Here is a 144,179-nt window from a genome sequence, read left to right as displayed (position 1 = left end):
GCAATCGGGGAAAACCTCGATTTCTCGGCCAGCAACTGCAAACTCTCCGAAGCAATTAACAGAGAGTGGCGCTGCCCACCCACGAGAGCGAAATAGCGAAATTGCTATGCCGAGAACGTGCGAATTCAGCATACTGCTTTGCCTGAACAGAGGGGTTTTTTTCTCCGCAGGAAAGAATCCACAGCTCTCCCCTTTCTGTATCGTCCTCTCTGAAAGCACAACGGGTGTCTCTCCTGGAATTTCTAGCTGTTTTATTAGAGGGTCTTTTCCCTTCTGATCTGTTCGTCACGGAATGCTGAAGTGTAGCATCGGAAAAACAGAGAAAAACGAAATGTCCCGAGGAATCAAGGGTTAGGAATGAGGGAGAAGCGTAGTGCAGAATGCATGGACAGAAGGTGCATTCAGAATCGCTCCTTTGGGATGTCCGCCTAATAAGCCCGTCGGCCGCGAAAAGCATCCGGCTGAAGTCGCTCTTTCTCGGCATGCGAGAGAGGAGACCGCTGCTGAAGGCTGAAATCGGCATTCGGGGAGAACAGCGATTTTACGGGCAGCAACTGCAAACTCTCCGAAGCGGTTAACGGAGAGTGGCGCTGTCCACCCACGAGAGCGAAATAGCGAAATTGCTATGCCGAGAACGTGCGATTTCAGAATACTGCATGTCCTGAACACAGGGGGTTTTTTCTCCGCAGGAAAGAATCCACATCTCTCCACTTTCTGTAACGTCCTCCCTGAAAGCACAACGCGTGTCTCTCCTGGAACTTCTAGCTGTTTTATTAGAGGGTCTTTTTCCTTCTGCTCTGTTCGTCACAGAATGCTGAAGTGTAGCATCGAATAAACACACAAAAACGAAATGTCGCTAGGAATAAAAGCAAAGGCATAAGAATGAGAGAGAAGCGTAGTGCGGAATGCATGGATACAAGAAGACTGAACCGCTCCCTTGCGATGTGCGCAGAAGAAGCCGCTCGTCCGAGAAAAGCATCCGGCTGAAGTCGCCCTTTCCCGGCATCCGAGAGAGACGAGACCGCTGCTGAAGGCACAAAGCGGCAATCGGGGAAAACCGCGATTTCTCGGCCAGCAACTGCAAACTCTCCGAAGCGGTTAACAGAGAGTGGCGCTGTCCACCCACGAGAGCGAAATAGCGAAATTGCTATGCCGAGAACGTGCGATTTCAGAATACTGCATGTCCTGAACACAGGGGGTTTTTTCTCCGCAGGAAAGAATCCACATCTCTCCACTTTCTGTAACGTCCTCCCTGAAAGCACAACGGGTGTCTCTCCTGGAACTTCTAGCTGCCTTGTTAGAGGGTCTTTTTCCATCTGCTCTGTTCGTCACAGAATGCTGATGTGTAGCATCGGAAAAACAGAGAAAAACGAAATGTCCCGAGGAATCAAGGGTTAGGAATGAGGGAGAAGCGTAGTGCAGAATGCATGGACAGAAGGTGCATTCAGAATCGCTCCTTTGGGATGTCCGCCTAATAAGCCCGTCGGCCGCGAAAAGCATCCGGCTGAAGTCGCTCTTTCTCGGCATGCGAGAGAGACGAGACTGCTGCTGAAGGCTGAAATCGGCATTCGGGGAGAACCGCGATTTCCCGGCTAGCAACTGCAAACTCTCCGTAGCGGTTCACCGCGATTGCCGCTTTAGACGTGCGTGAGCGAAATAACGGAACTGTGATGCAGAGAACTTGTAAATTTTGCATACTGTATTGCCTGAAAAGAGGGAGTTTTTATCTCCGCAGGAAAGAATCCACATCTCTCGACTTTCTGTAACGTCATCCCTGAAAGGACAACGTGTGTCGCTCCTGGAACTTCTAGCTGCCTTGTTAGAGGGTCTTTTCCCTTCTACACTTTTCGTCACAGAATGCTGAAGTGTAGCATCGGATAAACACACAAAAACGAAATGTCGCTAGGAATAAAAGGAAAGGCATAAGAATGAGAGAGAAGCGTAGTGCAGAATGCATGGACATAAGGAGAACACCGAACCGCTCCTTTGCGATGTGCGCAGAAGAAGCCGCTCGTCCGAGAAAAGCATCCGGCTGAAGTCGCTCTTTCTCGGCATGCGAGAGAGACGAGACCGCTGCAGAAAGCAGAAAGCGGCATTCGGGGAGAACCGCGATTTCTCGGCCAGCAACTGCAAACTCTCCGAAGCAATTAACAGAGAGTGGCGCTGCCCACCCACGAGAGCGAATTAGCGAAATTGTGATGCCGAGAACGTGCGAATTCAGCATACTGCTTTGCCTGAACAGAGGGGTTTTTTTCTCCGCAGGAAAGAATCCACAGCTCTCCCCTTTCTGTATCGTCCTCTCTGAAAGCACAACGGGTGTCTCTCCTGGAATTTCTAGCTGCTTTATTACAGGGTCTTTTCCCTTCTGATCTGTTCGTCACGGAATGCTGAAGTGTAGCATCGGAAAAACAGAGAAAAACGAAATGTCCCGAGGAATCAAGGGTTAGGAATGAGGGAGAAGCGTAGTGCAGAATGCATGGACAGAAGGTGCATTCAGAATCGCTCCTTTGGGATGTCCGCCTAATAAGCCCGTCGGCCGCGAAAAGCATCCGGCTGAAGTCGCTCTTTCTCGGCATGCGAGAGAGGAGACCGCTGCTGAAGGCTGAAATCGGCATTCGGGGAGAACAGCGATTTTACGGGCAGCAACTGCAAACTCTCCGAAGCGGTTAACGGAGAGTGGCGCTGTCCACCCACGAGAGCGAAATAGCGAAATTGCTATGCCGAGAACGTGCGATTTCAGAATACTGCATGTCCTGAACACAGGGGGTTTTTTCTCCGCAGGAAAGAATCCACATCTCTCCACTTTCTGTAACGTCCTCCCTGAAAGCACAACGCGTGTCTCTCCTGGAACTTCTAGCTGTTTTATTAGAGGGTCTTTTTCCTTCTGCTCTGTTCGTCACAGAATGCTGAAGTGTAGCATCGAATAAACACACAAAAACGAAATGTCGCTAGGAATAAAAGCAAAGGCATAAGAATGAGAGAGAAGCGTAGTGCGGAATGCATGGATACAAGAAGACTGAACCGCTCCCTTGCGATGTGCGCAGAAGAAGCCGCTCGTCCGAGAAAAGCATCCGGCTGAAGTCGCCCTTTCCCGGCATCCGAGAGAGACGAGACCGCTGCTGAAGGCAGAAAGCGGCAATCGGGGAAAACCGCGATTTCTCGGCCAGCAACTGCAAACTCTCCGAAGCGGTTAACAGAGAGTGGCGCTGTCCACCCACGAGAGCGAAATAGCGAAATTGCTATGCCGAGAACGTGCGATTTCAGAATACTGCATGTCCTGAACACAGGGGGTTTTTTCTCCGCAGGAAAGAATCCACATCTCTCGACTTTCTGTAACGTCCTCCCTGAAAGCACAACGTGTGTCTCTCCTGGAACTTCTAGCTGCCTTGTTAGAGGGTCTTTTTCCATCTGCTCTGTTCGTCACAGAATGCTGATGTGTAGCATCGGAAAAACAGAGAAAAACGAAATGTCCCGAGGAATCAAGGGTTAGGAATGAGGGAGAAGCGTAGTGCAGAATGCATGGACAGAAGGTGCATTCAGAATCGCTCCTTTGGGATGTCCGCCTAATAAGCCCGTCGGCCGCGAAAAGCATCCGGCTGAAGTCGCTCTTTCTCGGCATGCGAGAGAGACGAGACTGCTGCTGAAGGCTGAAAGCGGCATTCGGGGAGAACCGCGATTTCCCGGCTAGCAACTGCAAACTCTCCGTAGCGGTTCACCGCGATTGCCGCTTTAGACGTGCGTGAGCGAAATAACGGAACTGTGATGCAGAGAACTTGTAAATTTTGCATACTGTATTGCCTGAAAAGAGGGAGTTTTTATCTCCGCAGGAAAGAATCCACATCTCTCGACTTTCTGTAACGTCATCCCTGAAAGGACAACGTGTGTCGCTCCTGGAACTTCTAGCTGCCTTGTTAGAGGGTCTTTTCCCTTCTACACTTTTCGTCACAGAATGCTGAAGTGTAGCATCGGATAAACACACAAAAACGAAATGTCGCTAGGAATAAAAGGAAAGGCATAAGAATGAGAGAGAAGCGTAGTGCAGAATGCATGGACATAAGGAGAACACCGAACCGCTCCTTTGCGATGTGCGCAGAAGAAGCCGCTCGTCCGAGAAAAGCATCCGCCTGAAGTCGCCCTTTCCCGGCATCCGAGAGAAACGAGACCGCTGCTGAAGGCACAAAGCGGCAATCGGGGAAAACCGCGATTTCTCGGCCAGCAACTGCAAACTCTCCGAAGCGGTTAACAGAGAGTGGCGCTGCCCACCCACGAGAGCGAAATTGCGAAATTGCTATGCCGAGAACGTGCGATTTCAGCATACTGCTTTGCCTGAACAGAGGGGTTTTTTTCTCCGCAGGAAAGAATCCACAGCTCTCCCCTTTCTGTATCGTCCTCTCTGAAAGCACAACGGGTGTCTCTCCTGGAATTTCTAGCTGTTTTATTAGAGGGTCTTTTCCCTTCTGATCTGTTCGTCACGGAATGCTGAAGTGTAGCATCGGAAAAACAGAGAAAAACGAAATGTCCCGAGGAATCAAGGGTTAGGAATGAGGGAGAAGTGTAGTGCAGAATGCATGGACAGAAGGTGCATTCAGAATCGCTCCTTTGGGATGTCCGCCTAATAAGCCCGTCGGCCGCGAAAAGCATCCGGCTGAAGTCGCTCTTTCTCGGCATGCGAGAGAGGAGACCGCTGCTGAAGGCTGAAATCGGCATTCGGGGAGAACAGCGATTTTACGGGCAGCAACTGCAAACTCTCCGAAGCGGTTAACGGAGAGTGGCGCTGTCCACCCACGAGAGCGAAATAGCGAAATTGCTATGCCGAGAACGTGCGATTTCAGAATACTGCATGTCCTGAACACAGGGGGTTTTTTCTCCGCAGGAAAGAATCCACATCTCTCCACTTTCTGTAACGTCCTCCCTGAAAGCACAACGCGTGTCTCTCCTGGAACTTCTAGCTGTTTTATTAGAGGGTCTTTTTCCTTCTGCTCTGTTCGTCACAGAATGCTGAAGTGTAGCATCGAATAAACACACAAAAACGAAATGTCGCTAGGAATAAAAGCAAAGGCATAAGAATGAGAGAGAAGCGTAGTGCGGAATGCATGGATACAAGAAGACTGAACCGCTCCCTTGCGATGTGCGCAGAAGAAGCCGCTCGTCCGAGAAAAGCATCCGGCTGAAGTCGCCCTTTCCCGGCATCCGAGAGAGACGAGACCGCTGCTGAAGGCAGAAAGCGGCAATCGGGGAAAACCGCGATTTCTCGGCCAGCAACTGCAAACTCTCCGAAGCGGTTAACAGAGAGTGGCGCTGTCCACCCACGAGAGCGAAATAGCGAAATTGCTATGCCGAGAACGTGCGATTTCAGAATACTGCATGTCCTGAACACAGGGGGTTTTTTCTCCGCAGGAAAGAATCCACATCTCTCCACTTTCTGTAACGTCCTCCCTGAAAGCACAACGGGTGTCTCTCCTGGAACTTCTAGCTGCCTTGTTAGAGGGTCTTTTTCCATCTGCTCTGTTCGTCACAGAATGCTGATGTGTAGCATCGGAAAAACAGAGAAAAACGAAATGTCGCTAGGAATCAAGGGTTAAGATTGAGAGAGAAGCGTAGTGCAGAATGCATGGAGACAAGGAGAAGACAGAACCGCTCCTTTGGGATGTGCGCAGAAGAAGCCGCTCGTCCGAGAAAAGCATCCGGCTGAAGTCGCTCTTTCTCGGCATGCGAGAGAGACGAGACTGCTGCTGAAGGCTGAAAGCGGCATTCGGGGAGAACCGCGATTTCCCGGCTAGCAACTGCAAACTCTCCGTAGCGGTTCACCGCGATTGCCGCTTTAGACGTGCGTGAGCGAAATAACGGAACTGTGATGCAGAGAACTTGTAAATTTTGCATACTGTATTGCCTGAAAAGAGGGAGTTTTTATCTCCGCAGGAAAGAATCCACATCTCTCGACTTTCTGTAACGTCATCCCTGAAAGGACAACGTGTGTCGCTCCTGGAACTTCTAGCTGCCTTGTTAGAGGGTCTTTTCCCTTCTACACTTTTCGTCACAGAATGCTGAAGTGTAGCATCGGATAAACACACAAAAACGAAATGTCGCTAGGAATAAAAGGAAAGGCATAAGAATGAGAGAGAAGCGTAGTGCAGAATGCATGGACATAAGGAGAACACCGAACCGCTCCTTTGCGATGTGCGCAGAAGAAGCCGCTCGTCCGAGAAAAGCATCCGGCTGAAGTCGCTCTTTCTCGGCATGCGAGAGAGACGAGACCGCTGCAGAAAGCAGAAAGCGGCATTCGGGGAGAACCGCGATTTCTAGGCCAGCAACTGCAAACTCTCCGAAGCAATTAACAGAGAGTGGCGCTGCCCACCCACGAGAGCGAATTAGCGAAATTGTGATGCCGAGAACGTGCGAATTCAGCATACTGCTTTGCCTGAACAGAGGGGTTTTTTTCTCCGCAGGAAAGAATCCACAGCTCTCCCCTTTCTGTATCGTCCTCTCTGAAAGCACAACGGGTGTCTCTCCTGGAATTTCTAGCTGCTTTATTAGAGGGTCTTTTCCCTTCTGATCTGTTCGTCACGGAATGCTGAAGTGTAGCATCGGAAAAACAGAGAAAAACGAAATGTCCCGAGGAATCAAGGGTTAGGAATGAGGGAGAAGCGTAGTGCAGAATGCATGGACAGAAGGTGCATTCAGAATCGCTCCTTTGGGATGTCCGCCTAATAAGCCCGTCGGCCGCGAAAAGCATCCGGCTGAAGTCGCTCTTTCTCGGCATGCGAGAGAGGAGACCGCTGCTGAAGGCTGAAATCGGCATTCGGGGAGAACAGCGATTTTACGGGCAGCAACTGCAAACTCTCCGAAGCGGTTAACGGAGAGTGGCGCTGTCCACCCACGAGAGCGAAATAGCGAAATTGCTATGCCGAGAACGTGCGATTTCAGAATACTGCATGTCCTGAACACAGGGGGTTTTTTCTCCGCAGGAAAGAATCCACATCTCTCCACTTTCTGTAACGTCCTCCCTGAAAGCACAACGCGTGTCTCTCCTGGAACTTCTAGCTGTTTTATTAGAGGGTCTTTTTCCTTCTGCTCTGTTCGTCACAGAATGCTGAAGTGTAGCATCGAATAAACACACAAAAACGAAATGTCGCTAGGAATAAAAGCAAAGGCATAAGAATGAGAGAGAAGCGTAGTGCGGAATGCATGGATACAAGAAGACTGAACCGCTCCCTTGCGATGTGCGCAGAAGAAGCCGCTCGTCCGAGAAAAGCATCCGGCTGAAGTCGCCCTTTCCCGGCATCCGAGAGAGACGAGACCGCTGCTGAAGGCAGAAAGCGGCAATCGGGGAAAACCGCGATTTCTCGGCCAGCAACTGCAAACTCTCCGAAGCGGTTAACAGAGAGTGGCGCTGTCCACCCACGAGAGCGAAATAGCGAAATTGCTATGCCGAGAACGTGCGATTTCAGAATACTGCATGTCCTGAACACAGGGGGTTTTTTCTCCGCAGGAAAGAATCCACATCTCTCGACTTTCTGTAACGTCCTCCCTGAAAGCACAACGTGTGTCTCTCCTGGAACTTCTAGCTGCCTTGTTAGAGGGTCTTTTTCCATCTGCTCTGTTCGTCACAGAATGCTGATGTGTAGCATCGGAAAAACAGAGAAAAACGAAATGTCCCGAGGAATCAAGGGTTAGGAATGAGGGAGAAGCGTAGTGCAGAATGCATGGACAGAAGGTGCATTCAGAATCGCTCCTTTGGGATGTCCGCCTAATAAGCCCGTCGGCCGCGAAAAGCATCCGGCTGAAGTCGCTCTTTCTCGGCATGCGAGAGAGACGAGACTGCTGCTGAAGGCTGAAAGCGGCATTCGGGGAGAACCGCGATTTCCCGGCTAGCAACTGCAAACTCTCCGTAGCGGTTCACCGCGATTGCCGCTTTAGACGTGCGTGAGCGAAATAACGGAACTGTGATGCAGAGAACTTGTAAATTTTGCATACTGTATTGCCTGAAAAGAGGGAGTTTTTATCTCCGCAGGAAAGAATCCACATCTCTCGACTTTCTGTAACGTCATCCCTGAAAGGACAACGTGTGTCGCTCCTGGAACTTCTAGCTGCCTTGTTAGAGGGTCTTTTCCCTTCTACACTTTTCGTCACAGAATGCTGAAGTGTAGCATCGGATAAACACACAAAAACGAAATGTCGCTAGGAATAAAAGGAAAGGCATAAGAATGAGAGAGAAGCGTAGTGCAGAATGCATGGACATAAGGAGAACACCGAACCGCTCCTTTGCGATGTGCGCAGAAGAAGCCGCTCGTCCGAGAAAAGCATCCGCCTGAAGTCGCCCTTTCCCGGCATCCGAGAGAGACGAGACCGCTGCTGAAGGCACAAAGCGGCAATCGGGGAAAACCGCGATTTCTCGGCCAGCAACTGCAAACTCTCCGAAGCGGTTAACAGAGAGTGGCGCTGCCCACCCACGAGAGCGAAATTGCGAAATTGCTATGCCGAGAACGTGCGATTTCAGCATACTGCTTTGCCTGAACAGAGGGGTTTTTTTCTCCGCAGGAAAGAATCCACAGCTCTCCCCTTTCTGTATCGTCCTCTCTGAAAGCACAACGGGTGTCTCTCCTGGAATTTCTAGCTGTTTTATTAGAGGGTCTTTTCCCTTCTGATCTGTTCGTCACGGAATGCTGAAGTGTAGCATCGGAAAAACAGAGAAAAACGAAATGTCCCGAGGAATCAAGGGTTAGGAATGAGGGAGAAGTGTAGTGCAGAATGCATGGACAGAAGGTGCATTCAGAATCGCTCCTTTGGGATGTCCGCCTAATAAGCCCGTCGGCCGCGAAAAGCATCCGGCTGAAGTCGCTCTTTCTCGGCATGCGAGAGAGGAGACCGCTGCTGAAGGCTGAAATCGGCATTCGGGGAGAACAGCGATTTTACGGGCAGCAACTGCAAACTCTCCGAAGCGGTTAACGGAGAGTGGCGCTGTCCACCCACGAGAGCGAAATAGCGAAATTGCTATGCCGAGAACGTGCGATTTCAGAATACTGCATGTCCTGAACACAGGGGGTTTTTTCTCCGCAGGAAAGAATCCACATCTCTCCACTTTCTGTAACGTCCAACCTGAAAGCACAACGCGTGTCTCTCCTGGAACTTCTAGCTGTTTTATTAGAGGGTCTTTTTCCTTCTGCTCTGTTCGTCACAGAATGCTGAAGTGTAGCATCGAATAAACACACAAAAACGAAATGTCGCTAGGAATAAAAGCAAAGGCATAAGAATGAGAGAGAAGCGTAGTGCGGAATGCATGGATACAAGAAGACTGAACCGCTCCCTTGCGATGTGCGCAGAAGAAGCCGCTCGTCCGAGAAAAGCATCCGGCTGAAGTCGCCCTTTCCCGGCATCCGAGAGAGACGAGACCGCTGCTGAAGGCAGAAAGCGGCAATCGGGGAAAACCGCGATTTCTCGGCCAGCAACTGCAAACTCTCTGAAGCGGTTAACAGAGAGTGGCGCTGTCCACCCACGAGAGCGAAATAGCGAAATTGCTATGCCGAGAACGTGCGATTTCAGAATACTGCATGTCCTGAACACAGGGGGTTTTTTCTCCGCAGGAAAGAATCCACATCTCTCCACTTTCTGTAACGTCCTCCCTGAAAGCACAACGGGTGTCTCTCCTGGAACTTCTAGCTGCCTTGTTAGAGGGTCTTTTTCCATCTGCTCTGTTCGTCACAGAATGCTGATGTGTAGCATCGGAAAAACAGAGAAAAACGAAATGTCGCTAGGAATCAAGGGTTAAGATTGAGAGAGAAGCGTAGTGCAGAATGCATGGAGACAAGGAGAAGACAGAACCGCTCCTTTGGGATGTGCGCTGAAGAAGCCGCTCGTCCGAGAAAAGCATCCGGCTGAAGTCGCTCTTTCTCGGCATGCGAGAGAGACGAGACTGCTGCTGAAGGCTGAAAGCGGCATTCGGGGAGAACCGCGATTTCCCGGCTAGCAACTGCAAACTCTCCGTAGCGGTTCACCGCGATTGCCGCTTTAGACGTGCGTGAGCGAAATAACGGAACTGTGATGCAGAGAACTTGTAAATTTTGCATACTGTATTGCCTGAAAAGAGGGAGTTTTTATCTCCGCAGGAAAGAATCCACATCTCTCGACTTTCTGTAACGTCATCCCTGAAAGGACAACGTGTGTCGCTCCTGGAACTTCTAGCTGCCTTGTTAGAGGGTCTTTTCCCTTCTACACTTTTCGTCACAGAATGCTGAAGTGTAGCATCGGATAAACACACAAAAACGAAATGTCGCTAGGAATAAAAGGAAAGGCATAAGAATGAGAGAGAAGCGTAGTGCAGAATGCATGGACATAAGGAGAACACCGAACCGCTCCTTTGCGATGTGCGTAGAAGAAGCCGCTCGTCCGAGAAAAGCATCCGGCTGAAGTCGCTCTTTTTCGGCATGCGAGAGAGACGAGACCGCTGCAGAAAGCAGAAAGCGGCATTCGGGGAGAACCGCGATTTCTCGGCCAGCAACTGCAAACTCTCCGAAGCAATTAACAGAGAGTGGCGCTGCCCACCCACGAGAGCGAAATAGCGAAATTGCTATGCCGAGAACGTGCGATTTCAGAATACTGCATGTCCTGAACACAGGGGGTTTTTTCTCCGCAGGAAAGAATCCACATCTCTCGACTTTCTGTAACGTCCTCTCTGAAAGCACAACGGGTGTCTCTCCTGGAACTTCTAGCTGCCTTGTTAGAGGGTCTTTTTCCATCTGCTCTGTTCGTCACAGAATGCTGATGTGTAGCATCGGAAAAACAGAGAAAAACGAAATGTCCCGAGGAATCAAGGGTTAGGAATGAGGGAGAAGCGTAGTGCAGAATGCATGGACAGAAGGTGCATTCAGAATCGCTCCTTTGGGATGTCCGCCTAATAAGCCCGTCGGCCGCGAAAAGCATCCGGCTGAAGTCGCTCTTTCTCGGCATGCGAGAGAGACGAGACTGCTGCTGAAGGCTGAAAGCGGCATTCGGGGAGAACCGCGATTTCCCGGCTAGCAACTGCAAACTCTCCGTAGCGGTTCACCGCGATTGCCGCTTTAGACGTGCGTGAGCGAAATAACGGAACTGTGATGCAGAGAACTTGTAAATTTTGCATACTGTATTGCCTGAAAAGAGGGAGTTTTTATCTCCGCAGGAAAGAATCCACATCTCTCGACTTTCTGTAACGTCATCCCCGAAAGGACAACGTGTGTCGCTCCTGGAACTTCTAGCTGCCTTGTTAGAGGGTCTTTTCCCTTCTACACTTTTCGTCACAGAATGCTGAAGTGTAGCATCGGATAAACACACAAAAACGAAATGTCGCTAGGAATAAAAGGAAAGGCATAAGAATGAGAGAGAAGCGTAGTGCAGAATGCATGGACATAAGGAGAACACCGAACCGCTCCTTTGTGATGTGCGCAGAAGAAGCCGCTCGTCCGAGAAAAGCATCCGCCTGAAGTCGCTCTTTCTCGGCATGCGAGAGAGACGAGACCGCTGCAGAAAGCAGAAAGCGGCATTCGGGGAGAACCGCGATTTCTCGGCCAGCAACTGCAAACTCTCCGAAGCAATTAACAGAGAGTGGCGCTGCCCACCCACGATAGCGAATTAGCGAAATTGTGATGCCGAGAACGTGCGAATTCAGCATACTGCTTTGCCTGAACAGAGGGGTTTTTTTCTCCGCAGGAAAGAATCCACAGCTCTCCCCTTTCTGTATCGTCCTCTCTGAAAGCACAACGGGTGTCTCTCCTGGAATTTCTAGCTGTTTTATTAGAGGGTCTTTTCCCTTCTGATCTGTTCGTCACGGAATGCTGAAGTGTAGCATCGGAAAAACAGAGAAAAACGAAATGTCCCGAGGAATCAAGGGTTAGGAATGAGGGAGAAGCGTAGTGCAGAATGCATGGACAGAAGGTGCATTCAGAATCGCTCCTTTGGGATGTCCGCCTAATAAGCCCGTCGGCCGCGAAAAGCATCCGGCTGAAGTCGCTCTTTCTCGGCATGCGAGAGAGGAGACCGCTGCTGAAGGCTGAAATCGGCATTCGGGGAGAACAGCGATTTTACGGGCAGCAACTGCAAACTCTCCGAAGCGGTTAACGGAGAGTGGCGCTGTCCACCCACGAGAGCGAAATAGCGAAATTGCTATGCCGAGAACGTGCGATTTCAGAATACTGCATGTCCTGAACACAGGGGGTTTTTTCTCCGCAGGAAAGAATCCACATCTCTCCACTTTCTGTAACGTCCTCCCTGAAAGCACAACGCGTGTCTCTCCTGGAACTTCTAGCTGTTTTATTAGAGGGTCTTTTTCCTTCTGCTCTGTTCGTCACAGAATGCTGAAGTGTAGCATCGAATAAACACACAAAAACGAAATGTCGCTAGGAATAAAAGCAAAGGCATAAGAATGAGAGAGAAGCGTAGTGCGGAATGCATGGATACAAGAAGACTGAACCGCTCCCTTGCGATGTGCGCAGAAGAAGCCGCTCGTCCGAGAAAAGCATCCGGCTGAAGTCGCCCTTTCCCGGCATGCGAGAGAGACGAGACCGCTGCTGAAGGCAGAAAGCGGCAATCGGGGAAAACCGCGATTTCTCGGCCAGCAACTGCAAACTCTCCGAAGCGGTTAACGGAGAGTGGCGCTGTCCACCCACGAGAGCGAAATAGCGAAATTGCTATGCCGAGAACGTGCGATTTCAGAATACTGCATGTCCTGAACACAGGGGGTTTTTTCTCCGCAGGAAAGAATCCACATCTCTCGACTTTCTGTAACGTCCTCCCTGAAAGCACAACGTGTGTCTCTCCTGGAACTTCTAGCTGCCTTGTTAGAGGGTCTTTTTCCATCTGCTCTGTTCGTCACAGAATGCTGATGTGTAGCATCGGAAAAACAGAGAAAAACGAAATGTCCCGAGGAATCAAGGGTTAGGAATGAGGGAGAAGCGTAGTGCAGAATGCATGGACAGAAGGTGCATTCAGAATCGCTCCTTTGGGATGTCCGCCTAATAAGCCCGTCGGCCGCGAAAAGCATCCGGCTGAAGTCGCTCTTTCTCGGCATGCGAGAGAGACGAGACTGCTGCTGAAGGCTGAAAGCGGCATTCGGGGAGAACCGCGATTTCCCGGCTAGCAACTGCAAACTCTCCGTAGCGGTTCACCGCGATTGCCGCTTTAGACGTGCGTGAGCGAAATAACGGAACTGTGATGCAGAGAACTTGTAAATTTTGCATACTGTATTGCCTGAAAAGAGGGGGTTTTTATCTCCGCAGGAAAGAATCCACATCTCTCGACTTTCTGTAACGTCATCCCTGAAAGGACAACGTGTGTCGCTCCTGGAACTTCTAGCTGCCTTGTTAGAGGGTCTTTTCCCTTCTACACTTTTCGTCACAGAATGCTGAAGTGTAGCATCGGATAAACACACAAAAACGAAATGTCGCTAGGAATAAAAGGAAAGGCATAAGAATGAGAGAGAAGCGTAGTGCAGAATGCATGGACATAAGGAGAACACCGAACCGCTCCTTTGTGATGTGCGCAGAAGAAGCCGCTCGTCCGAGAAAAGCATCCGCCTGAAGTCGCTCTTTCTCGGCATGCGAGAGAGACGAGACCGCTGCAGAAAGCAGAAAGCGGCATTCGGGGAGAACCGCGATTTCTCGGCCAGCAACTGCAAACTCTCCGAAGCAATTAACAGAGAGTGGCGCTGCCCACCCACGAGAGCGAATTAGCGAAATTGTGATGCCGAGAACGTGCGAATTCAGCATACTTCTTTGCCTGAACAGAGGGGTTTTTTTCTCCGCAGGAAAGAATCCACAGCTCTCCCCTTTCTGTATCGTCCTCTCTGAAAGCACAACGGGTGTCTCTCCTGGAATTTCTAGCTGTTTTATTAGAGGGTCTTTTCCCTTCTGATCTGTTCGTCACGGAATGCTGATGTGTAGCATCGGAAAAACAGAGAAAAACGAAATGTCCCGAGGAATCAAGGGTTAGGAATGAGGGAGAAGCGTAGTGCAGAATGCATGGACAGAAGGTGCATTCAGAATCGCTCCTTTGGGATGTCCGCCTAATAAGCCCGTCGGCCGCGAAAAGCATCCGGCTGAAGTCGCTCTTTCTCGGCATGCGAGAGAGGAGACCGCTGCTGAAGGCTGAAATCGGCATTCGGGGAGAACAGCGATTTTACGGGCAGCAACTGCAAACTCTCCGAAGCGGTTAACGGAGAGTGGCGCTGTCCACCCACGAGAGCGAAATAGCGAAATTGCTATGCCGAGAACGTGCGATTTCAGAATACTGCATGTCCTGAACACAGGGGGTTTTTTCTCCGCAGGAAAGAATCCACATCTCTCCACTTTCTGTAACGTCCTCCCTGAAAGCACAACGCGTGTCTCTCCTGGAACTTCTAGCTGTTTTATTAGAGGGTCTTTTTCCTTCTGCTCTGTTCGTCACAGAATGCTGAAGTGTAGCATCGAATAAACACACAAAAACGAAATGTCGCTAGGAATAAAAGCAAAGGCATAAGAATGAGAGAGAAGCGTAGTGCGGAATGCATGGATACAAGAAGACTGAACCGCTCCCTTGCGATGTGCGCAGAAGAAGCCGCTCGTCCGAGAAAAGCATCCGGCTGAAGTCGCCCCTTCCCGGCATCCGAGAGAGACGAGACCGCTGCTGAAGGCAGAAAGCGGCAATCGGGGAAAACCGCGATTTCTCGGCCAGCAACTGCAAACTCTCCGAAGCGGTTAACAGAGAGTGGCGCTGTCCACCCACGAGAGCGAAATAGCGAAATTGCTATGCCGAGAACGTGCGATTTCAGAATACTGCATGTCCTGAACACAGGGGGTTTTTTCTCCGCAGGAAAGAATCCACATCTCTCGACTTTCTGTAACGTCCTCCCTGAAAGCACAACGTGTGTCTCTCCTGGAACTTCTAGCTGCCTTGTTAGAGGGTCTTTTTCCATCTGCTCTGTTCGTCACAGAATGCTGATGTGTAGCATCGGAAAAACAGAGAAAAACGAAATGTCCCGAGGAATCAAGGGTTAGGAATGAGGGAGAAGCGTAGTGCAGAATGCATGGACAGAAGGTGCATTCAGAATCGCTCCTTTGGGATGTCCGCCTAATAAGCCCGTCGGCCGCGAAAAGCATCCGGCTGAAGTCGCTCTTTCTCGGCATGCGAGAGAGACGAGACTGCTGCTGAAGGCTGAAAGCGGCATTCGGGGAGAACCGCGATTTCCCGGCTAGCAACTGCAAACTCTCCGTAGCGGTTCACCGCGATTGCCGCTTTAGACGTGCGTGAGCGAAATAACGGAACTGTGATGCAGAGAACTTGTAAATTTTGCATACTGTATTGCCTGAAAAGAGGGAGTTTTTATCTCCGCAGGAAAGAATCCACATCTCTCGACTTTCTGTAACGTCATCCCTGAAAGGACAACGTGTGTCGCTCCTGGAACTTCTAGCTGCCTTGTTAGAGGGTCTTTTCCCTTCTACACTTTTCGTCACAGAATGCTGAAGTGTAGCATCGGATAAACACACAAAAACGAAATGTCGCTAGGAATAAAAGGAAAGGCATAAGAATGAGAGAGAAGCGTAGTGCAGAATGCATGGACATAAGGAGAACACCGAACCGCTCCTTTGTGATGTGCGCAGAAGAAGCCGCTCGTCCGAGAAAAGCATCCGCCTGAAGTCGCTCTTTCTCGGCATGCGAGAGAGACGAGACCGCTGCAGAAAGCAGAAAGCGGCATTCGGGGAGAACCGCGATTTCTCGGCCAGCAACTGCAAACTCTCCGAAGCAATTAACAGAGAGTGGCGCTGTCCACCCACGAGAGCGAATTAGCGAAATTGTGATGCCGAGAACGTGCGAATTCAGCATACTGCTTTGCCTGAACAGAGGGGTTTTTTTCTCCGCAGGAAAGAATCCACAGCTCTCCCCTTTCTGTATCGTCCTCTCTGAAAGCACAACGGGTGTCTCTCCTGGAATTTCTAGCTGTTTTATTAGAGGGTCTTTTCCCTTCTGATCTGTTCGTCACGGAATGCTGAAGTGTAGCATCGGAAAAACAGAGAAAAACGAAATGTCCCGAGGAATCAAGGGTTAGGAATGAGGGAGAAGCGTAGTGCAGAATGCATGGACAGAAGGTGCATTCAGAATCGCTCCTTTGGGATGTCCGCCTAATAAGCCCGTCGGCCGCGAAAAGCATCCGGCTGAAGTCGCTCTTTCTCGGCATGCGAGAGACGAGACCGCTGCTGAAGGCTGAAATCGGCATTCGGGGAGAACAGCGATTTCTCGGCCAGCAACTGCAAACTCTCCGAAGCGGTTAACGGAGAGTGGCGCTGTCCACCCACGAGAGCGAAATAGCGAAATTGCTATGCCGAGAACGTGCGATTTCAGAATACTGCATGTCCTGAACACAGGGGGTTTTTTCTCCGCAGGAAAGAATCCACATCTCTCCACTTTCTGTAACGTCCTCCCTGAAAGCACAACGCGTGTCTCTCCTGGAACTTCTAGCTGTTTTATTAGAGGGTCTTTTTCCTTCTGCTCTGTTCGTCACAGAATGCTGAAGTGTAGCATCGAATAAACACACAAAAACGAAATGTCGCTAGGAATAAAAGCAAAGGCATAAGAATGAGAGAGAAGCGTAGTGCGGAATGCATGGATACAAGAAGACTGAACCGCTCCCTTGCGATGTGCGCAGAAGAAGCCGCTCGTCCGAGAAAAGCATCCGGCTGAAGTCGCCCTTTCCCGGCATGCGAGAGAGACGAGACCGCTGCTGAAGGCAGAAAGCGGCAATCGGGGAAAACCGCGATTTCTCGGCCAGCAACTGCAAACTCTCCGAAGCGGTTAACGGAGAGTGGCGCTGTCCACCCACGAGAGCGAAATAGCGAAATTGCTATGCCGAGAACGTGCGATTTCAGAATACTGCATGTCCTGAACACAGGGGGTTTTTTCTCCGCAGGAAAGAATCCACATCTCTCGACTTTCTGTAACGTCCTCCCTGAAAGCACAACGTGTGTCTCTCCTGGAACTTCTAGCTGCCTTGTTAGAGGGTCTTTTTCCATCTGCTCTGTTCGTCACAGAATGCTGATGTGTAGCATCGGAAAAACAGAGAAAAACGAAATGTCCCGAGGAATCAAGGGTTAGGAATGAGGGAGAAGCGTAGTGCAGAATGCATGGACAGAAGGTGCATTCAGAATCGCTCCTTTGGGATGTCCGCCTAATAAGCCCGTCGGCCGCGAAAAGCATCCGGCTGAAGTCGCTCTTTCTCGGCATGCGAGAGAGACGAGACTGCTGCTGAAGGCTGAAAGCGGCATTCGGGGAGAACCGCGATTTCCCGGCTAGCAACTGCAAACTCTCCGTAGCGGTTCACCGCGATTGCCGCTTTAGACGTGCGTGAGCGAAATAACGGAACTGTGATGCAGAGAACTTGTAAATTTTGCATACTGTATTGCCTGAAAAGAGGGAGTTTTTATCTCCGCAGGAAAGAATCCACATCTCTCGACTTTCTGTAACGTCATCCCTGAAAGGACAACGTGTGTCGCTCCTGGAACTTCTAGCTGCCTTGTTAGAGGGTCTTTTCCCTTCTACACTTTTCGTCACAGAATGCTGAAGTGTAGCATCGGATAAACACACAAAAACGAAATGTCGCTAGGAATAAAAGGAAAGGCATAAGAATGAGAGAGAAGCGTAGTGCAGAATGCATGGACATAAGGAGAACACCGAACCGCTCCTTTGTGATGTGCGCAGAAGAAGCCGCTCGTCCGAGAAAAGCATCCGCCTGAAGTCGCTCTTTCTCGGCATGCGAGAGAGACGAGACCGCTGCAGAAAGCAGAAAGCGGCATTCGGGGAGAACCGCGATTTCTCGGCCAGCAACTGCAAACTCTCCGAAGCAATTAACAGAGAGTGGCGCTGCCCACCCACGAGAGCGAATTAGCGAAATTGTGATGCCGAGAACGTGCGAATTCAGCATACTTCTTTGCCTGAACAGAGGGGTTTTTTTCTCCGCAGGAAAGAATCCACAGCTCTCCCCTTTCTGTATCGTCCTCTCTGAAAGCACAACGGGTGTCTCTCCTGGAATTTCTAGCTGTTTTATTAGAGGGTCTTTTCCCTTCTGATCTGTTCGTCACGGAATGCTGATGTGTAGCATCGGAAAAACAGAGAAAAACGAAATGTCCCGAGGAATCAAGGGTTAGGAATGAGGGAGAAGCGTAGTGCAGAATGCATGGACAGAAGGTGCATTCAGAATCGCTCCTTTGGGATGTCCGCCTAATAAGCCCGTCGGCCGCGAAAAGCATCCGGCTGAAGTCGCTCTTTCTCGGCATGCGAGAGAGGAGACCGCTGCTGAAGGCTGAAATCGGCATTCGGGGAGAACAGCGATTTTACGGGCAGCAACTGCAAACTCTCCGAAGCGGTTAACGGAGAGTGGCGCTGTCCACCCACGAGAGCGAAATAGCGAAATTGCTATGCCGAGAACGTGCGATTTCAGAATACTGCATGTCCTGAACACAGGGGGTTTTTTCTCCGCAGGAAAGAATCCACATCTCTCCACTTTCTGTAACGTCCTCCCTGAAAGCACAACGCGTGTCTCTCCTGGAACTTCTAGCTGTTTTATTAGAGGGTCTTTTTCCTTCTGCTCTGTTCGTCACAGAATGCTGAAGTGTAGCATCGAATAAACACACAAAAACGAAATGTCGCTAGGAATAAAAGCAAAGGCATAAGAATGAGAGAGAAGCGTAGTGCGGAATGCATGGATACAAGAAGACTGAACCGCTCCCTTGCGATGTGCGCAGAAGAAGCCGCTCGTCCGAGAAAAGCATCCGGCTGAAGTCGCCCTTTCCCGGCATCCGAGAGAGACGAGACCGCTGCTGAAGGCACAAAGCGGCAATCGGGGAAAACCGCGATTTCTCGGCCAGCAACTGCAAACTCTCCGAAGCGGTTAACAGAGAGTGGCGCTGTCCACCCACGAGAGCGAAATAGCGAAATTGCTATGCCGAGAACGTGCGATTTCAGAATACTGCATGTCCTGAACACAGGGGGTTTTTTCTCCGCAGGAAAGAATCCACATCTCTCGACTTTCTGTAACGTCCTCCCTGAAAGCACAACGGGTGTCTCTCCTGGAACTTCTAGCTGCCTTGTTAGAGGGTCTTTTTCCATCTGCTCTGTTCGTCACAGAATGCTGATGTGTAGCATCGGAAAAACAGAGAAAAACGAAATGTCCCGAGGAATCAAGGGTTAGGAATGAGGGAGAAGCGTAGTGCAGAATGCATGGACAGAAGGTGCATTCAGAATCGCTCCTTTGGGATGTCCGCCTAATAAGCCCGTCGGCCGCGAAAAGCATCCGGCTGAAGTCGCTCTTTCTCGGCATGCGAGAGACGAGACCGCTGCTGAAGGCTGAAATTGGCATTCGGGGAGAACCGCGATTTTACGGGCAGCAACTGCAAACTCTCCGTAGCGGTTCACCGCGATTGCCGCTTTAGACGTGCGTGAGCGAAATAACGGAACTGTGATGCAGAGAACTTGTAAATTTTGCATACTGTATTGCCTGAAAAGAGGGAGTTTTTATCTCCGCAGGAAAGAATCCACATCTCTCGACTTTCTGTAACGTCATCCCTGAAAGGACAACGTGTGTCGCTCCTGGAACTTCTAGCTGCCTTGTTAGAGGGTCTTTTCCCTTCTACACTTTTCGTCACAGAATGCTGAAGTGTAGCATCGGATAAACACACAAAAACGAAATGTCGCTAGGAATAAAAGGAAAGGCATAAGAATGAGAGAGAAGCGTAGTGCAGAATGCATGGACATAAGGAGAACACCGAACCGCTCCTTTGCGATGTGCGCAGAAGAAGCCGCTCGTCCGAGAAAAGCATCCGCCTGAAGTCGCTCTTTCTCGGCATGCGAGAGAGACGAGACCGCTGCAGAAAGCAGAAAGCGGCATTCGGGGAGAACCGCGATTTCTCGGCCAGCAACTGCAAACTCTCCGAAGCAATTAACAGAGAGTGGCTCTGCCCACCCACGAGAGCAAATTAGCGAAATTGTGATGCCGAGAACGTGCGAATTCAGCATACTGCTTTGCCTGAACAGAGGGGTTTTTTTCTCCGCAGGAAAGAATCCACAGCTCTCCCCTTTCTGTATCGTCCTCTCTGAAAGCACAACGGGTGTCTCTCCTGGAATTTCTAGCTGCTTTATTAGAGGGTCTTTTCCCTTCTGATCTGTTCGTCACGGAATGCTGAAGTGTAGCATCGGAAAAACAGAGAAAAACGAAATGTCCCGAGGAATCAAGGGTTAGGAATGAGGGAGAAGCGTAGTGCAGAATGCATGGACAGAAGGTGCATTCAGAATCGCTCCTTTGGGATGTCCGCCTAATAAGCCCGTCGGCCGCGAAAAGCATCCGGCTGAAGTCGCTCTTTCTCGGCATGCGAGAGACGAGACCGCTGCTGAAGGCTGAAATTGGCATTCGGGGAGAACCGCGATTTTACGGGCAGCAACTGCAAACTCTCCGTAGCGGTTCACCGCGATTGCCGCTTTAGACGTGCGTGAGCGAAATAACGGAACTGTGATGCAGAGAACTTGTAAATTTTGCATACTGTATTGCCTGAACACAGGGGGTTTTTATCTCCGCAGGAAAGAATCCACATCTCTCGACTTTCTGTAACGTCATCCCTGAAAGGACAACGTGTGTCGCTCCTGGAACTTCTAGCTGCCTTGTTAGAGGGTCTTTTCCCTTCTACACTTTTCGTCACAGAATGCTGAAGTGTAGCATCGGATAAACACACAAAAACGAAATGTCGCTAGGAATAAAAGGAAAGGCATAAGAATGAGAGAGAAGCGTAGTGCAGAATGCATGGACATAAGGAGAACACCGAACCGCTCCTTTGCGATGTGCGCAGAAGAAGCCGCTCGTCCGAGAAAAGCATCCGGCTGAAGTCGCCCTTTCTCGGCATGCGAGAGAGAAAGACAAGACCGCTGTTGAACAGTTTTATTCGGGGAGAAAAGCGATTTAACGGGCAGCAACTGCAAACTCTCCGTAGAGATAATGTCATTGGATTGGAGAAATGTGGTATTTCGGGGAGATAATGTCCTAATTTGGGGAGAAGATGCCGTTCTGTGAGGGAGAAGCATGCATTTCTGAGAGAAAATCTCCTATTTAGGGTGAAAGTGTCATCTTGCTAACGAACTTCATGGAGAAATTATGAGGTATTTTTATGAAACCTGGTATTACCTGGAAAGAGTATTTTATGAAACCTGGTATTCCCTGTGATCAAATGCCATATTTCTGGGAGGGAATATCTGATGTGGGGGGGAGAAGGTGATGTATGTGTGAGAAAGCTGGTGTTTCTGGGAGAAAATGCCCCAAATCGGGGAGTAAGTGTCATCCTGAGGCGTGTCATGGAGTAGATTTGGGAGGAAATGGAGGTGTTTCAAAGAGTAGCGGCACTTCTGGGAGAAAATGTCCTCAGTGGGAAAGACAATGTCCTCTTGAGGGAAGAAAACAGGTCTTTCTTACAGCAAATGTCATCCAATTGGGAGAAAATCTCCTCTCTTGGGGAGAAAAGTGGTCTTTCTGAGAGAAGGTGTCCTCTTCTTGGCTGCAAGTGTCCCATTTGGCATTGTCATGGAGGCTTTTTGGGGAGAAAGCGTGTGGCAGTTGTAAGAGAAGGGGTATTTCTGGGAGCAAATCTCCTCTTTTTGGAAGAGAAGGTGAAATTTCCAAGGGAAAAGTGGCATTTCTGGGAGGAAATGACATAGCTGGGGGAGAAAAGTGGGAACCGGTGGGAAAGAAGATCTTGTACTGGAGAGCAACGGTGGTCTTTTTGGTGTGCCAAGTGGTCTCTTGGGGAGAAAACGTGGTAAATAGGGGAGACAATGTCCCCTGGAGGAGTGTCAAGTAGTATTTGGGAGAGCAAACGTCAGGTATTTCTCGGAAACCGGCTGTTTCTGTGAGATAGAAGCAGACTTGGTTGGAAAATGACAGGTGTTTGTGAGAAAGCTGGTATTTTGGGAAAAAAAAGGCCGTTTTTTAAAGAATAAGCTGGCATTTCTGGGAGAATATGTCCCATCTTTGGGAGAAAACGGGTGTATGTGGGAGAAAATGTCGTGTATTTGGGAGAAAGCTGGTGTATGTGGGAGAAAAGGCCATTGTGATGGGAGTCAGTGTGATCTTGAGGAGTGGAAAGCAGTATTCTTGAGATGAAACGTGAGGTATTTCTAAGAGTCCTGGTATTTCTGGGAGAAAATGTCATGTTTTGTTTTATTGTTTTTAATTTTTATATATTTTTTATGTTGCAATTTCAAGGAAACACTTCGACAGAAATGGCTTTTAATTCTTTTGGCATACATAGAAGATGCGAAAATGCACATCATATTTTCACATGAATGTAGTAACACAAAAAAAGTTCAAAGCAGTAACTGATACACTCAATTATAAAAGCTGCCCTTCCTGTGCAAGAAATGTAACTCAGCCCTTGGGCTAGATGCCATTCTGTGTCATTGATGTAAACCTGGCGGACAGTACAAATACTCTGAATTTAAAATGGCATGACTAAAAATGGAGTCTTTCCTCTAGCTTTTAAGTTTTAAGAAATAACATAAAATATGTACGTATGCTTGGCAACTTTTCCTTTCATTATATACAAAAGTGACTCTCTCTAAAATAACTGTCAAACTAAGAGGGACTGTCAGAAACCTATCGCAGGAGGTAATCTATTTGCTCAGGTTGCTGAAGAGCAATGAAAAAGTAGATATTGAGTTTCAGTTTTCAGCACATACATTAAAGTCCCATGCCTGTAATTAGGTCTCCTACCTTCCAAACAGAATTTTAAAAAAGTCTGATACACGATTATTTTAAATTATTTTTCTATAATTGGTTAGTGGTATTGTGGAACACATATTTAAGGATTAATGATGAGAAAGATTAGAAATCCAAAAAGTGTAAAATTCCATGCAAACTCAATTAAGTTTCAAGGACATTTCCATCAGAAAGAATGGAAATGAAGAAAGAACGGAGCCCCCAGGCTGGTTGTTGAGTGAGAATTACTGCTTACCCAGCATCCGTTTGCTTCATCAAATGTCCCCCATCTGCTCACAGAAACCTCTCTAAGATGCTTTTCTGAAGAATATTTGGCAGCATGTTTCCCAGGGCTGATGCCTAGAGGAGAGGGTTACATGGAGACTTGCTGTCTATCTTGATGGCAAACCCCTCCTAAGTAGGAATCCAGAGCTGGTGACTCACTTTGTAGTCTTGTATAGGTCTGGGGCAAGACAACATTATGGCAGTGGGGAGATATTCATGGTCAGGCTGGACAGGCCTCTGAGGTCTCTGACCTCTGTGGGTGTCCCTGTTCATTACTGGGGAACTGGACTCAATGGTCTGTAAGAGTCCCTTCCAACTCAAAAAAAAATTCTATGATTCTATGATTCTATGAATATTCCTGGTTTTATTACAAGTACAAATACTGATAAAGCCTACATTCAAATTGTTTATTCCTTGCTTTTGGAGAAGCTAAAACACTAGCACTAAGAGTTTTAATCAACGTAGATAATAGCTTGTCAGTTGTTATGCACAGTGGTACGTGCACCCAGTTTGAAATTTCAGTGCCATTAATGTTTTTAATTTTTTAAGCGATATGACACAGTACATGCAATCAACAATAATGAACATACCATGGTTCAGGACCCCTGATCTCTCAGCTAGTAATTTAAAATATTTTCATGTGTAGAGACAAAACAAGTATTATGTCCTAAAAGGAGTCTAGGTCCCCAGCACTATTTCTCTCTCTATTTGATCCCTAAAAACAACTGTTTTCTTGCCAAAGATTTCTTCTTTTAAGAACGTTGCAACAAAACGTTGCTGGCATGCCATACAGAGACTTCCTAGCCTAGAAGGAAAAAAAAAATGTCAAGCAGCAGCTATTCAGTTTGAGATGTAAGGATAATTTATCTGTAGGCATGGCATTAATATGTAGCAGAACTAAACCTATTCCTTAATAGAGGACATAAGAGAACGAACACTGACCTAAGAGACCAGGGAATGGGAGAAAGGAGGAAGCAGCAAATTTAACATGTGGAATCACTTGCCTGGAAGCTAAACAGATTAGCTGGAAACTTTTCACTCACTTGGTTAAGGTATTAAGAACACAAACATTATGTATGGATAAGATTATGAGAATGACTTGAATTAATAAAGCTGATACTCCACTCATACTGAGCTTACTTGACAAATGTATAGCTTGTATAGCTGCAGCTGTTGAGATGCACAAGCTCTGCTTATTACCAACAACCTAACTGTACAGTGTACATGTAATTCAACTTTGCTATTGCTAGACTCTGATTTAAGAACTGTTCAGAAAATCCTGGACTCCCAGTGATATAAAGTATACTCCACCAGGACTATCTTAATAAAGTAGTTCACAAACATACATTCTTGACGATGCTTAAGGAGTTACAAAAGTGATAGAATCTCACTGCAGGTTACTTCAGTTTTGTTAGATTTGTAAAATGGAATCAGCACTCTCTTGACCTTTGCCCTGTGAAATAAATTATGCTGCTCCTTTAATGTATTTCCATCCATTACTGCATGGATGGCATCACATCTGCAATAGAACCCAACATTCACCACCAAGTAACCAATCGATGCCTTGTAAAAAAGGGCTGATCTGAAATAATAAACACATTTTCCTTACTCTGTCTTGTATCTGAACAGGTATTAACCAGACCCAGTTGTACCACAGCACTGGTAAAATACTGAAAGCAGAAGGCACTGCCATGTGATCTTATGCTGTAAGGCAGGCCCTGTAAGTAATAACTGAAGTTTTATTCTCAAGTCAGGTTTTCTTTTAAAAAGCATTCATCTGATGCTGAAGGCTAATTCTGTAAAGCTGAAACTTAAATCCCAGCAGAAACAGGTTCCCAGATATTAAAAACAAACAAACAAACAAACAAACAAAAATCATAAAAGTATGTATAATGAAATCTTTAGGCATGTGACAAACTTTGTTTTATATATTATATGATTTCAGAACATCTGTCACACACACTCACAAACTTTCCTTAGAAGGAGAAGCAGAAGTTTAGATGATGATAAAGTTATGTTCTTACCACATTAGAAGGTTCCAATTTCTTCCTTCTAGCAAGGTCAGTGATATTATTGCCATTGTAGTTGATGCTCTCCATACAGCCTTTGAAATTTTTTTCTGCTGTTAGAACTTGGCTTCCCAGAAAAAGGCATGCCTCCAAAGGTTATCTTTGAATGTATCAGAAAATGAAAGACAGTTACTGGAGGACAAGGGCTTAGAATTTTTGCTTACTAGAAAAAGAAAGTATCAAACAAGTACTGGAAAAGTAGGAAAAAGTCTATGATGAAGTCATGACTGCAAATATTTTTGGTGGTAAATTGTATCTGTTATTAGGTTTTCCCAAATACAGAGAAAATATGTATCATATACTGTAACGAAGAGAAGGTCTCTAAAAGGAATGCAGTTTTAAATGCTTGGCAGAGCAAAATGTCAGTATTGTTAAGAAACAAGAATTTGTTGGCCAAAGAATGTGCTGTCTGTCTGATCTTGGAGAAGAAAAGTCTGCCTTTCTTTACAAACCTGAATGCAGAAAGTTTGAGAAGTAAAGGTGCCCAGTAAAACCTATTTCAATATGTAGACTGAAACAAACATTAAAATAAAAAAAATCTACTAAATCAAAAGGGAAGAAGGAAAGTGTTGCTTTATGTAGAACATCCATCAGTTTGGTAGAGTGTCAGAAGTGAGAAGTGGTTGGTGGCAAGTAAGGAAAATAATTCTTCTCTATTATGATGCTAAAACTAACTAAAAATTGATGATAAGAAAAGAGAAGCAACTGGCACCTATAGAGAGCTTCCCTGTTATAATATTAGCCTAGAACATGGCTTTGAGAGCACAGGGTTGTCAGCAAAAATGAGTCTGAGGGCAGGAGGGAAAACGTGAAAGAGCAAAAATGTTACAGCATTTACAAAAATACATTGTTGGGGAAAAATAATTCCCTCCTCCCCCTTCACCCCCCCTTCCATATTATAGTATGTATATAGTTATCTTAATCAAAAAAGTAACCAAGGAACAAAGGCTATAAAATGCAGATGTTGTGCTGTTTCCTGTTCAATCATCCCTTCCCTAGGGAACAATCTAAATACTAAATACTATTACTAAAATTCTGAAAAATGAAAGTAGTATTTCTGACCCTTATTACTACTTGGGAGAAAAAGGAGATATCATATGAAGGACTTGGAATGGGAAACTCGAAGTTACTGTAGACAAATTGTTGGATAGCAAAAAATACAGTGAGTTGTGTCCAGTTTACCAGGCAAAACGTTTACTCTTTACATATTAAATTGCATGGACAAGACAGTGTTATACTACTTTGCATGCCCAGAATGGGAAAAAGCAGATTTCAATTCAAAACTTAAATATCAATAATCAATGGAGACAATTGTGAATTAATTTCTTTTTTATTTAGTTTAAAAACAAAAACAACAGCACAAAAATGTTTCTAAAAATCTGTTTTTACTCATGACTGGAAAATGCAAATGTGATTTCCATGCATCTCGTGGGCCTGAGATAAAGACAATTTAAAAGGAAAGAAAGAAAAAAAAAAGGGGGGGGGGATGCTATGATGGTAATGTTTAATATTCGTGTGGGGGGTGAAAGGTGTACTTGAGTTGCCTAAGCACAAGCTTCTACTGCTATTGGTGATACCTGGGGTAGTGTGCCTTAGTAACCTCTGCTTTCTGCTTGAGGAGGTATGCATCTCTATAAATTCTCTGCCATTTCTGCCAACACCATGGGAGTGCTGCAGATATCTAGGGGATATATGTACATAAGCTGCTCATTCAGTTCACGTGTTTGTCTTTTTCTTGGATGAGAAATAGTTGCTGTTTATTATTTCCTTAAATGCAACACAAGCATTTACTCATAATATCCAATCTGAGAACACCGTTCTTGTAACTGCTTATGAAAATCATAGATACAGAAATCAAAAGAAACTGTTTCAATCTGCTTGCATTTAAGGAAATAGGAAGTCTCTTTCCACCCTTGCGCATATTTAAGACTGTTTTCTGACAAACTGCTAGCTAAAGGCTTCAGTCTTTCTTTTTGTGCTTACTCCCTCAATGGAATAGCTGAGCTTTTGTAACTGTCCCTACTTTGAAGTTTTCTAGTGGATCCAGGTTGGTTTAAGTATCCTCTATTCCTCACTTCTTTCTTTTCTACCATTTTCTTCAAAAAGGAGCATGTTAAGAACATAAATTTCTATTCTGTTAAGAGTCTTCTCCTGCAGTTAGCTGGTTAGTAAATAATACTTTGCTTTCAGAAGATAGGAAATGGATTTGTGGTCATTCTAGATGTTTCTTATCAGGTAAACTCTCATATGTATGTGTTGGAGAAATTCTAATCAGTTCTTCAGTAAAGGTATTATGAAAGCTCAGACAGACTGTTCTGTCATTATTTACCAAGAGATCTGTCTCTTCCTAAAAATAAACAAGACTTTTTGAATTAGGATGTAATTTCCTTTTAAACTGAAAAATTGGAGAAAGACATTTTCTCAAGGGGGAACTGCAGTGGTTGGAAAGAATCTCTGCAAGTCATTGAGTCTAACAAAGCTGGTTCCCTACAGTAAGTTACAGGAAAACGTCCAGATGAGTTTTGAATATCTCCAGAGGAGACTCCACCACCTCTCTGGGCAGTCTGTTCCTGGCACTGTCACCCTCACAGTAAAGAAGTTCTTCCTTGTGTTCAAATGGAACGTCATTTATTCCAGTTTGTGTCCCCTGCTCCTTGTTCTGTCATTGGGCTCCACAGGCAAGAGCCTGGCCCCATCTGCTTGACTCCCACCCTTTTGGTATTTATAAGCATTGATAATATCCTCTCTCAGCCTTCTCTTCTTCAGGCTGAACAGCCCCAGGTCTCAGCCTTTCCTCATACAGGAGATGCTCCAGGCCCCTCATCATCTCTGTGGCCCTCCACTGGGCTCTCTCCAGAAGTTCTGTATTTCTTGAAGTGAGGAGCCCAGAACTGGACACAGCACTCCACATGTGGCCTCACCAAGGTAGAGAAGAGAGGGGAGATCACCTCACTCAACCTGCTGGCCACATTCTTTTTAATGCATCCCAGGATACCATTGGCCTTCTTGACCACAAGGCCACATTGCTGGTTTGTGGTCACCCTGCTGTCTACAGGGACACCCAGGCCTTTCTCTGCAGTGCTTCTTCTCCAGCAAGTCAGACCCTAACCTGTACTGATACATGCAGTTACTCTTCCCCAGATGTAGGACTCTGCACTTGCCCTTGTTGAACCTCATAAGGTTTTTTCTCTCCCTTTCCACCCTGTCCAGGTCTTGTTGAATGGCAGAAAGATAAAAACTGATCAATGCTTCTTGAGGGAAATTCCCAATGTATTTTAGGTGTATACAAGATTATGTAATACTGTGTGAATGTTGTTATGACCGGGTGACAGTTCACCGATCAGTTCACAGATGTTTTTGCTTCTCAATTGTTTTTACAAAATGTAAATAGTATTCATGAGAAGAGAATGTGATTGACTTCACTTCTTCTAGCAAAATTTTGGCCTTGGAGCTTTGTATCTGTGCAGACTGGAACCATAAGTCAATCACAGAACTTGCCACATCACCATTTGCTTTGGTAAACCATCACCACCCCCTTATTCAATATTCTTGAAGGTTCCCTTTTAAGTGAATTCAGATCTGGTCCAGTTGTGGAACTTGCAGCTTTCAGCGTAAGAATATTGTGAAAAGAAGAAGCATCACTAGTCTGTACAGGACTAACACATTTCATTTTACATATGACATTCTTAACAATAGGCTTTTATTATTCATTCTTTGTCATACATTAAAATAAAGGATGTTTTATTTTCTTTCATGTACCAAACAGTTCCATTTGTCTTAAATACTCTATACAACTGCAGATAATTACAGCAACATAAAAACCAGCATTATGACATACCTAGAGGAATTAGTTTGACTTGTGTTTGGTTCCCAGGTCCCAAGATGCCAGTATCTGGGAAAGTGGCAAATGGAAATTCAACTGTGCAGAGGAACAGGAAAAAACCCTATATCTGTATATCAGCAATACAGAAATAATTGATAAAATGCTCAGGAAACAAGCTGTGTTTAACCAGCACTGTCCAATCCAGCCTGTTGCAGGGTCCACGACAGCAGTGAGAGGAAAGAGCAGCAGACAAGACTCCTCTGGCTTGTACCATGGTATTAGTTCTAGCATGCTTAAGTTCTGCATTTGAAGTTACATTAGCAAGCCTGATGTGCTTGGCAACAGCACAACATCTCACTCCATATGTAACGTATTTTCTGTGGCAAAGAACTTCTTTGTTCATAACTCACGGACTTTGCATGTTCATAAAAGCTGTTACATACTTTGGAAAGTTCAGGCATACCTTCAATCCTCCTCTGTATTCGATTCCTACTGACTTCATAGTAACTGCTGTTCCCAGCAGAGCTCAATGACAGCCGGCGCAGGATCGGGGCTGAATTTGAGGTAGCAGTCACTGGCTGAAAGGAATTCCTGTAATATGCTGCACTCCCCGAAGTACGATATTCAGTGGAATTTCGACGGGCTGGGCTTGACAGATTTACTGAATTAAGTGCAGAATCCATAGAGTCCTCAGAAAAGCGATGCTCTTTGGAAGTGCTGTTTTCTTCTATACGTAACGTTTCTGCTACAGAAAACAAAAGCATCAATCTGTTCAAAACGATGGGCTTTGTAGCTTTGTTATTTAATTCCTTGCTATGTTCTCTTGAAGATAATAACAAGCTCCAAGCCTGTTAACAAGTCTCCTGTGAGACAAGACTTACTGAAGAATAGTCATTCTCAAGTAATCACTGGTCCTTTACTACATTAAAAAATTTCCAGTAAAATGTCTAATAGACAAGTTTGAGACAGTCTTCCATAAATCATCTCAGCTGTATATGTTAAATATTATGAGCAGGATGTGGACGTAAGGTTTGATTTTTTTTTCATTGTCTGATATTAGCATTAACACATATGCAATCTCAGTCAAGCATTTTCATTATCTTTCTTAATGGTTATCTTCTGAGAATTTGTTTAGGAGTGCATTATGTTTCTATTTTTTATAAATATAAAAAGAATTTTTTAACATAAAAAACCCTCTCATGTTAACTAGCAAATGTTTAATTTGTTCTACACAGTAGAGGGAGTCTCTAACTTCATATGCAAGAGGACAATTAACATCTGTAGATCTCCATATGTTCGGAGACAATAGCCATCACAAAAAACTGAAGAGACTACATGCAGAGCTGCACAAGGCTGTAAATCCTAGAATCACATGCACACTAACACAATACAGTCTGATCACAATGCTGCAACTACGAGTCGTTAAACATCAGTGGGAACACCACTCCATTCTCTCATCATTGTATGTTCTCAGCTCCACTTGCACTAGGCCAACATCTAGCCTGAGGAAGAAGTTGGAAGCCTGATGCAAAAATCTGCATGAAACAAATGCTGCTTTGGCAAGAGAGTTAAGAGCTGGAAAATATAGCTAACAGGTTCACAGAAGTGTAAACTCCACATTACCATCTTGAAAATTACTCTATGAAAGTTATAAAACATATGCTAGTGGAGCAGCATATTCTTGGGGGTAACTGGTACAATCTGTGAAACAAGTTCCTAGAATATGCTCTTTATTACTCTTCTTATATGACAACTTCCAATAATTTCTTGGGAAAATTCCAGAATTAAATAAAGGAAGAGTATTTTCCACAAACAAACAAACCACAGCAACAAAAAACACACAGAGAGCTTTTTAAGCACGTTTAACTTGTTCTATTAGCAATTACGTTCTCTCTCCTGAAGTCTGTATAAAACTGGAGTTTAGTGAAGAACTTGAGGTGTATTTCACAGTTATGATCTTCAGGCAACATTATCCCAAAGTGGAACAAAGACACCCAGAGAACCGGTTCCCTACTTAGTGAATTCAGTAAAGCAAGACATGCAATCCACCATAACATCTTCTATTAAACACAACACTTGTGGCAAAAAGAAGCTTTTAAGTCCACAAGCCCTTCTCTTTCAAGTACACAATCCTCAAGACAATAATGATAAACTTTCTAGTTTGATCTGTATCAAAAAAGCAAAGCAGTGGCTACTGAGGTTTTTGGAGAAAGCAAACTTTTATTTGTCGGCTTGAAGTAGCTGCAGCAACTTGCTAAAAGGAAAGCAATAGACATCTTTCTATAGAATTTCAGAGATACTAACAGACACAATCAATGATAAGCACTATAATATCAAAGGAAACAAATGAGAAAATTAGATCAGTAGAGAATGAGACCACCAAATGAAGTCTCAGTGCAAGACTGAAAGGCAGAAGTAATACTTCAAATGGCTACAGAAAAGCACTATGAAGGAGTCCAAAACTTGTAGATTGAAACTTCATAAGTTTTTAAAGGTATGATGAAATACTGGAAGCAATATTCCACACCAGAAAGTTTCAACAGGAGTATTTCAGCAAATATCAGCCAACTCCATACAATGTCTTATGAAGGAATCTTTTTATAGTAATCAAGCAGAGATCCCAAATACATCCGTTAAATAATCATTTTATGTCACTCTTTCCATGATCGCTCAAGACATAAAGGGTTTTAAATTGACTATTTTACAGAAGAATTTAATTGCATTTACTCCAATTATATCCCAGGTTTCTTTCTGATACTACAGATCCTAGTTAAGCAACTGTAAATAGGGATGGCAAAGAGAAACTCTGCTTTGATTCCCAAGACACTAGCATTTGAGCTTAGAATCAGAAAATCATAGAATGGCTTGGGTTGGAAGGGACCCTCAAAGATCATGAAGCTCCAACCCCTCCACCATATGCAGGGCCACCAACCTCCCTATTAAATATTAGACCAGGCTGCCCAGGACCTCATCCAACTGGCCTTGAACACCTCCAGGAAGAGGGGTGTCCACAGCCTCTCTGGGCAGCCTGTTCCAGCACCTCACCATTCACTCTGTAAAGAACTTCCCCTGATACTCAACCTAAATCCTCCCTCCCTCAACTTAAAGCCATTTCCCCTTGTCCTGCCATTATCTTAAGCTTATCTTAACATAGCTCCTCAGGTCACATACACAAGGTGGGAAAACTGGCATACTTCATAGGATGATCATCTTTTAAAATAGGTGTTTCTGTCCAGCAGCTATACTATCCCAATCCACTCCCTTTCAATTCATCTAGCCTCCCTACAAACCAACCCCAACTGCAGTCTTGTTATTGAAAGCACGGTAACAGGTATGAGAGCTGATTCAGAATTGGTGTCTGACAAATACAGTTTTGCAATTAACGGAGCAACAGATGACTCTTTTCCTACTTCGACATGTGGAGCAGATGCGAGTAGTAGAGGGATGGAATGAGAACAAGTTTTTTTCTGTTACAAACAGAATTCACATTCTTACTCTCAACTATTCCAAAATTCAACAGATTTCAATGCTCTCTGATTTAGGTTTTGTAACAGAAAACTGAACATCCCTCATCTGCTTAAGCCTTCAAAGAATGCTTCTGCCACTTCAGTTTTGTTAGATTTGTAAAATGGAATCAGCACTCTCTTGACCTTTGCCCTGTGAAATAAATTGTTATGCTGCTCCTTTAATGTATTTCCATCCATTACTGCATGGATGGCATCACATCTGCAATAGAACCCAACATTCACCACCAAGTAACCAATCGATGCCTTGTAAAAAAGGGCTGATCTGAAATAATAAACACATTTTCCTTACTCTGTCTTGTATCTGAACAGGTATTAACCAGACCCAGTTGTACCACAGCACTGGTAAAATACTGAAAGCAGAAGGCACTGCCATGTGATCTTATGCTGTAAGGCAGGCCCTGTAAGTAATAACTGAAGTTTTATTCTCAAGTCAGCACCAGACACCAAGGGTTCATACATGTATGAGTCCCAATTAGGAAGTTCAGCTTTTCAAAAACCAGAGTTAAATATGTTAAAGGCTGCTATTTAATGATTTCACAATGCAGCAAGCTGTTAATGACAGGTAAATTCAGCAGAAGTAGAACTTCCATATGCAGAAGATCATTAACAACATCAAATTTACTACATCTAAGAGCCACTAACAGAGCCCAGCAAGCCATATCAATTTTATCTACAAATATCAGTCTTCCAGAGGTGAGTTTTTGCACACTTGAAATGTACAAAAGATCAATGAATAACTGCCTCACCTGAAGCTGGAAAGCATCAGTTTTTCAAGTTAATTTGGTATAGACTTTCTGCACCGAACCTTTACTGTTTCAAGACCTCAAGAGGAGATGAGCAATTGCTTGTGCATCCGTTGTTATAAATCTAGATTACAAGTATGTGTGTGTATATGTAGATATACATGCCATAATTATTATGCTTTTCTTTTTCTCTATCTCATTTTTTCCCTCATTTCTCCTCTCCATCTCACTGAGATGGGGGCAGTGAATGAACAGCCACGTGACGCTCAGTGATCTGCTGGGTTAAACCACAATGCATCACCATATCTTAAAGAACTTGCACGCTGTCAAAGATTTCTTCTTTTAAGAACGTTGCAACAAAACGTTGCTGGCATGCATCACCACTGAAATTTTGGCTACAGAAACTCATCTTGTCATTTGATATTTTACCATTAGAGAAATCCATCCTGCTGTCAAGGCTACAGTGATGAAACTCCAACTTAATTCTAAAAAATCCAGGTGGCAGAGATACCACAAGAATGGACTTGAATGAGTGATTACAAAGAGACTGAACATGGGCCAACATCTTTAACTTATTAACTTCCTTCCTTGCTCCCTAAATATTTAGAATGATAGTAGTACTATAGTAGTAGTAGTTAATGATAATTTTCCCTTTTTGTGATACTTGGTGAGATTCCGAAAAAACTTACTGTTGCAAATGCCACCACTACATAGGTAAATAATTACAATTACGTTATCTGAATCCTTTGGTTATTTCTAATTAGAAAGACACTACAACAGGAACAAACTTGTAAATTATGCTTAGGGTTGGAAAGAATCAGTGTGAACACCAGGTTTATGCATCAATTTGTCTTCTCAGGCAGCTTTCTGTTTTTGAGTTTCCAAATGGTAAGCAGAGCTTTAAAGGATCACATTTGGTTAGTGGCAGATGCATTTTCAAAAAAAAAAAAAAAAACAAAACACAAACCCACAAAAATTACAAGAAAGCCTTTATTCACAAGTCTGAAATAAGAAGCATACCCATATTGCGTTACAGAAGAAGACAGATATTACATGCAAAAACAAAGAAAACGCCCCAGCTCTAGCATATTTTATGCTTCCTTAGGAAATCAGAAGCGTGACTGACTTATACTGTTAAGTGAGCCTATGATTAGGGTTAATGAAAGTACACGAGCTAGCATCAACAATAACACACTACCTCTCGTTTGCTTTCATTGTGTGGTGATCAGTGCAGGTGCCTAGAGTTTAAGAGTCAGTACCACAGGGATAAATCCTGGACCCACGGGTTTCCATGGCCCATTCACATTTTTTCCAGACTCCAATGTTTGAATGAAAACCTAATGATTCACATGTGGCTCAGACACAAGGCTCTCTACCTCCTGTTTGGGGAAAAGGTCTCGGGAGGCATATTTCTGCTAGGAGCTCAACCAGTTCTGGAGAGCAAATGGGCTGTGAGACCCAGCACAGCCTGATCTCTACTTCAAGGTAGCACTATCAGCTGCAGCAAACATTCAGATAACTTCATAATAGCCTCACAGGTAGTCTTACATGGCCCTAGGGAAATTACTTGTTCTCCACATCTTAATTTCTCATTTTGAAAAGAAGCACTGAAAAGAATAATATTATCTTAGAGTTGTCAGGAGGATAAAGCAAGAAACATCTGAGGCCATCTGAATGCCCCAAGTCACACCATGAGAAAAATCCACAAAAAAAAGAAAACAGGATTCAGTGCAAACACAGCTCCCTTGTACTCCAAACATCTGAGGGCAACCATAGGAACTCCAAGCAAAGGAGTGGGATCCAGATCTACAGGCTCAACTCTCTGCTCTGCCTGGGAACAACATAAGCTTCTTACTTCCAAGATAAATGCTAGGGCTGAAAATAAAAAGGAGCACTTCTGAGGTGCAACAACCTCAACCTCAAATGACAAATAAACAGGGAATGGAGCTTGTTTGTGCAACCCCAGCCCTTGGGATGAAGAGTCATTCTCATTTCTTTACTTTTCATTGTGTAGGTATGTTTCAAACAGCAAGCTCAAGCCAGGAGAAAGGCTGAGCACTAAACTATCAGACAAATGTGTCTGTCTGATAGTGAAGAAAATCACCCAAGAGACTGATTTAATTCTCTGCTTGAGAAGGTTTATCTGAACCTCAGTCTGTTTCATCCCACTAAATGACACAGACTCAGAGCTAGAAGCAGAAAAAAGGGGCTGACACCACCACCATGAGTGCGCTTGCTAATCAAGCCTTTAATTTCCCTTTGGTTACATTTGCTGGAATTGAAACCTTATGCATCAAGCAAAATTAAAATGGTTTGTGCTTTTGTTTTGAGTAAGAAAAAATCCTAAATTCAACTCCATTCAAAACAATTATTTTCTCTGGCAGCTGAACCAAAAGAACCCACTAATTATTCACACATATTGTAGCAAGATTATTTCATCCAAGTCCCAGCATGCAGTTTTCTACTATAGCAAATACAATACTTGCCACGAAAGCTCATCACAAAAGATTTAGATTTCTTTCCTTAATCTCTGATGCAGACAATTGTTTTTCTTGCCAGTCTTAAAGAAAAATCAACTATAAAAAAAAAAAAAACAACAACTTTCAAACAAAAACTCTACAAGAAAATATTCTCACAATTTCATTCTGCAATTTCTCATTTAATTCTACTGTCTACACCCTACCTTCCTATTCAACTGCACAGTTGGTTTTCACAGAATCACAGAATGGCCAGGGTTGGAAGGGACCTCAAGGATCATGAATCTCCAACCCCCTGCCAATGCAGGGCCACCAACCTCCACATTCAGTGCTAGACCAGGCTGCCCAGGGCCCCATCCAATCTGGCCTTGAACACCTCTAGCGACGGGGCATCCACAGCCTCTCTGAGCAGCCTGTTCCAGCACCTCACCACTCTCTCTGTAAAGAACTTCCCCCTGACATCCAACTTAAATCTTCCCTCCTTCAGCTTAAAACCATTTCCCCTTGTCCTGCTGTTATCTACCCTTTCAAAGAGTTTTAATGCGTTACATTAACCTTAGCCACATTTTGTTCTTCTCAAAATATATCCCTCAAAAATTTTTTATAAAATGACTTACGATTTGACTTATCACTCGGTGAGCCTCTCAGCAACCTATCCAACAAGATGATGAGAAGACAAGAGCTAAAAAACACAGGAAACCCACAAGGGCCTTGTGGCTCTGTAACACCTGAGAGAGCTCCAGCACTCTGCTTCAGGAGCAGCCCACAGGCTTCTTGAGCTTAGGACTACTGAGCTGACTTCTTTGAATCTAGCAGTAATTACAATAGTAATTCCTGTTCCTATAGGATTTTTCAATGAAAACATATCAGAAATAGATAGATTTCTTTTTTCTTTTTTTTTTTTTTTTTTTTTACATCTGCTTTGTAAAATAATTACTTTCAACTATTCCATCATAGCCCACATTCACCACTGGCCTACAATTTAGTCCTTCTTCTAGAACAATAACAATCAGAATACTGGCAAAGCACATCTCAGTGTATTTTGTTCCAAAAAAAATGACTTGTTGGAATGAGGCACAACAAGGCACAACTATGTTATTATATTAATAATATAATAAAATTTCATATGTTTTGCAAAAAATAAAGTAATACAAGTTTCAAACCCATACTTACACAGTTCCAGTAAACTTCTCTTACAAAGTAGAAAAGAAGCATCTATCTTTTGAACAAACTTGTGCAGACACATAAGCAAGGACTACTGAAATTCTGCTATATGCAGGTCAAGGTGCTATGTTGCAGACACTGTTAGATAGCAACATCTTTTACAAGGATTTAATTAAACCTGTATTCCACTAATCATCTTTCACACCTGGTGTTAATGTAAGGAGATTAAAGTAACACCAAGTCTTTTTACTGCCAGTGATAGAATTATGAATTGATGTGCTAACTGCCATACAGAGACTTCCTAGCCTAGAAGGAAAAAAAAAATGTCAAGCAGCAGCTATTCAGTTTGAGATGTAAGGATAATTTATCTGTAGGCATGGCATTAATATGTAGCAGAACTAAACCTATTCCTTAATAGAGGACATAAGAGAACGAACACTGACCTAAGAGACCAGGGAATGGGAGAAAGGAGGAAGCAGCAAATTTAACATGTGGAATCACTTGCCTGGAAGCTAAACAGATTAGCTGGAAACTTTTCACTCACTTGGTTAAGGTATTAAGAACACAAACATTATGTATGGGTAAGATTATGAGAATGACTTGAATTAATAAAGCTGATACTCCACTCATACTGAGCTTACTTGACAAATGTATAGCTTGTATAGCTGCAGCTGTTGAGATGCACAAGCTCTGCTTATTACCAACAACCTAACTGTACAGCGTACATGTAATTCAACTTTGCTATTGCTAGACTCTGATTTAAGAACTGTTCAGAAAATCCTGGACTCCCAGTGATATAAAGTATACTCCACCAGGACTATCTTAATAAAGTAGTTCACAAACAGACATTCTTGACTATGCTTAAGGAGTTACAAAAGTGATAGAATCTCACTGCAGGTTACTTCCGTTCTTTCTCCCTACCCTAGGTTCACAAACAAGTGAAGAAACAAAAAAATTAGAAACACCTTCACATACCAGTTATCATTTCCCCTCCATGATGGCCAGATTTCAGAAATCCAAAGACTGTTTTGGATTGATAGGCACAATCCACACAAGCTTGTACAGCTTGTTGAAGTACCACGTTGACAGGACCTGGTCCAAAGTGATCTGGAAGCTCCTGAACCTTTTTCTTATCCAGGTGAGGCCCAGAATTTCCATGCTTGTTGACATAAACACACACTGAAAAAGAACAAGCCATATTTATACAGAATATTTCTGCTTTCTTCACACCTAGTGCACACAGAATAGAGACATGTTTCACGTGCTAGAACTGCATTGTTTCTTAAGTCCCAAATTCACTCCCATCTGACCTCTAAAGCCTTTCCGTACCCTGCTAACGTACAAAGCTATCACAACCTGCATCTCTACTCACGCAATAGTCCCAGCAAAGCAAGAACTACCAGTACATGCTCTAAACTACCAAAAATCTATTCTTAAAAGTTGTCCTTGCTGCCCTATTTTTTCTCAGATTTGAGACGATACAACAAACCAAACCCTATAGCATACGCCTGCTATTGGTGCCCATTCTGAAGCACCCACACAGCGTTAATAATGTCTGTGCACAATGGTCAGTATCTGCTATCTTCAGCAACCATGCATGTATGATTTCCGCACTACAGTTTGACTTTCAGTGCTAAACAAAAGAACAGTACTTACCTGGAAACTGCAAAGTGGTTTAAGGCTTATCATGAAAGTAATCAAATTGGACTATTGAAAACAGAGACAATGTCCTCTTGAGGGAAGAAAACAGGTCTTTCTTACAGCAAATGTCATCCAATTGGGAGAAAATCTCCTCTCTTGGGGAGAAAAGTGGTCTTTCTGAGAGAAGGTGTCCTCTTCTTGGCTGCAAGTGTCCCATTTGGCATTGTCATGGAGGCTTTTTGGGGAGAAAGCGTGTGGCAGTTGTAAGAGAAGGGGTATTTCTGGGAGCAAATCTCCTCTTTTTGGAAGAGAAGGTGAAATTTCCAAGGGAAAAGTGGCATTTCTGGGAGGAAATGACATAGCTGGGGGAGAAAAGTGGGAACCGGTGGGAAAGAAGATCTTGTACTGGAGAGCAACGGTGGTCTTTTTGGTGTGCCAAGTGGTCTCTTGGGGAGACAACGTGGTAAATAGGGGAGACAATGTCCTCTGGAGGAGTGTCAAGTAGTATTTGGGAGAGCAAACGTCAGGTATTTCTCGGAAACCGGCTGTTTCTGGGAGATAGTAGCAGACTTGGTTGGAAAATGACAGGTGTTTGTGAGAAAGCTGGTATTTTGGGAAAAAAAGGCCGTTTTTTAAAGAATAAGCTGGCATTTCTGGGAGAATATGTCCCATCTTTGGGAGAAAACGGGTGTATGTGGGAGAAAATGTCGTGTATTTGGGAGAAAGCTGGTGTATGTGGGAGAAAAGGCCATTGTGATGGGAGTCAGTGTGATCTTGAGGAGTGGAAAGCAGTATTCTTGAGATGAAACGCGAGGTATTTCTAAGAGTCCTGGTATTTCTGGGAGAAAATGTCTTGTTTTGTTTTATTGTTTTTAATATTTATATATTTTTTATGTTGCAATTTCAAGGAAACACTTCGACAGAAATTGCTTTTAATTCTTTTGGCATACATAGAAGATGCGAAAATGCACATCATATTTTCACATGAATGTAGTAACACAAAAAAAGTTCAAAGCAGTAACTGATACACTCAATTATAAAAGCTGCCCTTCCTGTGCAAGAAATGTAACTCAGCCCTTGGGCTAGATGCCATTCTGTGTCATTGATGTAAACCTGGCGGACAGTACAAATACTCTGAATTTAAAATGGCATGACTAAAAATGGAGTCTTTCCTCTAGCTTTTAAGTTTTAAGAAACATAAAATATGTACGTATGCTTGGCAACTTTTCCTTTCATTATATACAAAAGTGACTCTCTCTAAAATAACTGTCAAACTAAGAGGGACTGTCAGAAACCTATCACAGGAGGTAATCTATTTGCTCAGGTTGCTGAAGAGCAATGAAAAAGTAGATATTGAGTTTCAGTTTTCAGCACATACATTAAAGTCCCATGCCTGTAATTAGGTCTCCTACCTTCCAAACAGAATTTTAAAAAAGTTTGATACATGATTATTTTAAATTATTTTTCTATAATTGGTTAGTGGTATTGTGGAACACATATTTAAGGATTAATGATGAGAAAGATTAGAAATCCAAAAAGTGTAAAATTCCATGCAAACTCAATTAAGTTTCAAGGACATTTCCATCAGAAAGAATGGAAATGAAGAAAGAACGGAGCCCCCAGGCTGGTTGTTGAGTGAGAATTACTGCTTACCCAGCATCCGTTTGCTTCATCAAATGTCCCCCATCTGCTCACAGAAACCTCTCTAAGATGCTTTTCTGAAGAATATTTGGCAGCATGTTTCCCAGGGCTGATGCCTAGAGGAGAGGGTTACATGGAGACTTGCTGTCTATCTTGATGGCAAACCCCTCCTAAGTAGGAATCCAGAGCTGGTGACTCACTTTGTAGTCTTGTATAGGTCTGGGGCAAGACAACATTATGGCAGTGGGGAGATATTCATGGTCAGGCTGGACAGGCCTCTGAGGTCTCTGACCTCTGTGGGTGTCCCTGTTCATTACTGGGGAACTGGACTCAATGGTCTGTAAGAGTCCCTTCCAACTCAAAAAAAAATTCTATGATTCTATGATTCTATGAATATTCCTGGTTTTATTACAAGTACAAATACTGATAAAGCCTACATTCAAATTGTTTATTCCTTGCTTTTGGAGAAGCTAAAACACTAGCACTAAGAGTTTTAATCAACGTAGATAATAGCTTGTCAGTTGTTATGCACAGTGGTACGTGCACCCAGTTTGAAATTTCAGTGCCATTAATGTTTTTAATTTTTTAAGCGATATGACACAGTACATGCAATCAACAATAATGAACATACCATGGTTCAGGACCCCTGATCTCTCAGCTAGTAATTTAAAATATTTTCATGTGTAGAGACAAAACAAGTATTATGTCCTAAAAGGAGTCTAGGTCCCCAGCACTATTTCTCTCTCTATTTGATCCCTAAAAACAACTGTTTTCTTGCCAAAGATTTCTTCTTTTAAGAACGTTGCAACAAAACGTTGCTGGCATGCCATACAGAGACTTCCTAGCCTAGAAGGAAAAAAAAAAATGTCAAGCAGCAGCTATTCAGTTTGAGATGTAAGGATAATTTATCTGTAGGCATGGCATTAATATGTTGCAGAACTAAACCTATTCCTTAATAGAGGACATAAGAGAACGAACACTGACCTAAGAGACCAGGGAATGGGAGAAAGGAGGAAGCAGCAAATTTAACATGTGGAATCACTTGCCTGGAAGCTAAACAGATTAGCTGGAAACTTTTCACTCACTTGGTTAAGGTATTAAGAACACAAACATTATGTATGGATAAGATTATGAGAATGACTTGAATTAATAAAGCTGATACTCCACTCATACTGAGCTTACTTGACAAATGTATAGCTTGTATAGCTGCAGCTGTTGAGATGCACAAGCTCTGCTTATTACCAACAACCTAACTGTACAGTGTACATGTAATTCAACTTTGCTATTGCTAGACTCTGATTTAAGAACTGTTCAGAAAATCCTGGACTCCCAGTGATATAAAGTATACTCCACCAGGACTATCTTAATAAAGTAGTTCACAAACAGACATTCTTGACTATGCTTAAGGAGTTACAAAAGTGATAGAATCTCACTGCAGGTTACTTCCGTTCTTTCTCCCTACCCTAGGTTCACAAACAAGTGAAGAAACAAAAAAATTAGAAACACCTTCACATACCAGTTATCATTTCCCCTCCATGATGGCCAGATTTCAGAAATCCAAAGACTGTTTTGGATTGATAGGCACAATCCACACAAGCTTGTACAGCTTGTTGAAGTACCACGTTGACAGGACCTGGTCCAAAGTGATCTGGAAGCTCCTGAACCTTTTTCTTATCCAGGTGAGGCCCAGAATTTCCATGCTTGTTGACATAAACACACACTGAAAAAGAACAAGCCATATTTATACAGAATATTTCTGCTTTCTTCACACCTAGTGCACACAGAATAGAGACATGTTTCACGTGCTAGAACTGCATTGTTTCTTAAGTCCCAAATTCACTCCCATCTGACCTCTAAAGCCTTTCCGTACCCTGCTAACGTACAAAGCTATCACAACCTGCATCTCTACTCACGCAATAGTCCCAGCAAAGCAAGAACTACCAGTACATGCTCTAAACTACCAAAAATCTATTCTTAAAAGTTGTCCTTGCTGCCCTATTTTTTCTCAGATTTGAGACGATACAACAAACCAAACCCTATAGCATACGCCTGCTATTGGTGCCCATTCTGAAGCACCCACACAGCGTTAATAATGTCTGTGCACAATGGTCAGTATCTGCTATCTTCAGCAACCATGCATGTATGATTTCCACACTACAGTTTGACTTTCAGTGCTAAACAAAAGAACAGTACTTACCTGGAAACTGTGCAAAGTGGTTTAAGGCTTATCATGAAAGTACAAAAGCAAAAACATACATCAAGTCATTCACCAGGTAACAAATCCATTTCACATAGAATCGGTCATTCAATACAAACTTCAAAAGCTGAAGTAACAGCTTAGTTTATACTATCATCATCCAAATTTCCAAATTTAGGCTACTTTCCTGAAAAGTATTAAAGCAAATGACTTTTATTTGATGAAATGAAACAAATACAATTTCTCTACTGGAAAAAAACAAAACAAAACAAATAAAAACCGAAATACCAAAACCACCACAATACTTTATTTTCTAAAGCAGCACCTCTAAGACTGAAACTGCATTGATGTCAAAGTTTTCTCAGCTATGGCTCCTGATAACCCTTGGACCGGGACTCGTAATACCAGCACTGCAAGCCATTTGATGGGAGACCCTGAGCATGTTATTTCCCTCTCACTCTATATACCCCCAGAGTACCAAAACTCACATAAAATGTCACAAGCAGCCAGCTGCAAAACCCACCTTCTCTACTAGACTGTATGCTGCAGAATTTAAAATTTTGGAGCCGCCACTGAGCAAGGTGAACAAAGAAGGAAGAAAAGAGTATTTAATGTTGTAGGATAGGCTGAACTGAATCATCTCTCAGAGCAAGCCCCTTCTTATAAGGTAGTAAGCATCTTTCTCCAAGGTTATTTTATGATTCAAACATAAATTGAACAGGCAAAATGTGAAGTTTTGAGTCTGTTCTTTTAGTAACCCAGTGGTACAATTCCTACTTGACCACAAGAAAGAGTGAGCAGAACAAAATGATTTCTGCACATGTGGTATGAGCTATCCCAACCTGCCACAGCACTTGTGCTCTGGAACGAATCCTCTAAGAACTGAAGAGTATTCATTTCAATCAATTAAAGTTATAGCAAAGCAGATTAAAATGTTAAATTTCATAAAGTAACCACACTTATCAAAAATATCAGTACTTGTAAACAACAGCTGTTTGATAGTACCTGGTTTGTTCCTATCGTACTCCGTGGGACTATGTGCACACCCCATGTAGGGGCTGAAAGGCTGGCTACTGAAAAGATTATCGCATTGAAGACTGTGGCAGAGTTTCTCCAAGAAACGTAGGACAAACGATGCACTGTTTACAGAAGGAAGATTGATGGCATGCTTCTCCCCATCAAAGGAAGCTGCGAATAAGAAGAAGATGTCAAACAGCCCCTGAGCATCACGAAGTATAGCAAAACACTAACAAGTAAAGGAGAAGACATTCAGCTTTGATTTAAAACATGCAAGACATGAGAGGAATAAACAATCTTTCTGGTGTTTAACGCGTTTATATCCAAAGAACTGGTTGTACCTTCCATTGGATCCATGCCACTTTAAATTTGCTCTATGAGAACTTGAAGAAATACATCAACTTCATCTATAAAAGGGTTCCAGGATCAAAATGCTCATCAGGGTACAACACGCGTGCCGACTTACTTACAGGGAGATTTCTTATAAGAGAAGCAGGTCTAAGACATCTGTTTATCTCCAATTTAAACAACTTAATTTAGGTAGAATTATGTGTTTTACAGCTATTCACGTTGCTGTGAAAAGAAGCGCGGCTATACGAATAAGAAGTCGCGCGGCTCTGCCCTCGCAACTCCCCCCGCCCCGCGCACGGAGGCGGCCCCCAGCCGCAGCCCCCAGCCGCTCCCCCCCTCGCGCAGCGCCACTCCGGGGTGCCGCCTGCCGCAGCGACGGCGGCGGGGAGCCCTCGCGCCCAGAGGCGGCCTTCCCGGGGTCTGCCCTCTCCGCCCCCCTCCCACCTACCTGAGGGCAGCCGGACGAGGGTCCCCTTAGACGAAAGCACAGCCCCAGCCCGGCCGCTACCGCGAGGGACCGCGCCCGCGGCCGGAGCCCGGGGGCCGCGAGGAGGGAGGGCGGAGCGCCCGGTGACAGGTGAGGACGGCCCCCGCGCCGCTCCCTACCTCGCGCCGCTCTCCTCGCAGCCGGCGGCTCGCTTACCCTCGACCGCCGCCGCCCCCTCGCTCCGTTCCCCCGCCCTACCGCGGCGTTCAACGAGGCCCCGCTAGCCGCGAGGCCCCGCCCCCCGCCCCGCACTGACGGCTCTCTCCGCCAATAGCGAAGAAGACGGCCGTCCTCGAGCTCCGCCCTCACCTCCTTCGACCAATAAGAGCTATCCGTGGTGCTGCCCCTCCACCTTCCCGGCAGGCTCGGTTGGCTCGCAGCTGCCGAGCAACGGGCGCGGGGCTGAGGCCGCTGAGGGCGGTGGCCGCTGAGGGCGGTGGCCGCTGAGGGCGGTGGCCGCTGAGGGCGGTGGCCGCTGAGGGCGGTGGCCGGGTGAGGCCCCGCTGCGGGCCGGGGTTGGTGCCGCGGGATTGTGCCCGGGGCTCCTCGTTCGGGAGCTTTCGCCTCATAGATGGACAAGAAATAGTGCTGGGGACCTAGACTCCTTTTAGGACATAATACTTGTCTTGTCTCTACACATGAAAATATTTTAAATTACTAGCTGAGAGATCAGGGGTCCTGAACCATGGTATGTTCATTATTGTTGATTGCATGTACTGTGTCATATCACTTAAAAAATTAAAAACATTAATGGCAGTGAAATTTCAAACTGGGTGCACGTACCAGTGTGCATAACAACTGACAAGCTATTATCTACGTTGATTAAAACTCTTAGTGCTAGTGTTTTAGCTTCTCCAAAAGCAAGGAATAAACAATTTGAATGTAGGCTTTATCAGTATTTTTACTTGTAATAAAACCAGGAATATTCATAGAATCATAGAATCATAGAATTTTTTTTTGAGTTGGAAGGGACTCTTACAGACCATTGAGTCCAGTTCCCCAGTAATGAACAGGGACACCCACAGAGGTCAGAGACCTCAGAGGCCTGTCCAGCCTGACCATGAATATCTCCCCACTGCCATAATGTTGTCTTGCCCCAGACCTATACAAGACTACAAAGTGAGTCACCAGCTCTGGATTCCTACTTAGGAGGGGTTTGCCATCAAGATAGACAGCAAGTCTCCATGTAACCCTCTCCTCTAGGCATCAGCCCTGGGAAACATGCTGCCAAATATTCTTCAGAAAAGCATCTTAGAGAGGTTTCTGTGAGCAGATGGGGGACATTTGATGAAGCAAACGGATGCTGGGTAAGCAGTAATTCTCACTCAACAACCAGCCTGGGGGCTCCGTTCTTTCTTCATTTCCATTCTTTCTGATGGAAATGTCCTTGAAACTTAATTGAGTTTGCATGGAATTTTACACTTTTTGGATTTCTAATCTTTCTCATCATTAATCCTTAAATATGTGTTCCACAATACCACTAACCAATTATAGAAAAATAATTTAAAATAATCATGTATCAAACTTTTTTAAAATTCTATTTGGAAGGTAGGAGACCTAATTACAGGCATGGGACTTTAATGTATGTGCTGAAAACTGAAACTCAATATCTACTTTTTCATTGCTCTTCAGCAACCTGAGCAAATAGATTACCTCCTGTGATAGGTTTCTGACAGTCCCTCTTAGTTTGACAGTTATTTTAGAGAGAGTCACTTTTGTATATAATGAAAGGAAAAGTTGCCAAGCATACGTACATATTTTATGTTTCTTAAAACTTAAAAGCTAGAGGAAAGACTCCATTTTTAGTCATGCCATTTTAAATTCAGAGTATTTGTACTGTCCGCCAGGTTTACATCAATGACACAGAATGGCATCTAGCCCAAGGGCTGAGTTACATTTCTTGCACAGGAAGGGCAGCTTTTATAATTGAGTGTATCAGTTACTGCTTTGAACTTTTTTTGTGTTACTACATTCATGTGAAAATATGATGTGCATTTTCGCATCTTCTATGTATGCCAAAAGAATTAAAAGCAATTTCTGTCGAAGTGTTTCCTTGAAATTGCAACATAAAAAATATATAAATATTAAAAACAATAAAACAAAACAAGACATTTTCTCCCAGAAATACCAGGACTCTTAGAAATACCTCGCGTTTCATCTCAAGAATACTGCTTTCCACTCCTCAAGATCACACTGACTCCCATCACAATGGCCTTTTCTCCCACATACACCAGCTTTCTCCCAAATACACGACATTTTCTCCCACATACACCCGTTTTCTCCCAAAGATGGGACATATTCTCCCAGAAATGCCAGCTTATTCTTTAAAAAACAGCCTTTTTTTTCCCAAAATACCAGCTTTCTCACAAACACCTGTCATTTTCCAACCAAGTCTGCTTCTATCTCCCAGAAACAGCTGGTTTCCGAGAAATACCTGACGTTTGCTCTCCCAAATACTACTTGACACTCCTCCAGAAGACATTGTCTCCCCCATTTACCACGTTTTCTCCCCAAGAGACCACTTGGCACACCAAAAAGACCACCGTTGCTCTCCAGTACAAGATATTCTTTCCCACCGGTTCCCACTTTTCTCCCCCAGCTATGTCATTTCCTCCCAGAAATGCCACTTTTCCCTTGGAAATTTCACCTTCTCTTCCAAAAAGAGGAGATTTGCTCCCAGAAATACCCCTTCTCTTACAACTGCCACACGCTTTCTCCCCAAAAAGCCTCCATGACAATGCCAAATGGGACACTTGCAGCCAAGAAGAGGACACCTTCTCTCAGAAAGACCACTTTTCTCCCCAAGAGAGGAGATTTTCTCCCAATTGGATGACATTTGCTGTAAGAAAGACCTGTTTTCTTCCCTCAAGAGGACATTGTCTCTGTTTTCAATAGTCCAATTTGATTACTTTCATGATAAGCCTTAAACCACTTTGCAGTTTCCAGGTAAGTACTGTTCTTTTGTTTAGCACTGAAAGTCAAACTGTAGTGCGGAAATCATACATGCATGGTTGCTGAAGATAGCAGATACTGACCATTGTGCACAGACATTATTAACGCTGTGTGGGTGCTTCAGAATGGGCACTAATAGCAGGCGTATGCTATAGGGTTTGGTTTGTTGTATCGTCTCAAATCTGAGAAAAAATAGGGCAGCAAGGACAACTTTTAAGAATAGATTTTTGGTAGTTTAGAGCATGTACTGGTAGTTCTTGCTTTGCTGGGACTATTGCGTGAGTAGAGATGCAGGTTGTGATAGCTTTGTACGTTAGCAGGGTACGGAAAGGCTTTAGAGGTCAGATGGGAGTGAATTTGGGACTTAAGAAACAATGCAGTTCTAGCACGTGAAACATGTCTCTATTCTGTGTGCACTAGGTGTGAAGAAAGCAGAAATATTCTGTATAAATATGGCTTGTTCTTTTTCAGTGTGTGTTTATGTCAACAAGCATGGAAATTCTGGGCCTCACCTGGATAAGAAAAAGGTTCAGGAGCTTCCAGATCACTTTGGACCAGGTCCTGTCAACGTGGTACTTCAACAAGCTGTACAAGCTTGTGTGGATTGTGCCTATCAATCCAAAACAGTCTTTGGATTTCTGAAATCTGGCCATCATGGAGGGGAAATGATAACTGGTATGTGAAGGTGTTTCTAATTTTTTTGTTTCTTCACTTGTTTGTGAACCTAGGGTAGGGAGAAAGAACGGAAGTAACCTGCAGTGAGATTCTATCACTTTTGTAACTCCTTAAGCATAGTCAAGAATGTCTGTTTGTGAACTACTTTATTAAGATAGTCCTGGTGGAGTATACTTTATATCACTGGGAGTCCAGGATTTTCTGAACAGTCCTTAAATCAGAGTCTAGCAATAGCAAAGTTGAATTACATGTACGCTGTACAGTTAGGTTGTTGGTAATAAGCAGAGCTTGTGCATCTCAACAGCTGCAGCTATACAAGCTATACATTTGTCAAGTAAGCTCAGTATGAGTGGAGTATCAGCTTTATTAATTCAAGTCATTCTCATAATCTTACCCATACATAATGTTTGTGTTCTTAATACCTTAACCAAGTGAGTGAAAAGTTTCCAGCTAATCTGTTTAGCTTCCAGGCAAGTGATTCCACATGTTAAATTTGCTGCTTCCTCCTTTCTCCCATTCCCTGGTCTCTTAGGTCAGTGTTCGTTCTCTTATGTCCTCTATTAAGGAATAGGTTTAGTTCTGCTACATATTAATGCCATGCCTACAGATAAATTATCCTTACATCTCAAACTGAATAGCTGCTGCTTGACATTTTTTTTTTCCTTCTAGGCTAGGAAGTCTCTGTATGGCAGTTAGCACATCAATTCATAATTCTATCACTGGCAGTAAAAAGACTTGGTGTTACTTTAATCTCCTTACATTAACACCAGGTGTGAAAGATGATTAGTGGAATACAGGTTTAATTAAATCCTTATAAAAGATGTTGCTATCTAACAGTGTCTGCAACATAGCACCCTGACTTGCATATAGCAGAATTTCAGTAGTCCTTGCTTATGTGTCTGCACAAGTTTGTTCAAAAGATAGATGCTTCTTTTCTACTTTGTAAGAGAAGTTTACTGGAACTGTGTAAGTATGGGTTTGAAACTTGTATTACTTTATTTTTTGCAAAACATATGAAATTTTATTATATTATTAATATAATAACATAGTTGTGCCTTGTTGTGCCTCATTCCAACAAGTCATTTTTTTTGGAACAAAATACACTGAGATGTGCTTTGCCAGTATTCTGATTGTTATTGTTCTAGAAGAAGGACTAAATTGTAGGCCAGTGGTGAATGTGGGCTATGATGGAATAGTTGAAAGTAATTATTTTACAAAGCAGATGTAAAAAAAAAAAAAAAAAAAAAAGAAAAAAGAAATCTATCTATTTCTGATATGTTTTCATTGAAAAATCCTATAGGAACAGGAATTACTATTGTAATTACTGCTAGATTCAAAGAAGTCAGCTCAGTAGTCCTAAGCTCAAGAAGCCTGTGGGCTGCTCCTGAAGCAGAGTGCTGGAGCTCTCTCAGGTGTTACAGAGCCACAAGGCCCTTGTGGGTTTCCTGTGTTTTTTAGCTCTTGTCTTCTCATCATCTTGTTGGATAGGTTGCTGAGAGGCTCACCGAGTGATAAGTCAAATCGTAAGTCATTTTATAAAAAATTTTTGAGGGATATATTTTGAGAAGAACAAAATGTGGCTAAGGTTAATGTAACGCATTAAAACTCTTTGAAAGGGTAGATAACAGCAGGACAAGGGGAAATGGTTTTAAGCTGAAGGAGGGAAGATTTAAGTTGGATGTCAGGGGGAAGTTCTTTACAGAGAGAGTGGTGAGGTGCTGGAACAGGCTGCTCAGAGAGGCTGTGGATGCCCCGTCGCTAGAGGTGTTCAAGGCCAGATTGGATGGGGCCCTGGGCAGCCTGGTCTAGCACTGAATGTGGAGGTTGGTGGCCCTGCATTGGCAGGGGGTTGGAGATTCATGATCCTTGAGGTCCCTTCCAACCCTGGCCATTCTGTGATTCTGTGAAAACCAACTGTGCAGTTGAATAGGAAGGTAGGGTGTAGACAGTAGAATTAAATGAGAAATTGCAGAATGAAATTGTGAGAATATTTTCTTGTAGAGTTTTTGTTTGAAAGTTGTTGTTTTTTTTTTTTGTATAGTTGATTTTTCTTTAAGACTGGCAAGAAAAACAATTGTCTGCATCAGAGATTAAGGAAAGAAATCTAAATCTTTTGTGATGAGCTTTCGTGGCAAGTATTGTATTTGCTATAGTAGAAAACTGCATGCTGGGACTTGGATGAAATAATCTTGCTACAATATGTGTGAATAATTAGTGGGTTCTTTTGGTTCAGCTGCCAGAGAAAATAATTGTTTTGAATGGAGTTGAATTTAGGATTTTTTCTTACTCAAAACAAAAGCACAAACCATTTTAATTTTGCTTGATGCATAAGGTTTCAATTCCAGCAAATGTAACCAAAGGGAAATTAAAGGCTTGATTAGCAAGCGCACTCATGGTGGTGGTGTCAGCCCCTTTTTTCTGCTTCTAGCTCTGAGTCTGTGTCATTTAGTGGGATGAAACAGACTGAGGTTCAGATAAACCTTCTCAAGCAGAGAATTAAATCAGTCTCTTGGGTGATTTTCTTCACTATCAGACAGACACATTTGTCTGATAGTTTAGTGCTCAGCCTTTCTCCTGGCTTGAGCTTGCTGTTTGAAACATACCTACACAATGAAAAGTAAAGAAATGAGAATGACTCTTCATCCCAAGGGCTGGGGTTGCACAAACAAGCTCCATTCCCTGTTTATTTGTCATTTGAGGTTGAGGTTGTTGCACCTCAGAAGTGCTCCTTTTTATTTTCAGCCCTAGCATTTATCTTGGAAGTAAGAAGCTTATGTTGTTCCCAGGCAGAGCAGAGAGTTGAGCCTGTAGATCTGGATCCCACTCCTTTGCTTGGAGTTCCTATGGTTGCCCTCAGATGTTTGGAGTACAAGGGAGCTGTGTTTGCACTGAATCCTGTTTTCTTTTTTTTGTGGATTTTTCTCATGGTGTGACTTGGGGCATTCAGATGGCCTCAGATGTTTCTTGCTTTATCCTCCTGACAACTCTAAGATAATATTATTCTTTTCAGTGCTTCTTTTCAAAATGAGAAATTAAGATGTGGAGAACAAGTAATTTCCCTAGGGCCATGTAAGACTACCTGTGAGGCTATTATGAAGTTATCTGAATGTTTGCTGCAGCTGATAGTGCTACCTTGAAGTAGAGATCAGGCTGTGCTGGGTCTCACAGCCCATTTGCTCTCCAGAACTGGTTGAGCTCCTAGCAGAAATATGCCTCCCGAGACCTTTTCCCCAAACAGGAGGTAGAGAGCCTTGTGTCTGAGCCACATGTGAATCATTAGGTTTTCATTCAAACATTGGAGTCTGGAAAAAATGTGAATGGGCCATGGAAACCCGTGGGTCCAGGATTTATCCCTGTGGTACTGACTCTTAAACTCTAGGCACCTGCACTGATCACCACACAATGAAAGCAAACGAGAGGTAGTGTGTTATTGTTGATGCTAGCTCGTGTACTTTCATTAACCCTAATCATAGGCTCACTTAACAGTATAAGTCAGTCACGCTTCTGATTTCCTAAGGAAGCATAAAATATGCTAGAGCTGGGGCGTTTTCTTTGTTTTTGCATGTAATATCTGTCTTCTTCTGTAACGCAATATGGGTATGCTTCTTATTTCAGACTTGTGAATAAAGGCTTTCTTGTAATTTTTGTGGGTTTGTGTTTTGTTTTTTTTTTTTTTTTTTGAAAATGCATCTGCCACTAACCAAATGTGATCCTTTAAAGCTCTGCTTACCATTTGGAAACTCAAAAACAGAAAGCTGCCTGAGAAGACAAATTGATGCATAAACCTGGTGTTCACACTGATTCTTTCCAACCCTAAGCATAATTTACAAGTTTGTTCCTGTTGTAGTGTCTTTCTAATTAGAAATAACCAAAGGATTCAGATAACGTAATTGTAATTATTTACCTATGTAGTGGTGGCATTTGCAACAGTAAGTTTTTTCGGAATCTCACCAAGTATCACAAAAAGGGAAAATTATCATTAACTACTACTACTATAGTACTACTATCATTCTAAATATTTAGGGAGCAAGGAAGGAAGTTAATAAGTTAAAGATGTTGGCCCATGTTCAGTCTCTTTGTAATCACTCATTCAAGTCCATTCTTGTGGTATCTCTGCCACCTGGATTTTTTAGAATTAAGTTGGAGTTTCATCACTGTAGCCTTGACAGCAGGATGGATTTCTCTAATGGTAAAATATCAAATGACAAGATGAGTTTCTGTAGTCAAAATTTCAGTGGTGATGCATGCCAGCAACGTTTTGTTGCAACGTTCTTAAAAGAAGAAATCTTTGACAGCGTGCAAGTTCTTTAAGATATGGTGATGCATTGTGGTTTAACCCAGCAGATCACTGAGCGTCACGTGGCTGTTCATTCACTGCCCCCATCTCAGTGAGATGGAGAGGAGAAATGAGGGAAAAAATGAGATAGAGAAAAAGAAAAGCATAATAATTATGGCATGTATATCTACATATACACACACATACTTGTAATCTAGATTTATAACAACGGATGCACAAGCAATTGCTCATCTCCTCTTGAGGTCTTGAAACAGTAAAGGTTCGGTGCAGAAAGTCTATACCAAAGTAACTTGAAAAACTGATGCTTTCCAGCTTCAGGTGAGACAATTATTCATTGATCTTTTGTACATTTCAAGTGTGCAAAAACTCACCTCTGGAAGACTGATATTTGTAGATAAAATTGATATGGCTTACTGGGCTCTGTTAGTGGCTCTTAGATGTAGTAAATTTGATGTTGTTAATGATCTTCTGCATATGGAAGTTCTACTTCTGCTGAATTTACCTGTCATTAACAGCTTGCTGCATTGTGAAATCATTAAATAGCAGCCTTTAACATATTTAACTCTGGTTTTTGAAAAGCTGAACTTCCTAATTGGGACTCATACATGTATGAACCCTTGGTGTCTGGTGCTGACTTGAGAATAAAACTTCAGTTATTACTTACAGGGCCTGCCTTACAGCATAAGATCACATGGCAGTGCCTTCTGCTTTCAGTATTTTACCAGTGCTGTGGTACAACTGGGTCTGGTTAATACCTGTTCAGATACAAGACAGAGTAAGGAAAATGTGTTTATTATTTCAGATCAGCCCTTTTTTACAAGGCATCGATTGGTTACTTGGTGGTGAATGTTGGGTTCTATTGCAGATGTGATGCCATCCATGCAGTAATGGATGGAAATACATTAAAGGAGCAGCATAACAATTTATTTCACAGGGCAAAGGTCAAGAGAGTGCTGATTCCATTTTACAAATCTAACAAAACTGAAGTGGCAGAAGCATTCTTTGAAGGCTTAAGCAGATGAGGGATGTTCAGTTTTCTGTTACAAAACCTAAATCAGAGAGCATTGAAATCTGTTGAATTTTGGAATAGTTGAGAGTAAGAATGTGAATTCTGTTTGTAACAGAAAAAAACTTGTTCTCATTCCATCCCTCTACTACTCGCATCTGCTCCACATGTCGAAGTAGGAAAAGAGTCATCTGTTGCTCCGTTAATTGCAAAACTGTATTTGTCAGACACCAATTCTGAATCAGCTCTCATACCTGTTACCGTGCTTTCAATAACAAGACTGCAGTTGGGGTTGGTTTGTAGGGAGGCTAGATGAATTGAAAGGGAGTGGATTGGGATAGTATAGCTGCTGGACAGAAACACCTATTTTAAAAGATGATCATCCTATGAAGTATGCCAGTTTTCCCACCTTGTGTATGTGACCTGAGGAGCTATGTTAAGATAAGCTTAAGATAATGGCAGGACAAGGGGAAATGGCTTTAAGTTGAGGGAGGGAGGATTTAGGTTGAGTATCAGGGGAAGTTCTTTACAGAGTGAATGGTGAGGTGCTGGAACAGGCTGCCCAGAGAGGCTGTGGACACCCCTCTTCCTGGAGGTGTTCAAGGCCAGTTGGATGAGGTCCTGGGCAGCCTGGTCTAATATTTAATAGGGAGGTTGGTGGCCCTGCATATGGTGGAGGGGTTGGAGCTTCATGATCTTTGAGGGTCCCTTCCAACCCAAGCCATTCTATGATTTTCTGATTCTAAGCTCAAATGCTAGTGTCTTGGGAATCAAAGCAGAGTTTCTCTTTGCCATCCCTATTTACAGTTGCTTAACTAGGATCTGTAGTATCAGAAAGAAACCTGGGATATAATTGGAGTAAATGCAATTAAATTCTTCTGTAAAATAGTCAATTTAAAACCCTTTATGTCTTGAGCGATCATGGAAAGAGTGACATATAATGATTATTTAACGGATGTATTTGGGATCTCTGCTTGATAACTATAAAAAGATTCCTTCATAAGACATTGTATGGAGTTGGCTGATATTTGCTGAAATACTCCTGTTGAAACTTTCTGGTGTGGAATATTGCTTCCAGTATTTCATCATACCTTTAAAAACTTATGAAGTTTCAATCTACAAGTTTTGGACTCCTTCATAGTGCTTTTCTGTAGCCATTTGAAGTATTACTTCTGCCTTTCAGTCTTGCACTGAGACTTCATTTGGTGGTCTCATTCTCTACTGATCTAATTTTCTCATTTGTTTCCTTTGATATTATAGTGCTTATCATTGATTGTGTCTGTTAGTATCTCTGAAATTCTATAGAAAGATGTCTATTGCTTTCCTTTTAGCAAGTTGCTGCAGCTACTTCAAGCCGACAAATAAAAGTTTGCTTTCTCCAAAAACCTCAGTAGCCACTGCTTTGCTTTTTTGATACAGATCAAACTAGAAAGTTTATCATTATTGTCTTGAGGATTGTGTACTTGAAAGAGAAGGGCTTGTGGACTTAAAAGCTTCTTTTTGCCACAAGTGTTGTGTTTAATAGAAGATGTTATGGTGGATTGCATGTCTTGCTTTACTGAATTCACTAAGTAGGGAACCGGTTCTCTGGGTGTCTTTGTTCCACTTTGGGATAATGTTGCCTGAAGATCATAACTGTGAAATACACCTCAAGTTCTTCACTAAACTCCAGTTTTATACAGACTTCAGGAGAGAGAACGTAATTGCTAATAGAACAAGTTAAACGTGCTTAAAAAGCTCTCTGTGTGTTTTTTGTTGCTGTGGTTTGTTTGTTTGTGGAAAATACTCTTCCTTTATTTAATTCTGGAATTTTCCCAAGAAATTATTGGAAGTTGTCATATAAGAAGAGTAATAAAGAGCATATTCTAGGAACTTGTTTCACAGATTGTACCAGTTACCCCCAAGAATATGCTGCTCCACTAGCATATGTTTTATAACTTTCATAGAGTAATTTTCAAGATGGTAATGTGGAGTTTACACTTCTGTGAACCTGTTAGCTATATTTTCCAGCTCTTAACTCTCTTGCCAAAGCAGCATTTGTTTCATGCAGATTTTTGCATCAGGCTTCCAACTTCTTCCTCAGGCTAGATGTTGGCCTAGTGCAAGTGGAGCTGAGAACATACAATGATGAGAGAATGGAGTGGTGTTCCCACTGATGTTTAACGACTCGTAGTTGCAGCATTGTGATCAGACTGTATTGTGTTAGTGTGCATGTGATTCTAGGATTTACAGCCTTCTGCAGCTCTGCATGTAGTCTCTTCAGTTTTTTGTGATGGCTATTGTCTCCGAACATATGGAGATCTACAGATGTTAATTGTCCTCTTGCATATGAAGTTAGAGACTCCCTCTACTGTGTAGAACAAATTAAACATTTGCTAGTTAACATGAGAGGGTTTTTTATGTTAAAAAATTCTTTTTATATTTATAAAAAATAGAAACATAATGCACTCCTAAACAAATTCTCAGAAGATAACCATTAAGAAAGATAATGAAAATGCTTGACTGAGATTGCATATGTGTTAATGCTAATATCAGACAATGAAAAAAAAATCAAACCTTACGTCCACATCCTGCTCATAATATTCAACATATACAGCTGAGATGATTTATGGAAGACTGTCTCAAACTTGTCTATTAGACATTTTACTGGAAATTTTTTAATGTAGTAAAGGACCAGTGATTACTTGAGAATGACTATTCTTCAGTAAGTCTTGTCTCACAGGAGACTTGTTAACAGGCTTGGAGCTTGTTATTATCTTCAAGAGAACATAGCAAGGAATTAAATAACAAAGCTACAAAGCCCATCGTTTTGAACAGATTGATGCTTTTGTTTTCTGTAGCAGAAACGTTACGTATAGAAGAAAACAGCACTTCCAAAGAGCATCGCTTTTCTGAGGACTCTATGGATTCTGCACTTAATTCAGTAAATCTGTCAAGCCCAGCCCGTCGAAATTCCACTGAATATCGTACTTCGGGGAGTGCAGCATATTACAGGAATTCCTTTCAGCCAGTGACTGCTACCTCAAATTCAGCCCCGATCCTGCGCCGGCTGTCATTGAGCTCTGCTGGGAACAGCAGTTACTATGAAGTCAGTAGGAATCGAATACAGAGGAGGATTGAAGGTATGCCTGAACTTTCCAAAGTATGTAACAGCTTTTATGAACATGCAAAGTCCGTGAGTTATGAACAAAGAAGTTCTTTGCCACAGAAAATACGTTACATATGGAGTGAGATGTTGTGCTGTTGCCAAGCACATCAGGCTTGCTAATGTAACTTCAAATGCAGAACTTAAGCGTGCTAGAACTAATACCATGGTACAAGCCAGAGGAGTCTTGTCTGCTGCTCTTTCCTCTCACTGCTGTCGTGGACCCTGCAACAGGCTGGATTGGACAGTGCTGGTTAAACACAGCTTGTTTCCTGAGCATTTTATCAATTATTTCTGTATTGCTGATATACAGATATAGGGTTTTTTCCTGTTCCTCTGCACAGTTGAATTTCCATTTGCCACTTTCCCAGATACTGGCATCTTGGGACCTGGGAACCAAACACAAGTCAAACTAATCCCTCTAGGTATGTCATAATGCTGGTTTTTATGTTGCTGTAATTATCTGCAGTTGTATAGAGTATTTAAGACAAATGGAACTGTTTGGTACGTGAAAGAAAATAAAACATCCTTTATTTTAATGTATGACAAAGAATGAATAATAAAAGCCTATTGTTAAGAATGTCATATGTAAAATGAAATGTGTTAGTCCTGTACAGACTAGTGATGCTTCTTCTTTTCACAATATTCTTACGCTGAAAGCTGCAAGTTCCACAACTGGACCAGATCTGAATTCACTCAAAAGGGAACCTTCAAGAATATTGAATAAGGGGGTGGTGATGGTTTACCAAAGCAAATGGTGATGTGGCAAGTTGTGTGATTGACTTATGGTTCCAGTCTGCACAGATACAAAGCTCCAAGGCCAAAATTTTGCTAGAAGAAGTGAAGTCAATCACATTCTCTTCTCATGAATACTATTTACATTTTGTAAAAACAATTGAGAAGCAAAAACATCTGTGAACTGATCGGTGAACTGTCACCCGGTCATAACAACATTCACACAGTATTACATAATCTTGTATACACCTAAAATACATTGGGAATTTCCCTCAAGAAGCATTGATCAGTTTTTATCTTTCTGCCATTCAACAAGACCTGGACAGGGTGGAAAGGGAGAGAAAAAACCTTATGAGGTTCAACAAGGGCAAGTGCAGAGTCCTACATCTGGGGAAGAGTAACTGCATGTATCAGTACAGGTTAGGGTCTGACTTGCTGGAGAAGAAGCACTGCAGAGAAAGGCCTGGGTGTCCCTGTAGACAGCAGGGTGACCACAAACCAGCAATGTGGCCTTGTGGTCAAGAAGGCCAATGGTATCCTGGGATGCATTAAAAAGAATGTGGCCAGCAGGTTGAGTGAGGTGATCTCCCCTCTCTTCTCTACCTTGGTGAGGCCACATGTGGAGTGCTGTGTCCAGTTCTGGGCTCCTCACTTCAAGAAATACAGAACTTCTGGAGAGAGCCCAGTGGAGGGCCACAGAGATGATGAGGGGCCTGGAGCATCTCCTGTATGAGGAAAGGCTGAGACCTGGGGCTGTTCAGCCTGAAGAAGAGAAGGCTGAGAGAGGATATTATCAATGCTTATAAATACCAAAAGGGTGGGAGTCAAGCAGATGGGGCCAGGCTCTTGCCTGTGGAGCCCAATGACAGAACAAGGAGCAGGGGACACAAACTGGAATAAATGACGTTCCATTTGAACACAAGGAAGAACTTCTTTACTGTGAGGGTGACAGTGCCAGGAACAGACTGCCCAGAGAGGTGGTGGAGTCTCCTCTGGAGATATTCAAAACTCATCTGGACGTTTTCCTGTAACTTACTGTAGGGAACCAGCTTTGTTAGACTCAATGACTTGCAGAGATTCTTTCCAACCACTGCAGTTCCCCCTTGAGAAAATGTCTTTCTCCAATTTTTCAGTTTAAAAGGAAATTACATCCTAATTCAAAAAGTCTTGTTTATTTTTAGGAAGAGACAGATCTCTTGGTAAATAATGACAGAACAGTCTGTCTGAGCTTTCATAATACCTTTACTGAAGAACTGATTAGAATTTCTCCAACACATACATATGAGAGTTTACCTGATAAGAAACATCTAGAATGACCACAAATCCATTTCCTATCTTCTGAAAGCAAAGTATTATTTACTAACCAGCTAACTGCAGGAGAAGACTCTTAACAGAATAGAAATTTATGTTCTTAACATGCTCCTTTTTGAAGAAAATGGTAGAAAAGAAAGAAGTGAGGAATAGAGGATACTTAAACCAACCTGGATCCACTAGAAAACTTCAAAGTAGGGACAGTTACAAAAGCAAGATTATTTCATCCAAGTCCCAGCATGCAGTTTTCTACTATAGCAAATACAATACTTGCCATGAAAGTTCATCACAAAAGATTTAGATTTCTTTCCTTAATCTCTGATGCAGACAATTGTTTTTCTTGCCAGTCTTAAAGAAAAACCAACTATAAAAAAAAAAAAAAAAAAAACAACTTTCAAACAAAAACTCTACAAGAAAATATTCTCACAATTTCAACTGGCCACAACTCACTGTATTTTTTGCTATCCAACAATTTGTCTACAGTAACTTCGAGTTTCCCATTCCAAGTCCTTCATATGATATCTCCTTTTTCTCCCAAGTAGTAATAAGGGTCAGAAATACTACTTTCATTTTTCAGAATTGTAGTAATAGTATTTTGTATTTAGATTGTTCCCTAGGGAAGGGATGATTGAACAGGAAACAGCACAACATCTGCATTTTATAGCCTTTGTTCCTTGGTTACTTTTTTGATTAAGATAACTATATACATACTATAATATGGAAGGGGGGTGAAGGGGGAGGAGGGAATTATTTTTCCCCAACAATGTATTTTTGTAAATGCTGTAACATTTTTGCTCTTTCACGTTTTCCCTCCTGCCCTCAGACTCATTTTTGCTGACAACCCTGTGCTCTCAAAGCCATGTTCTAGGCTAATATTATAACAGGGAAGCTCTCTATAGGTGCCAGTTGCTTCTCTTTTCTTATCATCAATTTTTAGTTAGTTTTAGCATCATAATAGAGAAGAATTATTTTCCTTACTTGCCACCAACCACTTCTCACTTCTGACACTCTACCCAACTGATGGATGTTCTACATAAAGCAACACTTTCCTTCTTCCCTTTTGATTTAGTAGATTTTTTTTATTTTAATGTTTGTTTCAGTCTACATATTGAAATAGGTTTTACTGGGCACCTTTACTTCTCAAACTTTCTGCATTCAGGTTTGTAAAGAAAGGCAGACTTTTCTTCTCCAAGATCAGACAGACAGCACATTCTTTGGCCAACAAATTCTTGTTTCTTAACAATACTGACATTTTGCTCTGCCAAGCATTTAAAACTGCATTCCTTTTAGAGACCTTCTCTTCGTTACAGTCTATATGTAACTGTGATACATATTTTCTCTGTATTTGGGAAAACCTAATAACAGATACAATTTACCACCAAAAATATTTGCAGTCATGACTTCATCATAGACTTTTTCCTACTTTTCCAGTACTTGTTTTATACTTTCTTTTTCTAGTAAGCAAAAATTCTAAGCCCTTGTCCTCCAGTAACTGTCTTTCATTTTCTGATACATTCAAAGATAACCTTTGGAGGCATGCCTTTTTCTGGGAAGCCAAGTTCTAACAGCAGAAAAAAATTTCAAAGGCTGTATGGAGAGCATCAACTACAATGGCAATAATATCACTGACCTTGCTAGAAGGAAGAAATTGGAACCTTCTAATGTGGTAAGAACATAACTTTATCATCATCTAAACTTCTGCTTCTCCTTCTAAGGAAAGTTTGTGAGTGTGTGTGACAGATGTTCTGAAATCATATAATATATAAAACAAAGTTTGTCACATGCCTAAAGATTTCATTATACATACTTTTATGATTTTTTGTTTGTTTGTTTGTTTTTAATATCTGGGAACCTGTTTCTGCTGGGATTTAAGTTTCAGCTTTACAGAATTAGCCTTCAGCATCAGATGAATGTTTTTTAAAAGAAAACCAGTAGATCAGTATATACATTTTTGCTTTCATCTTATAGTAACCCAAAACTAGGATAGACAATATTTATTGTTAAATCAATTGCAGTGTGTCAAGGATTTAAATCCTGTTATCTTCCATCCCCACAGAGCAAGTTGCGTGGGTGTGCAAAATCATTAGAAAGGGAAGGCTCAGAGCCATTTTATGGGAGCTCCGTAAAGCATCAAGATACTAAACTTTGAAACTGTCATTTAGCTTATTAACATTACAGGGATTATTAACATTACATTCTATTTTTTTCTCTCCAAAGCATTCATAGTTGCTTTCATGTTTAAACTTGTGTCTTTCTGTAAGGGTTGATCAGGAAATCACTTTAATTTCTGTATTTTTAAGAATCTAGGCGTTCCTAAAATAGTTGGTGGATTACATGAGCAATGTGGGTAGGAAATAAATGTATTATTACCCTGAATTTGAGATAGATCTGTTCAAGGCTTTCTTCTGTACAGTACTGCAGCCTTCACAAAGCCCTGCTCACAGTATGTATAGTTTGATTACTGCTTTTTTTCTTTATGTATTTTGCATAGTACATAACAGTAATGAAGAATAAGATAGAAGATAAACATGTACAGTAGAAATAAAGTGCAATGATTCTTCTTGGACAGATGTGCAACTTCTGAGATGTCTGTCGGACAAATTCCAGCTTTTGAAAAGCATAGCACAGCTAACAGTTCTGTAGAGTGTCTCCTCTTTCTGGTTTATTTGGATGTGAATTTTCTGTTTGCTTGTTTTGTTTGTTAGTTGATTACATTCTGTTGCCTGTGACATTAAAGCAAAATCTACATATGTAGATTTGGTAGTGTTAGAGGTTTACCACTAAACTGTGGCATGCTAGTTTAATCTGATGATTCACTTCTGAGAATATAAAAACAGAAGTGAACTTTGCTTTCAGATGAATTATTTACATTTCTTCCGCTCTTCAAAAACAGAATCAGTTTCACTTATGAAATCAACATGGATGTTTATGTTTCTTACAAAAAAACTTTTATTCTTCTAGTTTTGAACCTGATTTAGCATGAAAAATACTAAGCTGAAACTACTATTTTTGTTAACCACGTTTATGTTAATGGCACTTAAGCAATCCAACCAGGATCAAAGCTCCATTGTAGGAACTGTGCAGATGCATAGCAGTAGACATATCCTGCCCTAAAGAAAAAGCAAAAATAAATAACGTAATGAAATGGAACACAAAGTAATTGGTAAAGTTATAAGAAGCATCATAGGGGAAAAAAAAAATAGATGGACAAAGAATAAAAAAGAGGTTTGAGACAAAAATAAAAATGTTCTTACTGTCAGATTTCAGAAGTTGTACAAAGAAAAGGAGTATTAATTATTAATAGAGCATTAATTTCTTCTTTACAGCTTTATTCAGGTCTAAGACAGAAAAAAAGAACATGCACACGAGTCTTCCAATCCATATTTTCTATGTTATTTAAAGTAATAAGGTTATGTATGGTACTTTATGTTGGTTTCATTTACTTTTACAGGTACTAAAATCTAACAAGTTTCTCAAAACCTGTAACAGAAAAATGCTGAGAAGAATCAAATTTATTGCTCTCTCTCTTCACATACATTGGGCTTATGATCCTCCCACTTCAGTGGCTGCTCTTCCATGTATTACTGAGTGCAATCATGTACAAATATAAGATAAACATTTTCTTTAAAGTATTTATAGTATGTTGCGCTCAAATAAATATTTGAGAAAAATAAAGAAATAACCTGACAGCTATTAATCAGAGTTTTATTGCCTTTAATATATGATCCATCCTGATATAGCAATTATTGTTGTTTTAGTAAATGCATTACCTCACTTTTACAGGTTTATTTTCAGCCAGTATATATATCCTTTTGCTCAACACAACAGAGAACTTTCCAATAGCCAAAAAACATTCTGCCTTTAAATTAAATTAATCTTCTTGGAAATATTACTCTTCCAACTCTCCTGTTCTGTATGTCAGCTACTGCTCAAAGCTGTCTACTGTTCCTCCTGTTAACCATACAGTTATTAAAACTTGGTATATGAATACCTTTTCATCATATTTATCCACAATAAATGAATGAGACTTCTCCCCATAGAATCTTTCTATGAAACTTTCCATCCCTCTGTCTTTCTGCTAAATCTCAAATAATCTGAACTGCAGTTCATTTAGATATTAGACCTCAGGTTCAGATAACATCCTTGAGGTAATAAAATGTTATTGTCTGACAGATCTAAAGTGATATTTTTCCTGTAGAAAATTCCATGGGGCACTTACACTGAAACTGAGAAGTGTTTTTCCTTCTCTTGCTGAGTGAGGGTTTAAATAGGAAATGCATATACACAGAGCAAAATTTGGAAGGTAACATTTCCCATCAGGTCTTTTCAGTATTACAGATACTAAACTGTACAATCAACGTAAGTGAAAGCAGATACCCGTGAGATGCTTGTCAGCATGATCAAGATGAGACATGAATGCTGTCTTCAAAGGGCAGCATGGTGACTTAGAATATTTTGAATATGAAAATATATTTTCTTCTTATAAAGTCAATTTTGTCTCTGTTTCTCCTTACGTATTTACTTTTGGCTAATGACTTAAAGCAATGAATGCAGCTACATGAATAGGTATTTAGATTTTTGAGTACCAGAGAACTTAGAAATAGACATGCTTGTATTCTGTTTTATGTGTTTTACTTGTAATCTGTTTTTGCTTCTCAGTACAATAGGCTCTCAATCCAGTCAGAGCAAGAAAAAGATTTTTAAGACTTGCATGTGCTGATTAAGGTGATTGAGTTTTTTCTACTATTATTTTCCTTTTAGTTTAGCAATAAAGAAATACATTAAAAAAATGCAGTAGGGGAAAGATCTGCCCATGGATTTGTTGTATTTGTGCATATCTAAATAGCAGTACAGGCATCTTGTCATCCCAAGGACACCATGGAGTATTCATATAATATAAAGAGAGATGATGGGGATTTTCTAATAACTAAATTGGAAATCAGAAATGTTACTTTTTTTTTTTTTTTTTCCCAATTTACCAGTTTGCAAGCAATGCCTCCTTTTCCATAAAGACAGCTCTTCAAGAAAGCCCATTTCTAACACTCACAGACCTGTGCAGAACACCGTTTTTCATAGATGACAGACAGTAACTTTACAACAACATCAGCCATTTCTTTCAACACTGTCACAAATACCATTCAACAACAAATAGCATTCAACTAGGCCTCAACTTCCTAATTTCATTGAAGCCTGTATACCTTTCATTCAGTGTTAACATTACTTGAAAAAAAGTGTTTGGACGTTACATTATATTATCCTCAGTTCATCGTGTTGTAGCAGATCTAATCTTTAATGAAAACGAGACATGTAGGAATCCTATTTGAACTTTTCTTTTATCTTCACTCTTATTTCAAAAAGAAAGTAGTTGATTAAACACACCTAGTGACAAACCAACATGTGATTATCATCTATAATAAATGATACTCCTGCTTGCTAGTATAATTGTATTTGCTTTTCTTGTTGCCTTTGCTTGCTTCATCCACACCAGTAGATGTGTTGAGAAAACTGACGGGGAGAAAAGAGGTCATTCCCTGGTCCTGGTTACAAAGACAGCACAGACACAGCCCATGGTGACTGAAAAACAAGGAATAAAGAGGTTCAAGACTGTACTGCAAAAGTGTATTGCAACTGCAGGTTGCTTAAAGAAGTAGAAGCAAAGGGAATGTCCACAGGTTTGAAAAAGTGGCCTGCAACTACACAATATTCATTGTTTCAGAAAGGAGATTTAACGATGCAAAATCTTTGGCAAGAAAACAGTTGTTTTTAGGGATCAAATAGAGAGAGAAATAGTGCTGGGGACCTAGACTCCTTTTAGGACATAATACTTGTCTTGTCTCTACACGTGAAAATATTTTAAATTACAAGCTGAGAGATCAGGGGTCCTGAACCATGGTATGTTCATTATTGTTGATTGCATGTACTGTGTCATATCGCTTAAAAAATTAAAAACATTAATGGCAGTGAAATTTCAAACTGGGTGCACGTACCACTGTGCATAACAACTGACAAGCTATTATCTACGTTGATTAAAACTCTTAGTGCTAGTGTTTTAGCTTCTCCAAAAGCAAGGAATAAACAATTTGAATGTAGGCTTTATCAGTATTTGTACTTGTAATAAAACCAGGAATATTCATAGAATCATAGAATTTTTTTTTGAGTTGGAAGGGACTCTTACAGACCATTGAGTCCAGTTCCCCAGTAATGAACAGGGACACCCACAGAGGTCAGAGACCTCAGAGGCCTGTCCAGCCTGACCATGAATATCTCCCCACTGCCATAATGTTGTCTTGCCCCAGACCTATACAAGACTACAAAGTGAGTCACCAGCTCTGGATTCCTACTTAGGAGGGGTTTGCCATCAAGATAGACAGCAAGTCTCCATGTAACCATCTCCTCTAGGCATCAGCCCTGGGAAACATGCTGCCAAATATTCTTCAGAAAAGCATCTTAGAGAGGTTTCTGTGAGCAGATGGGGGACATTTGATGAAGCAAACGGATGCTGGGTAAGCAGTAATTCTCACTCAACAACCAGCCTGGGGGCTCCGTTCTTTCTTCATTTCCATTCTTTCTGATGGAAATGTCCTTGAAACTTAATTGAGTTTGCATGGAATTTTACACTTTTTGGATTTCTAATCTTTCTCATCATTAATCCTTAAATATGTGTTCCACAATACCACTAACCAATTATAGAAAAATAATTTAAAATAATCATGTATCAAACTTTTTTAAAATTCTATTTGGAAGGTAGGAGACCTAATTACAGGCATGGGACTTTAATGTATGTGCTGAAAACTGAAACTCAATATCTACTTTTTCATTGCTCTTCAGCAACCTGAGCAAATAGATTACCTCCTGCGATAGGTTTCTGACAGTCCCTCTTAGTTTGACAGTTATTTTAGAGAGAGTCACTTTTGTATATAATGAAAGGAAAAGTTGCCAAGCATACGTACATATTTTATGTTTCTTAAAACTTAAAAGCTAGAGGAAAGACTCCATTTTTAGTCATGCCATTTTAAATTCAGAGTATTTGTACTGTCCGCCAGGTTTACATCAATGACACAGAATGGCATCTAGCCCAAGGGCTGAGTTACATTTCTTGCACAGGAAGGGCAGGTTTTATAATTGAGTGTATCAGTTACTGCTTTGAACTTTTTTTGTGTTACTACATTCATGTGAAAATATGATGTGCATTTTCGCATCTTCTATGTATGCCAAAAGAATTAAAAGCCATTTCTGTCGAAGTGTTTCCTTGAAATTGCAACATAAAAAATATATAAATATTAAAAACAATAAAACAAAACAAGACATTTTCTCCCAGAAATACCAGGACTCTTAGAAATACCTCACGTTTCATCTCAAGAATACTGCTTTCCACTCCTCAAGATCACACTGACTCCCATCACAATGGCCTTTTCTCCCACATACACCAGCTTTCTCCCAAATACACGACATTTTCTCCCACGTACACCCGTTTTCTCCCAAAGATGGGACATATTCTCCCAGAAATGCCAGCTTATTCTTTAAAAAACGGCCTTTTTTTCCCCAAAATACCAGCTTTCTCACAAACACCTGTCAGTTTCCAACCAAGTCTGCTTCTATCTCCCAGAAACAGCCGGTTTCCGAGAAATACCTGACGTTTGCTCTCCCAAATACTACTTGACACTCCTCCAGGGGACATTGTCTCCCCTATTTCCCACGTTTTCTCCCCAAGAGACCACTTGGCACACCAAAAAGACCACCGTTGCTCTCCAGTACAAGATATTCTTTCCCACCGGTTCCCACTTTTCTCCTCCAGCTATGTCATTTCCTCCCAGAAATGCCACTTTTCCCTTGGAAATTTCACCTTCTCTTCCAAAAAGAGGAGATTTGCTCCCAGAAATACCCCTTCTCTTACAACTGCCACACGCTTTCTCCCCAAAAAGCCTCCATGACAATGCCAAATGGGACACTTGCAGCCAAGAAGAGGACACCTTCTCTCAGAAAGACCACTTTTCTCCCCAAGAGAGGAGATTTTCTCCCAATTGGATGACATTTGCTGTAAGAAAGACCTGTTTTCTTCCCTCAAGAGGACATTGTCTTTCCCACTGAGGACATTTTCTCCCAGAAGTGCCGCTACTCTTTGAAACACCTCCATTTCCTCCCAAATCTACTCCATGACACGCCTCAGGATGACACTTACTCCCCGATTTGGGGCATTTTCTCCCAGAAATACCACTTCTCTCCCAAAGGGATGGCCTTTTCCCTCTCTAGCATCTGTTTCCTCACCAATACCTGGCATTTTCTCCCAGAAACACCAGCTTTCTCACACATACATCACCTTCTCCCCCCCACATCAGATGTTCTCTCCCAGAAATATGGCATTTGATCACAGATATACTCTTTCCAGGGAATACCAGGTTTCATAAAAATACCTCATAATTTCTCCATGAAGTTCGTTAGCAAGATGACACTTTCGCCCTAAATAGGAGATTTTCTCTCAGAAATGCATGCTTCTCCCTCACAGAACGGCATCTTCTCCCCAAATTAGGACATTATCTCCCCGAAATACCACATTTCTCCAATCCAATGACATTATCTCTACGGAGAGTTTGCAGTTGCTGCCCGTTAAATCGCTTTTCTCCCCGAATACCACTTTCAGACTTCAACAGCGGTCTTGTCTTTCTCTCTCGGATGCCGAGAAAGGGCGACTTCAGCCGGATGCTTTTCTCGGACGAGCGGCTTCTTCTGCGCACATCCCAAAGGAGCGGTTCTGACTTCTCCTTGTGTCCATGCATTCTGCACTACGCTTCTCTCTCATTCTTATGCCTTTCCTTTTATTCCTAGCGACATTTCGTTTTTCTCTGTTTTTCCGATGCTACACTTCAGCATTCTGTGACGAACAGAGTAGAAGGGAAAAGCCCCTCTAATAAGGCAGCTAGAAGTTCCAGGAGCGACACACGTTGTGCTTTCAGAGAGGACGTTACAGAAAGTCGAGAGATGTGGATTCTTTCCTGCGGAGAAAAAAACCCCTGTTTTCAGGCAATGCAGTATGCAGAATTCACACGTTCTCGGCATCACAGTTCCGTTATTTCGCTCACGCACGTCGACAGCGCCACTCTCTGTTAACCGCTTCGGAGAGTTTGCAGTTGCTGAACGTTAAATCGCGGTTCTCCCCGAATGCCGCTTTCTGCCTTCAGCAGCGGTCTCGTCTCTCTCGCATGCCGAGAAAGAACGACTTCAGGAGGATGCTTTTCTCGGACGAGCGGCTTCTTCTGCGCACATCGCAAAGGAGCGGTTCTGTCTTCTCCTTGTGTCCATGCATTCTGCACTACGCTTCTCTCTCATTCTTATGCCTTTCCTTTTATTCCTAGCGACATTTCGTTTTTCTCTGTTTTTCCGATGCTACACTTCAGCATTCTGTGACGAACAGAGTAGAAGGGAAAAGCCCCTCTAACAAGGCAGCTAGAAGTTCCAGGAGCGACACAAGTTGTGCTTTCAGAGAGGACTTTACAGAAAGTCGAGAGATGTGGATTCTTTCCTGCGGAGAAAAAACCCCCTGTTTTCAGGAAATGCAGTATTCTGAATTCGCACATTCTCGGCATAGCAATTTCGCTATTTCGCTCTCGTGGGTGGACAGCGCCACTCTCTGTTAATCGAAATTCTGTTCGTCACAGAATGCTGAAGTGTAGCATCGGAAAAACAGCGAAAAACGAAATGTCCCTAAAAATCAAGGGTTAAGAATGAGAGAGAAGCGTAGTGCAGAATGCATGGACACAAGGAGAAGACAGAACCTCTCCTTTGCGATGTGCGCAGAAGAAGCCGCTCGTCCGAGAAAAGCATCCGCCTGAAGTCGCTCTTTCTCGGCATGCGAGAGAGACGAGACCGCTGCTGAAGGCAGAAAGCGGCATTCGGGGAGAACCACGATTTCTCGGCCAGCAACTGCAAACTCTCCGAAGCGGTTAACAGAGAGTGCCGCTGTCCACCCACGAGAGCGAAATAGCGAAATTGCTATGCCGGGAACGTGCGAATTCAGCATACTGCTTTGCCTGAACACAGGGGTTTTTTTCTCCGCAGGAAAGAATCCACAGCTCTCCACTTTCTGTAACGTCCTCCCTGAAAGCACAACGTGTGTCTCTCCTGGAACTTCTAGCTGCCTTGTTAGAGGGGCTTTTCCCTTCTACTCTGTTCGTCACAGAATGCTGAAGTGTAGCATCGGAAAAACAGAGAAAAACGAAATGTCGCTAGGAATCAAGGGTTAAGAATGAGACAGAAGCGTAGTGCAGAATGCATGGACACAAGGAGAAGTCAGAACCACTCCTTTGGGATGTGCGCAGAAGAAGCCGCTCGTCCGAGAAAAGCATCCGGCTGAAGTCGCCCTTTCTCGGCATCCGGAGAGAAAGGCAAGACCGCTGTTGAAGTCTGAAAGTGGTATTCGGGGAGAAAAGCGATTTAACGGGCAGCAACTGCAAACTCTCCGTAGAGATAATGTCATTGGATTGGAGAAATGTGGTATTTCGGGGAGATAATGTCCTAATTTGGGGAGAAGATGCCGTTCTGTGAGGGGGAAGCATGCATTTCTGAGAGAAAATCTCCTATTTAGGGTGAAAGTGTCATCTTGCTAACGAACTTCATGGAGAAATTATGAGGTATTTTTATGAAACCTGGTATTCCCTGGAAAGAGTATATCTGTGATCAAATGCCATATTTCTGGGAGAGAACATCTGATGTGGGGGGGAGAAGGTGATGTATGTGTGAGAAAGCTGGTGTTTCTGGGAGAAAATGCCAGGTATTGGTGAGGAAACAGATGCTAGAGAGGGAAAAGGCCATCCCTTTGGGAGAGAAGTGGTATTTCTGGGAGAAAATGCCCCAAATCGGGGAGTAAGTGTCATCCTGAGGCGTGTCATGGAGTAGATTTGGGAGGAAATGGAGGTGTTTCAAAGAGTAGCGGCACTTCTGGGAGAAAATGTCCTCAGTGGGAAAGACAATGTCCTCTTGAGGGAAGAAAACAGGTCTTTCTTACAGCAAATGTCATCCAATTGGGAGAAAATCTCCTCTCTTGGGGAGAAAAGTGGTCTTTCTGAGAGAAGGTGTCCTCTTCTTGGCTGCAAGTGTCCCATTTGGCATTGTCATGGAGGCTTTTTGGGGAGAAAGCGTGTGGCAGTTGTAAGAGAAGGGGTATTTCTGGGAGCAAATCTCCTCTTTTTGGAAGAGAAGTTGAAATTTCCAAGGGAAAAGTGGCATTTCTGGGAGGAAATGACATAGCTGGGGGAGAAAAGTGGGAACCGGTGGGAAAGAATATCTTGTACTGGAGAGCAACGGTGGTCTTTTTGGTGTGCCAAGTGGTCTCTTGGGGAGAAAACGTGGTAAATAGGGGAGACAATGTCCTCTGGAGGAGTGTCAAGTAGTATTTGGGAGAGCAAACGTCAGGTATTTCTCGGAAACCGGCTGTTTCTGTGAGATAGAAGCAGACTTGGTTGGAAAATGACAGGTGTTTGTGAGAAAGCTGGTATTTTGGGAAAAAAAGGCCGTTTTTTAAAGAATAAGCTGGCATTTCTGGGAGAATATGTCCCATCTTTGGGAGAAAACGGGTGTACGTGGGAGAAAATGTCGTGTATTTGGGAGAAAGCTGGTGTATGTGGGAGAAAAGGCCATTGTGATGGGAGTCAGTGTGATCTTGAGGAGTGGAAAGCAGTATTCTTGAGATGAAACGTGAGGTATTTCTAAGAGTCCTGGTATTTCTGGGAGAAAATGTCTTGTTTTGTTTTATTGTTTTTAATATTTATATATTTTTTATGTTGCAATTTCAAGGAAACACTTCGACAGAAATTGCTTTTAATTCTTTTGGCATACATAGAAGATGCGAAAATGCACATCATATTTTCACATGAATGTAGTAACACAAAAAAAAGTTCAAAGCAGTAACTGATACACTCAATTATAAAAGCTGCCCTTCCTGTGCAAGAAATGTAACTCAGCCCTTGGGCTAGATGCCATTCTGTGTCATTGATGTAAACCTGGCGGACAGTACAAATACTCTGAATTTAAAATGGCATGACTAAAAATGGAGTCTTTCCTCTAGCTTTTAAGTTTTAAGAAACATAAAATATGTACGTATGCTTGGCAACTTTTCCTTTCATTATATACAAAAGTGACTCTCTCTAAAATAACTGTCAAACTAAGAGGGACTGTCAGAAACCTATCACAGGAGGTAATCTATTTGCTCAGGTTGCTGAAGAGCAATGAAAAAGTAGATATTGAGTTTCAGTTTTCAGCACATACATTAAAGTCCCATGCCTGTAATTAGGTCTCCTACCTTCCAAACAGAATTTTAAAAAAGTCTGATACACGATTATTTTAAATTATTTTTCTATAATTGGTTAGTGGTATTGTGGAACACATATTTAAGGATTAATGATGAGAAAGATTAGAAATCCAAAAAGTGTAAAATTCCATGCAAACTCAATTAAGTTTCAAGGACATTTCCATCAGAAAGAATGGAAATGAAGAAAGAACGGAGCCCCCAGGCTGGTTGTTGAGTGAGAATTACTGCTTACCCAGCATCCGTTTGCTTCATCAAATGTCCCCCATCTGCTCACAGAAACCTCTCTAAGATGCTTTTCTGAAGAATATTTGGCAGCATGTTTCCCAGGGCTGATGCCTAGAGGAGAGGGTTACATGGAGACTTGCTGTCTATCTTGATGGCAAACCCCTCCTAAGTAGGAATCCAGAGCTGGTGACTCACTTTGTAGTCTTGTATAGGTCTGGGGCAAGACAACATTATGGCAGTGGGGAGATATTCATGGTCAGGCTGGACAGGCCTCTGAGGTCTCTGACCTCTGTGGGTGTCCCTGTTCATTACTGGGGAACTGGACTCAATGGTCTGTAAGAGTCCCTTCCAACTCAAAAAAAAATTCTATGATTCTATGAATATTCCTGGTTTTATTACAAGTACAAATACTGATAAAGCCTACATTCAAATTGTTTATTCCTTGCTTTTGGAGAAGCTAAAACACTAGCACTAAGAGTTTTCATCAACGTAGATAATAGCTTGTCAGTTGTTATGCACAGTGGTACGTGCACCCAGTTTGAAATTTCACTGCCATTAATGTTTTTAATTTTTTAAGCGATATGACACAGTACATGCAATCAACAATAATGAACATACCATGGTTCAGGACCCCTGATCTCTCAGCTAGTAATTTAAAATATTTTCATGTGTAGAGACAAGACAAGTATTATGTCCTAAAAGGAGTCTAGGTCCCCAGCACTATTTCTCTCTCTATTTGATCCCTAAAAACAACTGTTTTCTTGCCAAAGATTTCTTCTTTTAAGAACGTTGCAACAAAACGTTGCTGGCATGCCATACAGAGACTTCCTAGCCTAGAAGGAAAAAAAAAATGTCAAGCAGCAGCTATTCAGTTTGAGATGTAAGGATAATTTATCTGTAGGCATGGCATTAATATGTTGCAGAACTAAACCTATTCCTTAATAGAGGACATAAGAGAACGAACACTGACCTAAGAGACCAGGGAATGGGAGAAAGGAGGAAGCAGCAAATTTAACATGTGGAATCACTTGCCTGGAAGCTAAACAGATTAGCTGGAAACTTTTCACTCACTTGGTTAAGGTATTAAGAACACAAACATTATGTATGGATAAGATTATGAGAATGACTTGAATTAATAAAGCTGATACTCCACTCATACTGAGCTTACTTGACAAATGTATAGCTTGTATAGCTGCAGCTGTTGAGATGCACAAGCTCTGCTTATTACCAACAACCTAACTGTACAGTGTACATGTAATTCAACTTTGCTATTGCTAGACTCTGATTTAAGAACTGTTCAGAAAATCCTGGACTCCCAGTGATATAAAGTATACTCCACCAGGACTATCTTAATAAAGTAGTTCACAAACATACATTCTTGACGATGCTTAAGGAGTTACAAAAGTGATAGAATCTCACTGCAGGTTACTTCAGTTTTGTTAGATTTGTAAAATGGAATCAGCACTCTCTTGACCTTTGCCCTGTGAAATAAATTATGCTGCTCCTTTAATGTATTTCCATCCATTACTGCATGGATGGCATCACATCTGCAATAGAACCCAACATTCACCACCAAGTAACCAATCGATGCCTTGTAAAAAAGGGCTGATCTGAAATAATAAACACATTTTCCTTACTCTGTCTTGTATCTGAACAGGTATTAACCAGACCCAGTTGTACCACAGCACTGGTAAAATACTGAAAGCAGAAGGCACTGCCATGTGATCTTATGCTGTAAGGCAGGCCCTGTAAGTAATAACTGAAGTTTTATTCTCAAGTCAGGTTTTCTTTTAAAAAGCATTCATCTGATGCTGAAGGCTAATTCTGTAAAGCTGAAACTTAAATCCCAGCAGAAACAGGTTCCCAGATATTAAAAACAAACAAACAAACAAACAAACAAAAATCATAAAAGTATGTATAATGAAATCTTTAGGCATGTGACAAACTTTGTTTTATATATTATATGATTTCAGAACATCTGTCACACACACTCACAAACTTTCCTTAGAAGGAGAAGCAGAAGTTTAGATGATGATAAAGTTATGTTCTTACCACATTAGAAGGTTCCAATTTCTTCCTTCTAGCAAGGTCAGTGATATTATTGCCATTGTAGTTGATGCTCTCCATACAGCCTTTGAAATTTTTTTCTGCTGTTAGAACTTGGCTTCCCAGAAAAAGGCATGCCTCCAAAGGTTATCTTTGAATGTATCAGAAAATGAAAGACAGTTACTGGAGGACAAGGGCTTAGAATTTTTGCTTACTAGAAAAAGAAAGTATCAAACAAGTACTGGAAAAGTAGGAAAAAGTCTATGATGAAGTCATGACTGCAAATATTTTTGGTGGTAAATTGTATCTGTTATTAGGTTTTCCCAAATACAGAGAAAATATGTATCATATACTGTAACGAAGAGAAGGTCTCTAAAAGGAATGCAGTTTTAAATGCTTGGCAGAGCAAAATGTCAGTATTGTTAAGAAACAAGAATTTGTTGGCCAAAGAATGTGCTGTCTGTCTGATCTTGGAGAAGAAAAGTCTGCCTTTCTTTACAAACCTGAATGCAGAAAGTTTGAGAAGTAAAGGTGCCCAGTAAAACCTATTTCAATATGTAGACTGAAACAAACATTAAAATAAAAAAAAATCTACTAAATCAAAAGGGAAGAAGGAAAGTGTTGCTTTATGTAGAACATCCATCAGTTGGGTAGAGTGTCAGAAGTGAGAAGTGGTTGGTGGCAAGTAAGGAAAATAATTCTTCTCTATTATGATGCTAAAACTAACTAAAAATTGATGATAAGAAAAGAGAAGCAACTGGCACCTATAGAGAGCTTCCCTGTTATAATATTAGCCTAGAACATGGCTTTGAGAGCACAGGGTTGTCAGCAAAAATGAGTCTGAGGGCAGGAGGGAAAACGTGAAAGAGCAAAAATGTTACAGCATATACAAAAATACATTGTTGGGGAAAAATAATTCCCTCCTCCCCCTTCACCCCCCCTTCCATATTATAGTATGTATATAGTTATCTTAATCAAAAAAGTAACCAAGGAACAAAGGCTATAAAATGCAGATGTTGTGCTGTTTCCTGTTCAATCATCCCTTCCCTAGGGAACAATCTAAATACTAAATACTATTACTAAAATTCTGAAAAATGAAAGTAGTATTTCTGACCCTTATTACTACTTGGGAGAAAAAGGAGATATCATATGAAGGACTTGGAATGGGAAACTCGAAGTTACTGTAGACAAATTGTTGGATAGCAAAAAATACAGTGAGTTGTGTCCAGTTTACCAGGCAAAACGTTTACTCTTTACATATTAAATTGCATGGACAAGACAGTGTTATACTACTTTGCATGCCCAGAATGGGAAAAAGCAGATTTCAATTCAAAACTTAAATATCAATAATCAATGGAGACAATTGTGAATTAATTTCTTTTTTATTTAGTTTAAAAACAAAAACAACAGCACAAAAATGTTTCTAAAAATCTGTTTTTACTCATGACTGGAAAATGCAAATGTGATTTCCATGCATCTCGTGGGCCTGAGATAAAGACAATTTAAAAGGAAAGAAAGAAAAAAAAAAGGGGGGGGGGGATGCTATGATGGTAATGTTTAATATTCGTGTGGGGGGTGAAAGGTGTACTTGAGTTGCCTAAGCACAAGCTTCTACTGCTATTGGTGATACCTGGGGTAGTGTGCCTTAGTAACCTCTGCTTTCTGCTTGAGGAGGTATGCATCTCTATAAATTCTCTGCCATTTCTGCCAACACCATGGGAGTGCTGCAGATATCTAGGGGATATATGTACATAAGCTGCTCATTCAGTTCACGTGTTTGTCTTTTTCTTGGATGAGAAATAGTTGCTGTTTATTATTTCCTTAAATGCAACACAAGCATTTACTCATAATATCCAATCTGAGAACACCGTTCTTGTAACTGCTTATGAAAATCATAGATACAGAAATCAAAAGAAACTGTTTCAATCTGCTTGCATTTAAGGAAATAGGAAGTCTCTTTCCACCCTTGCGCATATTTAAGACTGTTTTCTGACAAACTGCTAGCTAAAGGCTTCAGTCTTTCTTTTTGTGCTTACTCCCTCAATGGAATAGCTGAGCTTTTGTAACTGTCCCTACTTTGAAGTTTTCTAGTGGATCCAGGTTGGTTTAAGTATCCTCTATTCCTCACTTCTTTCTTTTCTACCATTTTCTTCAAAAAGGAGCATGTTAAGAACATAAATTTCTATTCTGTTAAGAGTCTTCTCCTGCAGTTAGCTGGTTAGTAAATAATACTTTGCTTTCAGAAGATAGGAAATGGATTTGTGGTCATTCTAGATGTTTCTTATCAGGTAAACTCTCATATGTATGTGTTGGAGAAATTCTAATCAGTTCTTCAGTAAAGGTATTATGAAAGCTCAGACAGACTGTTCTGTCATTATTTACCAAGAGATCTGTCTCTTCCTAAAAATAAACAAGACTTTTTGAATTAGGATGTAATTTCCTTTTAAACTGAAAAATTGGAGAAAGACATTTTCTCAAGGGGGAACTGCAGTGGTTGGAAAGAATCTCTGCAAGTCATTGAGTCTAACAAAGCTGGTTCCCTACAGTAAGTTACAGGAAAACGTCCAGATGAGTTTTGAATATCTCCAGAGGAGACTCCACCACCTCTCTGGGCAGTCTGTTCCTGGCACTGTCACCCTCACAGTAAAGAAGTTCTTCCTTGTGTTCAAATGGAACGTCATTTATTCCAGTTTGTGTCCCCTGCTCCTTGTTCTGTCATTGGGCTCCACAGGCAAGAGCCTGGCCCCATCTGCTTGACTCCCACCCTTTTGGTATTTATAAGCATTGATAATATCCTCTCTCAGCCTTCTCTTCTTCAGGCTGAACAGCCCCAGGTCTCAGCCTTTCCTCATACAGGAGATGCTCCAGGCCCCTCATCATCTCTGTGGCCCTCCACTGGGCTCTCTCCAGAAGTTCTGTATTTCTTGAAGTGAGGAGCCCAGAACTGGACACAGCACTCCACATGTGGCCTCACCAAGGTAGAGAAGAGAGGGGAGATCACCTCACTCAACCTGCTGGCCACATTCTTTTTAATGCATCCCAGGATACCATTGGCCTTCTTGACCACAAGGCCACATTGCTGGTTTGTGGTCACCCTGCTGTCTACAGGGACACCCAGGCCTTTCTCTGCAGTGCTTCTTCTCCAGCAAGTCAGACCCTAACCTGTACTGATACATGCAGTTACTCTTCCCCAGATGTAGGACTCTGCACTTGCCCTTGTTGAACCTCATAAGGTTTTTTCTCTCCCTTTCCACCCTGTCCAGGTCTTGTTGAATGGCAGAAAGATAAAAACTGATCAATGCTTCTTGAGGGAAATTCCCAATGTATTTTAGGTGTATACAAGATTATGTAATACTGTGTGAATGTTGTTATGACCGGGTGACAGTTCACCGATCAGTTCACAGATGTTTTTGCTTCTCAATTGTTTTTACAAAATGTAAATAGTATTCATGAGAAGAGAATGTGATTGACTTCACTTCTTCTAGCAAAATTTTGGCCTTGGAGCTTTGTATCTGTGCAGACTGGAACCATAAGTCAATCACACAACTTGCCACATCACCATTTGCTTTGGTAAACCATCACCACCCCCTTATTCAATATTCTTGAAGGTTCCCTTTTGAGTGAATTCAGATCTGGTCCAGTTGTGGAACTTGCAGCTTTCAGCGTAAGAATATTGTGAAAAGAAGAAGCATCACTAGTCTGTACAGGACTAACACATTTCATTTTACATATGACATTCTTAACAATAGGCTTTTATTATTCATTCTTTGTCATACATTAAAATAAAGGATGTTTTATTTTCTTTCACGTACCAAACAGTTCCATTTGTCTTAAATACTCTATACAACTGCAGATAATTACAGCAACATAAAAACCAGCATTATGACATACCTAGAGGAATTAGTTTGACTTGTGTTTGGTTCCCAGGTCCCAAGATGCCAGTATCTGGGAAAGTGGCAAATGGAAATTCAACTGTGCAGAGGAACAGGAAAAAACCCTATATCTGTATATCAGCAATACAGAAATAATTGATAAAATGCTCAGGAAACAAGCTGTGTTTAACCAGCACTGTCCAATCCAGCCTGTTGCAGGGTCCACGACAGCAGTGAGAGGAAAGAGCAGCAGACAAGACTCCTCTGGCTTGTACCATGGTATTAGTTCTAGCACGCTTAAGTTCTGCATTTGAAGTTACATTAGCAAGCCTGATGTGCTTGGCAACAGCACAACATCTCACTCCATATGTAACGTATTTTCTGTGGCAAAGAACTTCTTTGTTCATAACTCACGGACTTTGCATGTTCATAAAAGCTGTTACATACTTTGGAAAGTTCAGGCATACCTTCAATCCTCCTCTGTATTCGATTCCTACTGACTTCATAGTAACTGCTGTTCCCAGCAGAGCTCAATGACAGCCGGCGCAGGATCGGGGCTGAATTTGAGGTAGCAGTCACTGGCTGAAAGGAATTCCTGTAATATGCTGCACTCCCCGAAGTACGATATTCAGTGGAATTTCGACGGGCTGGGCTTGACAGATTTACTGAATTAAGTGCAGAATCCATAGAGTCCTCAGAAAAGCGATGCTCTTTGGAAGTGCTGTTTTCTTCTATACGTAACGTTTCTGCTACAGAAAACAAAAGCATCAATCTGTTCAAAACGATGGGCTTTGTAGCTTTGTTATTTAATTCCTTGCTATGTTCTCTTGAAGATAATAACAAGCTCCAAGCCTGTTAACAAGTCTCCTGTGAGACAAGACTTACTGAAGAATAGTCATTCTCAAGTAATCACTGGTCCTTTACTACATTAAAAAATTTCCAGTAAAATGTCTAATAGACAAGTTTGAGACAGTCTTCCATAAATCATCTCAGCTGTATATGTTGAATATTATGAGCAGGATGTGGACGTAAGGTTTGATTTTTTTTTCATTGTCTGATATTAGCATTAACACATATGCAATCTCAGTCAAGCATTTTCATTATCTTTCTTAATGGTTATCTTCTGAGAATTTGTTTAGGAGTGCATTATGTTTCTATTTTTTATAAATATAAAAAGAATTTTTTAACATAAAAAACCCTCTCATGTTAACTAGCAAATGTTTAATTTGTTCTACACAGTAGAGGGAGTCTCTAACTTCATATGCAAGAGGACAATTAACATCTGTAGATCTCCATATGTTCGGAGACAATAGCCATCACAAAAAACTGAAGAGACTACATGCAGAGCTGCACAAGGCTGTAAATCCTAGAATCACATGCACACTAACACAATACAGTCTGATCACAATGCTGCAACTACGAGTCGTTAAACATCAGTGGGAACACCACTCCATTCTCTCATCATTGTATGTTCTCAGCTCCACTTGCACTAGGCCAACATCTAGCCTGAGGAAGAAGTTGGAAGCCTGATGCAAAAATCTGCATGAAACAAATGCTGCTTTGGCAAGAGAGTTAAGAGCTGGAAAATATAGCTAACAGGTTCACAGAAGTGTAAACTCCACATTACCATCTTGAAAATTACTCTATGAAAGTTATAAAACATATGCTAGTGGAGCAGCATATTCTTGGGGGTAACTGGTACAATCTGTGAAACAAGTTCCTAGAATATGCTCTTTATTACTCTTCTTATATGACAACTTCCAATAATTTCTTGGGAAAATTCCAGAATTAAATAAAGGAAGAGTATTTTCCACAAACAAACAAACCACAGCAACAAAAAACACACAGAGAGCTTTTTAAGCACGTTTAACTTGTTCTATTAGCAATTACGTTCTCTCTCCTGAAGTCTGTATAAAACTGGAGTTTAGTGAAGAACTTGAGGTGTATTTCACAGTTATGATCTTCAGGCAACATTATCCCAAAGTGGAACAAAGACACCCAGAGAACCGGTTCCCTACTTAGTGAATTCAGTAAAGCAAGACATGCAATCCACCATAACATCTTCTATTAAACACAACACTTGTGGCAAAAAGAAGCTTTTAAGTCCACAAGCCCTTCTCTTTCAAGTACACAATCCTCAAGACAATAATGATAAACTTTCTAGTTTGATCTGTATCAAAAAAGCAAAGCAGTGGCTACTGAGGTTTTTGGAGAAAGCAAACTTTTATTTGTCGGCTTGAAGTAGCTGCAGCAACTTGCTAAAAGGAAAGCAATAGACATCTTTCTATAGAATTTCAGAGATACTAACAGACACAATCAATGATAAGCACTATAATATTAAAGGAAACAAATGAGAAAATTAGATCAGTAGAGAATGAGACCACCAAATGAAGTCTCAGTGCAAGACTGAAAGGCAGAAGTAATACTTCAAATGGCTACAGAAAAGCACTATGAAGGAGTCCAAAACTTGTAGATTGAAACTTCATAAGTTTTTAAAGGTATGATGAAATACTGGAAGCAATATTCCACACCAGAAAGTTTCAACAGGAGTATTTCAGCAAATATCAGCCAACTCCATACAATGTCTTATGAAGGAATCTTTTTATAGTTATCAAGCAGAGATCCCAAATACATCCGTTAAATAATCATTATATGTCACTCTTTCCATGATCGCTCAAGACATAAAGGGTTTTAAATTGACTATTTTACAGAAGAATTTAATTGCATTTACTCCAATTATATCCCAGGTTTCTTTCTGATACTACAGATCCTAGTTAAGCAACTGTAAATAGGGATGGCAAAGAGAAACTCTGCTTTGATTCCCAAGACACTAGCATTTGAGCTTAGAATCAGAAAATCATAGAATGGCTTGGGTTGGAAGGGACCCTCAAAGATCATGAAGCTCCAACCCCTCCACCATATGCAGGGCCACCAACCTCCCTATTAAATATTAGACCAGGCTGCCCAGGACCTCATCCAACTGGCCTTGAACACCTCCAGGAAGAGGGGTGTCCACAGCCTCTCTGGGCAGCCTGTTCCAGCACCTCACCATTCACTCTGTAAAGAACTTCCCCTGATACTCAACCTAAATCCTCCCTCCCTCAACTTAAAGCCATTTCCCCTTGTCCTGCCATTATCTTAAGCTTATCTTAACATAGCTCCTCAGGTCACATACACAAGGTGGGAAAACTGGCATACTTCATAGGATGATCATCTTTTAAAATAGGTGTTTCTGTCCAGCAGCTATACTATCCCAATCCACTCCCTTTCAATTCATCTAGCCTCCCTACAAACCAACCCCAACTGCAGTCTTGTTATTGAAAGCACGGTAACAGGTATGAGAGCTGATTCAGAATTGGTGTCTGACAAATACAGTTTTGCAATTAACGGAGCAACAGATGACTCTTTTCCTACTTCGACATGTGGAGCAGATGCGAGTAGTAGAGGGATGGAATGAGAACAAGTTTTTTTCTGTTACAAACAGAATTCACATTCTTACTCTCAACTATTCCAAAATTCAACAGATTTCAATGCTCTCTGATTTAGGTTTTGTAACAGAAAACTGAACATCCCTCATCTGCTTAAGCCTTCAAAGAATGCTTCTGCCACTTCAGTTTTGTTAGATTTGTAAAATGGAATCAGCACTCTCTTGACCTTTGCCCTGTGAAATAAATTGTTATGCTGCTCCTTTAATGTATTTCCATCCATTACTGCATGGATGGCATCACATCTGCAATAGAACCCAACATTCACCACCAAGTAACCAATCGATGCCTTGTAAAAAAGGGCTGATCTGAAATAATAAACACATTTTCCTTACTCTGTCTTGTATCTGAACAGGTATTAACCAGACCCAGTTGTACCACAGCACTGGTAAAATACTGAAAGCAGAAGGCACTGCCATGTGATCTTATGCTGTAAGGCAGGCCCTGTAAGTAATAACTGAAGTTTTATTCTCAAGTCAGCACCAGACACCAAGGGTTCATACATGTATGAGTCCCAATTAGGAAGTTCAGCTTTTCAAAAACCAGAGTTAAATATGTTAAAGGCTGCTATTTAATGATTTCACAATGCAGCAAGCTGTTAATGACAGGTAAATTCAGCAGAAGTAGAACTTCCATATGCAGAAGATCATTAACAACATCAAATTTACTACATCTAAGAGCCACTAACAGAGCCCAGTAAGCCATATCAATTTTATCTACAAATATCAGTCTTCCAGAGGTGAGTTTTTGCACACTTGAAATGTACAAAAGATCAATGAATAATTGTCTCACCTGAAGCTGGAAAGCATCAGTTTTTCAAGTTACTTTGGTATAGACTTTCTGCACCGAACCTTTACTGTTTCAAGACCTCAAGAGGAGATGAGCAATTGCTTGTGCATCCGTTGTTATAAATCTAGATTACAAGTATGTGTGTGTATATGTAGATATACATGCCATAATTATTATGCTTTTCTTTTTCTCTATCTCATTTTTTCCCTCATTTCTCCTCTCCATCTCACTGAGATGGGGGCAGTGAATGAACAGCCACGTGACGCTCAGTGATCTGCTGGGTTAAACCACAATGCATCACCATATCTTAAAGAACTTGCACGCTGTCAAAGATTTCTTCTTTTAAGAACGTTGCAACAAAACGTTGCTGGCATGCATCACCACTGAAATTTTGACTACAGAAACTCATCTTGTCATTTGATATTTTACCATTAGAGAAATCCATCCTGCTGTCAAGGCTACAGTGATGAAACTCCAACTTAATTCTAAAAAATCCAGGTGGCAGAGATACCACAAGAATGGACTTGAATGAGTGATTACAAAGAGACTGAACATGGGCCAACATCTTTAACTTATTAACTTCCTTCCTTGCTCCCTAAATATTTAGAATGATAGTAGTACTATAGTAGTAGTAGTTAATGATAATTTTCCCTTTTTGTGATACTTGGTGAGATTCCGAAAAAACTTACTGTTGCAAATGCCACCACTACATAGGTAAATAATTACAATTACGTTATCTGAATCCTTTGGTTATTTCTAATTAGAAAGACACTACAACAGGAACAAACTTGTAAATTAAGCAGAGCTTTAAAGGATCACATTTGGTTAGTGGCAGATGCATTTTCAAAAAAAAAAAAAAACAAAACAAACCCACAAAAATTACAAGAAAGCCTTTATTCACAAGTCTGAAATAAGAAGCATACCCATATTGCGTTACAGAAGAAGACAGATATTACATGCAAAAACAAAGAAAACACCCCAGCTCTAGCATATTTTATGCTTCCTTAGGAAATCAGAAGCGTGACTGACTTATACTGTTAAGTGAGCCTATGATTAGGGTTAATGCAAGTACACGAGCTAGCATCAACAATAACACACTACCTCTCGTTTGCTTTCATTGTGTGGTGATCAGTGCAGGTGCCTAGAGTTTAAGAGTCAGTACCACAGGGATAAATCCTGGACCCACGGGTTTCCATGGCCCATTCACATTTTTTCCAGACTCCAATGTTTGAATGAAAACCTAATGATTCACATGTGGCTCAGACACAAGGCTCTCTACCTCCTGTTTGGGGAAAAGGTCTCGGGAGGCATATTTCTGCTAGGAGCTCAACCAGTTCTGGAGAGCAAATGGGCTGTGAGACCCAGCACAGCCTGATCTCTACTTCAAGGTAGCACTATCAGCTGCAGCAAACATTCAGATAACTTCATAATAGCCTCACAGGTAGTCTTACATGGCCCTAGGGAAATTACTTGTTCTCCACATCTTAATTTCTCATTTTGAAAAGAAGCACTGAAAAGAATAATATTATCTTAGAGTTGTCAGGAGGATAAAGCAAGAAACATCTGAGGCCATCTGAATGCCCCAAGTCACACCATGAGAAAAATCCACAAAAAAAAAGAAAACAGGATTCAGTGCAAACACAGCTCCCTTGTACTCCAAACATCTGAGGGCAACCATAGGAACTCCAAGCAAAGGAGTGGGATCCAGATCTACAGGCTCAACTCTCTGCTCTGCCTGGGAACAACATAAGCTTCTTACTTCCAAGATAAATGCTAGGGCTGAAAATAAAAAGGAGCACTTCTGAGGTGCAACAACCTCAACCTCAAATGACAAATAAACAGGGAATGGAGCTTGTTTGTGCAACCCCAGCCCTTGGGATGAAGAGTCATTCTCATTTCTTTACTTTTCATTGTGTAGGTATGTTTCAAACAGCAAGCTCAAGCCAGGAGAAAGGCTGAGCACTAAACTATCAGACAAATGTGTCTGTCTGATAGCGAAGAAAATCACCCAAGAGACTGATTTAATTCTCTGCTTGAGAAGGTTTATCTGAACCTCAGTCTGTTTCATCCCACTAAATGACACAGACTCAGAGCTAGAAGCAGAAAAAAGGGGCTGACACCACCACCATGAGTGCGCTTGCTAATCAAGCCTTTAATTTCCCTTTGGTTACATTTGCTGGAATTGAAACCTTATGCATCAAGCAAAATTAAAATGGTTTGTGCTTTTGTTTTGAGTAAGAAAAAATCCTAAATTCAACTCCATTCAAAACAATTATTTTCTCTGGCAGCTGAACCAAAAGAACCCACTAATTATTCACACATATTGTAGCAAGATTATTTCATCCAAGTCCCAGCATGCAGTTTTCTACTATAGCAAATACAATACTTGCCACGAAAGTTCATCACAAAAGATTTAGATTTCTTTCCTTAATCTCTGATGCAGACAATTGTTTTTCTTGCCAGTCTTAAAGAAAAACCAACTATACAAAAAAAAAACAACAACTTTCAAACAAAAACTCTACAAGAAAATATTCTCACAATTTCATTCTGCAATTTCTCATTTAATTCTACTGTCTACACCCTACCTTCCTATTCAACTGCACAGTTGGTTTTCACAGAATCACAGAATGGCCAGGGTTGGAAGGGACCTCAAGGATCATGAATCTCCAACCCCCTGCCAATGCAGGGCCACCAACCTCCACATTCAGTGCTAGACCAGGCTGCCCAGGGCCCCATCCAATCTGGCCTTGAACACCTCTAGCGACGGGGCATCCACAGCCTCTCTGAGCAGCCTGTTCCAGCACCTCACCACTCTCTCTGTAAAGAACTTCCCCCTGACATCCAACTTAAATCTTCCCTCCTTCAGCTTAAAACCATTTCCCCTTGTCCTGCTGTTATCTACCCTTTCAAAGAGTTTTAATGCGTTACATTAACCTTAGCCACATTTTGTTCTTCTCAAAATATATCCCTCAAAAATTTTTTATAAAATGACTTACGATTTGACTTATCACTCGGTGAGCCTCTCAGCAACCTATCCAACAAGATGATGAGAAGACAAGAGCTAAAAAACACAGGAAACCCACAAGGGCCTTGTGGCTCTGTAACACCTGAGAGAGCTCCAGCACTCTGCTTCAGGAGCAGCCCACAGGCTTCTTGAGCTTAGGACTACTGAGCTGACTTCTTTGAATCTAGCAGTAATTACAATAGTAATTCCTGTTCCTATAGGATTTTTGAATGAAAACATATCAGAAATAGATAGATTTCTTTTTTCTTTTCTTTTTTTTTTTTTTTTACATCTGCTTTGTAAAATAATTACTTTCAACTATTCCATCATAGCCCACATTCACCACTGGCCTACAATTTAGTCCTTCTTCTAGAACAATAACAATCAGAATACTGGCAAAGCACATCTCAGTGTATTTTGTTCCCAAAAACATGACTTGTTGGAATGAGGCACAACAAGGCACAACTATGTTATTATATTAATAATATAATAAAATTTCATATGTTTTGCAAAAAATAAAGTAATACAAGTTTCAAACCCATACTTACACAGTTCCAGTAAACTTCTCTTACAAAGTAGAAAAGAAGCATCTATCTTTTGAACAAACTTGTGCAGACACATAAGCAAGGACTACTGAAATTCTGCTATATGCAGGTCAGGGTGCTATGTTACAGACACTGTTAGATAGCAACATCTTTTACAAGGATTTAATTAAACCTGTATTCCACTAATCATCTTTCACACCTGGTGTTAATGTAAGGAGATTAAAGTAACACCAAGTCTTTTTACTGCCAGTGATAGAATTATGAATTGATGTGCTAACTGCCATACAGAGACTTCCTAGCCTAGAAGGAAAAAAAAAAATGTCAAGCAGCAGCTATTCAGTTTGAGATGTAAGGATAATTTATCTGTAGGCATGGCATTAATATGTTGCAGAACTAAACCTATTCCTTAATAGAGGACATAAGAGAACGAACACTGACCTAAGAGACCAGGGAATGGGAGAAAGGAGGAAGCAGCAAATTTAACATGTGGAATCACTTGCCTGGAAGCTAAACAGATTAGCTGGAAACTTTTCACTCACTTGGTTAAGGTATTAAGAACACAAACATTATGTATGGATAAGATTATGAGAATGACTTGAATTAATAAAGCTGATACTCCACTCGTACTGAGCTTACTTGACAAATGTATAGCTTGTATAGCTGCAGCTGTTGAGATGCACAAGCTCTGCTTATTACCAACAACCTAACTGTACAGTGTACATGTAATTCAACTTTGCTATTGCTAGACTCTGATTTAAGAACTGTTCAGAAAATCCTGGACTCCCAGTGATATAAAGTATACTCCACCAGGACTATCTTAATAAAGTAGTTCACAAACAGACATTCTTGACTATGCTTAAGGAGTTACAAAAGTGATAGAATCTCACTGCAGGTTACTTCCGTTCTTTCTCCCTACCCTAGGTTCACAAACAAGTGAAGAAACAAAAAAATTAGAAACACCTTCACATACCAGTTATCATTTCCCCTCCATGATGGCCAGATTTCTAATTTTTTTGTTCACAAACAAGTGAAGAAACAAAAAAATTAGAAACATCTTCACATACCAGTTATCATTTCTGCAAGCCGAGATTACAGCTTTGCGAGTGCGGGAGATATTTCCATCCTCCTGATGGCTGAGCCGAGAGGGAAAAAGGGGAGGGGAACAAAAAACGTCCATCTATGAGGCGAAAGCTCCCGAACGAGGAGCCCCAGGCACAATCCCGCAGCACCAACCCCGGCCCGCAGCGGGGCCTCACCCGGCCACCGCCCTCAGCGGCCACCGCCCTCAGCGGCCACCGCCCTCAGCGGCCACCGCCCTCAGCGGCCACCGCCCTCAGCGGCCACCGCCCTCAGCGGCCACCGCCCTCAGCGGCCACCGCCCGTTGCTCGGCAGCTGCGAGCCAACCGAGCCTGCCGGGAAGGTGGAGGGGCAGCACCACGGATAGCTCTTATTGGTCGAAGGAGGTGAGGGCGGAGCTCGAGGACGGCCGTCTTCTTCGCTATTGGCGGAGAGAGCCGTCAGTGCGGGGCGGGGGGCGGGGCCTCGCGGCTAGCGGGGCCGCGTTGAACGCCGCGGTAGGGCGGGGGAACGGAGCGAGGGGGCGGCGGCGGTTGAGGGTAAGCGAGCCGCCGGCTGCGAGGAGAGCGGCGCGAGGTAGGGAGCGGCGCGGGGGCCGTCCTCACCTGTCACCTGTTAGCATGTCTTGCTTTACTGAATTCACTAAGTAGGGAACCGGTTCTCTGGGTGTCTTTGTTCCACTTTGGGATAATGTTGCCTGAAGATCATAACTGTGAAATACACCTCAAGTTCTTCACTAAACTCCAGTTTTATACAGACTTCAGGAGAGAGAACGTAATTGCTAATAGAACAAGTTAAACGTGCTTAAAAAGCTCTCTGTGTGTTTTTTGTTGCTGTGGTTTGTTTGTTTGTGGAAAATACTCTTCCTTTATTTAATTCTGGAATTTTCCCAAGAAATTATTGGAAGTTGTCATATAAGAAGAGTAATAAAGAGCATATTCTAGGAACTTGTTTCACAGATTGTACCAGTTACCCCCAAGAATATGCTGCTCCACTAGCATATGTTTTATAACTTTCATAGAGTAATTTTCAAGATGGTAATGTGGAGTTTACACTTCTGTGAACCTGTTAGCTATATTTTCCAGCTCTTAACTCTCTTGCCAAAGCAGCATTTGTTTCATGCAGATTTTTGCATCAGGCTTCCAACTTCTTCCTCAGGCTAGATGTTGGCCTAGTGCAAGTGGAGCTGAGAACATACAATGATGAGAGAATGGAGTGGTGTTCCCACTGATGTTTAACGACTCGTAGTTGCAGCATTGTGATCAGACTGTATTGTGTTAGTGTGCATGTGATTCTAGGATTTACAGCCTTCTGCAGCTCTGCATGTAGTCTCTTCAGTTTTTTGTGATGGCTATTGTCTCCGAACATATGGAGATCTACAGATGTTAATTGTCCTCTTGCATATGAAGTTAGAGACTCCCTCTACTGTGTAGAACAAATTAAACATTTGCTAGTTAACATGAGAGGGTTTTTTATGTTAAAAAATTCTTTTTATATTTATAAAAAATAGAAACATAATGCACTCCTAAACAAATTCTCAGAAGATAACCATTAAGAAAGATAATGAAAATGCTTGACTGAGATTGCATATGTGTTAATGCTAATATCAGACAATGAAAAAAAAATCAAACCTTACGTCCACATCCTGCTCATAATATTCAACATATACAGCTGAGATGATTTATGGAAGACTGTCTCAAACTTGTCTATTAGACATTTTACTGGAAATTTTTTAATGTAGTAAAGGACCAGTGATTACTTGAGAATGACTATTCTTCAGTAAGTCTTGTCTCACAGGAGACTTGTTAACAGGCTTGGAGCTTGTTATTATCTTCAAGAGAACATAGCAAGGAATTAAATAACAAAGCTACAAAGCCCATCGTTTTGAACAGATTGATGCTTTTGTTTTCTGTAGCAGAAACGTTACGTATAGAAGAAAACAGCACTTCCAAAGAGCATCGCTTTTCTGAGGACTCTATGGATTCTGCACTTAATTCAGTAAATCTGTCAAGCCCAGCCCGTCGAAATTCCACTGAATATCGTACTTCGGGGAGTGCAGCATATTACAGGAATTCCTTTCAGCCAGTGACTGCTACCTCAAATTCAGCCCCGATCCTGCGCCGGCTGTCATTGAGCTCTGCTGGGAACAGCAGTTACTATGAAGTCAGTAGGAATCGAATACAGAGGAGGATTGAAGGTATGCCTGAACTTTCCAAAGTATGTAACAGCTTTTATGAACATGCAAAGTCCGTGAGTTATGAACAAAGAAGTTCTTTGCCACAGAAAATACGTTACATATGGAGTGAGATGTTGTGCTGTTGCCAAGCACATCAGGCTTGCTAATGTAACTTCAAATGCAGAACTTAAGCGTGCTAGAACTAATACCATGGTACAAGCCAGAGGAGTCTTGTCTGCTGCTCTTTCCTCTCACTGCTGTCGTGGACCCTGCAACAGGCTGGATTGGACAGTGCTGGTTAAACACAGCTTGTTTCCTGAGCATTTTATCAATTATTTCTGTATTGCTGATATACAGATATAGGGTTTTTTCCTGTTCCTCTGCACAGTTGAATTTCCATTTGCCACTTTCCCAGATACTGGCATCTTGGGACCTGGGAACCAAACACAAGTCAAACTAATCCCTCTAGGTATGTCATAATGCTGGTTTTTATGTTGCTGTAATTATCTGCAGTTGTATAGAGTATTTAAGACAAATGGAACTGTTTGGTACGTGAAAGAAAATAAAACATCCTTTATTTTAATGTATGACAAAGAATGAATAATAAAAGCCTATTGTTAAGAATGTCATATGTAAAATGAAATGTGTTAGTCCTGTACAGACTAGTGATGCTTCTTCTTTTCACAATATTCTTACGCTGAAAGCTGCAAGTTCCACAACTGGACCAGATCTGAATTCACTCAAAAGGGAACCTTCAAGAATATTGAATAAGGGGGTGGTGATGGTTTACCAAAGCAAATGGTGATGTGGCAAGTTGTGTGATTGACTTATGGTTCCAGTCTGCACAGATACAAAGCTCCAAGGCCAAAATTTTGCTAGAAGAAGTGAAGTCAATCACATTCTCTTCTCATGAATACTATTTACATTTTGTAAAAACAATTGAGAAGCAAAAACATCTGTGAACTGATCGGTGAACCGTCACCCGGTCATAACAACATTCACACAGTATTACATAATCTTGTATACACCTAAAATACATTGGGAATTTCCCTCAAGAAGCATTGATCAGTTTTTATCTTTCTGCCATTCAACAAGACCTGGACAGGGTGGAAAGGGAGAGAAAAAACCTTATGAGGTTCAACAAGGGCAAGTGCAGAGTCCTACATCTGGGGAAGAGTAACTGCATGTATCAGTACAGGTTAGGGTCTGACTTGCTGGAGAAGAAGCACTGCAGAGAAAGGCCTGGGTGTCCCTGTAGACAGCAGGGTGACCACAAACCAGCAATGTGGCCTTGTGGTCAAGAAGGCCAATGGTATCCTGGGATGCATTAAAAAGAATGTGGCCAGCAGGTTGAGTGAGGTGATCTCCCCTCTCTTCTCTACCTTGGTGAGGCCACATGTGGAGTGCTGTGTCCAGTTCTGGGCTCCTCACTTCAAGAAATACAGAACTTCTGGAGAGAGCCCAGTGGAGGGCCACAGAGATGATGAGGGGCCTGGAGCATCTCCTGTATGAGGAAAGGCTGAGACCTGGGGCTGTTCAGCCTGAAGAAGAGAAGGCTGAGAGAGGATATTATCAATGCTTATAAATACCAAAAGGGTGGGAGTCAAGCAGATGGGGCCAGGCTCTTGCCTGTGGAGCCCAATGACAGAACAAGGAGCAGGGGACACAAACTGGAATAAATGACGTTCCATTTGAACACAAGGAAGAACTTCTTTACTGTGAGGGTGACAGTGCCAGGAACAGACTGCCCAGAGAGGTGGTGGAGTCTCCTCTGGAGATATTCAAAACTCATCTGGACGTTTTCCTGTAACTTACTGTAGGGAACCAGCTTTGTTAGACTCAATGACTTGCAGAGATTCTTTCCAACCACTGCAGTTCCCCCTTGAGAAAATGTCTTTCTCCAATTTTTCAGTTTAAAAGGAAATTACATCCTAATTCAAAAAGTCTTGTTTATTTTTAGGAAGAGACAGATCTCTTGGTAAATAATGACAGAACAGTCTGTCTGAGCTTTCATAATACCTTTACTGAAGAACTGATTAGAATTTCTCCAACACATACATATGAGAGTTTACCTGATAAGAAACATCTAGAATGACCACAAATCCATTTCCTATCTTCTGAAAGCAAAGTATTATTTACTAACCAGCTAACTGCAGGAGAAGACTCTTAACAGAATAGAAATTTATGTTCTTAACATGCTCCTTTTTGAAGAAAATGGTAGAAAAGAAAGAAGTGAGGAATAGAGGATACTTAAACCAACCTGGATCCACTAGAAAACTTCAAAGTAGGGACAGTTACAAAAGCTCAGCTATTCCATTGAGGGAGTAAGCACAAAAAGAAAGACTGAAGCCTTTAGCTAGCAGTTTGTCAGAAAACAGTCTTAAATATGCGCAAGGGTGGAAAGAGACTTCCTATTTCCTTAAATGCAAGCAGATTGAAACAGTTTCTTTTGATTTCTGTATCTATGATTTTCATAAGCAGTTACAAGAACGGTGTTCTCAGATTGGATATTATGAGTAAATGCTTGTGTTGCATTTAAGGAAATAATAAACAGCAACTATTTCTCATCCAAGAAAAAGACAAACACGTGAACTGAATGAGCAGCTTATGTACATATATCCCCTAGATATCTGCAGCACTCCCATGGTGTTGGCAGAAATGGCAGAGAATTTATAGAGATGCATACCTCCTCAAGCAGAAAGCAGAGGTTACTAAGGCACACTACCCCAGGTATCACCAATAGCAGTAGAAGCTTGTGCTTAGGCAACTCAAGTACACCTTTCACCCCCCACACGAATATTAAACATTACCATCATAGCATCCCCCCCCCCCTTTTTTTTTCTTTCTTTCCTTTTAAATTGTCTTTATCTCAGGCCCACGAGATGCATGGAAATCACATTTGCATTTTCCAGTCATGAGTAAAAACAGATTTTTAGAAACATTTTTGTGCTGTTGTTTTTGTTTTTAAACTAAATAAAAAAGAAATTAATTCACAATTGTCTCCATTGATTATTGATATTTAAGTTTTGAATTGAAATCTGCTTTTTCCCATTCTGGGCATGCAAAGTAGTATAACACTGTCTTGTCCATGCAATTTAATATGTAAAGAGTAAACGTTTTGCCTGGTAAACTGGACACAACTCACTGTATTTTTTGCTATCCAACAATTTGTCTACAGTAACTTCGAGTTTCCCATTCCAAGTCCTTCATATGATATCTCCTTTTTCTCCCAAGTAGTAATAAGGGTCAGAAATACTACTTTCATTTTTCAGAATTTTAGTAATAGTATTTAGTATTTAGATTGTTCCCTAGGGAAGGGATGATTGAACAGGAAACAGCACAACATCTGCATTTTATAGCCTTTGTTCCTTGGTTACTTTTTTGATTAAGATAACTATATACATACTATAATATGGAAGGGGGGGTGAAGGGGGAGGAGGGAATTATTTTTCCCCAACAATGTATTTTTGTATATGCTGTAACATTTTTGCTCTTTCACGTTTTCCCTCCTGCCCTCAGACTCATTTTTGCTGACAACCCTGTGCTCTCAAAGCCATGTTCTAGGCTAATATTATAACAGGGAAGCTCTCTATAGGTGCCAGTTGCTTCTCTTTTCTTATCATCAATTTTTAGTTAGTTTTAGCATCATAATAGAGAAGAATTATTTTCCTTACTTGCCACCAACCACTTCTCACTTCTGACACTCTACCCAACTGATGGATGTTCTACATAAAGCAACACTTTCCTTCTTCCCTTTTGATTTAGTAGATTTTTTTTTATTTTAATGTTTGTTTCAGTCTACATATTGAAATAGGTTTTACTGGGCACCTTTACTTCTCAAACTTTCTGCATTCAGGTTTGTAAAGAAAGGCAGACTTTTCTTCTCCAAGATCAGACAGACAGCACATTCTTTGGCCAACAAATTCTTGTTTCTTAACAATACTGACATTTTGCTCTGCCAAGCATTTAAAACTGCATTCCTTTTAGAGACCTTCTCTTCGTTACAGTATATGATACATATTTTCTCTGTATTTGGGAAAACCTAATAACAGATACAATTTACCACCAAAAATATTTGCAGTCATGACTTCATCATAGACTTTTTCCTACTTTTCCAGTACTTGTTTGATACTTTCTTTTTCTAGTAAGCAAAAATTCTAAGCCCTTTGTCCTCCAGTAACTGTCTTTCATTTTCTGATACATTCAAAGATAACCTTTGGAGGCATGCCTTTTTCTGGGAAGCCAAGTTCTAACAGCAGAAAAAAATTTCAAAGGCTGTATGGAGAGCATCAACTACAATGGCAATAATATCACTGACCTTGCTAGAAGGAAGAAATTGGAACCTTCTAATGTGGTAAGAACATAACTTTATCATCATCTAAACTTCTGCTTCTCCTTCTAAGGAAAGTTTGTGAGTGTGTGTGACAGATGTTCTGAAATCATATAATATATAAAACAAAGTTTGTCACATGCCTAAAGATTTCATTATACATACTTTTATGATTTTTTGTTTCTTTGTTTGTTTGTTTGTTTTTAATATCTGGGAACCTGTTTCTGCTGGGATTTAAGTTTCAGCTTTACAGAATTAGCCTTCAGCATCAGATGAATGCTTTTTAAAAGAAAACCAGTAGATCAGTATATACATTTTTGCTTTCATCTTATAGTAACCCAAAACTAGGATGGACAATATTTATTGTTAAATCAATTGCAGTGTGTCAAGGATCTAAATCCTGTTATCTTCCATCCCCACAGAGCAAGTTGCGTGGGTGTGCAAAATCATTAGAAAGGGAAGGCTCAGAGCCATTTTATGGGAGCTCCGTAAAGCATCAAGATACTAAACTTTGAAACTGTTATTTAGCTTATTAACATTACAGGGATTATTAACATTACATTCTATTTTTTTCTCTCCAAAGCATTCATAGTTGCTTACATGTTTAAACTTGTGTCTTTCTGTAAGGGTTGATCAGGAAATCACTTTAATTTCTGTATTTTTAAGAATCTAGGCGTTCCTAAAATAGTTGGTGGATTACATGAGCAATGTGGGTAGGAAATAAATGTATTATTACCCTGAATTTGAGATAGATCTGTTCAAGGCTTTCTTCTGTACAGTACTGCAGCCTTCACAAAGCCCTGCTCACAGTATGTATAGTTTGATTACCGCTTTTTTTCTTTATGTATTTTGCATAGTACATAACAGTAATGAAGAATAAGATAGAAGATAAACATGTACAGTAGAAATAAAGTGCAATGATTCTTCTTGGACAGATGTGCAACTTCTGAGATGTCTGTAGGGCAAATTCCAGCTTTTGAAAAGCATAGCACAGCTAACAGTTCTGTAGAGTGTCTATAAACTCCTCTTTCTGGTTTATTTGGATGTGAATTTTCTGTTTGCCTGTTTTGTTTGTTAGTTGATTACATTCTGTTGCCTGTGACATTAAAGCAAAATCTACATATGTAGATTTGGTAGTGTTAGAGGTTTACCACTAAACTGTGGCATGCTAGTTTAATCTGATGATTCACTTCTGAGAATATAAAAACAGAAGTGAACTTTGCTTTCAGATGAATTATTTACATTTCTTCCGCTCTTCAAAAACAGAATCAGTTTCACTTATGAAATCAACATGGATGTTTATGTTTCTTACAAAAAAACTTTTATTCTTCTAGTTTTGAACCTGATTTAGCATGAAAAATACTAAGCTGAAACTACTATTTTTGTTAACCACGTTTATGTTAATGGCACTTAAGCAATCCAACCAGGATCAAAGCTCCATTGTAGGAACTGTGCAGATGCATAGCAGTAGACATATCCTGCCCTAAAGAAAAAGCAAAAATAAGTAACGTAATGAAATGGAACACAAAGTAATTGGTAAAGTTATAAGAAGCATCATAGGGGGAAAAAAAAAATAGATGGACAAAGAATAAAAAAGAGGTTTGAGACAAAAATAAAAATGTTCTTACTGTCAGATTTCAGAAGTTGTACAAGGAAAAGGAGTATTAATTATTACTAGAGCATTAATTTCTTCTTTACAGCTTTATTCAGGTCTAAGACAGAATAAAAGAACATGCACACGAGTCTTCCAAACCATATTTTCTATGTTATTTAAAGTAATAAGGTTATGTATGGTACTTTATGTTGGTTTCATTTACTTTTACAGGTACTAAAATCTAACAAGTTTCTCAAAACCTGTAACAGAAAAATGCTGAGAAGAATCAAATTTATTGCTCTCTCTCTTCACATACATTGGGCTTATGATCCTCCCACTTCAGTGGCTGCTCTTCCATGTATTACTGAGTGCAATCATGTACAAATATAAGATAAACATTTTCTTTAAAGTATTTATAGTATGTTGCGCTCAAATAAATATTTGAGAAAAATAAAGAAATAACCTGACAGCTATTAATCAGAGTTTTATTGCCTTTAATATATGATCCATCCTGATACAGCAATTATTGTTGTTTTAGTAAATGCATTACCTCACTTTTACAGGTTTATTTTCAGCCAGTATATATATCCTTTTGCTCAACACAACAGAGAACTTTCCAATAGCCAAAAAACATTCTGCCTTTAAATTAAATTAATCTTCTTGGAAATATTACTCTTCCAACTCTCCTGTTCTGTATGTCAGCTACTGCTCAAAGCTGTCTACTGTTCCTCCTGTTAACCATACAGTTATTAAAACTTGGTATATGAATACCTTTTCATCATATTTATCCACAATAAATGAATGAGACTTCTCCCCATAGAATCTTTCTATGAAACTTTCCATCCCTCTGTCTTTCTGCTAAATCTCAAATAATCTGAACTGCAGTTCATTTAGATATTAGACCTCAGGTTCAGATAACATCCTTGAGGTAATAAAATGTTATTGTCTGACAGATCTAAAGTGATATTTTTCCTGTAGAAAATTCCATGGGGCACTTACACTGAAACTGAGAAGTGTTTTTCCTTCTCTTGCTGAGTGAGGGTTTAAATAGGAAATGCATATACACAGAGCAAAATTTGGAAGGTAACATTTCCCATCAGGTCTTTTCAGTATTACAGATACTAAACTGTACAATCAACGTAAGTGAAAGCAGATACCCGTGAGATGCTTGTCAGCATGATCAAGATGAGACATGAATGCTGTCTTCAAAGGGCAGCATGGTGACTTAGAATATTTTGAATATTAAAATATATTTTCTTCTTATAAAGTCAATTTTGTCTCTGTTTCTCCTTACGTATTTACTTTTGGCTAATGACTTAAAGCAATGAATGCAGCTACATGAATAGGTATTTAGATTTTTGAGTACCAGAGAACTTAGAAATAGACATGCTTGTATTCTGTTTTATGTGTTTTACTTGTAATCTGTTTTTGCTTCTCAGTACAATAGGCTCTCAAACCAGTCAGAGCAAGAAAAAGATTTTTAAGACTTGCATGTGCTGATTAAGGTGATTGAATTTTTTCTACTATTATTTTCCTTTTAGTTTAGCAATAAAGAAATACATTAAAAAAATGCAGTAGGGGAAAGATCTTTGCAACTGCAAACTCTCCGAAGCGGTTAAAAGAGAGTGCGGCTTTCGACGTGCGTGAGCGAAATAACGGAACTGTAATGCCGAGAACGTGTGAATTCTACATACTGCATTGCCGGAAAACAGGGGTTTTTTTCTCCGCAGGAAAGAATCCACATCTCTCGACTTTCTGTAACGTCCTCCCTGAAAGAACAACGTGTGTCGCTCATGGAACTTCTAGCTGCCTTATTAGAGGGGCTTTTCCCTTCTACTCTGTTCGTCACAGAATGCTGAATTGTAGCATCGGATAAACACACAAAAAAGGAAATGTCGCTAGGAATAAAAGGAAAGGCATAAGAATGAGAGAGAAGCGTAGTGCAGAATGCATGGAGACAAGGAGAAGACAGAACCGCTCCTTTGCGATGTGCGCAGAAGAAGCCGCTCGTCCGAGAAAAGCATCCGCCTGAAGTCGCTCTTTCTCGGCATGCGAGAGAGACGAGACCGCTGCAGAAAGCAGAAAGCGGCATTCGGGGAGAACCGCGATTTCTCGGCCAGCAACTGCAAACTCTCCGAAGCGGTTAAAAGAGAGTGCCGCTTTCGACGTGCGTGAGCGAAATAACGGAACTGTGATGCCGAGAACGTGTGAATTCTACATACTGCATTGCCTGAACACAGGGGGTTTTTTCTCCGCAGGAAAGAATCCACATCTCTCGACTTTCTGTAACGTCCTCTCTGAAAGCACAACGTGTGTCGCTCCTGGAACTTCTAGCTGCCTTATTAGAGGGGCTTTTCCCTTCTACTCTGTTCGTCACAGAATGCTGAATTGTAGCATCGGATAAACACACAAAAAGGAAATGTCGCTAGAAATAAAAGGAAAGGCATAAGAATGAGAGAGAAGCGTAGTGCAGAATGCATGGAGACAAGGAGAAGACAGAACCGCTCCTTTGCGATGTGCGCAGAAGAAGCCGCTCGTCCGAGAAAAGCAGCTGGCTGAAGTCGCTCTTTCTCGGCATGCGAGAGAGACGAGACCGCTGCTGAAGGCAGAAAGCGGCATTCGGGGAGAACCGCGATTTCTCGGCCAGCAACTGCAAACTCTCCGAAGCGGTTGACAGAGAGTGCCGTTTTCGACGTGCGTGAGCGAAATAACGGAACTGTGATGCCGAGAACGTGTGAATTCTACATACTGCATTGCCTGAACACAGGGGGTTTTTTCTCCGCAGGAAAGAATCCACATCTCTCGACTTTCTGTAACGTCCTCTCTGAAAGCACAACGTGGGTCGCTCATGGAACTTCTAGCTGCCTTATTAGAGGGGCTTTTCCCTTCTACTCTGTTCGTCACAGAATGCTGAAGTGTAGCATCGGATAAACACAAAAAAACGAAATGTCGCTAGAAATAAAGAGAAAAACATAAGAATGAGAGAGAAGCGTAATGCAGAATGCATGGACACAAGGAGAAGACAGAACCTCTCCTTTCCGATGTGCGCAGAAGAAGCCGCTCGTCCGAGAAAAGCATCCGCCTGAAGTCGCTCTTTCTCGGCAAGCGAGAGAGACGAGACCGCTGCTGAAGGCAGAAAGCGGCATTCGGGGAGAACCGCGATTTCTCGGCCAGCAACTGCAAACTCTCCGAAGCGGTTAACAGAGAGTGGCGCTGTCCACCCACGAGAGCGAAATAGCGAAATTGCTATGCCGAGAACGTGCGATTTCAGAATACTGCATTTCCTGAACACAGGCGGTTTTTTTCTCCGCAGGAAAGAATCCACATCTCTCGACTTTCTGTAACGTCCTCTCTGAAAGCACAACGTGTGTCGCTCATGGAACTTCTAGCTGCCTTATTAGAGGGGCTTTTCCCTTCTACTCTGTTCGTCACAGAATGCTGAAGTGTAGCATCGGATAAACACAAAAACGAAATGTCGCTAGAAATAAAGAGAAAAACATAAGAATGAGAGAGAAGCGTAATGCAGAATGCATGGACATAAGGAGAAGACAGAACCTCTCCTTTGCGATGTGCGCAGAAGAAGCCGCTCGTCCGAGAGAAGCATCCGCATGAAGTCGCTCTTTCTCGGCAAGCGAGAGAGACGAGACCGCTGCTGAAGGCAGAAAGCGGCATTCGGGGAGAACCGCGATTTCTCGGCCAGCAACTGCAAACTCTCCGAAGCGGTTGACAGAGAGTGCCGTTTTCGACGTGCGTGAGCGAAATAACGGAACTGTGATGCCGAGAACGTGCGAATTCTGCATACTGCATTGCCTGAAAACAGGGTTTTTTTTCTCCGCAGGAAAGAATCCACATCTCTCGACTTTCTGTAACGTCCTCCCTGAAAGCACAACGTGTGTCGCTCATGGAACTTCTAGCTGCCTTATTAGAGGGGCTTTTCCCTTCTACACTTTTCGTCACAGAATGCTGAATTGTAGCATCGGATAAACACACGAAAAGGAAATGTCGCTAGGAATAAAAGGAAAGGCATAAGAATGAGAGAGAAGCGTAGTGCAGAATGCATGGAGACAAGGAGAAGACAGAACCGCTCCTTTGCGATGTGCGCAGAAGAAGCCGCTCGTCCGAGAAAAGCATTCGCCTGAAGTCGCTCTTTCTCGGCATGCGAGAGAGACGAGACCGCTGCTGAAGGCTGAAAGCGGCATTCGGGGAGAACCGCGATTTCTCGGCCAGCAACTGCAAACTCTCCGAAGCGGTTAACAGAGAGTGCCGCTTTCGACGTGCGTGAGCGAAATAACGGAACTGTGATGCCGAGAACGTGTGAATTCTACATACTGCATTGTCTGAACACAGGGGGTTTTTTCTCCGCAGGAAAGAATCCACATCTCTCGACTTTCTGTAACGTCCTCTCTGAAAGCACAACGTGTGTCGCTCATGGAACTTCTAGCTGCCTTATTAGAGGGGCTTTTCCCTTCTACTCTGTTCGTCACAGAATGCTGAAGTGTAGCATCGGATAAACACAAAAAGGAAATGTCGCTAGGAATAAAAGGAAAGGCATAAGAATGAGAGAGAAGCGTAGAGCAGAATGCATGGAGACAAGGAGAAGACAGAACCGCTCCTTTGCGATGTGCGCAGAAGAAGCCGCTCGTCCGAGAAAAGCATCCGGCTGAAGTCGCTCTTTCTCGGCATGCGAGAGAGACGAGACCGCTGCTGAAGGCAGAAAGCGGCATTCGGGGAGAACCGCGATTTCTCGGCCAGCAACTGCAAACTCTCCGAAGCGGTTAAAAGAGAGTGCCGCTTTCGACGTGCGTGAGCGAAATAACGGAACTGTGATGCCGAGAACGTGTGAATTCTACATACTGCATTGTCTGAACACAGGGGGTTTTTTCTCCGCAGGAAAGAATCCACATCTCTCGACTTTCTGTAACGTCCTCTCTGAAAGCACAACGTGTGTCGCTCATGGAACTTCTAGCTGCCTTATTAGAGGGGCTTTTCCCTTCTACTCTGTTCGTCACAGAATGCTGAAGTGTAGCATCGGATAAACACACAAAAACGAAATGTCGCTAGAAATAAAGAGAAAAACATAAGAATGAGAGAGAAGCGTAATGCAGAATGCATGGACACAAGGAGAAGACAGAACCTCTCCTTTCCGATGTGCGCAGAAGAAGCCGCTCGTCCGAGAAAAGCATCCGCCTGAAGTCGCTCTTTCTCGGCAAGCGAGAGAGACGAGACCGCTGCTGAAGGCAGAAAGCGGCATTCGGGGAGAACCGCGATTTCTCGGCCAGCAACTGCAAACTCTCCGAAGCGGTTGACAGAGAGTGCCGTTTTCGACGTGCGTGAGCGAAATAACGGAACTGTGATGCCGAGAACGTGCGAATTCTGCATACTGCATTGCCTGAAAACAGGGGTTTTTTTCTCCGCAGGAAAGAATCCACATCTCTCGACTTTCTGTAACGTCCTCCCTGAAAGCACAACGTGTGTCGCTCATGGAACTTCTAGCTGCCTTATTAGAGGGGCTTTTCCCTTCTACTCTGTTCGTCACAGAATGCTGAATTGTAGCATCGGATAAACACACAAAAACGAAATGTCGCTTGAAATAAAGAGAAAAACATAAGAATGAGAGAGAAGCGTAATGCAGAATGCATGGACATAAGGAGAAGACAGAACCTCTCCTTTGCGATGTGCGCAGAAGAAGCCGCTCGTCCGAGAGAAGCATCCGCATGAAGTCGCTCTTTCTCGGCAAGCGAGAGAGACGAGACCGCTGCTGAAGGCAGAAAGCGGCATTCGGGGAGAACCGCGATTTCTCGGCCAGCAACTGCAAACTCTCCGAAGCGGTTGACAGAGAGTGCCGTTTTCGACGTGCGTGAGCGAAATAACGGAACTGTGATGCCGAGAACGTGCGAATTCTGCATACTGCATTGCCTGAAAACAGGGGTTTTTTTCTCCGCAGGAAAGAATCCACATCTCTCGACTTTCTGTAACGTCCTCCCTGAAAGCACAACGTGTGTTGCTCATGGAACTTCTAGCTGCCTTATTAGAGGGGCTTTTCCCTTCTACTCTGTTCGTCACAGAATGCTGAATTGTAGCATCGGATAAACACACAAAAAGGAAATGTCGCTAGGAATAAAAGTAAAGGCATAAGAATGAGAGAGAAGCGTAGAGCAGAATGCATGGACACAAGGAGAAGACAGAACCTCTACTTTGCGATGTGCGCAGAAGAAGCCGCTCGTCCGAGAAAAGCATCCGCCTGAAGTCGCTCTTTCTCGGCAAGCGAGAGAGACGAGACCGCTGCTGAAGGCAGAAAGCGGCATTCGGGGAGAACCGCGATTTCTCGGCCAGCAACTGCAAACTCTCCGAAGCGGTTAACAGAGAGTGGCGCTGTCCACCCACGAGAGCGAAATAGCGAAATTGCTATGCCGAGAACGTGCGATTTCAGAATACTGCATTTTCTGAACACAGGGGGTTTTTATCTGCGCAGGAAAGAATCCACATCTCTCGACTTTCTGTAACGTCCTCTCTGAAAGCACAACGTGTGTCGCTCATGGAACTTCTAGCTGCCTTATTAGAAGGGCTTTTCCCTTCTACTCTGTTCGTCACAGAATGCTGAAGTGTAGCATCGGATAAACACAAAAAAACGAAATGTCGCTAGAAATAAAGAGGAAAACATAAGAATGAGAGAGAAGCGTAATGCAGAATGCATGGACACAAGGAGAAGACAGAACCTCTACTTTGCGATGTGCGCAGAAGAAGCCGCTCGTCCGAGAAAAGCATCCGCCTGAAGTCGCTCTTTCTCGGCAAGCGAGAGAGACGAGACCGCTGCTGAAGGCAGAAAGCGGCATTCGGGGAGAACCGCGATTTCTCGGCCAGCAACTGCAAACTCTCCGAAGCGGTTGACAGAGAGTGCCGTTTTCGACGTGCGTGAGCGAAATAACGGAACTGTGATGCCGAGAACGTGCGAATTCTGCATACTGCATTGCTGAAAACAGGGGTTTTTTTCTCCGCAGGAAAGAATCCACATCTCTCGACTTTCTGTAACGTCCTCCCTGAAAGCACAACGTGTGTCGCTCATGGAACTTCTAGCTGCCTTATTAGAGGGGCTTTTCCCTTCTACTCTGTTCGTCACAGAATGCTGAAGTGTAGCATCGGATAAACACACAAAAACGAAATGTCGCTAGAAATAAAGAGAAAAACATAAGAATGAGAGAGAAGCGTAATGCAGAATGCATGGACATAAGGAGAAGACAGAACCTCTCCTTTGCGATGTACGCAGAAGAAGCCGCTCGTCCGAGAGAAGCATCCGCCTGAAGTCGCTCTTTCTCGGCAAGCGAGAGAGACGAGACCGCTGCTGAAGGCAGAAAGCGGCATTCGGGGAGAACCGCGATTTCTCGGCCAGCAACTGCAAACTCTCCGAAGCGGTTGACAGAGAGTGCCGTTTTCGACGTGCGTGAGCGAAATAACGGAACTGTGATGCCGAGAACGTGCGAATTCTGCATACTGCATTGCCTGAAAACAGGGGTTTTTTTCTCCGCAGGAAAGAATCCACATCTCTCGACTTTCTGTAACGTCCTCCCTGAAAGCACAACGTGTGTCGCTCATGGAACTTCTAGCTGCCTTATTAGAGGGGCTTTTCCCTTCTACTCTGTTCGTCACAGAATGCTGAATTGTAGCATCGGATAAACACACAAAAAGGAAATGTCGCTAGGAATAAAAGGAAAGGCATAAGAATGAGAGAGAAGCGTAGAGCAGAATGCATGGAGACAAGGAGAAGACAGAACCACTCCTTTGCGATGTGCGCAGAAGAAGCCGCTCGTCCGAGAAAAGCATTCGCCTGAAGTCGCTCTTTCTCGGCATGCGAGAGAGACGAGACCGCTGCTGAAGGCAGAAAGCGGCATTCGGGGAGAACCGCGATTTCTCGGCCAGCAACTGCAAACTCTCCGAAGCGGTTAACAGAGAGTGCCGCTGTCGACGTGCGTGAGCGAAATAACGGAACTGTGATGCCGAGAACGTGTGAATTCTACATACTGCATTGTCTGAACACAGGGGGTTTTTTCTCCGCAGGAAAGAATCCACATCTCTCGACTTTCTGTAACGTCCTCTCTGAAAGCACAACGTGTGTCGCTCATGGAACTTCTAGCTGCCTTATTAGAGGGGCTTTTCCCTTCTACTCTGTTCGTCACAGAATGCTGAAGTGTAGCATCGGATAAACACACAAAAACGAAATGTCGCTAGAAATAAAGAGAAAAACATAAGAATGAGAGAGAAGCGTAGTGCAGAATGCATGGACACAAGGAGAAGACAGAACCTCTACTTTGCGATGTGCGTAGAAGAAGCCGCTCGTCCGAGAAAAGCATCCGGCTGAAGTCGCTCTTTCTCGGCATCCGAGAGAGACGAGACCGCTGCTGAAGGCAGAAAGCGGCATTCGGGGAGAACCGCGATTTCTCGGCCAGCAACTGCAAACTCTCCGAAGCGGTTGACAGAGAGTGCCGTTTTCGACGTGCGTGAGCGAAATAACGGAACTGTGATGCCGAGAACGTGCGAATTCTGCATACTGCATTGCTGAAAACAGGGGTTTTTTTCTCCGCAGGAAAGAATCCACATCTCTCGACTTTCTGTAACGTCCTCCCTGAAAGCACAACGTGTGTCGCTCATGGAACTTCTAGCTGCCTTATTAGAGGGGCTTTTCCCTTCTACACTGTTCGTCACAGAATGCTGAAGTGTAGCATCGGATAAACACAAAAAAACGAAATGTCGCTAGAAATAAAGAGAAAAACATAAGAATGAGAGAGAAGCGTAATGCAGAATGCATGGACACAAGGAGAAGACAGAACCTCTACTTTGCGATGTGCGCAGAAGAAGCCGCTCGTCCGAGAAAAGCATCCGCCTGAAGTCGCTCTTTCTCGGCAAGCGAGAGAGACGAGACCGCTGCTGAAGGCAGAAAGCGGCATTCGGGGAGAACCGCGATTTCTCGGCCAGCAACTGCAAACTCTCCGAAGCGGTTGACAGAGAGTGCCGTTTTCGACGTGCGTGAGCGAAATAACGGAACTGTGATGCCGAGAACGTGCGAATTCTGCATACTGCATTGCTGAAAACAGGGGTTTTTTTCTCCGCAGGAAAGAATCCACATCTCTCGACTTTCTGTAACGTCCTCCCTGAAAGCACAACGTGTGTCGCTCATGGAACTTCTAGCTGCCTTATTAGAGGGGCTTTTCCCTTCTACTCTGTTCGTCACAGAATGCTGAAGTGTAGCATCGGATAAACACACAAAAACGAAATGTCGCTAGAAATAAAGAGAAAAACATAAGAATGAGAGAGAAGCGTAATGCAGAATGCATGGACATAAGGAGAAGACAGAACCTCTCCTTTGCGATGTGCGCAGAAGAAGCCGCTCGTCCGAGAGAAGCATCCGCCTGAAGTCGCTCTTTCTCGGCAAGCGAGAGAGACGAGACCGCTGCTGAAGGCAGAAAGCGGCATTCGGGGAGAACCGCGATTTCTCGGCCAGCAACTGCAAACTCTCCGAAGCGGTTGACAGAGAGTGCCGTTTTCGACGTGCGTGAGCGAAATAACGGAACTGTGATGCCGAGAACGTGCGAATTCTGCATACTGCATTGCCTGAAAACAGGGGTTTTTTTCTCCGCAGGAAAGAATCCACATCTCTCGACTTTCTGTAACGTCCTCCCTGAAAGCACAACGTGTGTCGCTCATGGAACTTCTAGCTGCCTTATTAGAGGGGCTTTTCCCTTCTACTCTGTTCGTCACAGAATGCTGAAGTGTAGCATCGGATAAACACACAAAAAGGAAATGTCGCTAGGAATAAAAGGAAAGGCATAAGAATGAGAGAGAAGCGTAGAGCAGAATGCATGGAGACAAGGAGAAGACAGAACCGCTCCTTTGCGATGTGCGCAGAAGAAGCCGCTCGTCCGAGAAAAGCATTCGCCTGAAGTCGCTCTTTCTCGGCATGCGAGAGAGACGAGACCGCTGCTGAAGGCAGAAAGCGGCATTCGGGGAGAACCGCGATTTCTCGGCCAGCAACTGCAAACTCTCCGAAGCGGTTAACAGAGAGTGCCGCTGTCGACGTGCGTGAGCGAAATAACGGAACTGTGATGCCGAGAACGTGTGAATTCTACATACTGCATTGTCTGAACACAGGGGGTTTTTTCTCCGCAGGAAAGAATCCACATCTCTCGACTTTCTGTAACGTCCTCCCTGAAAGCACAACGTGTGTCGCTCATGGAACTTCTAGCTGCCTTATTAGAGGGGCTTTTCCCTTCTACTCTGTTCGTCACAGAATGCTGAAGTGTAGCATCGGATAAACACACAAAAACGAAATGTCGCTAGAAATAAAGAGAAAAACATAAGAATGAGAGAGAAGCGTAGTGCAGAATGCATGGACACAAGGAGAAGACAGAACCTCTACTTTGCGATGTGCGTAGAAGAAGCCGCTCGTCCGAGAAAAGCATCCGGCTGAAGTCGCTCTTTCTCGGCATCCGAGAGAGACGAGACCGCTGCTGAAGGCAGAAAGCGGCATTCGGGGAGAACCGCGATTTCTCGGCCAGCAACTGCAAACTCTCCGAAGCGGTTGACAGAGAGTGCCGTTTTCGACGTGCGTGAGCGAAATAACGGAACTGTGATGCCGAGAACGTGCGAATTCTGCATACTGCATTGCTGAAAACAGGGGTTTTTTTCTCCGCAGGAAAGAATCCACATCTCTCGACTTTCTGTAACGTCCTCCCTGAAAGCACAACGTGTGTCGCTCATGGAACTTCTAGCTGCCTTATTAGAGGGGCTTTTCCCTTCTACACTGTTCGTCACAGAATGCTGAAGTGTAGCATCGGATAAACACAAAAAAACGAAATGTCGCTAGAAATAAAGAGAAAAACATAAGAATGAGAGAGAAGCGTAATGCAGAATGCATGGACACAAGGAGAAGACAGAACCTCTACTTTGCGATGTGCGCAGAAGAAGCCGCTCGTCCGAGAAAAGCATCCGCCTGAAGTCGCTCTTTCTCGGCAAGCGAGAGAGACGAGACCGCTGCTGAAGGCAGAAAGCGGCATTCGGGGAGAACCGCGATTTCTCGGCCAGCAACTGCAAACTCTCCGAAGCGGTTGACAGAGAGTGCCGTTTTCGACGTGCGTGAGCGAAATAACGGAACTGTGATGCCGAGAACGTGCGAATTCTGCATACTGCATTGCTGAAAACAGGGGTTTTTTTCTCCGCAGGAAAGAATCCACATCTCTCGACTTTCTGTAACGTCCTCCCTGAAAGCACAACGTGTGTCGCTCATGGAACTTCTAGCTGCCTTATTAGAGGGGCTTTTCCCTTCTACTCTGTTCGTCACAGAATGCTGAAGTGTAGCATCGGATAAACACACAAAAACGAAATGTCGCTAGAAATAAAGAGAAAAACATAAGAATGAGAGAGAAGCGTAATGCAGAATGCATGGACATAAGGAGAAGACAGAACCTCTCCTTTGCGATGTGCGCAGAAGAAGCCGCTCGTCCGAGAGAAGCATCCGCCTGAAGTCGCTCTTTCTCGGCAAGCGAGAGAGACGAGACCGCTGCTGAAGGCAGAAAGCGGCATTCGGGGAGAACCGCGATTTCTCGGCCAGCAACTGCAAACTCTCCGAAGCGGTTGACAGAGAGTGCCGTTTTCGACGTGCGTGAGCGAAATAACGGAACTGTGATGCCGAGAACGTGCGAATTCTGCATACTGCATTGCCTGAAAACAGGGGTTTTTTTCTCCGCAGGAAAGAATCCACATCTCTCGACTTTCTGTAACGTCCTCCCTGAAAGCACAACGTGTGTCGCTCATGGAACTTCTAGCTGCCTTATTAGAGGGGCTTTTCCCTTCTACTCTGTTCGTCACAGAATGCTGAATTGTAGCATCGGATAAACACACAAAAAGGAAATGTCGCTAGGAATAAAAGGAAAGGCATAAGAATGAGAGAGAAGCGTAGAGCAGAATGCATGGAGACAAGGAGAAGACAGAACCGCTCCTTTGCGATGTGCGCAGAAGAAGCCGCTCGTCCGAGAAAAGCATTCGCCTGAAGTCGCTCTTTCTCGGCATGCGAGAGAGACGAGACCGCTGCTGAAGGCAGAAAGCGGCATTCGGGGAGAACCGCGATTTCTCGGCCAGCAACTGCAAACTCTCCGAAGCGGTTAACAGAGAGTGCCGCTGTCGACGTGCGTGAGCGAAATAACGGAACTGTGATGCCGAGAACGTGTGAATTCTACATACTGCATTGTCTGAACACAGGGGGTTTTTTCTCCGCAGGAAAGAATCCACATCTCTCGACTTTCTGTAACGTCCTCTCTGAAAGCACAACGTGTGTCGCTCATGGAACTTCTAGCTGCCTTATTAGAGGGGCTTTTCCCTTCTACTCTGTTCGTCACAGAATGCTGAAGTGTAGCATCGGATAAACACACAAAAACGAAATGTCGCTAGAAATAAAGAGAAAAACATAAGAATGAGAGAGAAGCGTAGTGCAGAATGCATGGACACAAGGAGAAGACAGAACCTCTACTTTGCGATGTGCGTAGAAGAAGCCGCTCGTCCGAGAAAAGCATCCGGCTGAAGTCGCTCTTTCTCGGCAAGCGAGAGAGACGAGACCGCTGCTGAAGGCAGAAAGCGGCATTCGGGGAGAACCGCGATTTCTCGGCCAGCAACTGCAAACTCTCCGAAGCGGTTGACAGAGAGTGCCGTTTTCGACGTGCGTGAGCGAAATAACGGAACTGTGATGCCGAGAACGTGCGAATTCTGCATACTGCATTGCTGAAAACAGGGGTTTTTTTCTCCGCAGGAAAGAATCCACATCTCTCGACTTTCTGTAACGTCCTCCCTGAAAGCACAACGTGTGTCGCTCATGGAACTTCTAGCTGCCTTATTAGAGGGGCTTTTCCCTTCTACTCTGTTCGTCACAGAATGCTGAAGTGTAGCATCGGATAAACACACAAAAACGAAATGTCGCTAGAAATAAAGAGAAAAACATAAGAATGAGAGAGAAGCGTAATGCAGAATGCATGGACATAAGGAGAAGACAGAACCTCTCCTTTGCGATGTGCGCAGAAGAAGCCGCTCGTCCGAGAGAAGCATCCGCATGAAGTCGCTCTTTCTCGGCAAGCGAGAGAGACGAGACCGCTGCTGAAGGCAGAAAGCGGCATTCGGGGAGAACCGCGATTTCTCGGCCAGCAACTGCAAACTCTCCGAAGCGGTTGACAGAGAGTGCCGTTTTCGACGTGCGTGAGCGAAATAACGGAACTGTGATGCCGAGAACGTGCGAATTCTGCATACTGCATTGCCTGAAAACAGGGGTTTTTTTCTCCGCAGGAAAGAATCCACATCTCTCGACTTTCTGTAACGTCCTCCCTGAAAGCACAACGTGTGTCGCTCATGGAACTTCTAGCTGCCTTATTAGAGGGGCTTTTCCCTTCTACTCTGTTCGTCACAGAATGCTGAATTGTAGCATCGGATAAACACACAAAAAGGAAATGTCGCTAGGAATAAAAGGAAAGGCATAAGAATGAGAGAGAAGCGTAGAGCAGAATGCATGGACACAAGGAGAAGACAGAACCTCTCCTTTGCGATGTGCGCAGAAGAAGCCGCTCGTCCGAGAAAAGCATCCGCCTGAAGTCGCTCTTTCTCGGCAAGCGAGAGAGACGAGACCGCTGCTGAAGGCACAAAGCGGCATTCGGGGAGAACCGCGATTTCTCGGCCAGCAACTGCAAACTCTCCGAAGCGGTTGACAGAGAGTGCCGTTTTCGACGTGCGTGAGCGAAATAACGGAACTGTGATGCCGAGAACGTGCGAATTCTGCATACTGCATTGCCTGAAAACAGGGGTTTTTTTCTCCGCAGGAAAGAATCCACATCTCTCGACTTTCTGTAACGTCCTCCCTGAAAGCACAACGTGTGTCGCTCATGGAACTTCTAGCTGCCTTATTAGAGGGGCTTTTCCCTTCTACTCTGTTCGTCACAGAATGCTGAATTGTAGCATCGGATAAACACACAAAAAGGAAATGTCGCTAGGAATAAAAGGAAAGGCATAAGAATGAGAGAGAAGCGTAGAGCAGAATGCATGGAGACAAGGAGAAGACAGAACCGCTCCTTTGCGATGTGCGCAGAAGAAGCCGCTCGTCCGAGAAAAGCATTCGCCTGAAGTCGCTCTTTCTCGGCATGCGAGAGAGACGAGACCGCTGCTGAAGGCAGAAAGCGGCATTCGGGGAGAACCGCGATTTCTCGGCCAGCAACTGCAAACTCTCCGAAGCGGTTAACAGAGAGTGCCGCTGTCGACGTGCGTGAGCGAAATAACGGAACTGTGATGCCGAGAACGTGTGAATTCTACATACTGCATTGTCTGAACACAGGGGGTTTTTTCTCCGCAGGAAAGAATCCACATCTCTCGACTTTCTGTAACGTCCTCTCTGAAAGCACAACGTGTGTCGCTCATGGAACTTCTAGCTGCCTTATTAGAGGGGCTTTTCCCTTCTACTCTGTTCGTCACAGAATGCTGAAGTGTAGCATCGGATAAACACACAAAAACGAAATGTCGCTAGAAATAAAGAGAAAAACATAAGAATGAGAGAGAAGCGTAGTGCAGAATGCATGGACACAAGGAGAAGACAGAACCTCTACTTTGCGATGTGCGTAGAAGAAGCCGCTCGTCCGAGAAAAGCATCCGGCTGAAGTCGCTCTTTCTCGGCAAGCGAGAGAGACGAGACCGCTGCTGAAGGCAGAAAGCGGCATTCGGGGAGAACCGCGATTTCTCGGCCAGCAACTGCAAACTCTCCGAAGCGGTTGACAGAGAGTGCCGTTTTCGACGTGCGTGAGCGAAATAACGGAACTGTGATGCCGAGAACGTGCGAATTCTGCATACTGCATTGCCTGAAAACAGGGGTTTTTTTCTCCGCAGGAAAGAATCCACATCTCTCGACTTTCTGTAACGTCCTCCCTGAAAGCACAACGTGTGTCGCTCATGGAACTTCTAGCTGCCTTATTAGAGGGGCTTTTCCCTTCTACTCTGTTCGTCACAGAATGCTGAATTGTAGCATCGGATAAACACACAAAAAGGAAATGTCGCTAGGAATAAAAGGAAAGGCATAAGAATGAGAGAGAAGCGTAGAGCAGAATGCATGGACACAAGGAGAAGACAGAACCTCTCCTTTGCGATGTGCGCAGAAGAAGCCGCTCGTCCGAGAAAAGCATCCGCCTGAAGTCGCTCTTTCTCGGCAAGCGAGAGAGACGAGACCGCTGCTGAAGGCACAAAGCGGCATTCGGGGAGAACCGCGATTTCTCGGCCAGCAACTGCAAACTCTCCGAAGCGGTTGACAGAGAGTGCCGTTTTCGACGTGCGTGAGCGAAATAACGGAACTGTGATGCCGAGAACGTGCGAATTCTGCATACTGCATTGCCTGAAAACAGGGGTTTTTTTCTCCGCAGGAAAGAATCCACATCTCTCGACTTTCTGTAACGTCCTCCCTGAAAGCACAACGTGTGTCGCTCATGGAACTTCTAGCTGCCTTATTAGAGGGGCTTTTCCCTTCTACTCTGTTCGTCACAGAATGCTGAATTGTAGCATCGGATAAACACACAAAAAGGAAATGTCGCTAGGAATAAAAGGAAAGGCATAAGAATGAGAGAGAAGCGTAGAGCAGAATGCATGGAGACAAGGAGAAGACAGAACCGCTCCTTTGCGATGTGCGCAGAAGAAGCCGCTCGTCCGAGAAAAGCATTCGCCTGAAGTCGCTCTTTCTCGGCATGCGAGAGAGACGAGACCGCTGCTGAAGGCAGAAAGCGGCATTCGGGGAGAACCGCGATTTCTCGGCCAGCAACTGCAAACTCTCCGAAGCGGTTAACAGAGAGTGCCGCTGTCGACGTGCGTGAGCGAAATAACGGAACTGTGATGCCGAGAACGTGTGAATTCTACATACTGCATTGTCTGAACACAGGGGTTTTTTTCTCCGCAGGAAAGAATCCACATCTCTCGACTTTCTGTAACGTCCTCTCTGAAAGCACAACGTGTGTCGCTCATGGAACTTCTAGCTGCCTTATTAGAGGGGCTTTTCCCTTCTACTCTGTTCGTCACAGAATGCTGAAGTGTAGCATCGGATAAACACACAAAAACGAAATGTCGCTAGAAATAAAGAGAAAAACATAAGAATGAGAGAGAAGCGTAGTGCAGAATGCATGGACACAAGGAGAAGACAGAACCTCTACTTTGCGATGTGCGTAGAAGAAGCCGCTCGTCCGAGAAAAGCATCCGGCTGAAGTCGCTCTTTCTCGGCAAGCGAGAGAGACGAGACCGCTGCTGAAGGCAGAAAGCGGCATTCGGGGAGAACCGCGATTTCTCGGCCAGCAACTGCAAACTCTCCGAAGCGGTTGACAGAGAGTGCCGTTTTCGACGTGCGTGAGCGAAATAACGGAACTGTGATGCCGAGAACGTGCGAATTCTGCATACTGCATTGCTGAAAACAGGGGTTTTTTTCTCCGCAGGAAAGAATCCACATCTCTCGACTTTCTGTAACGTCCTCCCTGAAAGCACAACGTGTGTCGCTCATGGAACTTCTAGCTGCCTTATTAGAGGGGCTTTTCCCTTCTACTCTGTTCGTCACAGAATGCTGAAGTGTAGCATCGGATAAACACACAAAAACGAAATGTCGCTAGAAATAAAGAGAAAAACATAAGAATGAGAGAGAAGCGTAATGCAGAATGCATGGACACAAGGAGAAGACAAGAACCGCTCCTTTGCGATGTGCGCAGAAGAAGCCGCTCGTCCGAGAGAAGCATCCGCATGAAGTCGCTCTTTCTCGGCAAGCGAGAGAGACGAGACCGCTGCTGAAGGCAGAAAGCGGCATTCGGGGAGAACCGCGATTTCTCGGCCAGCAACTGCAAACTCTCCGAAGCGGTTGACAGAGAGTGCCGTTTTCGACGTGCGTGAGCGAAATAACGGAACTGTGATGCCGAGAACGTGCGAATTCTGCATACTGCATTGCCTGAAAACAGGGGTTTTTTTCTCCGCAGGAAAGAATCCACATCTCTCGACTTTCTGTAACGTCCTCCCTGAAAGCACAACGTGTGTCGCTCATGGAACTTCTAGCTGCCTTATTAGAGGGGCTTTTCCCTTCTACTCTGTTCGTCACAGAATGCTGAATTGTAGCATCGGATAAACACACAAAAAGGAAATGTCGCTAGGAATAAAAGGAAAGGCATAAGAATGAGAGAGAAGCGTAGAGCAGAATGCATGGACACAAGGAGAAGACAGAACCTCTACTTTGCGATGTGCGCAGAAGAAGCCGCTCGTCCGAGAAAAGCATCCGCCTGAAGTCGCTCTTTCTCGGCAAGCGAGAGAGACGAGACCGCTGCTGAAGGCACAAAGCGGCATTCGGGGAGAACCGCGATTTCTCGGCCAGCAACTGCAAACTCTCCGAAGCGGTTAACAGAGAGTGGCGCTGTCCACCCACGAGAGCGAAATAGCGAAATTGCTATGCCGAGAACGTGCGATTTCAGAATACTGCATTTTCTGAACACAGGGGGTTTTTATCTGCGCAGGAAAGAATCCACATCTCTCGACTTTCTGTAACGTCCTCCCTGAAAGCACAACGTGTGTCGCTCCTGGAACTTCTAGCTGCCTTATTAGAAGGGCTTTTCCCTTCTACTCTGTTCGTCACAGAATGCTGAAGTGTAGCATCGGATAAACAGAGAAAAACGAAATGTCGCTAGAAATAAAGAGAAAAACATAAGAATGAGAGAGAAGCGTAATGCAGAATGCATGGACATAAGGAGAAGACAGAACCTCTCCTTTGCGATGTGCGCAGAAGAAGCCGCTCGTCCGAGAGAAGCATCCGCCTGAAGTCGCTCTTTCTCGGCAAGCGAGAGAGACGAGACCGCTGCTGAAGGCAGAAAGCGGCATTCGGGGAGAACCGCGATTTCTCGGCCAGCAACTGCAAACTCTCCGAAGCGGTTGACAGAGAGTGCTGTTTTCGACGTGCGTGAGCGAAATAACGGAACTGTGATGCCGAGAACGTGCGAATTCTGCATACTGCATGTCCTGAAAACAGGGGTTTTTTTCTCCGCAGGAAAGAATCCACATCTCTCGACTTTCTGTAACGTCCTCCCTGAAAGCACAACGTGTGTCGCTCATGGAACTTCTAGCTGCCTTATTAGAGGGGCTTTTCCCTTCTACTCTGTTCGTCACAGAATGCTGAATTGTAGCATCGGATAAACACACAAAAAGGAAATGTCGCTAGGAATAAAAGGAAAGGCATAAGAATGAGAGAGAAGCGTAGAGCAGAATGCATGGAGACAAGGAGAAGACAGAACCGCTCCTTTGCGATGTGCGCAGAAGAAGCCGCTCGTCCGAGAAAAGCATTCGCCTGAAGTCGCTCTTTCTCGGCATGCGAGAGAGACGAGACCGCTGCTGAAGGCAGAAAGCGGCATTCGGGGAGAACCGCGATTTCTCGGCCAGCAACTGCAAACTCTCCGAAGCGGTTAACAGAGAGTGCCGCTGTCGACGTGCGTGAGCGATATAACGGAACTGTGATGCCGAGAACGTGTGAATTCTACATACTGCATTGTCTGAACACAGGGGGTTTTTTCTCCGCAGGAAAGAATCCACATCTCTCGACTTTCTGTAACGTCCTCTCTGAAAGCACAACGTCTGTCGCTCATGGAACTTCTAGCTGCCTTATTAGAGGGGCTTTTCCCTTCTACTCTGTTCGTCACAGAATGCTGAAGTGTAGCATCGGATAAACACACAAAAACGAAATGTCGCTAGAAATAAAGAGAAAAACATAAGAATGAGAGAGAAGCGTAGTGCAGAATGCATGGACACAAGGAGAAGACAGAACCTCTACTTTGCGATGTGCGTAGAAGAAGCCGCTCGTCCGAGAAAAGCATCCGGCTGAAGTCGCTCTTTCTCGGCAAGCGAGAGAGACGAGACCGCTGCTGAAGGCAGAAAGCGGCATTCGGGGAGAACCGCGATTTCTCGGCCAGCAACTGCAAACTCTCCGAAGCGGTTAACAGAGAGTGCCGCTTTCGACGTGCGTGAGCGAAATAACGGAACTGTGATGCCGAGAACGTGTGAATTCTACATACTGCATTGTCTGAACACAGGGGGTTTTTTCTCCGCAGGAAAGAATCCACATCTCTCGACTTTCTGTAACGTCCTCTCTGAAAGCACAACGTGTGTCGCTCATGGAACTTCTAGCTGCCTTATTAGAAGGGCTTTTCCCTTCTACTCTGTTCGTCACAGAATGCTGAAGTGTAGCATCGGATAAACACAAAAAAACGAAATGTCGCTAGAAATAAAGAGAAAAACATAAGAATGAGAGAGAAGCGTAATGCAGAATGCATGGACACAAGGAGAAGACAGAACCTCTACTTTGCGATGTGCGCAGAAGAAACCGCTCGTCCGAGAAAAGCATCCGCCTGAAGTCGCTCTTTCTCGGCAAGCGAGAGAGACGAGACCGCTGCTGAAGGCAGAAAGCGGCATTCGGGGAGAACCGCGATTTCTCGGCCAGCAACTGCAAACTCTCCGAAGCGGTTGACAGAGAGTGCCGTTTTCGACGTGCGTGAGCGAAATAACGGAACTGTGATGCCGAGAACGTGCGAATTCTGCATACTGCATTGCTGAAAACAGGGTTTTTTTTCTCCGCAGGAAAGAATCCACATCTCTCGACTTTCTGTAACGTCCTCCCTGAAAGCACAACGTGTGTCGCTCATGGAACTTCTAGCTGCCTTATTAGAGGGGCTTTTCCCTTCTACTCTGTTCGTCACAGAATGCTGAAGTGTAGCATCGGATAAACACACAAAAACGAAATGTCGCTAGAAATAAAGAGAAAAACATAAGAATGAGAGAGAAGCGTAATGCAGAATGCATGGACATAAGGAGAAGACAGAACCTCTCCTTTGCGATGTGCGCAGAAGAAGCCGCTCGTCCGAGAAAAGCATTCGCCTGAAGTCGCTCTTTCTCGGCATGCGAGAGAGACGAGACCGCTGCTGAAGGCAGAAAGCGGCATTCGGGGAGAACCGCGATTTCTCGGCCAGCAACTGCAAACTCTCCGAAGCGGTTAACAGAGAGTGCCGCTGTCGACGTGCGTGAGCGAAATAACGGAACTGTGATGCCGAGAACGTGTGAATTCTACATACTGCATTGTCTGAACACAGGGGGTTTTTTCTCCGCAGGAAAGAATCCACATCTCTCGACTTTCTGTAACGTCCTCTCTGAAAGCACAACGTGTGTCGCTCATGGAACTTCTAGCTGCCTTATTAGAGGGGCTTTTCCCTTCTACTCTGTTCGTCACAGAATGCTGAAGTGTAGCATCGGATAAACACACAAAAACGAAATGTCGCTAGAAATAAAGAGAAAAACATAAGAATGAGAGAGAAGCGTAGTGCAGAATGCATGGACACAAGGAGAAGACAGAACCTCTACTTTGCGATGTGCGTAGAAGAAGCCGCTCGTCCGAGAAAAGCATCCGGCTGAAGTCGCTCTTTCTCGGCAAGCGAGAGAGACGAGACCGCTGCTGAAGGCAGAAAGCGGCATTCGGGGAGAACCGCGATTTCTCGGCCAGCAACTGCAAACTCTCCGAAGCGGTTGACAGAGAGTGCCGTTTTCGACGTGCGTGAGCGAAATAACGGAACTGTGATGCCGAGAACGTGCGATTTCAGAATACTGCATTTTCTGAACACAGGGGGTTTTTATCTGCGCAGGAAAGAATCCACATCTCTCGACTTTCTGTAACGTCCTCCCTGAAAGCACAACGTGTGTCGCTCATGGAACTTCTAGCTGCCTTATTAGAGGGGCTTTTCCCTTCTACTCTGTTCGTCACAGAATGCTGAAGTGTAGCATCGGATAAACACACAAAAACGAAATGTCGCTAGAAATAAAGAGAAAAACATAAGAATGAGAGAGAAGCGTAATGCAGAATGCATGGACATAAGGAGAAGACAGAACCTCTCCTTTGCGATGTGCGCAGAAGAAGCCGCTCGTCCGAGAGAAGCATCCGCATGAAGTCGCTCTTTCTCGGCAAGCGAGAGAGACGAGACCGCTGCTGAAGGCAGAAAGCGGCATTCGGGGAGAACCGCGATTTCTCGGCCAGCAACTGCAAACTCTCCGAAGCGGTTGACAGAGAGTGCCGTTTTCGACGTGCGTGAGCGAAATAACGGAACTGTGATGCCGAGAACGTGCGAATTCTGCATACTGCATGTCCTGAAAACAGGGGTTTTTTTCTCCGCAGGAAAGAATCCACATCTCTCGACTTTCTGTAACGTCCTCCCTGAAAGCACAACGTGTGTCGCTCATGGAACTTCTAGCTGCCTTATTAGAGGGGCTTTTCCCTTCTACTCTGTTCGTCACAGAATGCTGAATTGTAGCATCGGATAAACACACAAAAAGGAAATGTCGCTAGGAATAAAAGGAAAGGCATAAGAATGAGAGAGAAGCGTAGAGCAGAATGCATGGAGACAAGGAGAAGACAGAACCGCTCCTTTGCGATGTGCGCAGAAGAAGCCGCTCGTCCGAGAAAAGCATTCGCCTGAAGTCGCTCTTTCTCGGCATGCGAGAGAGACGAGACCGCTGCTGAAGGCAGAAAGCGGCATTCGGGGAGAACCGCGATTTCTCGGCCAGCAACTGCAAACTCTCCGAAGCGGTTAACAGAGAGTGCCGCTGTCGACGTGCGTGAGCGAAATAACGGAACTGTGATGCCGAGAACGTGTGAATTCTACATACTGCATTGTCTGAACACAGGGGGTTTTTTCTCCGCAGGAAAGAATCCACATCTCTCGACTTTCTGTAACGTCCTCTCTGAAAGCACAACGTCTGTCGCTCATGGAACTTCTAGCTGCCTTATTAGAGGGGCTTTTCCCTTCTACTCTGTTCGTCACAGAATGCTGAAGTGTAGCATCGGATAAACACAAAAAAACGAAATGTCGCTAGAAATAAAGAGAAAAACATAAGAATGAGAGAGAAGCGTAATGCAGAATGCATGGAGACAAGGAGAAGACAGAACCTCTACTTTGCGATGTGCGCAGAAGAAGCCGCTCGTCCGAGAAAAGCATCCGCCTGAAGTCGCTCTTTCTCGGCAAGCGAGAGAGACGAGACCGCTGCTGAAGGCAGAAAGCGGCATTCGGGGAGAACCGCGATTTCTCGGCCAGCAACTGCAAACTCTCCGAAGCGGTTAACAGAGAGTGCCGCTTTCGACGTGCGTGAGCGAAATAACGGAACTGTGATGCCGAGAACGTGTGAATTCTACATACTGCATTGTCTGAACACAGGGGGTTTTTTCTCCGCAGGAAAGAATCCACATCTCTCGACTTTCTGTAACGTCCTCTCTGAAAGCACAACGTGTGTCGCTCATGGAACTTCTAGCTGCCTTATTAGAAGGGCTTTTCCCTTCTACTCTGTTCGTCACAGAATGCTGAAGTGTAGCATCGGATAAACACAAAAAAACGAAATGTCGCTAGAAATAAAGAGAAAAACATAAGAATGAGAGAGAAGCGTAATGCAGAATGCATGGACACAAGGAGAAGACAGAACCTCTACTTTGCGATGTGCGCAGAAGAAGCCGCTCGTCCGAGAAAAGCATCCGCCTGAAGTCGCTCTTTCTCGGCAAGCGAGAGAGACGAGACCGCTGCTGAAGGCAGAAAGCGGCATTCGGGGAGAACCGCGATTTCTCGGCCAGCAACTGCAAACTCTCCGAAGCGGTTGACAGAGAGTGCCGTTTTCGACGTGCGTGAGCGAAATAACGGAACTGTGATGCCGAGAACGTGCGAATTCTGCATACTGCATTGCTGAAAACAGGGGTTTTTTTCTCCGCAGGAAAGAATCCACATCTCTCGACTTTCTGTAACGTCCTCCCTGAAAGCACAACGTGTGTCGCTCATGGAACTTCTAGCTGCCTTATTAGAGGGGCTTTTCCCTTCTACTCTGTTCGTCACAGAATGCTGAAGTGTAGCATCGGATAAACACACAAAAACGAAATGTCGCTAGAAATAAAGAGAAAAACATAAGAATGAGAGAGAAGCGTAATGCAGAATGCATGGACATAAGGAGAAGACAGAACCTCTCCTTTGCGATGTGCGCAGAAGAAGCCGCTCGTCCGAGAGAAGCATCCGCCTGAAGTCGCTCTTTCTCGGCAAGCGAGAGAGACGAGACCGCTGCTGAAGGCAGAAAGCGGCATTCGGGGAGAACCGCGATTTCTCGGCCAGCAACTGCAAACTCTCCGAAGCGGTTGACAGAGAGTGCCGTTTTCGACGTGCGTGAGCGAAATAACGGAACTGTGATGCCGAGAACGTGCGAATTCTGCATACTGCATTGCCTGAAAACAGGGGTTTTTTTCTCCGCAGGAAAGAATCCACATCTCTCGACTTTCTGTAACGTCCTCCCTGAAAGCACAACGTGTGTCGCTCATGGAACTTCTAGCTGCCTTATTAGAGGGGCTTTTCCCTTCTACTCTGTTCGTCACAGAATGCTGAATTGTAGCATCGGATAAACACACAAAAAGGAAATGTCGCTAGGAATAAAAGGAAAGGCATAAGAATGAGAGAGAAGCGTAGAGCAGAATGCATGGAGACAAGGAGAAGACAGAACCGCTCCTTTGCGATGTGCGCAGAAGAAGCCGCTCGTCCGAGAAAAGCATTCGCCTGAAGTCGCTCTTTCTCGGCATGCGAGAGAGACGAGACCGCTGCTGAAGGCAGAAAGCGGCATTCGGGGAGAACCGCGATTTCTCGGCCAGCAACTGCAAACTCTCCGAAGCGGTTAACAGAGAGTGCCGCTGTCGACGTGCGTGAGCGAAATAACGGAACTGTGATGCCGAGAACGTGTGAATTCTACATACTGCATTGTCTGAACACAGGGGGTTTTTTCTCCGCAGGAAAGAATCCACATCTCTCGACTTTCTGTAACGTCCTCTCTGAAAGCACAACGTCTGTCGCTCATGGAACTTCTAGCTGCCTTATTAGAGGGGCTTTTCCCTTCTACTCTGTTCGTCACAGAATGCTGAAGTGTAGCATCGGATAAACACACAAAAACGAAATGTCGCTAGAAATAAAGAGAAAAACATAAGAATGAGAGAGAAGCGTAGTGCAGAATGCATGGACACAAGGAGAAGACAGAACCTCTACTTTGCGATGTGCGTAGAAGAAGCCGCTCGTCCGAGAAAAGCATCCGGCTGAAGTCGCTCTTTCTCGGCAAGCGAGAGAGACGAGACCGCTGCTGAAGGCAGAAAGCGGCATTCGGGGAGAACCGCGATTTCTCGGCCAGCAACTGCAAACTCTCCGAAGCGGTTAACAGAGAGTGCCGCTGTCGACGTGCGTGAGCGAAATAACGGAACTGTGATGCCGAGAACGTGTGAATTCTACATACTGCATTGTCTGAACACAGGGGGTTTTTTCTCCGCAGGAAAGAATCCACATCTCTCGACTTTCTGTAACGTCCTCTCTGAAAGCACAACGTGTGTCGCTCATGGAACTTCTAGCTGCCTTATTAGAGGGGCTTTTCCCTTCTACTCTGTTCGTCACAGAATGCTGAAGTGTAGCATCGGATAAACACACAAAAACGAAATGTCGCTAGAAATAAAGAGAAAAACATAAGAATGAGAGAGAAGCGTAATGCAGAATGCATGGACATAAGGAGAAGACAGAACCTCTCCTTTGCGATGTGCGCAGAAGAAGCCGCTCGTCCGAGAGAAGCATCCGCCTGAAGTCGCTCTTTCTCGGCAAGCGAGAGAGACGAGACCGCTGCTGAAGGCAGAAAGCGGCATTCGGGGAGAACCGCGATTTCTCGGCCAGCAACTGCAAACTCTCCGAAGCGGTTGACAGAGAGTGCCGTTTTCGACGTGCGTGAGCGAAATAACGGAACTGTGATGCCGAGAACGTGCGAATTCTGCATACTGCATGTCCTGAAAACAGGGGTTTTTTTCTCCGCAGGAAAGAATCCACATCTCTCGACTTTCTGTAACGTCCTCCCTGAAAGCACAACGTGTGTCGCTCATGGAACTTCTAGCTGCCTTATTAGAGGGGCTTTTCCCTTCTACTCTGTTCGTCACAGAATGCTGAATTGTAGCATCGGATAAACACACAAAAAGGAAATGTCGCTAGGAATAAAAGGAAAGGCATAAGAATGAGAGAGAAGCGTAGAGCAGAATGCATGGAGACAAGGAGAAGACAGAACCGCTCCTTTGCGATGTGCGCAGAAGAAGCCGCTCGTCCGAGAAAAGCATTCGCCTGAAGTCGCTCTTTCTCGGCATGCGAGAGAGACGAGACCGCTGCTGAAGGCAGAAAGCGGCATTCGGGGAGAACCGCGATTTCTCGGCCAGCAACTGCAAACTCTCCGAAGCGGTTAACAGAGAGTGCCGCTGTCGACGTGCGTGAGCGAAATAACGGAACTGTGATGCCGAGAACGTGTGAATTCTACATACTGCATTGTCTGAACACAGGGGGTTTTTTCTCCGCAGGAAAGAATCCACATCTCTCGACTTTCTGTAACGTCCTCTCTGAAAGCACAACGTCTGTCGCTCATGGAACTTCTAGCTGCCTTATTAGAGGGGCTTTTCCCTTCTACTCTGTTCGTCACAGAATGCTGAAGTGTAGCATCGGATAAACACAAAAAAACGAAATGTCGCTAGAAATAAAGAGAAAAACATAAGAATGAGAGAGAAGCGTAATGCAGAATGCATGGAGACAAGGAGAAGACAGAACCTCTACTTTGCGATGTGCGCAGAAGAAGCCGCTCGTCCGAGAAAAGCATCCGCCTGAAGTCGCTCTTTCTCGGCAAGCGAGAGAGACGAGACCGCTGCTGAAGGCAGAAAGCGGCATTCGGGGAGAACCGCGATTTCTCGGCCAGCAACTGCAAACTCTCCGAAGCGGTTAACAGAGAGTGCCGCTTTCGACGTGCGTGAGCGAAATAACGGAACTGTGATGCCGAGAACGTGTGAATTCTACATACTGCATTGTCTGAACACAGGGGGTTTTTTCTCCGCAGGAAAGAATCCACATCTCTCGACTTTCTGTAACGTCCTCTCTGAAAGCACAACGTGTGTCGCTCATGGAACTTCTAGCTGCCTTATTAGAAGGGCTTTTCCCTTCTACTCTGTTCGTCACAGAATGCTGAAGTGTAGCATCGGATAAACACAAAAAAACGAAATGTCGCTAGAAATAAAGAGAAAAACATAAGAATGAGAGAGAAGCGTAATGCAGAATGCATGGACACAAGGAGAAGACAGAACCTCTACTTTGCGATGTGCGCAGAAGAAGCCGCTCGTCCGAGAAAAGCATCCGCCTGAAGTCGCTCTTTCTCGGCAAGCGAGAGAGACGAGACCGCTGCTGAAGGCAGAAAGCGGCATTCGGGGAGAACCGCGATTTCTCGGCCAGCAACTGCAAACTCTCCGAAGCGGTTGACAGAGAGTGCCGTTTTCGACGTGCGTGAGCGAAATAACGGAACTGTGATGCCGAGAACGTGCGAATTCTGCATACTGCATTGCTGAAAACAGGGGTTTTTTTCTCCGCAGGAAAGAATCCACATCTCTCGACTTTCTGTAACGTCCTCCCTGAAAGCACAACGTGTGTCGCTCATGGAACTTCTAGCTGCCTTATTAGAGGGGCTTTTCCCTTCTACTCTGTTCGTCACAGAATGCTGAAGTGTAGCATCGGATAAACACACAAAAACGAAATGTCGCTAGAAATAAAGAGAAAAACATAAGAATGAGAGAGAAGCGTAATGCAGAATGCATGGACATAAGGAGAAGACAGAACCTCTCCTTTGCGATGTGCGCAGAAGAAGCCGCTCGTCCGAGAGAAGCATCCGCCTGAAGTCGCTCTTTCTCGGCAAGCGAGAGAGACGAGACCGCTGCTGAAGGCAGAAAGCGGCATTCGGGGAGAACCGCGATTTCTCGGCCAGCAACTGCAAACTCTCCGAAGCGGTTGACAGAGAGTGCCGTTTTCGACGTGCGTGAGCGAAATAACGGAACTGTGATGCCGAGAACGTGCGAATTCTGCATACTGCATTGCCTGAAAACAGGGGTTTTTTTCTCCGCAGGAAAGAATCCACATCTCTCGACTTTCTGTAACGTCCTCCCTGAAAGCACAACGTGTGTCGCTCATGGAACTTCTAGCTGCCTTATTAGAGGGGCTTTTCCCTTCTACTCTGTTCGTCACAGAATGCTGAATTGTAGCATCGGATAAACACACAAAAAGGAAATGTCGCTAGGAATAAAAGGAAAGGCATAAGAATGAGAGAGAAGCGTAGAGCAGAATGCATGGAGACAAGGAGAAGACAGAACCGCTCCTTTGCGATGTGCGCAGAAGAAGCCGCTCGTCCGAGAAAAGCATTCGCCTGAAGTCGCTCTTTCTCGGCATGCGAGAGAGACGAGACCGCTGCTGAAGGCAGAAAGCGGCATTCGGGGAGAACCGCGATTTCTCGGCCAGCAACTGCAAACTCTCCGAAGCGGTTAACAGAGAGTGCCGCTGTCGACGTGCGTGAGCGAAATAACGGAACTGTGATGCCGAGAACGTGTGAATTCTACATACTGCATTGTCTGAACACAGGGGGTTTTTTCTCCGCAGGAAAGAATCCACATCTCTCGACTTTCTGTAACGTCCTCTCTGAAAGCACAACGTCTGTCGCTCATGGAACTTCTAGCTGCCTTATTAGAGGGGCTTTTCCCTTCTACTCTGTTCGTCACAGAATGCTGAAGTGTAGCATCGGATAAACACACAAAAACGAAATGTCGCTAGAAATAAAGAGAAAAACATAAGAATGAGAGAGAAGCGTAGTGCAGAATGCATGGACACAAGGAGAAGACAGAACCTCTACTTTGCGATGTGCGTAGAAGAAGCCGCTCGTCCGAGAAAAGCATCCGGCTGAAGTCGCTCTTTCTCGGCAAGCGAGAGAGACGAGACCGCTGCTGAAGGCAGAAAGCGGCATTCGGGGAGAACCGCGATTTCTCGGCCAGCAACTGCAAACTCTCCGAAGCGGTTAACAGAGAGTGCCGCTTTCGACGTGCGTGAGCGAAATAACGGAACTGTGATGCCGAGAACGTGTGAATTCTACATACTGCATTGTCTGAACACAGGGGGTTTTTTCTCCGCAGGAAAGAATCCACATCTCTCGACTTTCTGTAACGTCCTCTCTGAAAGCACAACGTGTGTCGCTCATGGAACTTCTAGCTGCCTTATTAGAGGGGCTTTTCCCTTCTACTCTGTTCGTCACAGAATGCTGAAGTGTAGCATCGGATAAACACAAAAAAACGAAATGTCGCTAGAAATAAAGAGAAAAACATAAGAATGAGAGAGAAGCGTAATGCAGAATGCATGGACACAAGGAGAAGACAGAACCTCTACTTTGCGATGTGCGCAGAAGAAGCCGCTCGTCCGAGAAAAGCATCCGCCTGAAGTCGCTCTTTCTCGGCAAGCGAGAGAGACGAGACCGCTGCTGAAGGCAGAAAGCGGCATTCGGGGAGAACCGCGATTTCTCGGCCAGCAACTGCAAACTCTCCGAAGCGGTTGACAGAGAGTGCCGTTTTCGACGTGCGTGAGCGAAATAACGGAACTGTGATGCCGAGAACGTGCGAATTCTGCATACTGCATTGCTGAAAACAGGGGTTTTTTTCTCCGCAGGAAAGAATCCACATCTCTCGACTTTCTGTAACGTCCTCCCTGAAAGCACAACGTGTGTCGCTCATGGAACTTCTAGCTGCCTTATTAGAGGGGCTTTTCCCTTCTACTCTGTTCGTCACAGAATGCTGAAGTGTAGCATCGGATAAACACACAAAAACGAAATGTCGCTAGAAATAAAGAGAAAAACATAAGAATGAGAGAGAAGCGTAATGCAGAATGCATGGACATAAGGAGAAGACAGAACCTCTCCTTTGCGATGTGCGCAGAAGAAGCCGCTCGTCCGAGAGAAGCATCCGCCTGAAGTCGCTCTTTCTCGGCAAGCGAGAGAGACGAGACCGCTGCTGAAGGCAGAAAGCGGCATTCGGGGAGAACCGCGATTTCTCGGCCAGCAACTGCAAACTCTCCGAAGCGGTTGACAGAGAGTGCCGTTTTCGACGTGCGTGAGCGAAATAACGGAACTGTGATGCCGAGAACGTGCGAATTCTGCATACTGCATTGCCTGAAAACAGGGGTTTTTTTCTCCGCAGGAAAGAATCCACATCTCTCGACTTTCTGTAACGTCCTCCCTGAAAGCACAACGTGTGTCGCTCATGGAACTTCTAGCTGCCTTATTAGAGGGGCTTTTCCCTTCTACTCTGTTCGTCACAGAATGCTGAATTGTAGCATCGGATAAACACACAAAAAGGAAATGTCGCTAGGAATAAAAGGAAAGGCATAAGAATGAGAGAGAAGCGTAGAGCAGAATGCATGGAGACAAGGAGAAGACAGAACCGCTCCTTTGCGATGTGCGCAGAAGAAGCCGCTCGTCCGAGAAAAGCATTCGCCTGAAGTCGCTCTTTCTCGGCATGCGAGAGAGACGAGACCGCTGCTGAAGGCAGAAAGCGGCATTCGGGGAGAACCGCGATTTCTCGGCCAGCAACTGCAAACTCTCCGAAGCGGTTAACAGAGAGTGCCGCTGTCGACGTGCGTGAGCGAAATAACGGAACTGTGATGCCGAGAACGTGTGAATTCTACATACTGCATTGTCTGAACACAGGGGGTTTTTTCTCCGCAGGAAAGAATCCACATCTCTCGACTTTCTGTAACGTCCTCTCTGAAAGCACAACGTGTGTCGCTCCTGGAACTTCTAGCTGCCTTATTAGAGGGGCTTTTCCCTTCTACTCTGTTCGTCACAGAATGCTGAAGTGTAGCATCGGATAAACACACAAAAACGAAATGTCGCTAGAAATAAAGAGAAAAACATAAGAATGAGAGAGAAGCGTAGTGCAGAATGCATGGACACAAGGAGAAGACAGAACCTCTACTTTGCGATGTGCGTAGAAGAAGCCGCTCGTCCGAGAAAAGCATCCGGCTGAAGTCGCTCTTTCTCGGCAAGCGAGAGAGACGAGACCGCTGCTGAAGGCAGAAAGCGGCATTCGGGGAGAACCGCGATTTCTCGGCCAGCAACTGCAAACTCTCCGAAGCGGTTAACAGAGAGTGCCGCTTTCGACGTGCGTGAGCGAAATAACGGAACTGTGATGCCGAGAACGTGTGAATTCTACATACTGCATTGTCTGAACACAGGGGGTTTTTTCTCCGCAGGAAAGAATCCACATCTCTCGACTTTCTGTAACGTCCTCTCTGAAAGCACAACGTGTGTCGCTCATGGAACTTCTAGCTGCCTTCTTAGAGGGGCTTTTCCCTTCTACTCTGTTCGTCACAGAATGCTGAAGTGTAGCATCGGATAAACACACAAAAACGAAATGTCGCTAGAAATAAAGAGAAAAACATAAGAATGAGAGAGAAGCGTAGTGCAGAATGCATGGACACAAGGAGAAGACAGAACCTCTACTTTGCGATGTGCGTAGAAGAAGCCGCTCGTCTGAGAAAAGCATCCGCCTGAAGTCGCTCTTTCTCGGCAAGCGAGAGAGACGAGACCGCTGCTGAAGGCAGAAAGCGGCATTCGGGGAGAACCGCGATTTCTCGGCCAGCAACTGCAAACTCTCCGAAGCGGTTAACAGAGAGTGGCGCTGTCCACCCACGAGAGCGAAATAGCGAAATTGCTATGCCGAGAACGTGCGATTTCAGAATACTGCATTTTTTGAACACAGGGGGTTTTTATCTGCGCAGGAAAGAATCCACATCTCTCGACTTTCTGTAACGTCCTCTCTGAAAGCACAACGTGTGTCGCTCATGGAACTTCTAGCTGCCTTATTAGAAGGGCTTTTCCCTTCTACTCTGTTCGTCACAGAATGCTGAAGTGTAGCATCGGATAAACACAAAAAAACGAAATGTCGCTAGAAATAAAGAGAAAAACATAAGAATGAGAGAGAAGCGTAATGCAGAATGCATGGACACAAGGAGAAGACAGAACCTCTACTTTGCGATGTGCGCAGAAGAAACCGCTCGTCCGAGAAAAGCATCCGCCTGAAGTCGCTCTTTCTCGGCAAGCGAGAGAGACGAGACCGCTGCTGAAGGCAGAAAGCGGCATTCGGGGAGAACCGCGATTTCTCGGCCAGCAACTGCAAACTCTCCGAAGCGTTTAAAAGAGAGTGCCGCTTTCGACGTGCGTGAGCGAAATAACGGAACTGTGATGCCGAGAACGTGTGAATTCTACATACTGCATTGTCTGAACACAGGGGTTTTTTTCTCCGCAGGAAAGAATCCACATCTCTCGACTTTCTGTAACGTCCTCCCTGAAAGCACAACGTGTGTCGCTCATGGATCTTCTAGCTGCCTTATTAGAGGGGCTTTTCCCTTCTACTCTGTTCGTCACAGAGTGCTGAAGTGTAGCATCGGATAAACACACAAAAAGGAAATGTCGCTAGGAATAAAAGGAAAGGCATAAGAATGAGAGAGAAGCGTAGAGCAGAATGCATGGAGACAAGGAGAAGACAGAACCGCTCTTTTGCGATGTGCGCAGAAGAAGCCGCTCGTCCGAGAAAAGCATTCGCCTGAAGTCGCTCTTTCTCGGCATGCGAGAGAGACGAGACCGCTGCTGAAGGCAGAAAGCGGCATTCGGGGAGAACCGAGATTTCTCGGCCAGCAACTGCAAACTCTCCGAAGCGGTTAAAAGAGAGTGCCGCTTTCGACGTGCGTGAGCGAAATAACGGAACTGTGATGCCGAGAACGTGTGAATTCTACATACTGCATTGTCTGAACACAGGGGTTTTTTTCTCCGCAGGAAAGAATCCACATCTCTCGACTTTCTGTAACGTCCTCTCTGAAAGCACAACGTGTGTCGCTCATGGAACTTCTAGCTGCCTTATTAGAGGGGCTTTTCCCTTCTACTCTGTTCGTCACAGAATGCTGAAGTGTAGCATCGGATAAACACACAAAAAGGAAATGTCGCTAGAAATAAAGAGAAAAACATAAGAATGAGAGAGAAGCGTAATGCAGAATGCATGGACACAAGGAGAAGACAGAACCTCTCCTTTCCGATGTGCGCAGAAGAAGCCGCTCGTCCGAGAAAAGCATCCGCCTGAAGTCGCTCTTTCTCGGCAAGCGAGAGAGACGAGACCGCTGCTGAAGGCAGAAAGCGGCATTCGGGGAGAACCGCGATTTCTCGGCCAGCAACTGCAAACTCTCCGAAGCGGTTGACAGAGAGTGCCGTTTTCGACGTGCGTGAGCGAAATAACGGAACTGTGATGCCGAGAACGTGCGAATTCTGCATACTGCATTGCCTGAAAACAGGGGTTTTTTTCTCCGCAGGAAAGAATCCACATCTCTCGACTTTCTGTAACGTCCTCCCTGAAAGCACAACGTGTGTCGCTCATGGAACTTCTAGCTGCCTTATTAGAGGGGCTTTTCCCTTCTACTCTGTTCGTCACAGAATGCTGAAGTGTAGCATCGGATAAACACAAAAAGGAAATGTCGCTAGGAATAAAAGGAAAGGCATAAGAATGAGAGAGAAGCGTAGAGCAGAATGCATGGAGACAAGGAGAAGACAGAACCGCTCTTTTGCGATGTGCGCAGAAGAAGCCGCTCGTCCGAGAAAAGCATCCGCCTGAAGTCGCTCTTTCTCGGCATGCGAGAGAGACGAGACCGCTGCTGAAGGCAGAAAGCGGCATTCGGGGAGAACCGAGATTTCTCGGCCAGCAACTGCAAACTCTCCGAAGCGGTTAAAAGAGAGTGCCGCTTTCGACGTGCGTGAGCGAAATAACGGAACTGTGATGCCGAGAACGTGTGAATTCTACATACTGCATTGTCTGAACACAGGGGGTTTTTTCTCCGCAGGAAAGAATCCACATCTCTCGACTTTCTGTAACGTCCTCTCTGAAAGCACAACGTCTGTCGCTCATGGAACTTCTAGCTGCCTTATTAGAGGGGCTTTTCCCTTCTACTCTGTTCGTCACAGAATGCTGAAGTGTAGCATCGGATAAACACACAAAAACGAAATGTCGCTAGAAATAAAGAGAAAAACATAAGAATGAGAGAGAAGCGTAATGCAGAATGCATGGACACAAGGAGAAGACAGAACCTCTCCTTTCCGATGTGCGCAGAAGAAGCCGCTCGTCCGAGAAAAGCATCCGCCTGAAGTCGCTCTTTCTCGGCAAGCGAGAGAGACGAGACCGCTGCTGAAGGCAGAAAGCGGCATTCGGGGAGAACCGCGATTTCTCGGCCAGCAACTGCAAACTCTCCGAAGCGGTTAACAGAGAGTGCCGCTTTCGACGTGCGTGAGCGAAATAACGGAACTGTGATGCCGAGAACGTGTGAATTCTACATACTGCATTGTCTGAACACAGGGGGTTTTTTCTCCGCAGGAAAGAATCCACATCTCTCGACTTTCTGTAACGTCCTCTCTGAAAGCACAACGTGTGTCGCTCATGGAACTTCTAGCTGCCTTCTTAGAGGGGCTTTTCCCTTCTACTCTGTTCGTCACAGAATGCTGAAGTGTAGCATCGGATAAACACACAAAAACGAAATGTCGCTAGAAATAAAGAGAAAAACATAAGAATGAGAGAGAAGCGTAGTGCAGAATGCATGGACACAAGGAGAAGACAGAACCTCTACTTTGCGATGTGCGTAGAAGAAGCCGCTCGTCTGAGAAAAGCATCCGCCTGAAGTCGCTCTTTCTCGGCAAGCGAGAGAGACGAGACCGCTGCTGAAGGCAGAAAGCGGCATTCGGGGAGAACCGCGATTTCTCGGCCAGCAACTGCAAACTCTCCGAAGCGGTTAACAGAGAGTGGCGCTGTCCACCCACGAGAGCGAAATAGCGAAATTGCTATGCCGAGAACGTGCGATTTCAGAATACTGCATTTTTTGAACACAGGGGGTTTTTATCTGCGCAGGAAAGAATCCACATCTCTCGACTTTCTGTAACGTCCTCTCTGAAAGCACAACGTGTGTCGCTCATGGAACTTCTAGCTGCCTTATTAGAAGGGCTTTTCCCTTCTACTCTGTTCGTCACAGAATGCTGAAGTGTAGCATCGGATAAACACAAAAAAACGAAATGTCGCTAGAAATAAAGAGAAAAACATAAGAATGAGAGAGAAGCGTAATGCAGAATGCATGGACACAAGGAGAAGACAGAACCTCTACTTTGCGATGTGCGCAGAAGAAGCCGCTCGTCCGAGAAAAGCATCCGCCTGAAGTCGCTCTTTCTCGGCAAGCGAGAGAGACGAGACCGCTGCTGAAGGCAGAAAGCGGCATTCGGGGAGAACCGCGATTTCTCGGCCAGCAACTGCAAACTCTCCGAAGCGGTTAACAGAGAGTGCCGCTTTCGACGTGCGTGAGCGAAATAACGGAACTGTGATGCCGAGAACGTGTGAATTCTACATACTGCATTGTCTGAACACAGGGGTTTTTTTCTCCGCAGGAAAGAATCCACATCTCTCGACTTTCTGTAACGTCCTCCCTGAAAGCACAACGTGTGTCGCTCATGGATCTTCTAGCTGCCTTATTAGAGGGGCTTTTCCCTTCTACTCTGTTCGTCACAGAATGCTGAAGTGTAGCATCGGATAAACACACAAAAAGGAAATGTCGCTAGGAATAAAAGGAAAGGCATAAGAATGAGAGAGAAGCGTAGAGCAGAATGCATGGAGACAAGGAGAAGACAGAACCGCTCTTTTGCGATGTGCGCAGAAGAAGCCGCTCGTCCGAGAAAAGCATCCGCCTGAAGTCGCTCTTTCTCGGCATGCGAGAGAGACGAGACCGCTGCTGAAGGCAGAAAGCGGCATTCGGGGAGAACCGAGATTTCTCGGCCAGCAACTGCAAACTCTCCGAAGCGGTTAAAAGAGAGTGCCGCTTTCGACGTGCGTGAGCGAAATAACGGAACTGTGATGCCGAGAACGTGTGAATTCTACATACTGCATTGTCTGAACACAGGGGTTTTTTTCTCCGCAGGAAAGAATCCACATCTCTCGACTTTCTGTAACGTCCTCTCTGAAAGCACAACGTGTGTCGCTCATGGAACTTCTAGCTGCCTTATTAGAGGGGCTTTTCCCTTCTACTCTGTTCGTCACAGAATGCTGAAGTGTAGCATCGGATAAACACACAAAAACGAAATGTCGCTAGAAATAAAGAGAAAAACATAAGAATGAGAGAGAAGCGTAATGCAGAATGCATGGACACAAGGAGAAGACAGAACCTCTCCTTTCCGATGTGCGCAGAAGAAGCCGCTCGTCCGAGAAAAGCATCCGCCTGAAGTCGCTCTTTCTCGGCAAGCGAGAGAGACGAGACCGCTGCTGAAGGCAGAAAGCGGCATTCGGGGAGAACCGCGATTTCTCGGCCAGCAACTGCAAACTCTCCGAAGCGGTTGACAGAGAGTGCCGTTTTCGACGTGCGTGAGCGAAATAACGGAACTGTGATGCCGAGAACGTGCGAATTCTGCATACTGCATTGCCTGAAAACAGGGGTTTTTTTCTCCGCAGGAAAGAATCCACATCTCTCGACTTTCTGTAACGTCCTCCCTGAAAGCACAACGTGTGTCGCTCATGGAACTTCTAGCTGCCTTATTAGAGGGGCTTTTCCCTTCTACTCTGTTCGTCACAGAATGCTGAAGTGTAGCATCGGATAAACACAAAAAGGAAATGTCGCTAGGAATAAAAGGAAAGGCATAAGAATGAGAGAGAAGCGTAGAGCAGAATGCATGGAGACAAGGAGAAGACAGAACCGCTCCTTTGCGATGTGCGCAGAAGAAGCCGCTCGTCCGAGAAAAGCAGCCGGCTGAAGTCGCTCTTTCTCGGCATGCGAGAGAGACGAGACCGCTGCTGAAGGCACACAGCGGCATTCGGGGAGAACCGCGATTTCTCGGCCAGCAACTGCAAACTCTCCGAAGCGGTTAAAAGAGAGTGCCGCTTTCGACGTGCGTGAGCGAAATAACGGAACTGTGATGCCGAGAACGTGTGAATTCTACATACTGCATTGTCTGAACACAGGGGGTTTTTTCTCCGCAGGAAAGAATCCACATCTCTCGACTTTCTGTAACGTCCTCTCTGAAAGCACAACGTGTGTCGCTCATGGATCTTCTAGCTGCCTTATTAGAGGGGCTTTTCCCTTCTACTCTGTTCGTCACAGAATGCTGAAGTGTAGCATCGGATAAACACACAAAAAGGAAATGTCGCTAGGAATAAAAGGAAAGGCATAAGAATGAGAGAGAAGCGTAGAGCAGAATGCATGGAGACGAGGAGAAGACAGAACCGCTCTTTTGCGATGTGCGCAGAAGAAGCCGCTCGTCCGAGAAAAGCATCCGCCTGAAGTCGCTCTTTCTCGGCATGCGAGAGAGACGAGACCGCTGCTGAAGGCAGAAAGCGGCATTCGGGGAGAACCGAGATTTCTCGGCCAGCAACTGCAAACTCTCCGAAGCGGTTAAAAGAGAGTGCCGCTTTCGACGTGCGTGAGCGAAATAACGGAACTGTGATGCCGAGAACGTGTGAATTCTACATACTGCATTGTCTGAACACAGAGGGTTTTTTCTCCGCAGGAAAGAATCCACATCTCTCGACTTTCTGTAACGTCCTCTCTGAAAGCACAACGTGTGTCGCTCATGGAACTTCTAGCTGCCTTATTAGAGGGGCTTTTCCCTTCTACTCTGTTCGTCACAGAATGCTGAAGTGTAGCATCGGATAAACACACAAAAACGAAATGTCGCAAGAAATAAAGAGAAAAACATAAGAATGAGAGAGAAGCGTAATGCAGAATGCATGGACACAAGGAGAAGACAGAACCTCTCCTTTCCGATGTGCGCAGAAGAAGCCGCTCGTCCGAGAAAAGCATCCGCCTGAAGTCGCTCTTTCTCGGCAAGCGAGAGAGACGAGACCGCTGCTGAAGGCAGAAAGCGGCATTCGGGGAGAACCGCGATTTCTCGGCCAGCAAATGCAAACTCTCCGAAGCGGTTGACAGAGAGTGCCGTTTTCGACGTGCGTGAGCGAAATAACGGAACTGTGATGCCGAGAACGTGCGAATTCTGCATACTGCATTGCCTGAAAACAGGGGTTTTTTTCTCCGCAGGAAAGAATCCACATCTCTCGACTTTCTGTAACGTCCTCCCTGAAAGCACAACGTGTGTCGCTCATGGAACTTCTAGCTGCCTTATTAGAGGGGCTTTTCCCTTCTACTCTGTTCGTCACAGAATGCTGAAGTGTAGCATCGGATAAACACAAAAAGGAAATGTCGCTAGGAATAAAAGGAAAGGCATAAGAATGAGAGAGAAGCGTAGTGCAGAATGCATGGAGACAAGGAGAAGACAGAACCGCTCCTTTGCGATGTGCGCAGAAGAAGCCGCTCGTCCGAGAAAAGCATCCGCCTGAAGTCGCTCTTTCTCGTCATGCGAGAGAGACGAGACCGCTGCTGAAGGCAGAAAGCGGCATTCGGGGAGAACCGCGATTTCTCGGCCAGCAACTGCAAACTCTCCGAAGCGGTTAAAAGAGAGTGCCGCTTTCGACGTGCGTGAGCGAAATAACGGAACTGTGATGCCGAGAACGTGTGAATTCTACATACTGCATTGTCTGAACACAGGGGGTTTTTTCTCCGCAGGAAAGAATCCACATCTCTCGACTTTCTGTAACGTCCTCTCTGAAAGCACAACGTGTGTCGCTCATGGATCTTCTAGCTGCCTTATTAGAGGGGCTTTTCCCTTCTACTCTGTTCGTCACAGAATGCTGAAGTGTAGCATCGGATAAACACACAAAAAGGAAATGTCGCTAGGAATAAAAGGAAAGGCATAAGAATGAGAGAGAAGCGTAGAGCAGAATGCATGGAGACAAGGAGAAGACAGAACCGCTCTTTTGCGATGTGCGCAGAAGAAGCCGCTCGTCCGAGAAAAGCATCCGCCTGAAGTCGCTCTTTCTCGGCATGCGAGAGAGACGAGACCGCTGCTGAAGGCAGAAAGCGGCATTCGGGGAGAACCGAGATTTCTCGGCCAGCAACTGCAAACTCTCCGAAGCGGTTAAAAGAGAGTGCCGCTTTCGACGTGCGTGAGCGAAATAACGGAACTGTGATGCCGAGAACGTGTGAATTCTACATACTGCATTGTCTGAACACAGGGGGTTTTTTCTCCGCAGGAAAGAATCCACATCTCTCGACTTTCTGTAACGTCCTCTCTGAAAGCACAACGTGTGTCGCTCATGGAACTTCTAGCTGCCTTATTAGAGGGGCTTTTCCCTTCTACTCTGTTCGTCACAGAATGCTGAAGTGTAGCATCGGATAAACACACAAAAACGAAATGTCGCAAGAAATAAAGAGAAAAACATAAGAATGAGAGAGAAGCGTAATGCAGAATGCATGGACACAAGGAGAAGACAGAACCTCTCCTTTCCGATGTGCGCAGAAGAAGCCGCTCGTCCGAGAAAAGCATCCGCCTGAAGTCGCTCTTTCTCGGCAAGCGAGAGAGACGAGACCGCTGCTGAAGGCAGAAAGCGGCATTCGGGGAGAACCGCGATTTCTCGGCCAGCAAATGCAAACTCTCCGAAGCGGTTGACAGAGAGTGCCGTTTTCGACGTGCGTGAGCGAAATAACGGAACTGTGATGCCGAGAACGTGCGAATTCTGCATACTGCATTGCCTGAAAACAGGGGTTTTTTTCTCCGCAGGAAAGAATCCACATCTCTCGACTTTCTGTAACGTCCTCCCTGAAAGCACAACGTGTGTCGCTCATGGAACTTCTAGCTGCCTTATTAGAGGGGCTTTTCCCTTCTACTCTGTTCGTCACAGAATGCTGAAGTGTAGCATCGGATAAACACAAAAAGGAAATGTCGCTAGGAATAAAAGGAAAGGCATAAGAATGAGAGAGAAGCGTAGAGCAGAATGCATGGAGACAAGGAGAAGACAGAACCGCTCCTTTGCGATGTGCGCAGAAGAAGCCGCTCGTCCGAGAAAAGCATCCGGCTGAAGTCGCTCTTTCTCGTCATGCGAGAGAGACGAGACCGCTGCTGAAGGCAGAAAGCGGCATTCGGGGAGAACCGCGATTTCTCGGCCAGCAACTGCAAACTCTCCGAAGCGGTTAAAAGAGAGTGCCGCTTTCGACGTGCGTGAGCGAAATAACGGAACTGTGATGCCGAGAACGTGTGAATTCTACATACTGCATTGTCTGAACACAGGGGGTTTTTTCTCCGCAGGAAAGAATCCACATCTCTCGACTTTCTGTAACGTCCTCTCTGAAAGCACAACGTGTGTCGCTCATGGATCTTCTAGCTGCCTTATTAGAGGGGCTTTTCCCTTCTACTCTGTTCGTCACAGAATGCTGAAGTGTAGCATCGGATAAACACACAAAAACGAAATGTCGCTAGAAATAAAGAGAAAAACATAAGAATGAGAGAGAAGCGTAATGCAGAATGCATGGACATAAGGAGAAGACAGAACCTCTCCTTTGCGATGTGCGCAGAAGAAGCCGCTCGTCCGAGAGAAGCATCCGCCTGAAGTCGCTCTTTCTCGGCAAGCGAGAGAGACGAGACCGCTGCTGAAGGCAGAAAGCGGCATTCGGGGAGAACCGCGATTTCTCGGCCAGCAACTGCAAACTCTCCGAAGCGGTTGACAGAGAGTGCCGTTTTCGACGTGTGTGAGCGAAATAACGGAACTGTGATGCCGAGAACGTGCGAATTCTGCATACTGCATTGCCTGAAAACAGGGGTTTTTTTCTCCGCAGGAAAGAATCCACATCTCTCGACTTTCTGTAACGTCCTCCCTGAAAGCACAACGTGTGTCGCTCATGGAACTTCTAGCTGCCTTATTAGAAGGGCTTTTCCCTTCTACTCTGTTCGTCACAGAATGCTGAAGTGTAGCATCGGATAAACACACAAAAACGAAATGTCGCTAGAAATAAAGAGAAAAACATAAGAATGAGAGAGAAGCGTAATGCAGAATGCATGGACATAAGGAGAAGACAGAACCTCTACTTTGCGATGTACGCAGAAGAAGCCGCTCGTCCGAGAAAAGCATCCGCCTGAAGTCGCTCTTTCTCGGCAAGCGAGAGAGACGAGACCGCTGCTGAAGGCAGAAAGCGGCATTCGGGGAGAACCGCGATTTCTCGGCCAGCAACTGCAAACTCTCCGAAGCGGTTGACAGAGAGTGCCGTTTTCGACGTGCGTGAGCGAAATAACGGAACTGTGATGCCGAGAACGTGCGAATTCTGCATACTGCATTGCCTGAAAACAGGGGTTTTTTTCTCCGCAGGAAAGAATCCACATCTCTCGACTTTCTGTAACGTCCTCCCTGAAAGCACAACGTGTGTCGCTCATGGAACTTCTAGCTGCCTTATTAGAGGGGCTTTTCCCTTCTACACTTTTCGTCACAGAATGCTGAATTGTAGCATCGGATAAACACACGAAAAGGAAATGTCGCTAGGAATAAAAGGAAAGGCATATGAATGAGAGAGAAGCGTAGAGCAGAATGCATGGAGACAAGGAGAAGACAGAACCGCTCCTTTGCGATGTGCGCAGAAGAAGCCGCTCGTCCGAGAAAAGCATTCGCCTGAAGTCGCTCTTTCTCGGCATGCGAGAGAGACGAGACCGCTGCTGAAGGCTGAAAGCGGCATTCGGGGAGAACCGCGATTTCTCGGACAGCAACTGCAAACTCTCCGAAGCGGTTAACAGAGAGTGCCGCTTTCGACGTGCGTGAGCGAAATAACGGAACTGTGATGCCGAGAACGTGTGAATTCTACATACTGCATTGTCTGAACACAGGGGGTTTTTTCTCCGCAGGAAAGAATCCACATCTCTCGACTTTCTGTAACGTCCTCTCTGAAAGCACAACGTGTGTCGCTCATGGAACTTCTAGCTGCCTTATTAGAGGGGCTTTTCCCTTCTACTCTGTTCGTCACAGAATGCTGAAGTGTAGCATCGGATAAACACAAAAAGGAAATGTCGCTAGGAATAAAAGGAAAGGCATAAGAATGAGAGAGAAGCGTAGAGCAGAATGCATGGAGACAAGGAGAAGACAGAACCGCTCCTTTGCGATGTGCGCAGAAGAAGCCGCTCGTCCGAGAAAAGCATCCGCCTGAAGTCGCTCTTTCTCGGCATGCGAGAGAGACGAGACCGCTGCTGAAGGCAGAAAGCGGCATTCGGGGAGAACCGCGATTTCTCGGCCAGCAACTGCAAACTCTCCGAAGCGGTTAAAAGAGAGTGCCGCTTTCGACGTGCGTGAGCGAAATAACGGAACTGTGATGCCGAGAACGTGTGAATTCTACATACTGCATTGTCTGAACACAGGGGTTTTTTTCTCCGCAGGAAAGAATCCACATCTCTCGACTTTCTGTAACGTCCTCTCTGAAAGCACAACGTGTGTCGCTCATGGATCTTCTAGCTGCCTTATTAGAGGGGCTTTTCCCTTCCACTCTGTTCGTCACAGAATGCTGAAGTGTAGCATCGGATAAACACACAAAAACGAAATGTCGCTAGAAATAAAGAGAAAAACATAAGAATGAGAGAGAAGCGTAATGCAGAATGCATGGACATAAGGAGAAGACAGAACCTCTCCTTTGCGATGTGCGCAGAAGAAGCCGCTCGTCCGAGAGAAGCATCCGCCTGAAGTCGCTCTTTCTCGGCAAGCGAGAGAGACGAGACCGCTGCTGAAGGCAGAAAGCGGCATTCGGGGAGAACCGCGATTTCTCGGCCAGCAACTGCAAACTCTCCGAAGCGGTTGAAAGAGAGTGCCGTTTTCGACGTGCGTGAGCGAAATAACGGAACTGTGATGCCGAGAACGTGCGAATTCTGCATACTGCATTGCCTGAAAACAGGGGTTTTTTTCTCCGCAGGAAAGAATCCACATCTCTCGACTTTCTGTAACGTCCTCCCTGAAAGCACAACGTGTGTCGCTCATGGAACTTCTAGCTGCCTTATTAGAGGGGCTTTTCCCTTCTACTCTGTTCGTCACAGAATGCTGAATTGTAGCATCGGATAAACACACAAAAAGGAAATGTCGCTAGGAATAAAAGGAAAGGCATAAGAATGAGAGAGAAGCGTAGAGCAGAATGCATGGAGACAAGGAGAAGACAGAACCGCTCCTTTGCGATGTGCGCAGAAGAAGCCGCTCGTCCGAGAAAAGCATTCGCCTGAAGTCGCTCTTTCTCGTCATGCGAGAGAGACGAGACCGCTGCTGAAGGCAGAAAGCGGCATTCGGGGAGAACCGCGATTTCTCGGCCAGCAACTGCAAACTCTCCGAAGCGGTTAACAGAGAGTGCCGCTTTCGACGTGCGTGAGCGAAATAACGGAACTGTGATGCCGAGAACGTGTGAATTCTACATACTGCATTGTCTGAACACAGGGGGTTTTTTCTCCGCAGGAAAGAATCCACATCTCTCGACTTTCTGTAACGTCCTCTCTGAAAGCACAACGTGTGTCGCTCATGGATCTTCTAGCTGCCTTATTAGAGGGGCTTTTCCCTTCTACTCTGTTCGTCACAGAATGCTGAAGTGTAGCATCGGATAAACACACAAAAACGAAATGTCGCTAGAAATAAAGAGAAAAACATAAGAATGAGAGAGAAGCGTAATGCAGAATGCATGGACATAAGGAGAAGACAGAACCTCTCCTTTGCGATGTGCGCAGAAGAAGCCGCTCGTCCGAGAGAAGCATCCGCCTGAAGTCGCTCTTTCTCGGCAAGCGAGAGAGACGAGACCGCTGCTGAAGGCAGAAAGCGGCATTCGGGGAGAACCGCGATTTCTCGGCCAGCAACTGCAAACTCTCCGAAGCGGTTGACAGAGAGTGCCGTTTTCGACGTGCGTGAGCGAAATAACGGAACTGTGATGCCGAGAACGTGCGAATTCTGCATACTGCATTGCCTGAAAACAGGGGTTTTTTTCTCCGCAGGAAAGAATCCACATCTCTCGACTTTCTGTAACGTCCTCCCTGAAAGCACAACGTGTGTCGCTCATGGAACTTCTAGCTGCCTTATTAGAGGGGCTTTTCCCTTCTACACTTTTCGTCACAGAATGCTGAATTGTAGCATCGGATAAACACACGAAAAGGAAATGTCGCTAGGAATAAAAGGAAAGGCATATTAAAGAGAGAGAAGCGTAGAGCAGAATGCATGGAGACAAGGAGAAGACAGAACCGCTCCTTTGCGATGTGCGCAGAAGAAGCCGCTCGTCCGAGAAAAGCATTCGCCTGAAGTCGCTCTTTCTCGGCATGCGAGAGAGACGAGACCGCTGCTGAAGGCTGAAAGCGGCATTCGGGGAGAACCGCGATTTCTCGGCCAGCAACTGCAAACTCTCCGAAGCGGTTAACAGAGAGTGCCGCTTTCGACGTGCGTGAGCGAAATAACGGAACTGTGATGCCGAGAACGTGTGAATTCTACATACTGCATTGTCTGAACACAGGGGGTTTTTTCTCCGCAGGAAAGAATCCACATCTCTCGACTTTCTGTAACGTCCTCTCTGAAAGCACAACGTGTGTCGCTCATGGAACTTCTAGCTGCCTTATTAGAGGGGCTTTTCCCTTCTACTCTGTTCGTCACAGAATGCTGAAGTGTAGCATCGGATAAACACAAAAAGGAAATGTCGCTAGGAATAAAAGGAAAGGCATAAGAATGAGAGAGAAGCGTAGAGCAGAATGCATGGAGACAAGGAGAAGACAGAACCGCTCCTTTGCGATGTGCGCAGAAGAAGCCGCTCGTCCGAGAAAAGCATCCGCCTGAAGTCGCTCTTTCTCGGCATGCGAGAGAGACGAGACCGCTGCTGAAGGCAGAAAGCGGCATTCGGGGAGAACCGCGATTTCTCGGCCAGCAACTGCAAACTCTCCGAAGCGGTTAAAAGAGAGTGCCGCTTTCGACGTGCGTGAGCGAAATAACGGAACTGTGATGCCGAGAACGTGTGAATTCTACATACTGCATTGTCTGAACACAGGGGGTTTTTTCTCCGCAGGAAAGAATCCACATCTCTCGACTTTCTGTAACGTCCTCTCTGAAAGCACAACGTGTGTCGCTCATGGATCTTCTAGCTGCCTTATTAGAGGGGCTTTTCCCTTCTACTCTGTTCGTCACAGAATGCTGAAGTGTAGCATCGGATAAACACACAAAAACGAAATGTCGCTAGAAATAAAGAGAAAAACATAAGAATGAGAGAGAAGCGTAATGCAGAATGCATGGACATAAGGAGAAGACAGAACCTCTCCTTTGCGATGTGCGCAGAAGAAGCCGCTCGTCCGAGAGAAGCATCCGCCTGAAGTCGCTCTTTCTCGGCAAGCGAGAGAGACGAGACCGCTGCTGAAGGCAGAAAGCGGCATTCGGGGAGAACCGCGATTTCTCGGCCAGCAACTGCAAACTCTCCGAAGCGGTTGACAGAGAGTGCCGTTTTCGACGTGCGTGAGCGAAATAACGGAACTGTGATGCCGAGAACGTGTGAATTCTGCATACTGCATTGCCTGAAAACAGGGGTTTTTTTCTCCGCAGGAAAGAATCCACATCTCTCGACTTTCTGTAACGTCCTCCCTGAAAGCACAACGTGTGTCGCTCATGGAACTTCTAGCTGCCTTATTAGAGGGGCTTTTCCCTTCTACTCTGTTCGTCACAGAATGCTGAATTGTAGCATCGGATAAACACACAAAAAGGAAATGTCGCTAGGAATAAAAGGAAAGGCATAAGAATGAGAGAGAAGCGTAGAGCAGAATGCATGGAGACAAGGAGAAGACAGAACCGCTCCTTTGCGATGTGCGCAGAAGAAGCCGCTCGTCCGAGAAAAGCATTCGCCTGAAGTCGCTCTTTCTCGGCATGCGAGAGAGACGAGACCGCTGCTGAAGGCAGAAAGCGGCATTCGGGGAGAACCGCGATTTCTCGGCCAGCAACTGCAAACTCTCCGAAGCGGTTAACAGAGAGTGCCGCTTTCGACGTGCGTGAGCGAAATAACGGAACTGTGATGCCGAGAACGTGTGAATTCTGCATACTGCATTGTCTGAACACAGGGGGTTTTTTCTCCGCAGGAAAGAATCCACATCTCTCGACTTTCTGTAACGTCCTCTCTGAAAGCACAACGTGTGTCGCTCATGGATCTTCTAGCTGCCTTATTAGAGGGGCTTTTCCCTTCTACTCTGTTCGTCACAGAATGCTGAAGTGTAGCATCGGATAAACACACAAAAACGAAATGTCGCTAGAAATAAAGAGAAAAACATAAGAATGAGAGAGAAGCGTAATGCAGAATGCATGGACATAAGGAGAAGACAGAACCTCTCCTTTGCGATGTGCGCAGAAGAAGCCGCTCGTCCGAGAGAAGCATCCGCCTGAAGTCGCTCTTTCTCGGCAAGCGAGAGAGACGAGACCGCTGCTGAAGGCAGAAAGCGGCATTCGGGGAGAACCGCGATTTCTCGGCCAGCAACTGCAAACTCTCCGAAGCGGTTGACAGAGAGTGCCGTTTTCGACGTGCGTGAGCGAAATAACGGAACTGTGATGCCGAGAACGTGTGAATTCTGCATACTGCATTGCCTGAAAACAGGGGTTTTTTTCTCCGCAGGAAAGAATCCACATCTCTCGACTTTCTGTAACGTCCTCCCTGAAAGCACAACGTGTGTCGCTCATGGAACTTCTAGCTGCCTTATTAGAGGGGCTTTTCCCTTCTACTCTGTTCGTCACAGAATGCTGAATTGTAGCATCGGATAAACACACAAAAAGGAAATGTCGCTAGGAATAAAAGGAAAGGCATAAGAATGAGAGAGAAGCGTAGAGCAGAATGCATGGAGACAAGGAGAAGACAGAACCGCTCCTTTGCGATGTGCGCAGAAGAAGCCGCTCGTCCGAGAAAAGCATTCGCCTGAAGTCGCTCTTTCTCGTCATGCGAGAGAGACGAGACCGCTGCTGAAGGCAGAAAGCGGCATTCGGGGAGAACCGCGATTTCTCGGCCAGCAACTGCAAACTCTCCGAAGCGGTTAACAGAGAGTGCCGCTTTCGACGTGCGTGAGCGAAATAACGGAACTGTGATGCCGAGAACGTGTGAATTCTACATACTGCATTGTCTGAACACAGGGGGTTTTTTCTCCGCAGGAAAGAATCCACATCTCTCGACTTTCTGTAACGTCCTCTCTGAAAGCACAACGTGTGTCGCTCATGGATCTTCTAGCTGCCTTATTAGAGGGGCTTTTCCCTTCTACTCTGTTCGTCACAGAATGCTGAAGTGTAGCATCGGATAAACACACAAAAACGAAATGTCGCTAGAAATAAAGAGAAAAACATAAGAATGAGAGAGAAGCGTAATGCAGAATGCATGGACATAAGGAGAAGACAGAACCTCTCCTTTGCGATGTGCGCAGAAGAAGCCGCTCGTCCGAGAGAAGCATCCGCCTGAAGTCGCTCTTTCTCGGCAAGCGAGAGAGACGAGACCGCTGCTGAAGGCAGAAAGCGGCATTCGGGGAGAACCGCGATTTCTCGGCCAGCAACTGCAAACTCTCCGAAGCGGTTGACAGAGAGTGCCGTTTTCGACGTGCGTGAGCGAAATAACGGAACTGTGATGCCGAGAACGTGCGAATTCTGCATACTGCATTGCCTGAAAACAGGGGTTTTTTTCTCCGCAGGAAAGAATCCACATCTCTCGACTTTCTGTAACGTCCTCCCTGAAAGCACAACGTGTGTCGCTCATGGAACTTCTAGCTGCCTTATTAGAGGGGCTTTTCCCTTCTACACTTTTCGTCACAGAATGCTGAATTGTAGCATCGGATAAACACACGAAAAGGAAATGTCGCTAGGAATAAAAGGAAAGGCATATGAATGAGAGAGAAGCGTAGAGCAGAATGCATGGAGACAAGGAGAAGACAGAACCGCTCCTTTGCGATGTGCGCAGAAGAAGCCGCTCGTCCGAGAAAAGCATTCGCCTGAAGTCGCTCTTTCTCGGCATGCGAGAGAGACGAGACCGCTGCTGAAGGCAGAAAGCGGCATTCGGGGAGAACCGCGATTTCTCGGCCAGCAACTGCAAACTCTCCGAAGCGGTTAACAGAGAGTGCCGCTTTCGACGTGCGTGAGCGAAATAACGGAACTGTGATGCCGAGAACGTGTGAATTCTACATACTGCATTGTCTGAACACAGGGGGTTTTTTCTCCGCAGGAAAGAATCCACATCTCTCGACTTTCTGTAACGTCCTCTCTGAAAGCACAACGTGTGTCGCTCATGGAACTTCTAGCTGCCTTATTAGAGGGGCTTTTCCCTTCTACTCTGTTCGTCACAGAATGCTGAAGTGTAGCATCGGATAAACACACAAAAACGAAATGTCGCTAGAAATAAAGAGAAAAACATAAGAATGAGAGAGAAGCGTAGTGCAGAATGCATGGACACAAGGAGAAGACAGAACCTCTACTTTGCGATGTGCGCAGAAGAAGCCGCTCGTCCGAGAAAAGCATCCGCCTGAAGTCGCTCTTTCTCGGCAAGCGAGAGAGACGAGACCGCTGCTGAAGGCAGAAAGCGGCATTCGGGGAGAACCGCGATTTCTCGGCCAGCAACTGCAAACTCTCCGAAGCGGTTAACAGAGAGTGGCGCTGTCCACCCACGAGAGCGAAATAGCGAAATTGCTATGCCGAGAACGTGCGATTTCAGAATACTGCATTTTTTGTACACAGGGGGTTTTTATCTGCGCAGGAAAGAATCCACATCTCTCGACTTTCTGTAACGTCCTCTCTGAAAGCACAACGTGTGTCGCTCATGGAACTTCTAGCTGCCTTATTAGAAGGGCTTTTCCCTTCTACTCTGTTCGTCACAGAATGCTGAAGTGTAGCATCGGATAAACACAAAAAAACGAAATGTCGCTAGAAATAAAGAGAAAAACATAAGAATGAGAGAGAAGCGTAATGCAGAATGCATGGACACAAGGAGAAGACAGAACCTCTACTTTGCGATGTGCGCAGAAGAAGCCGCTCGTCCGAGAAAAGCATCCGCCTGAAGTCGCTCTTTCTCGGCAAGCGAGAGAGACGAGACCGCTGCTGAAGGCAGAAAGCGGCATTCGGGGAGAACCGCGATTTCTCGGCCAGCAACTGCAAACTCTCCGAAGCGGTTGACAGAGAGTGCCGTTTTCGACGTGCGTGAGCGAAATAACGGAACTGTGATGCCGAGAACGTGCGAATTCTGCATACTGCATTGCCTGAAAACAGGGGTTTTTTTCTCCGCAGGAAAGAATCCACATCTCTCGACTTTCTGTAACGTCCTCCCTGAAAGCACAACGTGTGTCGCTCATGGAACTTCTAGCTGCCTTATTAGAGGGGCTTTTCCCTTCTACTCTGTTCGTCACAGAATGCTGAAGTGTAGCATCGGATAAACACACAAAAAGGAAATGTCGCTAGGAATAAAAGGAAAGGCATAAGAATGAGAGAGAAGCGTAGAGCAGAATGCATGGAGACAAGGAGAAGACAGAACCGCTCCTTTGCGATGTGCGCAGAAGAAGCCGCTCGTCCGAGAAAAGCATTCACCTGAAGTCGCTCTTTCTCGGCATGCGAGAGAGACGAGACCGCTGCTGAAGGCAGAAAGCGGCATTCGGGGAGAACCGCGATTTCTCGGCCAGCAACTGCAAACTCTCCGAAGCGGTTAACAGAGAGTGCCGCTGTCGACGTGCGTGAGCGAAATAACGGAACTGTGATGCCGAGAACGTGTGAATTCTACATACTGCATTGTCTGAACACAGGGGGTTTTTTCTCCGCAGGAAAGAATCCACATCTCTCGACTTTCTGTAACGTCCTCTCTGAAAGCACAACGTGTGTCGCTCATGGAACTTCTAGCTGCCTTATTAGAGGGGCTTTTCCCTTCTACTCTGTTCGTCACAGAATGCTGAAGTGTAGCATCGGATAAACACACAAAAACGAAATGTCGCTAGAAATAAAGAGAAAAACATAAGAATGAGAGAGAAGCGTAGTGCAGAATGCATGGACACAAGGAGAAGACAGAACCTCTACTTTGCGATGTGCGTAGAAGAAGCCGCTCGTCCGAGAAAAGCATCCGCCTGAAGTCGCTCTTTCTCGGCAAGCGAGAGAGACGAGACCGCTGCTGAAGGCAGAAAGCGGCATTCGGGGAGAACCGCGATTTCTCGGCCAGCAACTGCAAACTCTCCGAAGCGGTTAACAGAGAGTGCCGCTTTCGACGTGCGTGAGCGATATAACGGAACTGTGATGCCGAGAACGTGTGAATTCTACATACTGCATTGTCTGAACACAGGGGTTTTTTTCTCCGCAGGAAAGAATCCACATCTCTCGACTTTCTGTAATGTCCTCTCTGAAAGCACAACGTGTGTCGCTCATGGAACTTCTAGCTGCCTTATTAGAGGGGCTTTTCCCTTCTACTCTGTTCGTCACAGAATGCTGAAGTGTAGCATCGGATAAACACACAAAAACGAAATGTCGCTAGAAATAAAGAGAAAAACATAAGAATGAGAGAGAAGCGTAGTGCAGAATGCATGGACACAAGGAGAAGACAGAACCGCTCCTTTGCGATGTGCGTAGAAGAAGCCGCTCGTCTGAGAAAAGCATCCGCCTGAAGTCGCTCTTTCTCGGCAAGCGAGAGAGACGAGACCGCTGCTGAAGGCAGAAAGCGGCATTCGGGGAGAACCGCGATTTCTCGGCCAGCAACTGCAAACTCTCCGAAGCGGTTAACAGAGAGTGGCGCTGTCCACCCACGAGAGCGAAATAGCGAAATTGCTATGCCGAGAACGTGCGATTTCAGAATACTGCATTTTTTGAACACAGGGGGTTTTTATCTGCGCAGGAAAGAATCCACATCTCTCGACTTTCTGTAACGTCCTCTCTGAAAGCACAACGTGTGTCGCTCATGGAACTTCTAGCTGCCTTATTAGAAGGGCTTTTCCCTTCTACTCTGTTCGTCACAGAATGCTGAAGTGTAGCATCGGATAAACACAAAAAAACGAAATGTCGCTAGAAATAAAGAGAAAAACATAAGAATGAGAGAGAAGCGTAATGCAGAATGCATGGACACAAGGAGAAGACAGAACCTCTACTTTGCGATGTGCGCAGAAGAAACCGCTCGTCCGAGAAAAGCATCCGCCTGAAGTCGCTCTTTCTCGGCAAGCGAGAGAGACGAGACCGCTGCTGAAGGCAGAAAGCGGCATTCGGGGAGAACCGCGATTTCTCGGCCAGCAACTGCAAACTCTCCGAAGCGGTTGACAGAGAGTGCCGTTTTCGACGTGCGTGAGCGAAATAACGGAACTGTGATGCCGAGAACGTGCGAATTCTGCATACTGCATTGCCTGAAAACAGGGGGTTTTTTTCTCCGCAGGAAAGAATCCACATCTCTCGACTTTCTGTAACGTCCTCCCTGAAAGCACAACGTGTGTCGCTCATGGAACTTCTAGCTGCCTTATTAGAGGGGCTTTTCCCTTCTACTCTGTTCGTCACAGAATGCTGAATTGTAGCATCGGATAAACACACAAAAAGGAAATGTCGCTAGGAATAAAAGGAAAGGCATAAGAATGAGAGAGAAGCGTAGAGCAGAATGCATGGAGACAAGGAGAAGACAGAACCGCTCCTTTGCGATGTGCGC

General features: G+C 44.2%; 1 protein-coding gene and 2 long non-coding RNA genes across 12 annotated transcripts; 2 read left to right on the top strand and 1 right to left on the bottom strand.

Annotated features, from left to right (window-relative positions):
- Positions 1–40,200: 40,200 nt before the first annotated feature.
- Positions 40,201–85,544, bottom strand: LOC149916512 (sex comb on midleg-like protein 2). 9 transcript variants are annotated; one of them, XR_016469512.1, is made up of 4 exons: positions 44,271–44,349; positions 43,302–43,484; positions 41,616–41,819; positions 40,201–40,215 (listed from the first exon to the last, which is right to left on the bottom strand). XR_016469512.1 is itself a non-coding variant. In XM_090146952.1 (4 exons), exons 1-4 carry the CDS (start codon positions 43,668–43,670, stop codon positions 40,941–40,943), a joined length of 408 nt encoding a protein of 135 aa, XP_090003078.1. In that variant the 5' UTR covers positions 43,671–44,097; the 3' UTR covers positions 40,657–40,940. The 9 variants fall into 9 exon arrangements, 2 of the variants coding, with proteins under 2 accessions (XP_090003078.1, XP_090003077.1); XM_090146952.1 differs by lacking the exons at positions 40,201–40,215; positions 44,271–44,349 and adding exons at positions 40,657–40,945; positions 43,655–44,097; XR_016469516.1 differs by lacking the exons at positions 40,201–40,215; positions 44,271–44,349 and adding exons at positions 70,806–70,909; positions 85,510–85,544 and having other exon boundaries at positions 41,041–41,819.
- On the top strand, positions 45,326–94,346 carry LOC149916511 (uncharacterized). Of its 2 annotated transcripts, XR_016469520.1 has the most exons (5): positions 45,326–45,458; positions 59,794–59,938; positions 60,573–60,715; positions 92,003–92,147; positions 93,949–94,346. It is a non-coding gene; the product is annotated as an uncharacterized LOC149916511 (long non-coding RNA). The 2 variants fall into 2 exon arrangements; XR_016469519.1 differs by lacking the exons at positions 45,326–45,458; positions 59,794–59,938; positions 60,573–60,715 and adding exons at positions 87,156–87,814; positions 88,498–89,152.
- On the top strand, positions 48,652–56,840 carry LOC149916513 (uncharacterized). The gene is made up of 2 exons (XR_016469518.1): positions 48,652–48,744; positions 55,922–56,840. It is a non-coding gene; the product is annotated as an uncharacterized LOC149916513 (long non-coding RNA).
- Positions 94,347–144,179: the final 49,833 nt, after the last annotated feature.

The sequence above is a fragment of the Phasianus colchicus genome, chromosome 10 (genome assembly GCF_987193195.1).
Source record: "Phasianus colchicus chromosome 10, bPhaCol1.hap1.1, whole genome shotgun sequence".
NCBI lineage: Eukaryota > Metazoa > Chordata > Aves > Galliformes > Phasianidae > Phasianus > Phasianus colchicus.
This window is presented reverse-complemented; position numbering and strand designations above follow the sequence as displayed.

Coding starts and splice junctions, on each gene's coding strand:
- LOC149916512 (XM_090146951.1), bottom strand. Junction 41,820..43,301: donor GTACGATAGGAACAAACCAG/GTACTATCAAAC, acceptor GTTCTTTTTCAG/TGTGTGTTTATGTCAACAAG.